This window comes from Aotus nancymaae, unplaced genomic scaffold, assembly GCF_030222135.1.
Source record: "Aotus nancymaae isolate 86718 unplaced genomic scaffold, 86718_ANA_hifiasm-v0.15.2.pri h1tg000019l, whole genome shotgun sequence".
Taxonomy (NCBI): domain Eukaryota; kingdom Metazoa; phylum Chordata; class Mammalia; order Primates; family Aotidae; genus Aotus; species Aotus nancymaae.
Window position 1 is genome coordinate 60,861,635 of NW_026988431.1, and position 138,893 is coordinate 61,000,527.

Here is a 138,893-nt window from a genome sequence, read left to right on the forward strand (position 1 = left end):
AAGGTAAACAACACGCAATATAAAAAGGAATCCCTTATAAGGTAAACAACACCCAATATAAAAAGGACTCCCTTATAAGGGAAACAACACCCAATGTAAAAAGGACTCCCTTATAAGGTAAACAACACGCAATATAAAAAGGACTCCCTTATAAGGGAAACAACACCCAATATAAAAAGGGCTCCCTTATAAGGTAAATAACACGCAATATAAAAAGGACTCCCTTATAAGGTAAACAACACGCAATATAAAAAGGAATCCCTTATAAGGTAAACAACACCCAATATAAAAAGGACTCCCTTATAAGGTAAACAACACCCAATGTAAAAAGGACTCCCTTATAAGGTAAACAACACGCAATATAAAAAGGACTCCCTTATAAGGGAAACCACACCCAATAAAAAAAGGACTCCCTTATAAGGTAAACAACACGCAATATAAAAAGGACTCCCTTATAAGGGAAACAACACCCAATATAAAAAGGACTCCCTTTTAAGGTAAACAACACCAATATGAAAAAGGACTCCCTTATAAGGTAAACAACACACAATATAAAAAAGGACTACCTTATAAGGGAAACAACACACAATATAAAAATGACTCCCTTATAAGGTAAACAACACCAATATAGAAAGGACTACCATATAAGGTAAACAACACCCAATATAAAAATGACTCCCTTATAAGGTAAACAACACGCAATATAAAAAAGGACTCCCTTATAAGGGAAACAACACACAATATAAAAAGGACTCCCTTATAAGGTAAACAACACGCAATATAAAAAAGGACTCCCTTATAAGGTAAACAACACGCAATATAAAAAGGACTCCCTTATAAGGTAACCAATACGCAATATAAAAAAGGACTCCCTTATAAGGGAAACAACACGCAATACAAAAAGGACTCCCTTATAAGGTAAACAACACGCAATACAAAAAGGACTCATTATAAGGTAAACAACACGCAATATAAAAAAGGACTCCTTTATAAGGTAAACAACACGCAATATAAAAAAGGACTCCCTTATAAGGTAAACAACACGAAATATAAAAAAGGACTCCCTTATAAGGTAAACAACACGCAATATAAAAAGGACTCCCTTATAAGGTAAGCAACACGCAATATAAAAAAGGACTCCGTTATAAGGTAAACAACACGCAATATAAAAAGGACTCCCTTATAAGGTAAACAACACCAATATAAAAAGGACTCCCTTATAAGGTAAGCAACACGCAATATAAAAAAGGACTCCCTTATAAGGGAGACAACACACACTATAAAAAAGGACTCCCTTATAAGGTAAACAACACCCAATATAAAAAGGACTCCCTTATAAGGTAAACAACACGCAATATAAAAAGGACTCCCTTATAAGGTAAACAACACGCAATATAAAAAAGGACTCCCTTATAAGGTAAACAACACGCAATATAAAAAGGACTCCCTTATAAGGTAAGCAACACGCAATATAAAAAAGGACTCCCTTATAAGGTAAACAACACGCAATATAAAAAGGATTCCCTTATAAGGTAAACAACACGCAATATAAAAAAGGACTCCTTTATAAGGTAAACAACACGCAATATAAAAAAGGACTCCCTTATAAGGTAAACAACACGCAATATAAAAAAGGACTCCCTTATAAGGTAAAAAACACGCAATATAAAAAGGACTCCCTTATAAGGTAAGCAACACGCAATATAAAAAAGGACTCCGTTATAAGGTAAACAACACGCAATATAAAAAGGACTCCCTTATAAGGTAAACAACACCAATATAAAAAGGACTCCCTTATAAGGTAAGCAACACGCAATATAAAAAAGGACTCCCTTATAAGGGAGACAACACACACTATAAAAAAGGACTCCCTTATAAGGTAAACAACACCCAATATAAAAAGGACTCCCTTATAAGGTAAACAACACGCAATATAAAAAGGACTCCCTTATAAGGTAAACAACACGCAATATAAAAAAGGACTCCCTTATAAGGTAAACAACACGCAATATAAAAAGGACTCCCTTATAAGGTAAGCAACACGCAATATAAAAAAGGACTCCCTTATAAGGTAAACAACACGCAATATAAAAAGGACTCCCTTATAAGGTAAACAACACGCAATATAAAAAAGGACTCCTTTATAAGGTAAACAACACGCAATATAAAAAAGGACTCCCTCATAAGGTAAACAACACGCAATATAAAAAAGGACTCCCTTATAAGGTAAACAACACGCAATATAAAAAGGACTCCCTTATAAGGTAAACAACACGCAATATAAAAAAGGACTCCCTTATAAGGTAAACAACACGCAATATAAAAAGGACTCCCTTATAAGGTAAGCAACACGCAATATAAAAAAGGACTCCCTTATAAGGTAAACAACACGCAATATAAAAAGGACTCCCTTATAAGGTAAACAACACGCAATATAAAAAAGGACTCCTTTATAAGGTAAACAACACGCAATATAAAAAAGGACTCCCTTATAAGGTAAACAACACGCAATATAAAAAAGGACTCCCTTATAAGGTAAACAACACGCAATATAAAAAGGACTCCCTTATAAGGTAAGCAACACGCAATATAAAAAAGGACTCCGTTATAAGGTAAACAACACGCAATATAAAAAGGACTCCCTTATAAGGTAAACAACACCAATATAAAAAGGACTCCCTTATAAGGTAAGCAACACGCAATATAAAAAAGGACTCCCTTATAAGGGAGACAACACACACTATAAAAAAGGACTCCCTTATAAGGTAAACAACACCCAATATAAAAAGGACTCCCTTATAAGGTAAACAACACGCAATATAAAAAGGACTCCCTTATAAGGTAAACAACACGCAATATAAAAAAGGACTCCCTTATAAGGTAAACAACACGCAATATAAAAAGGACTCCCTTATAAGGTAAGCAACACGCAATATAAAAAAGGACTCCCTTATAAGGTAAACAACACGCAATATAAAAAGGACTCCCTTATAAGGTAAACAACACCCAATTTAAAAAGGACTCCCTTATAAGGTAAACAACACGCAATATAAAAAGGACTCCCTTATAAGGTAAACAACACGCAATATAAAAAAGGACTCCCTTATAAGGTAAACAACACGCAATATAAAAAAGGACTCCCTTATAAGGTAAACAATACGCAATATAAAAAGTACTCCCTTATAAGGTAAGAAACACGCAATATAAAAAAGGACTCCCTTATAAGGTAAACAACACGCAATATAAAAAAGGACTCCCTTATAAGGTAAACAATACGCAATGTAAAAAGGACTCCCTTATAAGGTAAGCAACACGCAATATAAAAAGGACTCCCTTATAAGGTAAACAACACGCAATATAAAAAGGACTCTCTTATAAGGTAAACAGCAGCAATATAAAAAGGACTCCCTTATAAGGTAAACAACACCAATATAAAAAGTTCTCCCTTATAAGGTAAACAACACGCAATATAAAAAAGGACTCCCTTATAAGGTAAACAATACGCAATATAAAAAGGACTCCCTTATAAGGTAAGCAACACGCAATATAAAAAAGGACTCCCTTATAAGGTAAACAACACGCAATATAAAAAGTGCTCCCTTATAAGGTAAACAACACGCAATATAAAAAGGACTCCCTTATAAGGTAAACAACACGCAATATAAAAAAGGACTCCTTTATAAGTTAAACAACACGCAATATGAAAAAGGACTCCCTTATAAGGTAAACAACACGCAATATAAAAAAGGACTCCCTTATAAAGTAAACAACACGCAATATAAAAAAGGACTCCCTTATAAGGTAAACAACACCCAATATAAAAAGGACTGCCTTATAAGGTAAACAACAACAATATAAAAAGGACTCACTTATAAGGTAAACAACACCAATATAAAAAGGACTCCCTTATAAGGTAAACAACACGCAATATAAAAAAGGACTCCCTTATAAGGTAAACAACACGCAGTATAAAAAAGGACTCCCTTATAAGGTAAACAACACGCAATATAAAAAAGGACTCCCTTATAAGGGAAACAACACCCAATATAAAAAGGACTCCCTTATAAGGTAAAAAACACCAATATAAAAAGGACTCCCTTATAAGGTAAACAACATGCAATATAAAAAGGACTCCCTTATAAGGTAAACAACACGCAATATAAAAAGGAATCCCTTATAAGGTAAACAACACCCAATATAAAAAGGACTCCCTTATAAGGTAAACAACACCAATATAAAAAGGGCTCCCTTATAAGGTAAATAACACGCAATATAAAAAAGGACTCCCTTATAAGGTAAACAACACGCCATATAAAAAGGAATCCCTTATAAGGTAAACAACACCCAATATAAAAAGTACTCCCTTATAAGGGAAACAACACCCTATGTAAAAAGGACTCCCTTATAAGGTAAATAACACGCAATATAAACAGGACTCCCTTATAAGGTAAACAACACGCAATATAAAAAGGAATCCCTTATAAGGTAAACAACACCCAATATAAAAAGGACTCCCTTATAAGGGAAACAACACCCAATGTAAAAAGGACTCCCTTATAAGGTAAACAACACGCAATATAAAAAGGACTCCCTTATAAGGGAAACAACACCCAATATAAAAAGGGCTCCCTTATAAGGTAAATAACACGCAATATAAAAAGGACTCCCTTATAAGGTAAACAACACGCAATATAAAAAGGAATCCCTTATAAGGTAAACAACACCCAATATAAAAAGGACTCCCTTATAAGGTAAACAACACCCAATGTAAAAAGGACTCCCTTATAAGGTAAACAACACGCAATATAAAAAGGACTCCCTTATAAGGGAAACCACACCCAATATAAAAAGGACTCCCTTATAAGGTAAACAACACGCAATATAAAAAGGACTCCCTTATAAGGGAAACAACACCCAATATAAAAAGGACTCCCTTTTAAGGTAAACAACACCAATATGAAAAAGGACTCCCTTATAAGGTAAACAACACACAATATAAAAAAGGACTACCTTATAAGGGAAACAACACACAATATAAAAATGACTCCCTTATAAGGTAAACAACACCAATATAGAAAGGACTACCATATAAGGTAAACAACACCCAATATAAAAATGACTCCCTTATAAGGTAAACAACACGCAATATAAAAAAGGACTCCCTTATAAGGGAAACAACACACAATATAAAAAGGACTCCCTTATAAGGTAAACAACACGCAATATAAAAAAGGACTACCTTATAAGGTAAACAACACGCAATATAAAAAGGACTCCCTTATAAGGTAACCAATACGCAATATAAAAAAGGACTCCCTTATAAGGGAAACAACACGCAATACAAAAAGGACTCCCTTATAAGGTAAACAACACGCAATACAAAAAGGACTCATTATAAGGTAAACAACACGCAATATAAAAAAGGACTCCTTTATAAGGTAAACAACACGCAATATAAAAAAGGACTCCCTTATAAGGTAAACAACACGCAATATAAAAAAGGACTCCCTTATAAGGTAAACAACACGCAATATAAAAAGGACTCCCTTATAAGGTAAGCAACACGCAATATAAAAAAGGACTCCGTTATAAGGTAAACAACACGCAATATAAAAAGGACTCCCTTATAAGGTAAACAACACCAATATAAAAAGGACTCCCTTATAAGGTAAGCAACACGCAATATAAAAAAGGACTCCCTTATAAGGGAGACAACACACACTATAAAAAAGGACTCCCTTATAAGGTAAACAACACCCAATATAAAAAGGACTCCCTTATAAGGTAAACAACACGCAATATAAAAAGGACTCCCTTATAAGGTAAACAACACGCAATATAAAAAAGGACTCCCTTATAAGGTAAACAACACGCAATATAAAAAGGACTCCCTTATAAGGTAAGCAACACGCAATATAAAAAAGGACTCCCTTATAAGGTAAACAACACGCAATATAAAAAGGACTCCCTTATAAGGTAAACAACACGCAATATAAAAAAGGACTCCTTTATAAGGTAAACAACACGCAATATAAAAAAGGACTCCCTTATAAGGTAAACAACACGCAATATAAAAAAGGACTCCCTTATAAGGTAAACAACACGCAATATAAAAAGGACTCCCTTATAAGGTAAGCAACACGCAATATAAAAAAGGACTCCGTTATAAGGTAAACAACACGCAATATAAAAAGGACTCCCTAATAAGGTAAACAACACCAATATAAAAAGGACTCCCTTATAAGGTAAGCAACACGCAATATAAAAAAGGACTCCCTTATAAGGGAGACAACACACACTATAAAAAAGGACTCCCTTATAAGGTAAACAACACCCAATATAAAAAGGACTCCCTTATAAGGTAAACAACACGCAATATAAAAAGGACTCCCTTATAAGGTAAACAACACGCAATATAAAAAAGGACTCCCTTATAAGGTAAACAACACGCAATATAAAAAGGACTCCCTTATAAGGTAAGCAACACGCAATATAAAAAAGGACTCCCTTATAAGGTAAACAACACGCAATATAAAAAGGACTCCCTTATAAGGTAAACAACACGCAATATAAAAAAGGACTCCTTTATAAGGTAAACAACACGCAATATAAAAAAGGACTCCCTTATAAGGTAAACAACACGCAATACAAAAAAGGACTCCCTTATAAGGTAAACAACACGCAATATAAAAAGGACTCCCTTATAAGGTAAACAACACGCAATATAAAAAAGGACTCCCTTATAAGGTAAACAACACGCAATATAAAAAGGACTCCCTTATAAGGTAAGCAACACGCAATATAAAAAAGGACTCCCTTATAAGGTAAACAACACGCAATATAAAAAGGACTCCCTTATAAGGTAAACAACACGCAATATAAAAAAGGACTCCTTTATAAGGTAAACAACACGCAATATAAAAAAGGACTCCCTTATAAGGTAAACAACACGCAATATAAAAAAGGACTCCCTTATAAGGTAAACAACACGCAATATAAAAAGGACTCCCTTATAAGGTAAGCAACACGCAATATAAAAAAGGACTCCGTTATAAGGTAAACAACACGCAATATAAAAAGGACTCCCTTATAAGGTAAACAACACCAATATAAAAAGGACTCCCTTATAAGGTAAGCAACACGCAATATAAAAAAGGACTCCCTTATAAGGGAGACAACACACACTATAAAAAAGGACTCCCTTATAAGGTAAACAACACCCAATATAAAAAGGACTCCCTTATAAGGTAAACAACACGCAATATAAAAAGGACTCCCTTATAAGGTAAACAACACGCAATATAAAAAAGGACTCCCTTATAAGGTAAACAACACGCAATATAAAAAGGACTCCCTTATAAGGTAAGCAACACGCAATATAAAAAAGGACTCCCTTATAAGGTAAACAACACGCAATATAAAAAGGACTCCCTTATAAGGTAAACAACACGCAATATAAAAAAGGACCCCTTTATAAGGTAAACAACACGCAATATAAAAAAGGACTCCCTTATAAGGTAAACAACACGCAATATAAAAAAGGACTCCCTTATAAGGTAAACAACACGCAATATAAAAAGGACTCCCTTATAAGGTAAGCAACACGCAATATAAAAAAGGACTCCGTTATAAGGTAAACAACACGCAATATAAAAAGCACTCCCTTATAAGGTAAACAACACCAATATAAAAAGGACTCCCTTATAAGGTAAGCAACACGCAATATAAAAAAGGACTCCCTTATAAGGGAGACAACACACACTATAAAAAAGAACTCCCTTATAAGGTAAACAACACCCAATATAAAAAGGACTCCCTTATAAGGTAAACAACACGCAATATAAAAAGGACTCCCTTATAAGGTAAACAACACGCAATATAAAAAAGGACTCCCTTATAAGGTAAACAACACGCAATATAAAAAGGACTCCCTTATAAGGTAAGCAACACGCAATATAAAAAATACTCCCTTATAAGGTAAACAACACGCAATATAAAAAGGACTCCCTTATAAGGTAAACAACACGCAATATAAAAAGGACTCCCTTATAAGGTAAACAACACGCAATATAAAAAAGGACTCCTTTATAAGGCAAACAACACGCAATATAAAAAAGGACTCCCTTATAAGGTAAACAACACGCAATATAAAAAGGACTCCCTTATAAGGTAAACAGCACCAATATAAAAAGGACTCCCTTATAAGGTAAACAACACGCAATATAAAAAGGACTCCCTTATAAGGTAAACAACACGCAATATAAAAAAGGACTCCTTTATAAGGTAAACAACACGCAATATAAAAAAGGACTCCCTTATAAGGTAAACAGCACCAATATAAAAAGGACTCCCTTATAAGGTAAGCAACACGCAATTTAAAAAAGGACTCCCTTATAAGGGAAACAACACCCAATATAAAAAGGACTCCCTTATAAGGTAAACAACACGTAATATAAAAAGTACTCCCTTATAAGGTAAACAACACCAATATAAAAAGGACTCCCTTATAAGGGAAACAACACCCAATATAAAAAGGACTCCCTTATAAGGTAAACAACACCAATATAGAAAGGACTCCCTTATAAGGTAAACAACACCCAATATAAAAAGGACTCCCTTATAAGGTAAACAACACGCAATATAAAAAGGACACCCTTATAAGATAAACAACACCAATATAAAAAGGACTCCCTTTTAAGGTAAACAACACGCAATGTAAAAAGTACTCCCTTATAAGGTAAACAACACCAATATAAAAAGGACTCCCTTATTAGGTAAACAACACGCAATATAAAAAAGGACTCCCTTATAAGGTAAACAACACGCAATATAAAAAAGGACTTCCTTATAAGGTAAACAACACGCAATATAAAAAGGACTCCCTTATAAGGGAAACAACACCCAATATAAAAAGTACTCCCTTATAAGGTAAACAACTCGCAATATAAAAAAGGACTCCCTTATAAGGTAAACAACACGCAATATAAAAAAGGACTTCCTTATAAGGTAAACAACACGCAATATAAAAAGGACTCCCTTGTAAGGGAAACAACACCCAATATAAAAAGTACTCCCTTATAAGGTAAACAACTCGCAATATAAAAAAGGACTCCCTTATAAGGTAAACAACACGCAATATAAAAAGGACTCCCTTATAAGGTAAACAACACGCAATATAAAAAGGACTCCCTTATAAGGTAAACAACACGCAATATAAAAAAGGACTCCCTTATAATTAAACAACACGCAATATAAAAAAGGACTCCCTTTTAAGGTAAACAACACGCCATATAAAAAGGACTCCCTTATAAGGTAAACAGTACCAATATAAAAAGGACTCCCTTATAAGGTAAACAACACCAATATAAAAAGGACTCCCTTATAAGGTAAACAACACGCAATATAAAAAGGACTCCCTTATAAGGTAAACAACACGCAATATAAAAAAGGACTCCCTTATAAGTTAAACAACACGCAATATAAAAAAGGACTCCCTTTTAAGGTAAACAACACGCCATATAAAAAGGACTCCCTTATAAGGTAAACAGCACCAATATAAAAAGGACTCCCTTATAAGGTAAACAACACCAATATAAAAAGGTCTCCCTTATAAGGTAAACAACACGCAATATAAAAAAGGACTCCCTTATAAGGGAGACAACACACACTATAAAAAAGGACTCCCTTATAAGGTAAACAACACCCAATATAAAAAGGACTCCCTTATAAGGTAAACAACACGCAATATAAAAACGACTCCCTTATAAGGTAAACAACACGCAATATAAAAAAGGACTCCCTTATAAGGTAAACAACACGCAATATAAAAAAGGACTCCCTTATAAGGTAAACAACACGCAATATAAAAAGGACACCCTTATAAGGTAAGCAACACGCAATATAAAACAGGACTCCCTTATAAGGTAAACAACACGCAATATAAAAAGGACTCCCTTATAAGGTAAACAACACGCAATATAAAAAGGACTCCCTTATAAGGTAAACAACACGCAATATAAAAAAGGACTCCCTTATAAGGTAAACAACACGCAATATAAAAAAGGACTCCCTTATAAGGTAAACAACACGCAATATAAAAAAGGACTCCCTTATAAGGTAAACAACACGCAATATAAAATGGACTCCCTTATAAGGTAAACAACACGCAATATAAAAAGGACTCCCTTATAAGGTAAACAACACACAATATAAAAAGGACTCCCTTATAAGGTAAACAACACGCAATATTAAAAAGGACTCCTTTATAAGGTAAACAACACGCAATATAAAAAAGGACTCCCTTATAAGGTAAACAGCACCAATATAAAAAGGACTCCCTTATAAGGTAAGCCACACGCAATATAAAAAAGGACTCCCTTATAAGGGAAACAACACCCAATATAAAAAGGACTCCCTTATAAGGTAAACAACACGCAATATAAAAAAGGACTCCCTTATAAGGTAAACAACACGCAATATAAAAAGGACTCCCTTATAAGGTAAACAACATGCAATATAAAAAGGACTCCCTTATATGGTAAACAGCACCAATATAAAAAAGGACTCCTTTATAAGGTAAACAACACGCAATATAAAAAAGGACTCCTTTATAAGGTAAACAACACGCAATGTAAAAAAGGACTCCCTTATAAGGTAAACAGCACCAATATAAAAAGGACTCCCTTATAAGGTAAACAACACGCAATATAAAAAAGGACTCCCTTATAAGGTAAGCAACACGCAATATAAAAAAGGACTCCCTTATAAGGGAAACAACACGCAATATAAAAAAGGACTCCCTTATAAGGTAAGCAACACGCAATATAAAAAAGGACTCCCTTATAAGGGAAACAACACGCAATATAAAAAGGACTCCCTTATAAGGTAAACAACACGCAATATAAAAAAGGACTCCCTTATAAGGTAAACAACACGCAATATAAAAAGGACTCCCTTATAAGGTAAACAACACGCAATATAAAAAGGACTCCCTTATAAGGTAAACAACACGCAATATAAAAAAGGACTCCCTTATAAGGTAAACAACACGCAATATAAAAAAGACTCCCTTATAAGGTAAACAACACGCAATATAAAAAAGGACTCCTTTATAAGGTAAACAACACGCAATATAAAAAAGGACTCCCTTATAAGGTAAACAATACGCAATATAAAATGGACTCCCTTATAAGGTAAACAACACGCAATATAAAAAAGGACTCCCTTATAAGGTAAGCAACACGCAGTATAAAAAGGACTCCCTTATAAGGGAAACAACACCAATATAAAAAGGACTCCCTTATAAGGTAAACAACACGCAATATAAAAAAGGACTCCCTTATAAGGTAAACAACACGCAATATAAAATGGACTCCCTTATAAGGTAAACAACACGCAATATAAAAAAGGACTCCCTTATAAGGTAAGCAACACACAATATAAAAAGGACTCCCTTATAAGGGAAACAACACCAATATAAAAAGGACTCCCTTATAAGATAAACAACACGCAATATAAAAAGGACTCCCTTATAAGGTAAACAACACGCAATATAAAAAAGGACTCCCTTATAATTAAACAACACGCAATATAAAAAAGGACTCCCTTTTAAGGTAAACAACACGCCATATAAAAAGGACTCCCTTATAAGGTAAACAGTACCAATATAAAAAGGACTCCCTTATAAGGTAAACAACACCAATATAAAAAGGACTCCCTTATAAGGTAAACAACACGCAATATAAAAAGGACTCCCTTATAAGGTAAACAACACGCAATATAAAAAAGGACTCCCTTATAAGTTAAACAACACGCAATATAAAAAAGGACTCCCTTTTAAGGTAAACAACACGCCATATAAAAAGGACTCCCTTATAAGGTAAACAGCACCAATATAAAAAGGACTCCCTTATAAGGTAAACAACACCAATATAAAAAGGTCTCCCTTATAAGGTAAACAACACGCAATATAAAAAAGGACTCCCTTATAAGGGAGACAACACACACTATAAAAAAGGACTCCCTTATAAGGTAAACAACACCCAATATAAAAAGGACTCCCTTATAAGGTAAACAACACGCAATATAAAAACGACTCCCTTATAAGGTAAACAACACGCAATATAAAAAAGGACTCCCTTATAAGGTAAACAACACGCAATATAAAAAAGGACTCCCTTATAAGGTAAACAACACGCAATATAAAAAGGACACCCTTATAAGGTAAGCAACACGCAATATAAAACAGGACTCCCTTATAAGGTAAACAACACGCAATATAAAAAGGACTCCCTTATAAGGTAAACAACACGCAATATAAAAAGGACTCCCTTATAAGGTAAACAACACGCAATATAAAAAAGGACTCCCTTATAAGGTAAACAACACGCAATATAAAAAAGGACTCCCTTATAAGGTAAACAACACGCAATATAAAAAAGGACTCCCTTATAAGGTAAACAACACGCAATATAAAATGGACTCCCTTATAAGGTAAACAACACGCAATATAAAAAGGACTCCCTTATAAGGTAAACAACACACAATATAAAAAGGACTCCCTTATAAGGTAAACAACACGCAATATTAAAAAGGACTCCTTTATAAGGTAAACAACACGCAATATAAAAAAGGACTCCCTTATAAGGTAAACAGCACCAATATAAAAAGGACTCCCTTATAAGGTAAGCCACACGCAATATAAAAAAGGACTCCCTTATAAGGGAAACAACACCCAATATAAAAAGGACTCCCTTATAAGGTAAACAACACGCAATATAAAAAAGGACTCCCGTATAAGGTAAACAACACGCAATATAAAAAGGACTCCCTTATAAGGTAAACAACATGCAATATAAAAAGGACTCCCTTATATGGTAAACAGCACCAATATAAAAAAGGACTCCTTTATAAGGTAAACAACACGCAATATAAAAAAGGACTCCTTTATAAGGTAAACAACACGCAATGTAAAAAAGGACTCCCTTATAAGGTAAACAGCACCAATATAAAAAGGACTCCCTTATAAGGTAAACAACACGCAATATAAAAAAGGACTCCCTTATAAGGTAAGCAACACGCAATATAAAAAAGGACTCCCTTATAAGGGAAACAACACGCAATATAAAAAAGGACTCCCTTATAAGGTAAGCAACACGCAATATAAAAAAGGACTCCCTTATAAGGGAAACAACACGCAATATAAAAAGGACTCCCTTATAAGGTAAACAACACGCAATATAAAAAAGGACTCCCTTATAAGGTAAACAACACGCAATATAAAAAGGACTCCCTTATAAGGTAAACAACACGCAATATAAAAAGGACTCCCTTATAAGGTAAACAACACGCAATATAAAAAAGGACTCCCTTATAAGGTAAACAACACGCAATATAAAAAAGACTCCCTTATAAGGTAAACAACACGCAATATAAAAAAGGACTCCTTTATAAGGTAAACAACACGCAATATAAAAAAGGACTCCCTTATAAGGTAAACAATACGCAATATAAAATGGACTCCCTTATAAGGTAAACAACACGCAATATAAAAAAGGACTCCCTTATAAGGTAAGCAACACGCAGTATAAAAAGGACTCCCTTATAAGGGAAACAACACCAATATAAAAAGGACTCCCTTATAAGGTAAACAACACGCAATATAAAAAAGGACTCCCTTATAAGGTAAACAACACGCAATATAAAATGGACTCCCTTATAAGGTAAACAACACGCAATATAAAAAAGGACTCCCTTATAAGGTAAGCAACACACAATATAAAAAGGACTCCCTTATAAGGGAAACAACACCAATATAAAAAGGACTCCCTTATAAGATAAACAACACGCAATATAAAAAGGACTCCCTTATAAGGTAAACAACACGCAATATAAAAAAGGACTCCTTTATAAGGTAAACAACACGCAATATAAAAAAGGACTCCCTTATAAGGTAAACAACACGCACTATAAAATGGACTCCCTTATAAGGTAAACAACACGCAATATAAAAAAGGACTCCCTTATAAGGTAAGCAACACGCAATATAAAAAGGACTCCCTTATAAGGGAAACAACACGCAATATAAAAAAGGACTCCCTTATAAGGTAAACAACACGCAATATAAAATGGACTCCCTTATAAGGTAAACAACACGCAATATAAAAAAGGACTCCCTTATAAGGTAAACAACACGCAATATAAAAAGGACTCCCTTATAAGGGAAACAACACACAATATAAAAAGGACTCCCTTATAAGGTAAACAACACCAATATAAAAAGGACTCCCTTATAAGGTAAACAACACGCAATATAAAAAGGACTCCCTTATAAGGTAAACAACACGCAATATAAAAAGGACTCCCTTATAAGGTAAACAACACCCAATATAAAAAGGACTCCCTTATAAGGGAAACAACACCAATATAAAAAGGACTCCCTTATAAGGTAAACAACACCCAATATAAAAAGGACTCCCTTATAAGGGAAACAACACCCAATATAAAAAGGACTCCCTTATAAGGTAAACAACACCCAATATAAAAAGGACTCCCTTATAAGGTAAACAACACCAATATAAAAAGGACTCCCTTATAAGGTAAACAACATGCAATATAAAAAAGACTCCCTTATAAGGTAAACAACACCAATATAAAAAGGACTCCCTTATAAGGTAAACAACACGCAATATAAAAAGGACTCCCTTATAAGGTAAACAACACCCAATATAAAAAGGACTCCCTTATAAGGTAAACAACACCCAATATAAAAAGGACTCCCTTATAAGGGAAACAACACCAATATAAAAAGGACTCCCTTATAAGGTAAACAACACCCAATATAAAAAGGACTCCCTTATAAGGTAAACAACACCAATATAAAAAGGACTCCCTTATAAGGTAAACAACATGCAATATAAAAAAGACTCCCTTATAAGGTAAACAACACCAATATAAAAAGGACTCCCTTATAAGGTAAACAACACGCAATATAAAAAGGACTCCCTTATAAGGTAAACAACACCCAATATAAAAAGGACTCCCTTATAAGGGAAACAACACCAATATAAAAATGACTCCCTTATAAGGTAAACAACACCCAATATAAAAAGGACTCCCTTATAAGGGAAACAACACCAATATGAAAAAGGACTCCCTTATAAGGTAAACAACACGCAATATAAAAAAGACTCCCTTATAAGGTAAACAACACCAATATACAAAGGACTCCCTTATAAGGTAAACAACACCCAATATAAAAAGGACTCCCTTATAAGGGAAACAACACCCAATATAAAAAGGACTCCCTTATAAGGTAAACAACACGCAATATAAAAAGGACTCCCTTAAAGGGTAAACAACACGCAATATAAAAAAGGACTCCCTTATAAGGTAAACAACACCCAGTATAAAAAGGACTCCCTTATAAGGTAAACAACACGCAATATAAAAAGGACTCCCTTATAAGGGAAACAACACCCAATATAAAAAGGACTCCCTTATAAGGTAAACAACACTCAATATAAAAAGGACTCCCTTATAAGGTAAACAACACACAATATAAAAAAGGACTCCCTTATAAGGTAAGCAACACGCAATATAAAAAGGACTCCCTTATAAGGTAAACAACACCAATATAAAAAGGACTCCCTTATAAGGTAAACAACACGCAATATAAAAAAGGACTCCCTTATAAGGTAAACAACACGCAATATAAAAAGGACTCCCTTATAAGGTAAACAACACCCAATATAAAAAAGACTCCCTTATAAGGTAAACAACACCCAATATAAAAAGGACTCCCTTATAAGGTAAACAACACGCAATATAGAAAGGACTCCCTTATAAGGTAAACAGCACCAATATAAAAAGGACTCCCTTATAAGTTAAACAACACGCAATATAAAAAAGGACTCCCTTATAAGGTAAACAACACGGAATATAAAAAGGACTCCCGAGAGAGATCAAAGATGGCTGATGATTAGCAGCTTGGGCACGTACCTCCCAGTGAAAGCGCAAAGAAGGAGAGGACGCCACACTTTCAGACGAATATTAGTTGCTCACGGACCACGAGATTCCCAGTGGAGGAGCTCCACGGTTCGCCAGGGCGACTCTTGTGGCCGGTGTGGTGGTTTTGCTGGTGCCTTAGCACGCCAGTTCTTGGTGCAGAGTCCGGATATTCCCAGGCAGAAAAGCACCATCAATCTTAACACCGCTCTTTTGGCCGGCTCAGTGGATTGCTCAGATTTCGGCACAGGGAATCAACAAGTTGGACGTCAGAGACCCAGTTAGAAAGTCGGTAATTATAAAGACGACAGACGGACAAATATATAATGAAGGGAAGAAACCAGCGTAAAAAGGTAGAGAATACTCAAAATCAGAATGCCTCTCCCTCTACAGGGGATTGCAATTCCTCATCAGTAACGGAACAAGGCTTAATAGATTACACCGGTATTCCAATAACAGAAGCAGGTTTCCAAACGTGGGTGATAAGAAACTTCTGTGAATTAAAAGAACTTATTCTAACCCAATGCAAAGAAACTAAGAACCTTGAAAAAAGGTTTAATGAAATGTTAATGAGAATGGACAATTTAGAGAAGAATATAAGTGAATTGATGAAGCTGAAAAACACAACAGAAGAACTTCGCGAAGCATGCACAAGTTTAAACAGTCGAATTGATCAAGCGGAAGGAAGGATATCAGAAGTCGAGGACCAGCTCAGTGAAATGAAACGAGAAGACAAAAATGCAGAAAAAAGGATGAAAAGGAATGAGCAAAGTCTCCAGGAAATATGGGACTATGTCAAAAGACCTAATTTACGTTTGATAGGTGTACCTGAATGTGATGAAGAGAATGAATCCAAGTTGGAAAATACTCTTCGGGATATCATTCAGGAAAATTTTCCCAACCTGGCAAGGCAGGGTAATATTCAACTCCAGGTAATACAGAGAACACCACAAAGATATTCTTCAAGAAGACCAACCCCAAGGCACATAATTGCCAGATTTATTAGGGTTGAAATGAAGGAGAAAATACTAAGGGCAGCTAGAGAGAAAGTTCAGGTTACCCATAAAGGGAAACCTATCAGACTTACAGCAGATCTCTCAGCAGAAACCCTACAAGCCAGAAAAGAGTGGGGACCAATATTTAACATCCTTAAAGAAAAGAACTTTCAACCCAGAATTTCCTATCCAGCCAAACTAAGCTTTATGTGCGAAGGAAAAATTAAATCTTTTGCGAACAAACAAGTACTTAGAGAGTTCACCACCACCAGGCCTGCTTTACAAGAGCTTCTGAAAGAAGCACTATACATATAAAGGAACAACCAATATCAGCCTTTCCAAAAATATATCAAAAAGCAAAGAACTTTAACACAATAAAAAATTCACATCAACTAATGGGCAAAACAGCCAGCTAGCATCAAATGCTGGTATTAAACTTACATATATCTTAATTGGATAAAAAGCCAAAACCCATCGGTATGCTGCATCCGGGCCCATCTTACATGAAACAATACACAAAGACTCAGAGAGAAGGAGGAAGATTTACCAATTGAACAGAGAGTAAAAATAAACTAATAAACAAAAAGCAGCAGATGCAATTCTCACCTCTGATAAAGTAGACTTTAAAGCAACAAAGATCAAAAGAGGCGAGGAATGACATTACATAATGGCAAAAGGATCAATGCAACAAGAAGAGCTAACGATTCTATAGATCAACGAGATAGAAAATTAAAGGATATTCAGAACTTGAACTCAGACCCGGAACAAGTAAACTTAATAAATATTTATAGTACTCTCCACTTCAAATACACAAAACATACATTACCACCTCACACCTATTCCAAAGGTGACTGTATAATTGGAAGTAAATCACTCCTCAGTAATCGCATAGCATTTCATAGGTTTAAATTAAATATTGGTTGGCTGTTTGTTTGTTATCTTCTTCCCTTACTCCTTCCTGATTACATCATTAAGTATAATTATCAGTATAAAAGAGGTTTTCAATACCCATTACTAAATTGCATTCTAGCCTGGGCAAGAAAGCAATACTCCCATTCTCTCTCCCTCTTTCTTTTCCTTCTCCCTCCTCCCCATTCTCTCTCTCTCTTTCTCTTCCTTTTTTCTCCTTCCTATTCTCTCTCTCTCTTTCTCTAAAAAAAAAAAAAAAAAAAAAAGAGGCAGAATGGATTTGTCCATGGGATGAGACTCTGGCTACCAGCTTTACATCCCCCCCCAAAAAAAAAAAAAAAAAAAAAAGGACTCCCTTATAAGGTAAACAACACGCAATATAAAAAGGACTCCCTTATAAGGGAAACAACACGCATTATAAAAAAGGACTCTCTTATAAGGTAAACAACACCCAATATAAAAAGGACTCCCTTATAAGGTAAACAACACGCAATATAAAAAGGACTCCCTTATAAGGTAAACAACACGCAATATAAAAAGGACTCCCTTATAAGGGAAACAACACGCAATATAAAAAGGACTCCCTTATAAGGTGCACAACATGCAATATAAAAAAGGACTCCGTATAACGTAAAAAAGGAGTGAAGGGAGTAGTCAGATACGGGTTACAGATAAAGTTGGCAACATCAGTGGACGGGTGAAGGGGATGGGATAAGAAGGGAAAAAAGGAGGCGAGGAAGTCATGGGGACACGGGGGACGTGTGTTCGTATGCTGATTCATTAAGATTAAGTAACGGGGAGGGAGGAGCGGGAAAAAGAAGATTAATTAACAGAAACAAAAACTAAATTCTCTCACGAACCTCAGCTGTCCAAACTTCCAATAAGTTTTGGTCATTTTTGGTCCCAGCTTCTGTGCCGATGGTTAAGTAAAACAATGAATATGATACAGGCATACGCTTTATAATGATGCTTTGGTCAGTGATGGACTGCGTACGGGATAGTGGTCTCATAGCTAAAAGTTCCTATTGCCTAGCGATGCCTTAGACATCCTAACGTTATAGTGCAATGAGTTACCTTTTTAATGTTAGGTGTGTTTAGACGTACAAAAATACTTGCCATCGTGTTACAGTCGCTGACAGTATTTAGTACGGTAGCATCCCGTACGGCATGTAACCTAAAAGCAACAGGCTATGTAGGTGTATAGGAGGCTGTACCATCTAGGTTTCTATAAGTATACTCTGTTATGTTCACACAATGATGAAATCACCTATTGACAAGTTTCTCAGAACATATTGATGACTGCATTAAAAAAAGATCATTGGCCGGGCATGGTGGCTCACACCTGTAATCCGAGAACTTTGGGAGGCTGAGGCGGGTAGATCACCTGAGACTAGCCTGACTAATATGGTGAAACTCTGTCTCTACTAAAAATACAAAAAATTAGCCGCTCATGGTGGCGTGCGCCTGCAGTCCCAGCTACTCGGGAGGCTGAGGTAGGAGAATCGCTTGAACCTGGGAGGCGGAGGTTGCAGTGAGCCGAGATCATGCCACTGCACTCCAGCCTGGGTGACGGAGTGAGACTCTGCATTTAAAATAAATAAATAAATAAATAAGTTTTCCAAACTTAGATAAAAACGAAAAAAAATAAAAAAATAAAATAAATAAAATAAAAAGGATCACACAGGACCCATGTCTATTGCTTGTTCTTTCATTTACCATTCTCCAACTAGGTTATTTCTTTCCTCCACATTAGGACAAGCACTCTGATGATTATAAAATAAGAGACTCTGGGCCAAAATATTTAAAATCTCTTAATTCTATGGGATTAATGAGCATCAGTTAATTAGTTTTCTTCTATTAAAGGTAGCACAGTGAGCAAAGGCAAGTATAATTCAGCCCAGTGCCCAATGTTTATCTTCACAAGATCACACAATCCCTTCAAATGATTAAGACTTGTAGTTAAATACTTTTCTCTCCTTTTTATGACATTATCACATGCTCTGTGTAACCGCTGAAGAATGCTGGGTTAAGGGTGACAGGATTACATGAAGTTGTGGGTTTAAGTAAGCACCATTTTAAGTACAGCAGAAAGAAAACGGGCTGTGAGGCTTGTTCAGCCAGTGGCAAAATTTTAAACATGATATAAAGAACAGAGAAAACACATTTTTATATTTGATCCTGGCTGCATGGCATACTGGTAAAGCTAATTAAGACTGAATATACAGGTCTACCTATTCTGATTAGTTATTTTCTTGGTAAAAGAGCTGAATTTATAGAAAGGAAACCAAATTTCCTGAAGATATGATTAATGTTATGCAAGGTCCCTTTTATACTCTTTTATGAAATCCTGTTTTTTTAAACTAAAGAGATGGCTCAGGAGTTTCCAGTATTTTGTTACCAAAAATGACATAATTTCTGTGCCCTAATCATCCTGTATGCATAACCCTTTGTGCCTTATATCCATTTTAACTATATCATATTGGCTTTAAAAATTAATGTCAGAGCACTTCCAGAATGAAGACATGAGGAACTCAATAGACATTTTACCCAGTAAAATAATCACGACTGGTGAAAATTATAAAGAAAAAATGACCACCGGATCAGACTGTGGAGCAATTTATGCCACAGGACAATGTCAAAAACACTGGGGCAATCAGCTAGGAATTAGTGGAGGCTAACAGCTGGGAGTGAGACTAACAAAGCCCAAGCATCCAAAGACTTGACAGGGAGATGAGGAAAACAGCCAAAGAGAAGCTGGCTGAGACCACTGTCATCCCTGAGGAAGGAGGAGGAGAGAGTCAGGGTGACAGTGTGCATTGCAAAACTGCATTTTTCCTGAGAAGCACCATCAGAGCCTGCACACTGCAGGGAATATAGACTTTGCTGAACTAGTCTAGCTGAGTCACTAAACAAATAAACAAGCAAACAGCAACAATGACAACAAGCCCTGGAGCCAGGGGTCGGTATCCAGAGTTCCTGCAATGGGCACGTACAGTGTACAACAAAAAAATTAGTGGGGGATGGTGGCGAGCCTCTGTAATCTCAGTTACTCAGGAGGCTGAGGCAGGAGAATCGCTTGAACCGGGAGGCAGAGGTTGCAGTGAGCTGAGACTGCACCACTGCACTCCAGCCTGGGCGACAAGAGCAAAACTCCATCTAAAAAAAAAAAGTCACTATAGGGGCTCAACATGAGGTTTGAACTAGCAGAAGACAGAAGAATCAGAGAATATATTCTGAAGAACAGAGAGGGGAAAAGGAGGGAAGAAATGAACATGCAGTAAGGAAATGTGGGACACCTCTATGTGCACCAACATTGAATAAAGGGAATGCCAGAAGGATAGAAGAGAAAACGAACAAAAAATAGCCGAAGAAATAACAGCTGAAAACTTCTCCAAATTTGATGAAAATGTTTAATGTAAACCAACATCTAAGGAACTCAGGAAACACTGAAGTAGGACAAATGCAAAGAGACAGATACCCAGATATGTCAAGGGCAGAATATTGAAAAACAGAATCTTGAAGTCAGCAAGAGAGACTTGGCTTATGTACGAGGGAAGCCTAATACGACTAATAAGTTGGGCAAGGCTACTTATTAATAGTCCCAGCTACTCAGAGGCTGTGGTGGGAGGATTGCTTGAATCAAGAAGTTCAAGACTGTAGTGTTCTATGATTGCATCTGAGAATAGCCACTGCATTCCAGCCTAAGCATCATAGTGAGACCCCATCTTTAAAAATAAAAACAAAAAAGCCAAAAGGTTACTAGAAATAAAGTGAGACATTGTATAATGAAAAAAGTGTTAATTCAAAAGTATTAATATATAACAATTATAAACATATGCACCTAGCAACACAGTTCTAAATTAAATGAAACAAAACTAACAGAACTGAAAGGAGAAACAGAGTCTTCAACAATTATAGTTGGATACTGCAATATCCCACTTTCAGTATTACATAGTACCACCAAGCAGTAGGCAAATTAAGATATAGAAGACTTGACCAACAAGATAAACTACATTTATTAATAACAGATATCTGTAGAAAATTCGACCTAATAACAACTGAATACACATTCTTCTCAATCGCATGTGGAATATTCTCCCAGAAGACCATATGCTAGCCATAAAATAAGGTTCAATAAAGTTAAGAGAATTGAAATTATACAAAGCTTGTCCTCCGAGCATAACAAAATGATATTAGACATTGATAACAGAAGGAAATTTGGGATGTTCAAAAATATGCACATATGAAGCAACACACTTCCAAGAAGACAAAATCACAAGGGAAAATGGGAAATACCATGAAATGGCTGAAAATGCAAACACAGCATACCAAAAGGATGCAATTAAAGAAGTGTTTGGAGTATTTCTCTTGATAGCATAAACACCTATATTAAAAAAGAAGACCTCAAATCAGTAACTTAAACTTCTATCCTAATAAACTGGAAAAAGAAAAAGCAACAAGAAGGAAAGAAATAATAAACATTAGAGCTGGGCGCGGTGGCTCATGCCTGTAATCCCAGCACTTTGGGAGGCCGAGGCGGGTGGATCACGAGGTCAAGAGATCGAGACCATCCCGGTCAACATGGTGAAACCCCGTCTCTACTAAAAAAAATACAAAAAAATTAGCTGGGCACGGTGGCGCGTGCCTGTAATCCCAGCTACTCAGGAGGCTGAGGCAGGAGAATTGCCTGAACCCAGGAGGCGGAGGTTGCGGTGAGCCGAGATCACGCCATTGCACTCCAGCCTGGGTAACAAGAGCGAAACTCCATCTCAAAAAAAAAAAAGAAAAAAAATAATAATAATAAACATTAGAGCAAAAATTAATAAAATGAAGAACAGAAAACAATAGAAAAAATCAACAAAACCAAAAGTTGGTCTTTGAAAGAGCAACAAAGTTCATAAATTTTAACTCACCAGGAAAAAAAGACGGAAGACCAAATTACTAAAATCAGAAAAGAAAGAGGGAACATAACTACCAATTTCACAGAAATTAAAAGAATTTTTAAGAATTATTAAATCCTAATGTTAAAGAATACTGTAAACAACTGTATGTGAAGAAATTACACATGAAATGGACCAATTTCTAGAAAGACACAATCTATCAAAACTGACTCAAGAAAAAATAGAAAATATGAATAAACCTATAACAAGGAAAGCAATTGAATCAGTAACTTATTATTATTATTTTGAGACAGGCTTTTGTTCTGTCTCCGAGGCTGGAGTGCAATGGTGTGATCACAGTTCACTGCACCTTAACCATGTGGGTTCAAGAGATCCTCCAGCCTAAGCCTCCTGAGTAGCTGGGACCACATGCACGTGCCACCACGCCTGGCTAAATTTTTAAATTATTCATAGAGATGAGGTCTCACTATATTATCTAAACTGGTCTTGAACTTCTGGGCTTAAACCATGCTCCCACCTTAGCCTCCCAAAGTGTGATTTTTTTTTTTTTTTTTTGAGACGGAGTCTTGCTCTGTTGCCAGGCTGGAGTGCAGTGACATGATTTCAACTCACTACAATCTCTGCCTCCCAGGTTCAAGCGATTCCCCTGCCTCAGCCTCCCAAGCAGCTGGGACTACAGGAGCATGCCACCATGCATGGCTAATTTTTTGTATTTCAGTGGAGACCGGGTTTCGCCACGTTGGCCAGGATGGTCTTAATCTCCTGACATCATGATCTGCCTGCCTCGGCCTCCCAAAGTGCTAGGATTACAGGAGTGAGCCACTGCGCCCAGCCAAGAAAAGTAATTACTGCATGGCTTTGCTAGTAAATTTTCTCAAAATTTCAAATAAGAATTAATAATAATTCTTCATGCTGGGCGCGGTGGCTCACGCCTGTAATCCCAGCACTTTGGGAGGCTGAGGCGGGTGGATCACGAGGTCAAGAGATCGAGACCATCCTGGTCAACATGGTGAAACCCCGTCTCTACTAAAAATACAAAAAATTAGCTGGGAATGGTGGCGCGTGCCTGTAATCCCAGCTACTCAGGAGGCTGAGGCAGGAGAATTGCCTGAACCCAGGAGGCAGAGGTTGCGGTGAGCCGAGATCGCGCCATTGCACTCCAGCCTGGGTAACAAGAGCGAAACTCCATCTCAAAATAATAATAATAATAATAATAATAATAATAATAATTCTTCACAAACTATTCCAAATAATATAAGAAGAGGGAATACTTTCCAACTAATTCTATATGAATAGTTACCCTGATAACTGAAATCAAAATCATCACAAGAAAAAGCTACAGAACAATCACCAGTATCCGTTATGAGTATAGAGGCAAAATTCCTCAACGGAATATTAGGAAAGTGAATCTAGCAACATATAAAAAAATTATACACCATAACAAAATGGGATTTGTTCCAGGAATGCAAGGTCGGCTTACCTCCAAAAATCAATTAATGTAACATACCATATCAAGAGAATAAGAAGCAAAACAACATGATTATCTCAATGGACATAGGAAAAGTATTTAACAAAACTCAATACCTCAACAGCCTTTCATAATAAAAACAGCAAACTAGGAATAGATGGACACTCAATGTGATAAAGGACAACCACGAAAAACCTAGGGCAATCATCATCACACTTAATAGCAAAAGACCAGAAGCTATCTACCTAAGACTGGGAACAAGATGCAAAGTCCGTATGTCTTCTTCTATTTATCTTTTTTTTTTTTTTTTTTTTTGAGACAAGCAGCTGGTGTGCAGTGGTGCAATCTTACCTCAATGCAACCTCCACCTCCCAGGCTCAAGCAATTCTCCCACCTTCAACCTCCCAAGTTGCTGAGACTACAGGTGGCCACCGCCACACCTGGATAATTTGTTTTTATTTTTAGTAGAGATGGGTGTTCACCATGTTGCCCAGGCTGGTCTCAAACTCTAAGCTCAAGTGATCCACCTGCCTTGGCCTCCCAAAGTGCTGGGATTACAGGCGTGAAGCTACTGCGCCCAGTCTCTTTTTCTATTTATCTTGGTAGTGGAGGTTCTAGCCAATGTGATCAGATAACAAAAAGATATAAAAGGCATCCAGATCGAAAAGGATAATATAAATCTATCTGTGTTTTATTTTATTTTTTTAATCTCTATTTAAAAATGACAGTCTTATATGCAGAAAATCCTAAGGAATTCACCTAATAAGTTCTGCAAGTGTGTAGAATAGAATATCAATATGCAAAAATAAACTGCATTTCTTTTTTTTGAGACAGAGTTTCACTTGTCATCCAGGCTGGAGTGCAGTGGTGCGATCTTGGCTTACTGCAACCTCTGCCTCCTGGGTTCAAGTGATGCTCCTGCCTCAGCCTCCTGAGTAGCTCAGATTACAGGCGCCTGCCATGATGCCCGGCTAATATTTGTATTTTTTTGTAGAGATGGGGTTTCACCATGTTGGCCAGGCTGGTCTCAAACTCCTGACCTCAGGTGATCCGCCAGCCTCGGCCTCCCAAAGTGCTGGGATTACAGGCATGAGCCACCATACCCGGTCTAATAAACTGCATTTCTATACAGTAGTAGTGAATAATCCAAAAAGGTAACTAAGAAAACAATTCATTTACAATCGCATTAAAACGAATAAGATATTTAACAATAAAAGAAATGCAAAATGTATACTCTGAAAATGGGAAAGCAATTAAAGCCACCTAAATAAATGAAAAGTTACCCATGTTCATGGATTGGAAGGTATAATACTGTTAACACGACAAAAATCACACAAACTGATTGACAGATTCAAGGCAATCATTAAAATCTGAGCCAGCTGTCTTAAACTGACAAGTTGATCCTAAAATTCATATGAAAATGTAAGGGATCCAGAATAGCCAAGACAATCTTCAAAAAAAAAAAAAACAGGGCCGGACACAGGGACTCACGCCTGTAATCCCAGCACTTTGGGAGGCTGAGGCAGGCTGATCACGAGGTCCAGAGATCGAGACCATCCTGGCCAACATGGTGAAAGCCCGTCTCTACTAAAAATACAAAAATTAGCTGGGCAGGGCGGCACGCTCTTATAGTCTTAGCTATTCGGGAGGCTGAGTCAGGCGAATCGCTTGAACTTGGGAGGTAGAAGTTGCAGTGAGCCGAGATCATGTCACTGCACTGCAGCCTGGCAACAGAGCAAGACTCCGCCTCAAAAAGAAAAAAAAAGTTGTAAGACTCACACTTCCCTGTTTTAAAAGTTACTAAAAAACCGCAGTAATGAAGACACTGTGATTATTGTTGAAAGATAGACAGATAAATCATTAGAATAGAACTGAGTTCCAGAAATAAACCCTTAAATTTTGGTCATTTCATTTTTGACAAGGGTTCAGACAATTAAATTGGAGAAAAATAGTTTTTTTTTAAACAAATGGTGGTGGGATAACTGAATATCCACATACAAAGAAATCAATTTGGACCACTTACATTACACACAAAAATTGACCCAAAATGGATCATAAGCTAAAAAGTAAGAGTTTAAACTAGAAAATTTCTTTTTTTTTAAACTAGAAAATTTCTAGAAGGAAATATAGGTATAAATCTTCATGACCTTAGACATGACACAAAAACATAAGGGACGTATAGTCTGGCACACAGTAAAACAAACAAAAACCGTAAGTGACAACAAGAAAATGGATAAATTTGACCTCATCAAAACTAAAAATGTTTATGCTGTGAATAATACCATCAAAAATATGAAAAGATTTAAAAAATATGAAAAGATAATGCAGAGAGTGGGAGAAAATATTTGCAAATAATCTAATAAGAGATGTGCTTCCAGAATATATAAAGAACTCTGGCCAGGCGTGGTGGGTCACACCTGTAATCTTAGCACTTTGGGAGGCCAAGGTGGGAAGATCACTTGAGCCCAGGAGTTGAAGACCAGCTTTGACATTATTGGAAGACCTAGTCTCTACAAAATTTTTTTAAACATTAGCTGGGTGTACTAACATATGCCTATGGGCCCAGTTACTCAGGAGGCTGAAGTGGGAGGATCGCTTGAGCCCAGTGGTTGAAGAGCTGTGATCATGCCATGCACTACAATCTGTGCAACAGAGCAAGATCCTGTCTTGGAAAAAAAAAAAGAAAGAAAGAAAGAAAGAAAAGAGAGAAACTCATACAACTCAATGAAAAAAGACAACCCAATTTAAAATGACTAAAGGATCTGAATAAATAGTTCTCCAAGAAGATGTATAACTGGCCAATAGAAACATGAAAAAATACCCAACATCATTAGTCATTAGGGAGACTCACATCAAAACCATAATGAGATACCACTTCATAACCACTAGGATGGTTATGATAAAGAAGGTGGGAAATAAGAAGTACTGGCAAGGACATTAAAAAGACAAAAACTGAAAACCTCACTGGGCGCAGGGGCTCACACTTGTAATCTCAGCACTTGGGGAGGCTGAGGCAGGCAGCCTTCAGTCCAGCAGATCGAGACCAGCCTGGACAACATGGCAAAACCCTGGCACTACAAAAAACACAAAAATTACCCGGGTGTGGTGGTGCACGCCTGTAGTCCCATCTACTAGGGATGTTCAGAATAGAAAAATTCATAACAACAGAAAAGACATTGTTGGTTGCTAGAGGTTGAGGACAGTGGGGAGTAACTGCTAATGGATATGCAGTTTCTTTCGGGGTGCTGAAAATATTCTGGGTTTAGATAGAGGTGATGTTTGCACCACTTTGTGAAGATACTAAAAACTATCCAATTGTACACTTTCAATGAGTAATTGTATGTGAATTATCTTTTTTTAAACAAAATGGGATAGAATCTCATTGTGCATTGTGTTATCCAGGGATGGAGTCTCACTAGAGTGCAGTTGTGTGGTCTCAGCTCACTGCAACCTCCACCTCCCAGGCTCAAGCGATTCTCGTGCCTCAGCCTCCAGAGTAGTTGGGATAACAGGCACCCGCCACTATGCCCAGCTAATTTTTGTATTTTTAGTATAGCCAGGTTTTCATCCTGTTGGCCAGGCTGGTCTAGAACGTCTGATCTCAAGTGATCCACCTGCCTTGGCCTCCCAACGTGCTGGGATTACAGGCATGAGTCACTGTACCCAGCTGGCATGTGAACTCTATCTCAATAAAGCTATTACAAAATTTAATATCATACTTTCACTGATAATCACAAGTAAAGCTCCCATCTTTTAGAGAAAGAAAACTTATAAAGTGGTATTGATGCAAATTATCAATATGTACAGATTCTCATAGCTGACAAAGTAAGCAGTAAGCCTCCTCTGGAAACAATGCTCACTTTCAAAGCATGCCATGAAGTCGACGAAGAAGGATTTCTCAAATGCTAAGGAATCAAGATTAAGAACATTTCCCATGTCTCACCTTTCATTTCTCTATAATTTTTCAGTCCCTATATGACATACATTTCTTTTTTCTGCAGCATTACGAATTTGTCTCAAGCATGCTAAACTTTCCGTTATATATTCCATAGTTAATAGCTCCGCAGTAAACATGCTGATGCAGGTCTCCAATTGCTGAAAACCCTGATACCAAGTTTTTCAATGGGGATTTTTTTTGTTCACTTGTTTAAGAGATGGGGTCTTGCCACGTTGCCCAGACTGGCCTTGAACTCCTGGGCTCAATTGATCCTCCTGCCTCGGTCTCTCCAAGTGCTGGGACTATAGACATGCAGCACTTTGCTTGACTCAAGCGTAATTTTTAGTAAGAGCATATAATCTAAGTTTGTAGCAGTTGGATGATGTCGTACCACGCTAAAGTGTCACATATAACTGATGACTCAGTTCCCCAAGCCTATTTTATCACCGTAAAGAAAGCTATTTCTTTGATCATTCCAACTCTTTCAGCACCAGGACTGCTGCAGGGGCTGGATGCACGCTACCTGCAGTTGCAGTGTAAATTATGTGTCAGAGCCAAGACCCTAGGAAAGTCAGAGACCAGGCTACAAGGACCGTTCTTTCTAATCCCTGGTAAGCCAGTTTTATTTATTTATTTATTTAAGACAGAGTCTCGCTCTATTACCAGGCCGGAGTGTAGTGGCACAATCTGGGTTCGCTGCAACTTCCGTTTTCCGAATTCAATCAATTCTCCTGCCTCAGTGTCCTGAGTAGCTGGGACTACAGGCACGCACCACCATGCCTGGCTAATTTTTTGTATTTTTAGTAGAGGCGGGGTTTCATCATGTTGGCCAGGATGGTCTGGATCTCTTGACCTCGTGATCTGCCCGCTTCGGCCTCCCAAACTGTGTTTTTAAAAAATTATTTAGTTAGTTAGTTAGTTAGTTAGAGACGGGGTTTCTCCGTGTTGGTCAGGCTGGTCTCGAACTCCCGACCTCAGATGATCCGCCTGCCTCGACCTCCTAAAGTGCTGGGATTACAGGCGTGAGCCACCGCGCCCGGCCTGGTAAGTCAATTTTTAACAGAATGAAATGCCCTTGGATTGACCGAATTGACTGGGTAAGTATTCCTTATGCTCTTGTCCCATGCAAAGGCAGTCTACAAGTGCCTAGGCATGGGGGCCGCCAAAGAATAAAAATCGGTTTTTCATATCTTCTGGTTGAGTTTCTTCCTTTAATATATTTGTTACATATGTTATTAAACTATTTCCATAAAAAAGGTTACGCTGAGTGAGGAGGTAACCAAATTCTTGTTCCCCAAAAAGGCATGTATAATTTAGACGATTTATGCAAATAAAAGGGAGACTTCATCAGATAATAAAGTCTAGAACGTGAGGAAGCCCAGTCATTCCCAGTATTTTCAGATGCCCAAGCCGAGAGCTCCAGGGAGCACGCTGGGGAGACAGACTCCAGCAGCGGGACGGCGCGGCACCCCAGGCGCAGGGAACCTCAAGTCCCAGAATCCCATGAGGACTCCAAGTCCCAGAAACCTGCACGCAAATCTATCCCGGGTGCCAAGTCGGCCGACCGCAGACGTGACCAAGTTACGAGGCGAGGGTGAGGTGTCGCAGAATTTGTCCCCATCGTTGTCCCCGCAGGGAAGGGACTTTCTAGTGAACTAGAGCTGTTCACGTCTGTATCCCAGCTCGTGTGAACGCACCCCTCCGGGGCGTGGCTGAGGCCATGATCAGGGTCTCCCATTTCCGCCGTCCCCTTTCTCCGCCCCCGTAAGGATGGTTCAGTCCGGCATCGAGGCTCCTTGAGTCGGCTCGATGGTTGCGCCCGCCCTACCCCGGAATGTGGGCCTTTGGAGCGAGCGAAGTGGGAGGGACCGAGGCGGGAGCTGTCCTGGGCCCGTGCGGCGGCGGAGGCGGCGGCGCCTACGGGCAGTGGGAGGAGCCACGCGGTTCCGGCTCCTCGGGCGAGGCGACCCTTGGGTCGGCGCTGCGGCGAGGTGGGCAGGTGGGTGGGCGGACGGCAGCAGCTCTCGGACAGGCGCGGGCGGCGGAGTCCCCCACGGCGTCCGGAGCGCCCCCCCGCCCCCCGGCCGCCGGCGTTGAGGCGGGGGAGCGAGGAGATGCCGACCCAGAGGGACAGCAGCACCATGTCCCACACGGTGGCAGGCGGCGGCGGCGGGGACCATTCCCACCAGGTCCGGGTGAAGGCGTACTACCGCGGGTGAGTCTCCGGGGGCAGGGCGGTGGGCGGGAGGGGCCGGGCCGGCTCCGCTCGGTGTGGCGGAGGGGGGGGTGAGGGGCTGCGGGCGGGCGGCCCCGGTGACTCAGGGTGAGTGACGGCGTGATGGGGGTGGGAGCGAAGCGAGGGGACGCGGGAGTGGGGGCGCCCCAGGTGTGGTGGTGCGCGGGCCAGAGTAGGGTCCGTGGAGGAACCTAGGGGTAGAGTGGGTGCACCTGGCGTGACGAGCGACTCGCCTGCTGAGAGCTCCCTAGGGGCCTGACATCCGACAGTCTGGGTGTATTTGAGGTTGCGAGTTGAGGATTCCAAGTTACGATGGCTTAGTTAACTCAGATTGCTGTGGGCAGGGAAAACGGGACTGCTTCAGTTAGCTGGCCCTTTTGGTTACCAGCAGGCCTAACGCCTCTGGTTCTCTTAGATTTACCTTCATCGCTGTTGTGTTCACGAAGTGTATCTGTGCTGCCAGTATATTAGACATAGGGCTGTATTTAAGAGTCAAGTCGATGCGTTTTCAGGGACGTGCACTGGGTACTTAGGTCTCAGTAAATTTTTGAGCCTTTCTTTCTCAGTGTTGCTTCAAGAACTACCCGATAGGGTGAGATACTGCAAAGTGAGGAGACTAGCTTAGGCACACTTCTCAATTCTCTGATCTTCACTCCCTTACTGTGGTTACAAGAAATAACCCAGTTTTAAGTTCATTGTGTGAAATCATTTTCTATCAGTGACGCAGAGTGCCCCCCTGCCTTTGAATTCAGTTGCGTTTTGAAATTTTTTTGAGATAATTATGTTTAGGAGCATTAGAAACGTGAGCTGTGTGACCGTGAAGGTTGGAGAGTGAGAAGTAACAAAACCCAGCTGCTTTGGCCCACCTCACTGCTTGTCCAGGTACAAGTAAATTGCTTAAAAAACAAGCAGTGCAGGTTGAAATTGCAGTGCATACTTCTACATTCCTGAGAGGATCAGCGAAGACAGCAAACTCTAACTGCCTCTCTTGTTTTGATTTCAAAGAAAATCGAAGCCCCTAAATGTTATATTGATTTGAGGTAAGGACTTACCAGTTTGCTGCCATGAAGTCTCTGGCCTGTTTATTATTAGCGTGACAGTGTGCAGGGGTAGTGTATGGGAGTTATATTGGACAGTGTGATACCTTCATATTTAAACACAGTTAAAATTGATTAAGAAGATTTTGATTTTAAATCAGTACCAAGGAATATGTGGATAGTTTTTAAAAGTTTGTAGTTGTCACAAGAGCTATTTTGCCTTGAGGATGTTCAGCCATGAACTTTGCAAGGTGAGAAAAAAGCTTCCTTTGCTTTTTTTTTTTAAACCCTTACCTGTAATGTGATGAGTGAGATGTTTCACTTTATCATTTTATTTTATTTTTGTTTGTTTTTGAGACAGGGTCTTACTCTGTTATCCAGGCTGGAGTGCAGTGGCACGATCTTGGCTCACTGCAACCTCCGCCTCCCAGGTTTAAGCGATTCGCCTGCCTCAGACTCCCTAGTAGCTGGGATTATAGGCACGTGCCACCACGCCCAGCTAATTTTTGTATTTTTAGTAGAGACATGGTTTCACCATGTTGTTCAGGCTGGTCTCAAACTCCTGGCCTCAAATGATTTGCTCGAGTCGGCCTCCCAAAGTGCTGGGATTACAGGCATGAGCCACTATGCCTGGCCCTAAGGCTTTCAGTAACATAAATTCTTGACTTATTAAATTGAGATAATCTTCTCCAATGAGTCTATGAACGGTAAGAAATTAGTGCTTATTTCTATTTTCTCATTTTTATTAGTTTGACACACGTAAATGGACCTAGTTGGTAAATGAAAATTATCGTAAGCTTCTCCTTTGAGAAGAAATCCAAGTCTTGCTGTACTTCATGAATTTAGATAGCAAATTTTCTTGGCTTATTGCTCCAGTTATTAAAAAGAAGAGAATAAGGACATACAGCTTTGTTAGTGTTTTACTAAAATTTTTTCAAGACATTCAAGGTAACATTATTATTATTATATATTTTTTAAGACGGAGTTTCACCATGTTGGTCAGGCTGGTCTTGAACTCCCGACCTCAGGTGATCTGCCCGCCTTGGCCTCCAAAGTGCTTGGATTACAGGCGTGAGCCACCGCGCCCGGCCGCGGTAACATTATTTTTTAAAACCTGTGAAATGTTGCTGAGGCACAAATAACCTCTTGCCTATTGTATACTGGTATTTGCTCAATGAAACTTTCTAATGGTACCTTCATTTCAAGCCTCATTTAAAGACAACATCAGCACTCTAAACTGTACCAACTTTCTGTCCTCTGAAATGAGATCTGTTAAGATTATGTGTTTATATAGCCTTAACTGATGGTTGTGGTATTACATAGTCAGCTGCTCATTAATATAGATGAAGCTAAAATGAGTCATGGACAAGCATAGTTAATAAACAGGTTGGCTAACTAGAACACCTACCTGATTTTAAAATAGAAAATCCTTCCTGTATACCAAGAAATATAAGAACATTCTGCATTTGAAAAAGTTTTCTTTCTCTCCGATCTTCTGAAGGGCCATTATTACATAGCTTTCCCTCTATCCCGCCACCCTTTTCTTTTTTTTTTTTAAAGACAGGGTTTCACCATGTTGGTCAGGCTGGTCTTGAACTCCCGACCTCAGGTGATCTGCCCGCCTTGGCCTCCAAAGTGCTTGGATTACAGGCGTGAGCCACTGCGCCTGGCCGTTTTTTTTTTTTTTTTTTTTTTTAATAGAGACAGAGTCTCTCTGTGTTGCCCAGGCTGATCTCAAACTCTTGGGCTCAAGTGATCCTCCCACCTCAGCCTCTCAAAGTGCTGGGATTACAGGTGTGAGCCACTGTACCTCGGCCCCCTACCCTTTTCTAATACTATTTCTTTCCAGTGAATGTTGACTCATTTAATAGTCAGCATTTTTAAGTGAATAAATAGCCCTCTCCTTTCAAAGATGTGTATAGTGTTGTTATTCTGTTAAACTTGATCTTAGTGAAAACATGGTATCTCTCTAATAAATATTTAATTATTTTCTAGTTTTTTTTTAATTTAATTAATTTATTTATTTGGAGTTAAGTCTCGCTCTGTAGCTCAGGCTGGAGTGCAGTGGCATGATCTTAGCTCACTGCAACCTCCACCCCCCAGGTTCAAGTGATTCTCCTGACTCTGCCTCCCGAGTAGTTGGGATTACAGGCATCTGTCACCATGCCTGGCTAACTTTTTTTTAATTTGTATTTTTAGTAAAGACGAATTTTTACTATGTTGGCCAGGTTGGTCTTGAACTCCTAACCTCAAGTGATCCACCTGCCTTGGCCTTCCAAAGTGCTGGGATTACAGGCATGAGCCACTGCGCCCAGCCAATTAATTTCTAGTTTTTAAGCAGGAGATTAATAGCACTGAAAATTTAATTTTATTGAACACCAAGTCTTACTTAGATGCCCTTCTTATGGTCTGCACCCATCTTTCCTTAGTATGGAAGGTTTTCAGTGAGTGGCCTTCAATCATTACCTAGTGGTATTAGTTTGGAGGAAGAGAAACAGGTTTTGTTAGTTAGTGATGAACTGTCAATATATGTGCTTATTCGTGTATAAAATTACTTGATATTATGGGATAGACTTGGGCAACGTCTGGACTGCTCATTTCTTTACATTATATATGTACAGAAATTTTTGCAGAAAGCTTGTAAACATTATTTTCAATCCACTGCTGTCCAGCAGGAATAACAATAAAGGATTCCTTCTGTGCACATCCAGAAATAAAAGATTAGCTCTTTGCATATTTGAAATAGCTGGTTCAGTGAAGACGTGTGTAGGATTTTTCTCACTGTGAACAAGTCTTGGCAAGACTTGTTTTTGAAAGAAATGCAAGATTATTTTAGCAATCTACTTTAGTAATGGTTCTGAGGAAATCCAAAAGGAATCTTGAATTGAGAGTTAGGGGGATGTTAGCTGATTGGTCCTGGAGCTTCAGCCACGGCACCTAACCCTAGGGCAGCTGATCCATAGCTTGGCCAGAGAGAGAAAAAAAAATAGAGCATGCTAGCCTGGTGCCAAAAAACCAAAACCAAATACAAAAAATCCTTAGAAGTTTGAATGAGATAATGTGGAGATGAAATTGGTCAGCACTGGGGACTGAAGCTGAAGAGTTGCAGGGAGAGTCTGGTGAGGCCAGAGCCGACTATGTGCAAATGAAAGACGTGGAGAGGCAGAAACTGAGAAAGCAAAGTGGAAAGAAGCAACTCTGTACAGAAAAATCCTCCCCAGAGGTCCTTTGTTCATGGTGGCTTTCTGACAAGGGCAACTCCCACGTCCCTTTTATAACTTGAGTGTCTGTTTTTTAGTGATTGAAATAAGCCCAATTTAGACATAAATTTTTAAAATTCTGGTCTTGCTTAAGGTTTCAAATATTACAGAGATTATTCAAACTGAGTTTAGTAAATACTGTTGAACATCTACTGTAATCCAGGCACGTGATGTTGTCGCAGGCACAGGGAGTGTAGAGGTAGGTAAGTCTCTGCCTTTAAGGAACTGAGAGACTTGCTGAGGGAAAGACATATTAGAGTTACAATATAAACAGTTACATTTGAAGTCTGCGTGTAAGGCATTTGCAGGAATGGATATTGGGGAGGAGTTTAGGGTGATGGAAGTCTTCCTAGAAGAAATGTCTGAGGCTTTTAAAGGATAAATAGGAGTTTGCCTGGTGAATAATGATGTTTGGTGGGTGTTATAGGCATTAAACAACCACATGGTAAGTTTGGAGAATTAAGATCAGTTTGGTTGTTAGTCTTACATTCATTCCTTAGTAGGATATAAAGTGTGAAGTGGGCACTGATGAGAAATGAGGCTAGGAAAGTTCACAGGGGCTAGATTGTGGAGACCCTTGAATGTCATACTGCAGAGTTCAGACTTTTTCTCATTGATTACATTTTTTTTTTTTGAAACGGTGTTTTGCTCTTGTTGCCCAGGCTGGAGTGCAATGGCACGATCTTGGCTCACTGCAACCTCCGCCTCCCAGGTTCAATCAATTCTCCTGCCTCAGCCTCCCAAGTAGCTGGGATTACAAGTGTGCATCATCATGCCCGGCTAATTTTGTATTTTTAGTAGAGACATGGTTTCTCCGTGTTGGTCAGGCTGGTCTCGAACTCCTGACCTCAGGTGACCTGCCTGCCTCAGCCTCCCAAAGTGCTGGGATTATAGGCATGAGCCACCGTACCTGGCTGAAGAAAATTTTAAGTAAGAGAAATATGTGATCAGATTTGCATTTTAGAAAGATAACACTTGAAATTAGTATGGGGGATAGATTGGTGATGGGTTAAACTAATTTGGAGGCTTTTGAAGCAGCCCAGGTGAGAGATTTTAAGGAGATAGAAAAGAGTATATGGATTCACTGGAAATTTTAAGCGGTAATATCAGTAGAATTAAAGATTGCCTGTTGGAGTGATGAGAGTTGGACAACTCACAGGTTTCTTTAACTCATATGTTTAAGAGAGACTGGGGAATGTCGGAGAGATTTGTGGGGGAAGTTAATTCATCGCATGAAACACTTCACTGAGTTTTGAGTTCTAGGTGCTTGTGAGGTATTCAGGTGGGAATGTCCAGAAAGACCTGAACAAGTTGCAGGCATTGTGCGTGACACCTAACCTGTATAGGAATGTGGCTGAGAATGATAATAGAAACAAAAATGCCACCAGTGGCCAAATGCAGAGCCCAAAGGCAAGACACTAAAACTACATTTTAAATACAGAAAGAGGTTGGGTGTGGTGGTTCATGCCTGTAATTCCAACACTGTGGGAGGCCAGGGCAGGTGAATCGCTTGAGCCCAGGAATTGGAGAACAGCCTGGGCTGAACAGGGTGAAACCCTATCTCTACAAAAAAATTAGCTTGCAGTCCTAGCTACTCAGGAGGGTGAGGGAGGATCACCTGAGACCAGGAAGTCCAGGCTGCAGTGAGCTGTGATTGAACCACTGCGCTCCAGCCTGGGCAACAAAATGAGACCCTGTCTCTAAAAAATAAAAATAAAGTAGAAAGTTCCCCTGTAGTCTCTCACTCCCACTTTGTTAGTTCATTTTTATTTTTATATATTTAAAGGGTACAAGTGCAGACTTCTTTCTTTCTTAGGTGCTGATATCATGTAGTGGTGAGGTCTGGGTGTTCACTATACCCATCTCCTGAACAGTGAACGGTAACACCTAGAAAATTACCTCACCCTGTACCCTATAGGTATATTTTAACCCTCACCCTGCCCCCACCTTTGTAATCTGCAGCGCCTGTTACTTCCCTCTTTATGTCCATGTGTACCCGTTGTTTAGCTCTCACTTATAAGTGAGAATATGTGGTGTCTGGCTTTGTGTTTCTGATTTCTTTCGCTAGGGATAATGGCCTTCAGTTCCATCCGTGCTGCTGTAGAAGATGTCTTTTCATTCTTTTTTTATGGCTGTTTCGCTCCTACTTTCTAGGGTTAGCCATCATTAATGGTTTGGGATATTCTATATCATATCGGTATATTTATAAGTATAGGTATGTATGTGCGTACACATATAGACATACCCTTTTGTAGTTTTCTAATTGATGAGTTCATATTTCTATACATGCATCTGCAACTTGATTTTAAAAATTGTGGTCATCTTTCCGTGCCATGGTAGACAGAGAGACCTCTTTATATTTGGTATATAGTGTTCTAAAGTTGTTTTTTTTAAGAGACAGTCTCATTCTGTTGCCTAGGCTGGAGTGTAGTTGCATGATCTAGGCTGTCTGCATCCTCAGCCACCCCGGGTTCAAGCAGTCCTTTCACGTCAGCCTCCTGAGCAGAACAGTTACAGGGACACGCCACCAGGCTGAGCTAATTTTTAAAAATATTTTGTAGAAACAGGGCTAGTCTCAAGCTTCTGTGCTCAAGAGATCCTCCTGCCTCGGCCTCCCAAAGTGTAGGAATTACAGGCATGAGCCATTGCACCCAGCCACCATAATATGTTTAATCTTCTTTTGGATTGAGGAACATTTAAAGTTGTCTTCATCATCTCACTATTTAAAATAATGTTGAAGGAGCATCCTTATATTTAATATATGTTCTTGCAAATATGGTCAAAGATATGCCTATCTTGAAACTCGATACTGTTTCCCAGAAGAGCTTAATTTATATTCTTTTGTTGTTGTTGTTAAGATGGGGTTTCACCATGTTGGTCAGGCTGGTCTTGAACTCCTGACCTCAGGTGATCCGCCCACCTTGGCCTCCAAAGTGCTTGGATTGCAGGCGTGAGCCACCGCGCCCGGCCTTATTTATATTCTTAACAACAGGACTAGTGAAGCCTCTTCCTCGTCTTCCCATTGCATGTTATCTGTCTTTAAAATTTTTGACAATTGGATTGGCAAAAAATGGAAACTTTTTACAAGTATCTTTTTATATATTAATGATAATTTGTATTTTTCTCAATTGTTTTTTCATATTTTACCCATTTTCTATTGTATTATTTTTCTTATTAATTTGTTGACAGAACATTGACATTTTGTTAAAGTCGCCAGCTTTTCTCCAACCTGTTGCTAGGCTGGAGTTTTTCATTTTTATGTAATTAAATCTGTCCTTTTTAAAAATTTCCTTAATGGCTTCTGGACATGCTGTCTTAGGTGGATGTGTTTTTCATCTAAAAATACTCTTATTTTTCTTCTATTATGCAACTTATTATTTTTGAGACGAAGTCTTGCTTTGTTGCCCAGGCTGGAGTGCAGTGGCATGAAGAAGGCTCACCGCAACCTCCGCCTCTTGGGTTGAAACAGTTCTCCTGCCTCAGCCTCCTAAGTAGCTGGGATTATAGGCGCATGCCACAACACCTGGCTAATTTTTGTTTGTTTGTTTTTTGAGACAGAGTCTTGCTGTGTGGTCCAGGCTGGAGTGCAGTGGCACAGTCTTGGCTCACTGCAGTCTCTTCCTCCGGGTTCAAGTGACTCTCCCAAGTAGCTGGGATTACAGGCATGTGCTACCATACCCAGCTAATTTTTTGTATTTTTAGTAGAGACTGGGTTTCACCATGTTGGCCAGGCTGGTCTCAAACTCCTGACCTCAAGTGATTAATCCACCTCAGCCTCTCAAAGTGCTGGGATTATAGGTGTGAGCCACTGCGCCTGGCCTATTATGAAACTTTTAAAGTGATTATCTTTTCAGTGAATTTATTCATTTATAATTTACTGACACAACCTTTTTTTTTTTCCAAAATTTATTCTAATACCATTATTGGGCAGATTGTCTTTTCACCACTGATTTGAAATGGTAACTGTTATATACTAAATATAAAAAATCTTGACTAAAAACAATGGAACAAAAGAAAAAGAACTGTGATAAGTATTTTGCAATTTTTTTTTTTTTTTTTGGAGAAACCGTCCTACTCTGTCACCCAGGCTGAGTACAGTGGTGTAATCACGGCTCACTGCAGCCTCAACTGCCCAGGCTCAAGCAATCCTCCTGCTGCAACCTCCCAGGTAGCTGGGACTATAGGTATGTACCACCATGTCTGGCTAATTTTTTATTTTTTTTATAGAGACGAGGTCTCTCTATGTTGCCCAGATGGGTCTTGAACTCCTGTGCCCAAGCTATCCTCCCACATTGGCCTTTCAAAGTGCTGGGATTATGGCATGAGCCACTTCGCCTGGCTGGACTCATTTATTTTTTATTTTTTGAGTCAGTGTCTTCCTTCGTCACCCAGGCTCTAGAGTGCAGTGACGTAGTCACAGCTCGCTCACTGCAGCCTCAACCTCTCAGGCTCAAGCTGCATTTATTTTTATTTAGTCTTACTGCTAATACTCAGAGGCAGATATCGTTATCTCCATTTTACAGATGATAACATTGAGACTTAGTAATCCACAATACAAAGCTAGGTGTGTTTTCTTTTAGAGACACTCTTGCTCTGTCGCTCAAGCTGAAGTCCAGTGGCTTGATTATGGCTCACTGCAGCCTTGAACTCCTGGTCTCAAATGATCCCCCTGAGTAGCTGGGGTTACACCATGCCCATCTAATTAGAAAAATTTTTTTAGAGACAGGATCTTGCTCTGCCACTCAGGCTTGTCTTAAACTCCTGAAGCGATCCTCCTACCTCAGCATTGTGAGTAGGTGGGATTACAGGTGCAAGCTACCTTGCCCAGCCGAAACTGGACCTTAACCTTCAAAGAGATTTCTCTTTTCCCCTTACTCCGTTGACAGGGCTTTATAACATTGCTTTTTTGCTTTATCGTCAAATTCTTATTTCACAATTGTTATTTTTGAATTCACTATCTTCTTGATTATTAAAACATGAAAATTGCTTTATGCCTTCTGTTATAATTAATAATCGGGGCGGGGGGGTGATACTTTGAGGTTATATGAGTACTCAGTCCTCCAAAAACATTTTGCCCAATGGTCTTACCATTCATAGATAATCCTACCTAAACCAATTATTATAATGGTTATTGCAAATGAATTTTTTTTTTGAACAGACTGTATTTAATTTAGGAGAAAAGCTTACATTGAGGTAACAGAAGGACTGAATGTGATTCTTTTGGGGATTTATTTTTAAAAGCAATTATTAGTCCTAAGGAAAAACTTTATAATAGATTCTATATTTTAGAATATAGGCACATTGAAAGCAGTTTGTCTTCTGAAGCCCAATAGCAAAATTAAAAATGCTTCACAAAAAATTCAGCGAAAACCATATCTAAATTTGCCACTTTGGGATTCTGTGAGAAAGCAGACTGTATTTTGTTGAAGATCAGTGGTAAAATCATTTATGCTATTGCTGGCGCTAAACCAGAAAAAACATCATTCGTGCATAATTTGCTTGATACCTTTAGAATGTAATGTATCTTTATTTTGCAGTTTAGTTTTAGCTTTGGCACCGTGACAAGGATCTGGTGATTGTGGAGTGTGATGAAGATAGTGCTTTCGAAATTCCTGAGAGAAGTGTTTATGTAAAACTCCCTTGAATGTTTCAGTGCCTGGAACTTAAGGAGTGGTAGTTGATAAGGCATAACTCCTTCATTGTGTCTCTTATGGGTGTCTGTACTTACACTTTTTTTTTTTGGAACGGACTCTCACTTTATCGCCCAGGCTGGAGTGCGGTGACTTGATCTCAGCTCACTGCGAAACTCCGCCTCCCAGGTTCAAGCAATTATCCTGCCTCAGCCTCCCAGGTAGCTGGGATTACAGGCGCCCACCATCATGCTAATTTTTGTATCTTTAGTAGAGTCGGGGTTTCACCATGTTGGCCAGGCTGGTCTTGAACTCCTGACCTCAAGTGATCTGCCCTCCTTGGCCTGCCAAAGTGCTGGGATTACAGGTATGAGCCACTGTGTCCGCCTTATACTTACACTTTTTAAGGATTACACAGATGTTTTAAAAGTGTTTGTATGGGCCGAGCATGGTGATTCATGCTTGTAATCCCAGCACTTTGGGAGGCCAACCCGGGCAGATCACCTAGGTTGGGAGTTCAAGACCAGCCTGACCAACATGAAGAAACCCCATCGCTACTAAAAATACAAAAAATTAGCTGGGCGTGGTGGCGCATGCCTGTAATTCCAGCTACTCGGAAGGCTGAAGCAGGAGAATCGCTTGAACCCAGAAGGCAGAGATTGTAGTGAGCTGAGATAGTGCCATTGCACTCCAGCCTGGGCAAGAAGAGTGAAACTCTAAAATAAAAAAGTATTTGTATGTTCTGAGAAATATTTTTTAGCTTTTGAAAAGTGAAATTTATGAAAAAGCCCTGTTGTTTACAAATATGTTTACATATATGTTCATTTTAAATGTGGACTTCGATAAGGAAGTTACATTTTGGTGATATCCAGTGATACTAATTTTTCCCTTTAAGAGATATAATTTTACACTTATTTTTTTTCCATGTACAAACACATTTTATATGAAATTATATAAATACAGAAAGAGGCACAGTGAATGTTGTGGCTGGTGGTTACTCTTAGAGCGTAAGGGGGTGATCAGAAAGCGGCATGAAGCGTCGCAGGTGCTTTTTTTCCCCTGAATTTGAATCCTGGCTCTACTACTTACTAGCTAGTGACTCGGTGAGCTGTGTGAAAACCTCTCTCTCCATCAGTTTCCTCATGTGCAAAATAGGAATAAAAATAGTACCGACCCCATCAAGTTGTCAGAAAATTGCCTGGCATACAGTGAGTTCTAGGTAATATACAATGGGCTCTATTAGTTATTTTCTCTAGACGGTTATATTCTTAAAACCAGGGGTGATTATCAAAAAGAACATCAGATTAATCCATCACATTCTCTATTTTTTAAAAAGAACATGTTCATATATTATAAATAAACATTAATTTTGTAATACAAATATTAAGTTGTATGTGCATCTGAGCCTAAAATTAGGTTTTATTGTAAAAATGTAAGTATAATTTTTTTAATAGTAAGCAGCTCAAGCCTAGCAAAAATATTGCTTCTGTTGCTACTTAGTGAGAAAACATAGTTGTATATTTAAAAAGCTAAGTGATTTGTACAAGTACACCGAGACAGAAAAGTAAACTTAGAATGAGGTTTCCGATAATGAAGGTTATTGTTTTTCTCCTCTATAGAGAGACAGAATATTCAAGCAGACAGTGAACAGAGCACAGATGGTAACAGAACCCTGACCCCCAGCTAGGCGGCGCTCAGCGCAGAGATCAGGACGTGGTCAAAAATGGCAGGCTTCCTTGTGTTGTTGTTCCTACTTTCAACTTGGAACCAGACAGAGAAAACCAAACATATTGCTCTAACGAATCACTTAGGATATCCAGCTTCTAGTTGGAAAAAGAAAACCACGTTTTTCCTTTATCTCCTAAGTTCATAGCGGAGCAGAGTCTGTTGTGGAGGCTGTAAGTCCAAGATCAGGGCTGAGCAGGTATGTTGTCTGGAGAGCGCTTGGTCTCTGCCCTGAAGATGGCACTGTTACGGCTCCGATGAGTGGAGGAGCACCAGGGCTCCTGTCTCCTGCGAATTGGATAAAACGGCAAGGACACACTTGGAGTGGTTTTAAGGAGCAGAGAGTTTAATAAGCAAGAAAGAAGAGAGAAGAAAGAAGAAGCTCCCCTGTACAGAGACAGAGGGAGGGGGGCTCCAAAGCCAAGAGAGGAGACTCCTACACTTACTTATTCTTTGACAGAGAAATTCTATGGAATTTTCTTCTAATAATAATAATTTAATTCCAGAATACATTCTCTCAACCCTATGTCCTCATACTAATAAACTTGAGGGTTCTTTGAAAGAAAGGTTGCTTTAAAGCAAGAGGTTCTCTTTTGTCTTTAAGATAAGCTATTTTCTTTCTTTCTTTTTTTTTTTTTTTTTTTTTTTTTGGAGATGGAGTATCACTCTGTCACCCAGGCAGTGGCATGATCTCTGCTTACCACAACCTCTGCCTCCCAGGTTCAAGCACTTCTCGTGTCTCAGCTTCCCAAGTGGGTGGGAATACAGGCATGTGCCATCATGCCTGGATAATTCTTGCACTTTTAGTAGATACGAGATTTCACCATGTTGGTCGGGCTTGTCTCAAACTCCCGACCTCAGGTAATCCACCCACCTTGGCCTCCCGAAGTGCTGGGATTACAGGTGTGAGCCACTGTGCTGGCCCTATTTTTATTTTTTAAAACTATTTAAAACAGTATAATTATGTATGTGTTTGTATATGTATTTTTGTTTGTTTGTTTTATTTTTATTTATTTATTTTTTGAGACACAGTTACCTCTGTTTCCCAGGCTGGAGTGCAGTGGTGTGATCTCAGCTCACTGTAACCTCTGCCCACCTCAGCCTCCAGCTAATTTTTTTAGTAGAGACGGGGTTTTACCATGTTGCCCAGGCTAGTCTCGAGCTCCTGGGCTAAAGTGATCCGCCCAGCTCAGCCTCCCAAAGTGCATGAGCCACTGTGCCCAGGTTGATATTTTAACTTTTACTTTACTGAAATCGTTTACTGGAAGCAATGCATGTTGATGCACACACAAAATTGTCTAAGTTCATCAGATTGTCAAGCATTCAGTAATATATACAGCATTATTATTTTTAATCATTTTCAAACTTAGAACTCCTTTTCTTTTTCAGGGATATCATGATAACACATTTTGAACCTTCCATCTCCTTTGAGGGCCTTTGCAGTGAGGTTCGAGACATGTGTTCTTTTGACAATGAACAGCTCTTCACCATGAAATGGATAGATGAGGAAGGTGAGTGGTAAAGAGAGAGCTGCCTGTGTAAGCATTTGATTTAAGATCTTATTCTATCATTTGTTCTAAAAAATAAGAGTCCTAATAAATTTAAGGGGAAAGAATATTAGAAATTTGATGCTGTCCTTTTTCTTTAAGTACTTAAAAGAATACTGAAGAGTACAGTATTTGTTTTGCCTCTTTTATGCCAAAATGATGTGAAATTAACTTGACTTTTTTTAAGCATAAGGTAAGCATCTCATCAAATAGTGTGACATTTTAATTTTGTTTTTTCTTTGAATTAATTTTTTTTTTTTTAATTTTTAGAGCCAGGGTCTTGCTAAGTCCAGGCTGGTCTCCAACTCCTGGCCTCAAGTGATCTTCCCACTTTGATCTCCCAAAGTACTGGGATTACAAACATGAGCCATTGCATTTAGCTTCACTTTATTTTTTAATTTTTTTTGAGACAGACTCTTGCTCTGTCACCCAGGCTGGAGTGTAGTGACATGATATCTGCTTACTGCAACCTCTGCCTCCCAGGTTCAAGCAATTCTTGTGCCTCAGCCTCCCAAGTAGCTGGGTGGGATTCCAGGAGTGCACCACCACACCCAGATAATTTTTGTATTTTTAGTAGAGGCAGGGTTTTGCCATGTTGCCCAGACTGGTCTTGAACTCCTGGTCTCAAGTGATCTACCCACCTAGGCCTCCCAAAGTGGGCCACTACACCCGCCCCCCACTTCACTTTAATTTTGAATATGTGTTGTCTTCTATTTTAATTTAAGAGATTACCTGTTTTTAATCTAAATATTACCTTAAAGAAAATATGGAATGAAAGTGATTTTGACAGTCATTATTTCAAAGTGGTGGCAGAAACCTGATACCTCAGTGACTTGTACTCAGAAGACATTTATCAAATATGTAGGCTTAGACCTGTAATCCTAGCACTTTAGAGGCCTGAGGTGGAAAGATCGCTTGAGGTCAGGAGTTTGAAACCAGCCTGGGCAACATTGTGAGACCGTGTCTCTACAAAAAGTTTTTCAAATTTAGCTGGGTATGGTAGCGTGCACCTGTTGTCCCAGCTACTTGGGAGGCTGAGGTGGGAGGATTGCTTCAGCCTGGAAGATGGGCCCTGATTGCGCCACTGCACTCCGGCAACAAAGCAAGCAAAACAAGACTCTGTCTCAAAAAAAAAAAAAAAAAAGAAGCAAATATCTTTGTGCTGAGGACAGACATTTTCTATCCTCAAACCCAGAGTCTGATAGGGAGATGGACACATGTGTAACAAATGTGATAAATTCTGGAACATAAATGCATAGAGACCTTGAGGAATGCAAAAGAAGACGCATCTGTAATACATGTGCGATGTTTGACTACACCTGTGCTGAGTAAGAGCTTTTGGGGTAGAGGAGGTGAGGAGAAAACCGTATAGGCTAAAGAAGAATATATAGAAAGGCACAGAAAGGTGAAAAACATGGTGAGTGAGAAGCAGTAATTCACTCTATCTGAAGAGTGGGGAGTAGTAAGGCATGAACTTGGGCTAGATCCTTGCAACTCAAAGTATGATCTGCTGAACTTACTAGAAATGAGGACTCTTAGGTCCCATTGCACATGACTGAATTGGTCTACAGTTTAACAGGATCCACAGGTGAGCTGTATGAATACAGAAATGTGTTTGAGAAGCATGAGACTAGGTCCCCAAGAGCTTTGCAAATCACGTTAGATTTTATTTTACATGACGGACTGTTGCTGATGTCTAGTTAAAAGGTACCTTACAGAAAGAGTGGGTTGGGAGTGAGGGGTAAAGGCCTACATATTGGGTACAACATACGCTGCTCAGGTGATAGGTGCACCAAAATCTCAGAAGTCACCACTAAAGAATTTACTCATAGGCTGGGCATGGTGGCTCACGCCTATAATCCCAGCACTTTAGGAGGCTGAGGTGGGTGGATCACGAGGTTAAGAGATCGAGACCATCCTGGTCAGCAAGGTGAAACCCCGTCTCTACTAAAAATACAAAAATTAGCTGGGCATGGTGGCGCACGCCTGTAGTCCCAGCTACTCGGGAAGCTGAGGCAGGAGAATTGCTTGAACCCAGGAGGCAGAGGTTGCGGTGAGCCGAGATCGCGTCATTGCACTCCAGCCTGGGTAACAAGAGCGAAACTCTGTCTCAAAAAAAAAAAAAAAAAAAAAAACTTACTCATATAACCAAACATCACTTGCTCTCTAAAAACCTATGGAAATAAAGAAATTTCAAAAAAGAAGCTACCCTAGTTATATTACTTTTATACAGTTGTTTTCTGTCAATTGTTATACAAATAGAATATTTATTTATTTGATGGAGTCTCGCTCTGTCACCCAGGCTGAATGGCACAATCTCAGCTCACTGCAACCTCCGCTTCTCGGGTTCAAGTGATTCTCCTGCCTCAGCCTCCCGAGTAGCTGGGATTACAGGCACCTGCCCCCATGCCTGGCTAATTTTTGTATTTTTAGTAGAGATGGGGTTTCACCATGTTGGCCAGGCTGGTCTTGAACTCCTGACCTTGTTATCCACCTACCTGGCCTTCTAAGTGCTGGGATTATAATTGTGAGCCACCGCACCTGGCCTACAAATAGAATTTCATTTTAAGGAATGTCATTATAATATTCAGCTCAATATTTGGGGCCATTTCTATCTTCCCTGATCTAAAGAGCGCTGGAAAGTCATTATTGAGGCTCCAAGCTGTAGGTAAACGCAAACACATTCTCATTTTTTAAAACAGTCTTTCTGAAGTAATTCATGTCCACTGTTCAGGAAAAAAGTAGTACAGAAATTTATGAAATGTAAAAAGAAGCCTCTTATGTTTCCTTTTTTCTCTCTCCTCCCTCACCAATCCCAGGTGTAAGAGAATAACTTAGTATATAGCCTTCTATAAGTTATTTATTAACGTGACAAATGACATACAGCTGATATTTTGCAGTCCTGGTGGGCATGGGGAGCTTGGCGCCCAGTGCCACCCATTTTGACCCTCCATGGCCTTCAAAAAAAAATTACATGGGGCTGGGTGTGGTGGCTCACGCCTGTAATCCCAGCACTTTGGAGGCCGAGGTGGTGGATCACGAGGTCAGGAATTTAAGACCAGCCTGGCCAACATGGTGAAACCCCGTCTCTACTAAAAATACAAAAATTAGCTGGGCATGGTCGTGCGCGCCTGTGATTCCAGCCGCTCAGGAGGCTGAGGCAGGAGATTGCTTGGACCAGGACCCGGGAAGTGGAGGTTACAGTGAGCTGAGATTGTGCCATTGCACTCCAGCCTGGGCTACAGAGCGAGACTCCGTCTCAAAAAACAAGACAAAACAAAAATCACGTTATATATCATAAATATAATTTTTGTCAGTTAAACAAATTAAATTAGTTTTTCACACAACTACATTGAATGAGGGGATTTCTTTATTCTTGCCCTTACCAACGTCAGATATTATGAATCGTTAACGTTTTTAAAGATCGATAAGCTAAATGCTAGCTTGGTATTTTAAATTTTGCATTAAAAGGAAGGTTATCTTCATCTGTTTAACTACTTTTTGACCTACTCCATCACAAGGATGGTTTAAATATGGTTACTTGTAAATGTCATGAATATCTCACAGTATGTCTTCAGCCAGAAAATGAGACTGTAATTTAGCATTGTGTGCAACTTACGCTTAGCATTCAGTAAAATGCTTCTTATAAATGAATATTATTCTCATTTTGATAATGTCCTGATCATTTCATACCATTTATTTGCTGATTAGTTTTTTTCAGTCAATGATTTTCAGACTGCAGCACACGTGGGAATCACTGGATAATGTGTTTTATTAGAAGTACTTAGTTTAGCAATAGTCCATTAAACATTTTTATAATACCTTTGTATTACCCTTGCCTGGAGAGTGCTGTTCCCGGATTGTCACCTGGCTGTCTCTCGTCATTTGGGTTTTAACTCAAATGTCGTGTCCTCCGAGAAGCCTTGTCTTCATTCACTTTGTATCTTCTTCTCCTGTTTTTTCTCGTGTGTGTGTGTTTTCTTTTTTGTGTTTTTTTTTTTTTTTTTGGTATGGTAGAATGTAAGCTCCATGAGAGCAGAGATCTTGTCTGTTTCATTCACATTGGAGCTCCAGTGGCTAGAGCGGTATGAAATAAAAAATATTTGTGTCTGGGTGCAGTGGCTTATGCTTGTAATCTTAGCATTTTGGGAGGCCAAGGCAGGAGAATCCTGTGAGCCCAGAAGTTTGAGACCAGTCTGGGCAACATAGTGAGATAGTGAGGCCCTATCCCTACAAAAAAAGTTTTTAAAAATTAGCTGGGCATGATGGCACGCACCTATAGTCTCAGCTACTCGAAAAGTAGGTGGGAGGATTGCTTGAGCATGGGAGATCGAGGCTGCAGTGAGCCCTGATTGTGCCACTGCACTCCAACCTAGGTAACAAAGCAAGACCCTATCTCCAAAAAAAAGGTACATGTGTATAAATATGTTTCTGAGTTATACAGAAGGCTAGCATCAAGCCTTTCCCTGTTTTAATTTTATTTCAGTTATTGAAGACAAGCATTGGCAGTTACTGTTTATTCTTTTTTTTTCTTAAAGTAGCATATTTTAATTAACAGACGCACATAGTAAATTAACTTTCTGATCAAACAGTCTAATGATAATGCATTTCATAATGCTTTCTCCCTAAGTAGCTATTAAGTTTCCTGATTTTCTGCGGAAAGCTATGAAGCTGTAGGCTTTGTCTTGTTCAAGTAAAAGGTTAAATTTTTCATTAAGGTCTGTTGATTCCCATGTGATCCTTCTTACCTTGCTTAATTCTGATACCAAGCTTTTCTTAATTGTAGACATACAGAGCCAACAGTAATTATTTTTAAGTTACTTTCAATTATTTTTCAGTTGTAATTTTGTCACCTTTGTCTCTAATCATGTAGGCATTGGGACTTGTCGGTCTGAGCTGGAGAAAAAAAAATTGTCTAGGATCAAAGACAGGACAGTCATTTGATTTCTCTGGCATAGGAGAAGTACTGTTCCTCAAGCCAAACATTTAATTGTTGGAATTTTGTGTTGGAGCAAGTCAAGATCGTAAGCTTACTTCATCCGTGTAAAGAGATTTAAGACAACGGCGCTTTTTCCTTGTACTCAAAACCAGTCTTAGTGATTTGTTTTACCGTGGAAAAACTGGTTTGGTGAATCTAACTGAACATGTTAGAAGGACTAGTAATTTTGTGACCATAATGCCACACTCTTCTTTCTCATAAATTCTTGTGTAACAAAAGAGTGTGGGACAGGGAATGACAACTGTGTCTTTTTTCTTTGTTTTTTTAAACAAATGTGAGTTTTCAGTTCATACTTTTTATTTTTAATTGAGAGATACTAACTATATGTTTATGGGATACAGTGTGACATTTCGATACACGTATATGTTCTGGAATGAAAAAATCAGGCTAATTAATACATCTATTACCTCAAATACTTATTTCTTTGTGGTGAGAACATTTAAAATCCACTCTTTTTGTTACTTTGAAATGCATAATACATTATCATGAATTGTAGTCACCACGTTGTGCAATAGATCACCAGAACTTACTACTCCTGTCTGACCACAACCTTGTTTCCTTTAACTGGCACCTCTCCTTCCTCTGTCTAACCCACTGCCTCCAGCCTCTGGTACTCTCTGCTTGTGTGAGTTCAGCCTTTTTAGGTTCCACGTATCATGTGGCATTTGCCTTTGTATGCCTGGCTTATGCTTATTTCATTTAACATAATGTCCTCTAGGCTTATCCATGTTGTTGAATATGACAGAATTTTCTGCTTTTTTGAGGCTGAGTAGTATTCCATTGTGTCTATATGCCATATTTATTGTATCTGTTTATCCATTGATGGGCATTTCAGTTGTTTCTGTATCTTAGCTATTGTGAGTAATGCAGAATAATGCTACAGTGTAGTTCACCTTTGTTTTTAGAGAAAGAGAGAGAGGCCTTCGCCAGGAGTTGAATTCAGCCAACTCTTTGGCTGAATGTGTAGTCAGTGGTATTTCTCCTATTTAGATAGCAGTATTATGGCTTTAAGCCTGAAAGAAATGAAAAATTAATATTAGCAGCCAGGCATAGTGGCTCTTGCCTGTAATCCCAGCACTTTGGGAGGCTGAGGCTGGAGGATTACCTGAAGCCAGGAGTTCAGACCAGCCTCTGCACCAGCAAGGCCTATCTCTACAAAAAATAATTAAAAAAAAGATGATTAGCCAAGTGTGGTGGCTTGAGCTACTTTGGGAGGCTGAGGCAGGAGGATTGCTTAGCCTAGGAGGTTGAGGCTGCAGTGAGCCAAGATCACACCACTGCACTCTAGCCTGGGCCACAGAAAAGACAAGAAAAGAAAAAATTAACAGTAATTAGAAAAGAAAAGCAAGGGACCTCAAAGAATATCTAGTTTTGTAATTGACATAGTTTTCCTTCTGTTTGAAGAACTTCCTTTAACATTTCTTCTTTTGTTTTGTTTTGAGATGGAGTCTTGCTCTGTCACCCAAGCTGGAGTGCTGTGGTGTGATCTCAGCTCACTGCAACCTCCACCTCCTGGGTTCACGGGATCCTCCTGTCTCAGTCTCCCAAGTAGCTGGGATTACAGGCACCTGCCAATGCCTGGCTAATTTTTGTATTTTTGGTGGAGATGGGGTTTCACCATGTTGACCAGGCTGGTCTCGATCTTCTGACCTCAGGTGATCCATCTGCCTCGGCCTCCCAAAGTGCTGGGATTATAGGCGTGAGCCACTGTGCCCAGCTTCTTTAACATTTCTTATAGAAAAGTTTTGCTGGTGACAAATTATTCATGTTTTTAACTTCACTTAAAAATAGATTTATTGAGGTATAATTGACATATAATAAGTTATACATATTAAAACTTTACAGTTTGATGAGTTTTAATACCTAGGAATGCATCAGCACAAGCAAGATAGAGAACGTATCCGTTATCCCCAAATGTTTTCTTGTGCTTGGCAGCTCCTCACTTCTGCTCTTTCATCCTCAGGCTACTACTGATCCTGCTTTCTGTTACTACGGATTAGTTTGCATTTTTTAGAGTTTTACACGGATAGTTACACAGCGTGTATGTTTTGGTGGGTTGTGTGGCTTCTTTCACTCAGCACGATTGTTGATACATGTATTAGATGTGTATCAGTTTCATTCCTTCTTGTTGCTGAGTAGTATTCTATCCTGTGGATGTTCTGCAATCCATTAATCTGTTGGAGATCACTAGAATTGTTTCCGATTTGGGCTATTTTAAATAAAGGTGCTCTGAACAGTCATGTACAAGTCCTTGTATTGAAATACATTTCCATTTTTCTTGAGTAAATACCTAGAAGTAGAATAGCTGGGTCATGTGGTAGGTATATATACTGCCTTCATAAAATGGTAAAAGAAAATTTTGAAAAGGAGATGACATGGGGCACTTCATCCCAGGCATATCCTTGAGCAGATGGTTTTTAGTAAGGAATTCACATGGAAGTTGAGGATCAGGAAATTGATTCCTTTTAAATAAACTCTATGCCTGTTAGTCCCTGAAGTTTTCCTGCGCTCCAGTGGTACAGTATCCCAATTAGAAGATCGCTGACTTAGAGATGTCTCCAACTAGTTTTCTTAGTTCTGGCCTCTCCCACCTCTGTTCCTCAGACAGACCTTAAGCCCAGTAAATTCTGGCTGCTATCTTTTACACACCAAGCCATCTGGAGGCCTGGAAGGAAAAGGAATTAGACTGGGGTTCACCTAGGAGAAACCCCTTGGAGTGGTAGAGTGGGGGTGGATTCAGGGGTGAGGTGTGATACTGTAACATAATGAAAAATATGTATCCGCTATTCCTCCCTGGTTCCTGACGGTGCCTAAAACCCTTGGAATGTCCTGAGTGATAGAAGTGAGAAGAGCATCTTTTGTTATGTATGATAAGCCCCTGTCAACCCAACCTGATTTATGCTAATGAGATGGCTCTTGGAGGATGGCTTCTGGTTGTCAGAGGAATCGACCATGTGGTTAGAGAGTTGGGGCTTTCAGCCTACCTCCCCTTATTTCTGGGGAGGTCAGAGGGCCTAGAGATAGAGTCAATCACCAGTGGCCAATGATTTAATCAATCTTGCCTAGGTAATGGGACACCCCCCGACCCCCTCCCCGCTTAAGAACCCAGAATGTAGGGCTTCAAAGCGCTTCCTGCTCAGTGAACAAATTAAGATCTTGGGAGGGTGGTTCACCTGGACCTGGCTTGGAAACTCTGCGTCCCCCCGTACCTTGCCCCATGTACCTCTTCATCTGGCTCTTCATTTGTATTCTTTACAATATGTGTTGGGAGCAAATTATTTAAGATGAGGAGGGGGTTGTGGGTGTAGGGGCCAGGAGAAAGCTTCCCCCTTGCTCTCCAAAGGTTTGCTGCTGAAAAGTCAGCTCACAAGAGGCAGATTAATTGGAGAAAGGGCATACAGATTTTATTATGTGTACACAGGAGAACCACAGAGATGACTCACTACCTAGTGGAGTTCAGAAGCTTATATGCTATCCTGGTAAAACAGGTTGTGTGGCTGGCCCAGGTGCCCTGGTGTTTACAACTGATTGATCACAGCCAGTTACAGATTTCTTTGTTCCTTTTCCACTCCCACTGCTTCACTTGACTAGCCTAAAAAAAAAAAATTAATTAAATAAAACAGGTTATAGGAGAAAGGAGAAGAGAAATTCTCTTGTAGGGATTACTAGGAAGAATGAGCAGATCAGGGACAAGAGATTAACTTGCACATTATCTTGTAGAAGGATCTGTTCAAGTGTGATTACATTCTTGGTCCTACTGGGAGGGGAAGACAAAACAATTGTTCTCCTTGCTGGGTCTGGATTTTAGGAACTTCAGAGAATGTCATTCTGGCTTTGGGAGAGTCAGTTGTAGGGGTGGGTCACTGGGGGAGAAAGTCAGAGAGACCTTTAAGTACTGGTTACTGAGTCCCAACATGAGAACGCCCAGTTTGTAGCCAAGTCAGACACAAGTGTGGCTAATTTGAGGATCTACTACTTGCAGTTAGCATCTGAAGTGGGGGACAGTCTGTGGGACTGAGCCCTAAACCTGTGGGGTCTGTGTTAACTCCAGGTAGTGTCAGAATTTAATTAAATTGTAGGACACTTGGTTGGACTCCACAGAGAATTGAAGATTTGCCTGTGGAAAACTCACACATTTGGTGTCAAGAGCGTTGTGAGTGGAGAAATAGTTATTTATAAGGCAAGAGAGGCTGTGGGAGTCTTGAGATAGTATTGGGGCTCTTAGGTGCATCTGCTCTGATATCTGGGAAGGTATGTTCTTCTTCTTGGCATCCCATCTCCATTTGCCCTGTCCTCTTCCTCTCTCTCATAGTCAACTGCTGCTGTGGGGTACGCTTATGATCCCCACACTGTTTCCTCCTCACTCTCACTTCTCCATCCCTAGGCAGTCACCGATCTGCTTTCTGTCACTATTCCGTACATAAAAATAACAAAATATAGTGGGTTTTCTTGTTTCTGTTTTTGAGAGACAGGACCTCGCTGTGTTGCTCAGATTGGCCTCCTAATTCCTGTGCTCAGGCACTCCTCCTAGCTGGCTCAAGCATAGTATTTTTATGTGCTTTTTAATAAATGGCACTGGCTGGGTGCAGTGGCTAGCGCCTGTAATCCCAGCACTTTGGGAGGCCAAGGTGGGCGGATCATGGAGTCAGGAGTTTGAGACCAGCCTGGCCAATATGGTGAAACCCTGTCTCTAGTAAAAATACAAAAATTAGCTGGATGTGGTGGTGCGCACCAGTAGTCCTAGCTGCTTGGGAGGCTGAAGCAGGAGAATCCCTTGAACCTGGAAGGCGGAGGTTTCAGTGAGCCAAGATCGCGCCACTGCACTCCAGCCTGGGCAACAGAGCGAGACTCCGCCTCCAAAATAAATAAATAAATAAAATAAATGGCATTGTGTATCCCATATTCTGAAATGTCTTTTTTTCCCCCTTGGATGTTATGTCTTTGTTTTTGTTTTTCTTTCTGACACAGATTCTTTCTCTGTCACCCAGGGTGGAATGCAGTGATATGATCATGGCTCACCACAGCCTACCACCCAGGCTTACACAGTCCTCCTGCCTCAGCCTCCTGAGTACCTAGGACTACAGGAGTTCCCCTCCATGCCCAGCTAATTTTTTTTTTTTGAGATGGAGTCTCACTCTTGTCACTCAGGCTGGAGTGCAGTGGTGTGATCTCAGCTCACTGCAACCTCCACCTCCTGGGTTCAAGCAATTCTCCTGCCTAAGCCTCCTGAGTGGCTGGGATTACAGGCCCCCACCACTATACCTGGCTGATTTTTGTACTTTTAGTAGAGATGGGATTTGGCCATGTTGGCCAGGTTGGTCTCGAACTCCTGACCTCAGTTGATTCACCTGCCTTGGCCTCCCAAAGTGCTGGGATTACAGGCATGAGCCACCATGCCTGGCCTAATTTTTATGTTATTTTTTGTGGAGACAGAGTCTTGCTATGTTGTCCAGGCTGGTCTCAGAATTTCTAAGCTCAAGTGATCCTCCTGCCTTGCTCTCCCAAAGTGTTAGGATTACAGGCGTGCCTAGCAGAGCATTATGTCTTGAGATCTGTTAATGTAGTTTGAGAATTAGTGTACCCTTTTAAAACAATTTTAATTGTAATTAAATGTAAATAAGAAAATTTACCAGTTCAGCGCCTCTTAAGTGTACAGTTCGTGGCATAAGTACTTTCACAGCGTTGTACAACCATTACCACTGTCAGTCCGTTTCCAGAACTTTTCATTGTCCCAATCAGAAACTGTACCCATTAAACAATAACTCCCTATCCCTTCTTTTGCAGTCCCTGGTAACCTGTGTTAAACTTTCTGTCTGTCAGTTTGCCTATGCTAGGTCACCTTTGTTTTTGAAAGATGATTGTGATTGGTAAATAACTCCAGATTGGAGGTGTTTTTTTAATTTTCAGTACCCTGTCTCATAGTTTGCATTGTTTCTGGTGCAAAATCTGCTGTTAACTTCCTTTCTGTATGTAAAGTATCTCTTCTCTGGCTACTTTTAAGACCTTTTTTTTTTTTTTTTTGAGATTGTCTCACTCTGCCACCCAGCCTGGAGTGCAGCAATGCAGTCACGGCTCACTACAGCCTTGACCTCTCAGCCTCAAGCAGTCCTCCCACCTCAGCCTCCTAAGTAGGTGTGTGCCACCATGCCCGGCTAACTTTTTCTTTTCTTTTTTTTTTTTTTGTAGAGATGGGATCTCACTATGTTGCCAAGGCTGGTCCTGAACTCTTGGACTCAAGCAATCTTCTCACCTCGGCCTCCCAAAGTGCTGGGATTACAGGTGTGAGCCACTGCACCCAGCCTTAAACCACTGTTTAATCCAGTGTTTTAAAATTGTTTTAGATGGAGGCTATATCTGTTCCTATTACTTCATCTCTTCAGATGTGAAAGTTGAGGCTGGGCGCAGTGGCTCACGGCTGTAATCCCAGCACTTTGGGAGCCCTAGGTGGGTGGATCACCTGAGGTTGGGAGATTGAGACCAGCACGACCAACATGGAGAAACCCTGTCTCTGCTAAAAATACAAAATTAGCCTGGCGTGGTAGCGCATGCCTGTAATCCCAGATACTTGGGAGGTTGAGGCAGGAGAATTGCTTGAACCCGGGAGGTGGAGGTTGCTGTGAGCCGAGATTGCGCCATTGCACTCCAGCCTGAGCAAGAAGAGCGAAACTCTGCCTCAAAAAAAAAAAAAAAAGAAAGCTGAGCAACTTCATGGATGGCATGTATTTCTGTAACCACTGACTTTCACCTGCCAGAAAAAGGAAGCAACAAGCCAAAAATTCACTGCTGCTGTGATTGGGCCTAATAGTGAAAGGATGACCACCTAAACATTATGGCACTCTTGGAAAATTGTTGCGAATCTATATTTTATTTATTTTATTTTTATTTATTTCTTTTTTCTTTTTTTGTTTTTTTTTTGTTTTTTTTTGTGCGAATCTATATTTTAAGCAGTGTAACACTTTTCAGTAGGGAGTACCGTGACTTTTGCAAATGGTTTAGTGTTCTGACCGTGTATTCAGAGGCAGGGTGGCAGTGTGAAGGTCCTGATGGGAACAGAGTGAGAGTCTTGGGAGTCTGTGGTCAACTTGGACATCAGGGAGAAGAATGTGTGACACTGTCTCAGAGGTTGCCAACTTTGGTATTAGGCTGTATTCTTTCATACGTGGGGCACTGAATTTAGGCATATACTGAAATAACTAAATAAAACAAGGGTTACATACATGTTTCACGTTCTTCATTCTGTCAGGTTATCTCATATAAATAATTGGAACGTGAATATTTATCTGACTTTTTGAGGTCTAATGCCCTAATTTGCTTCTATCTTTTTATAGGTAAAACAAGAACAACAAAAACAAAACAGTAAATGTGTTGGAAAAAAAAACCTGCTGGTTAATATGCAGATTCCATTCCCTTGAAATTCACTGCACTGAGCAATTGTCACACGGGGTGGATTCCTGCACTAGGATGTGAATTTGGACTTTTGTAATAGAGTGGGCTTTGAGAAATAGCTTTTCTGCTCATTTTGTTTCCTAATGACTGCATGGAATGTTTTGCTTCACGCTTATGCATTCAGTTTTATCAAGCATTAAGCAGTTGGCCAAAACAGGTTATACTTGAACTAAAGATATTCAGTCCAAGAAAAACAAAATGGGTTTGAACATACGTAGAGTCAGTAACTAACTCTTATTTTCATGCTTCCTATGGTTATTCAAAAGTGTTGGTCTCTAGGTACATTTTAAAAGCAAGTACTTGATCTGGCTTAGGTTTCAACTAATAGCAAGCAGATACTAGGCTGCTTAAAAGATGATGTCCGGTAAAAGTGAGATGGTTAGAATTGGCTTTTTTCATTCATAGACTACCACAGTAAAATCGTCCTAACTACAGAATTCACTTGAAATGTAGAATCACAGTTTGCTATGTATTCGTCTTTTTTTGGTTCAATCTATTTTGGCTTTCTGGGACATCAAAATTAGCCAGTGAGTCTGGGGAAATTTGGACTTAATGTTTTAATGTTTAGATTTTTGAAAAGCCAAGATGCGCTTGTAAAACAAATACTCATCGTATCATTTGTGACAGAGAGAGAGAGAGAGAGAGAGAGAGAGAGAGAGAGAGAGAGAATGAATGAGAGAATGAATCTTGTTTAAAAAACAGTCTGAACTGAAAAAAAAAAAAAACAGTCTGTACTTAGTTTTCTCACCTGGAATATTAGAAATGAAGTGTTGGCTGGGCGTGATGGCTCATGCCTGTAATCCCAGCACCTTTGGAGGCCAAGGTGAGAGGATTGCTTGAGCCTGGGAGTTTAAAACCAGCCTGGACGACATGGGGAAACAAAAAAAATGTTCCTACAAAAAAATGAAAGGGAAAAAAAATCAGCCAGGCATGATAGCATGAGCCTGTGGGGCTCGGCTTTACCTTGAAAAGCTGAAGTGGGAGGATTGCTTGAGCCTGGGAGGTCAAGGCTGCAGTGAACTGAGATCATGCCGCTGCATTCCAGCTTAGGCAACAGAGTGAGACTCTGTCTCAGAAAAAAACAAAAAGAAATATATAATGATACTGACTTTCATATTTGTGGCAAAATGAGAGAAATTTACATAACTGAAAAAGGGAGCATTTTTTAATGAATTACTTTATTTCTTTGATGAAAAATAAAGCAGACTTGTAAACTCTGTTCCTGGACTAGAATGCTACTTTGCGGGCAAACTTACTTTTACAAAAATGCTAGACTCTGGCTGCACATGGTGGCTCATGCCTGTGATCCCAGCACTTTGGGAGGCTGAGGCAGGTAGATCACCTGAGGTCATAGTTTGAGACCAGCCTGGTCTCTGTCTCTACTAAAAAAATACAAAAAAAAAAAAAATTAGCTGGGCGTGGTGGCGCACACTTGTAATCCCAGCTATTAGGGAGGCTGAGGCAGGAGAATCTCTTGAACCTGAGTGCTGGAGGTGGTAGTGAGCCTAGGTGGCACCACCACACTCCAGCCTGGGTGACAGAGTGAGATTCTGTCTCAAAAAAACAAACCAACAAAAAAACACTTTATTTAAAAAGACAACTTTATTAAGATATAATTCACCAGTTTAAAGTGTACAATTCAGTGGTTTTTAGTATAATCACCGAGTTGTGCAACTGTTATCACCGTCAATTATAGGACGTTTTCATTACCCCTCAAAAAAGTTCCGTATCTGTTAGCAGTCAGTACTTGTTTCTCTCCTGCCCCTTTCTCTGCAGGCCCTAGACCTGGGTAACCACTAATCCACAATCTGTTTCTACAGATAGACTGATTCTAGACATTTCCTATACGGTGTCATTACTAATTCCTTTTATGGGTGGATAATATTCCACTGTATGGATATACACATTTTATTTATCCATTCATCAATTGATGGGCAATTGGCTATTGTTGAATAATGTTGAATAATGTTGCTATGACATTTGGTTACAACTTTTTGTGTGAATATGTTTTTATTTCATACGGTAACAATGTTTAACCGTGTGAGGAACTACTAGCAGTTTTCCAGAGTGGCTGCACCATTTCCTTTCCTGCCGGCAGCATGTGAGGATTCCAGTTTCTCTACATACAGTTAGACTCATTTTTTATAGCGTACTGAGTTTTGATCCAGAAATAGTGTAACTGTGTGATGTGGTTAAATCGTGTTGACCTCACTCTTTTTCATCTAGCCTCTTAAAATATCAACACAAGACATTTATAAAATGAACATATGAAAACCAGTAACTTTTCTTCCTACAGATTGAAAATAGAAAGTATATTCAAAGAAAATATTTAATCTACAGTAACAACATAAAAATTGTTTTTTTAAAAAAATCTAGTAATAAACCTTAGAGAAATGTGAAGAAAATGTATGAAGAAACAACAAAAACTAAATTGTGTCGTAAAACAAAACTTGAATGAATGATTTGGGAGTCAGCAACATATACAAAGTGGATTCCCTACGTTCCAATCTGTAAAGAAAACATTTCTCCCAAATTTTCAACAGTATTTTAAACCTGACAAAAATTTCATGAGGAAAAATAAATCCTCAAAAATAAACAGGAAAATTTTGAAAAAAAAAGCTGGGAAAGAGACTTTTTCTTAATTTTGTATACCAGAATAGTAACAACTGAGAGAAAATACTTGCCACATTTACAACAAAGGATTGCTATAGCTAATGTACAATACATGTCAAGAAGTAGGTGAAAAATCTACATAATGAGGTAAAAATAGCCAATTCATAAATAACAGGCTCAAAGGTCACTAATAATTTAAGAAATTTAAAAATATTAAAGTGAGACATAACTTTTCACCTATTGGATTGGAAAATACAGAATTTAGTAATTAAGAAATTAGTGCCAGGTGTGGTTGCTCATACCTGTAATCCCAGCACTTTGGGGGTCCAAGACAGGTGGATCACTTGAGGTCAGGAGTTCGAGACCAGCCTGGCCAAGATGACGAAACCCTGTCTCTACTAAAAATCCAAAAATTAGCAGGGCATGCTGGTAGGCGCCTGTAGTCCCAGCTACTCAGGAGACTAAGGCAGGAAAATTGCTTGAACCCAGGAGGTGGAGGTTGCAGTGAGCCAAGATTGTGCCACTGCATTCCAGCCTGGGCAACAGAGCGAGACTCCGTCTCAAAAAAAAAAAAAAGGAAAGAAATTAGGAAAGATATACTGTTGGTTAAATGAATGTATGTGTTATAACTCTTTTGGAGGACAATTGGAAACGCTTGGCCAAATTTTAAATGGGCAGACCTTTTTCGCTGTTAATTTTTTACTTTGATTTTAATGGATACCTAGTAGGTGTACATGTTTATGGTGTATGTGAGCTATTTCCATGCAGGCATACAGAGCATAATCACGTTGGGTAAATGGGGCACCTCAGGCATTTATCATTTCTTTATGTTACAAACATTTCAATTCTATTCTTTTAATTATTTTTAAATATACAATAAATTTTGTTAACTGTAATTACCTGGTTGTGCTATCAAGTACTAGATCTTTTTTTCTTTTTCTAACCTTTTTTTTTTTTCTGAGACGGTGTCTCTGTTGCTCAGGCTGGAGTGTAGTAACATGATCACAGCTCACTGCAGCCTTGACTTCCCGTGCTCAAGCAGTCCTCCCACCTCAGCCTACTGGGACTACAGACGTGAGCCACCATTCCTGGCTATTTAAAAAATTTTTTTATAGAGAAGAAGTCTCCCTATGTTACCCAGGCTAGTCTTGAACGAAATACTAGATCTTACTCATTCTACATGACTATATTTTTGTACCCACCCACCATCACTATCGTTCTCAGCCTCAGGTAACTATCATTCTGCTCTGTCTCCATGAGTTCAATTGTTTTAATTTTTAGCTTCCACAAATGGAACATGAGAGGTTTGTCTTTCCATATCTGGCTTATTTCACTTAACACAGTGTCCTCCGTTTTCATCTATGTTGTTGCAAATGACAGGATCTCATTCTTTTTTCTGACTGAATGGTACTTCCATCACGTTGATAGACACTTAGGTTTCTTCCAAATGGCTATTGTGAATAGTGCTGCAGTAAACATGGGAGTGCACATATCTCTGCAATATACTGATTTCCTTTCTTTTGGGTGTATATCTAGCAGTGGGATTTCTGGATCATATGGTAGTTGTACTTTTAGTTTTCTGAGAAATCTCCATACTGTTCTTCATAGTGACTGTACTAATGTACATTCCCAGCAATAGCATATGAAGATTTCCTTTTCTGTACATCCTTTCCAGCATTTCTTTTTGCCTCTCTTTTGGATAAAAGCCATTTTAACTGGAATGAGATGATATCTTGATGTAGTTTGGATTTGCAGTTCCCTGATGATCAGTGATGTTGAACACCCTTTCATATATCTGTTTGCCATTTGTATGTCTCCTTTTAAAAAAAATGCCTATTCAGGGCTCACACCTGTAATGCCAGCACTTTGGGAAGCCAAAATGAGCAGATCACTTGACGTCAGGAGTTTGAGACCAGCCTGGCCAACATGGTGAAACACCTTCTCTACTAAAAATACAAAAATTAGCTGGGCATGGTGACACATGCCTGCAATTCCAGCTACTTAGGAGGCCGAGGCAGAAGAATCACTTGAACCCGGGAGGTAGAGGTTGCAGTGAGCGGAGATTGCACCACTGCACCTGGGTGACAGAGTGAGATCCGTTTCAAAAAAAAAAAAAATGCTATTCAGATCTTTTGCCCATTATTTAATCAGATTATTAGATTTTTTTCCTATTTCTTCCATTTTATGGGTTGTCTCTTTACTTTTTTGATGGCAGCGTTTTATAGAAACCTAACTTGATGTGATCCCACTTACCTATTTTTGCTTTGGTTACCTGTGATTATAGGATATTACTCAAGAATTACTTGCCTGGACCAATGTTGTGGAGAGTTTCCACAATTTTTTCTTTTGGTAGTTACATAGTTTGAGGTTTTAGATTTAAGTCTTTAATTCATTTTGATTTGATTTATGCATATGGTGAGAGATGGGGTCTAGTTTCATTCTTCTGCATGTGGAATATCCAGTTTTCCCAGCACTACTTATTGACAGTCTTATTTATTGAAGACTGAAGACTGAAGTCTTTTCTCAATGTATGTTCTTGGCATTTTTGTACAAATGAGTTCACTCTAGATGTACGGATTTATTTCCGGGTTCTCTCTTCTGTTCCATCAGTTTATGTGTCTGTTTTTATGCCAGCTCCATCCTGCTTTGGTTGCTGTAGCTCCATAATATAATTTGAAGCCACAGAATGTGATTCTTCCAGTTTTGTTCTTTTCGTTCAGGCTATCTTTGGCTATTCTGGGTCTTTTGTGGTTCCATATAAATTTTACAATGATTTTTTTTCTATTTCTGTGAAGAATGTTATTGGTATTTATTGTAATTTCAGGGATTACACTGAATCTATAGATTGCTTTGGATAGTATGGACATTTTAACAGTATTGATTCTTCCAGTCCATGAACATGGAATATCTTTCTGTGTGTGTGTGTGTGTGTGTGTGTGTGTGTGTGTGTGTGTGTGTATGTGTGTCTTCTTCAATTTCTTGCATCAATGTTTTATGATTTTCATTCTAAAGAAACAGATCTTTCACTACTTCTTCTTTTTTTTTTTTGAGATGGAATTTCACTCTTGTTGCCCAGGCGGGAATGCAATGGCACCATCTCGGCTCACCACAACTTCCGCCTCCCAGGTTCAAGCGATTCTCCTCCCTCAACCTCCTGAGTAGCTGGGATTTCAGGCATGTGCCACCACGCCCAGCTAATTTTGTATTTTTGGTAGAAATGGGGTTTTTCCATATTGGTCAAGCTGGTCTCGAACTCCCGACCTCAGGTGAACTGCCCACCTCAGCCTCCCAAAGTGCTGGGATTAAAGGTGTGAGCCACTGCGCCTAGCCAAGGTCTTTCACTTCTTTTGTGATATTTATTCGTAGATATTTTATTTTATTTGCAGTTACTGTAAATGGAATTACTTTCTTGATTACTTTTTCAGATTGTTTGCCGTAGCTACTGATTTTTGTATGTTGATTTCATATCCTTTCAACTTTACTAAATTAGTTTACCTGTTCTAATCTTTTTTTTGTGTGTGGAGTCTGTAGGTTTTTCCAAATATAAGATTATATCGTCTGCAAACAAGGATAATTTGATATCTTCTTTTCTAATTTGGATACCCTTTATTTTCCTTGTCTCATTGCACTAGCTTCAACTTCCATTACTGCGTTGAATAATAGCAGTGAAAGTGGGCATCCTTGTCTTGTTCCAGATCCTAGAGAAAGGCTTTCCGTTTTCTCCCATTCAGTATGATACTAGGTGTGGGTCTGTCTTATATGTCTTTTATTGTGTTGAGGTATGTTTCTTCTATCCCCAGTTGTTTTAGGGTTTTTGTCGTGAAGGGATGTTAAATTTTACCAAATGCTTTTTTAAGCATCAATTGAAATGATCATGTGATTTTTGTCCTTTATTCTGTTGTACCAGTGTGATGTATCACGCTGATTGATTTGCATGTGTTGAACCATCCTTGCATTCCTGGAACAAATCCCAGTTGGTGATGATGAATGATCTTTTTAATGTATTGTTGAATTCAGTTTGCTAGTGTTTTGTTGAGGATTTTGCATCAGTGTTCATCAGGAATATTGACCTGTAGTTTTCTTTTTTTGACTTACCTGTCTCGTTTTAGTATTAGGGTAATACTGATGTCTTAGAATGAGTTTGGAAGTATTCCCTCCTCCGTCTCCGTATTTTGGAATAGTTTGAGTAGGATTGGTATTAGTTTTTCTTTAAATGGTACTGAAGCCATCGGGTCCCAGGCTTTTCTTTGCTGAGAGATTTTTTATTATGGCTTTGATCTCATTACTTGTTAGTCTAGTCAGGCTTTGGATTTCTTCATGGTTCAGTCTTGGTAGGTTGTATATGTCTAGGAGTTTATACGTTTTTTCTAGGCTTTCCAATTTGTTGGCATTTAGTTGCTCACAGTAGCCTCTAATGATCCTTTGAATTTCTGCAGTATGCTCCAACCTCTGCCTCCTGGGTTCAAGTGATTCTCCTGCCTCAACCTCCCGAGTTGCTGGGACTAAGGCACACACCACTGCGCCTAGCTAAATTTTGTATTTTTAGTAGAGATGGGGCTTTACTATGTGGGCTAGGCTTGTCTTAAACTCCTGACCTCAAGTGATCTGCCTACCTTGGCCTCCCAAAGTGTTGAGATTACAGGCATGTTGGGATTACAGGCATGTGCCACCAGACCTGGCTTGAATGACTTATTCATGGAGGAATGCCATTGTCCAGCCAGATGTGCCACCTCATTGATTGCCAGGGATGACTCAGTTGTCTGGCTAGTTGGGTAAGGGAGGTGTTTCTTCCTTCCCTTCTCTGTGTGTATGTTACTAAAACTGTTCATTTACATTTCATAGCAGCTCAAGTGGGACTGTTCTTCAGTACTTTTGTAGCTTTTCCTTTCTGTGACTCCTTTGAGGAGGCTTTGTCGTGTGAAGGGAAAAATTTGATGAAATGATTACATGGAGACTTCTGACTAATCATATTGTGGCGATGGAACCACTTTTACTTCCTCTTTTAAAGAAACAGGTAACAGAAAGCCTGCTCTTGGCCATATCCATTAGTCACATAGCAGTGACAATTTAAAATTTGGTCAGTAGCCAGGTGTGGTGGTGCATGGCTGTAGTCCAGGCTACTCGGGAGGCTGAGGCAGGAGAATCACTTGAACCCAGGAGGCGGAGCCTGGGCAACAAGAGCAAAACTCCTTCTAAAAAAAAATTATAGTTAAAAAAAAATGTGGTCTATTCTGTGTGCTATATTTTGGATATATACAATGTTAAGAACAAAATGACCAGATGTGGTGGCTCATGCCTGTAATTCCAGCACTTTGGGAGGCCCAGACGGGAGGATTGCTTGAGCCCAGGAAGTTGAGGCTTTAGTGAGCATCTATATAATTTGGTGTCTGTGAACCTCATGTAGTATTTTTGTACAAATATAAATGAAAGTTATATGTTACCCAAAAAAAAAAGAAAGAAATATGTTACCTACTTCAGAAAATTGAATTGTCTAAATAAGTATCTAAATATCCCAGCACTTTGGGAGGCTGAGGCAGGTGGATCACCCGAGGTCAGGAATTTGAGACCAGTCTGGACAACATGGTGAAACCTTGTCTCTACTAATAATTCAAAAATTAGCCGGGTGTGGTGACGCACACCTGTCATTACAGCTACTTGGGAAGCTAAGGCAGGAGAATTGCTTGAACCCGGGAGGTGGAGGTTGCGGTGAGCCAAAATTGCATCAGCGCACTCTAGCCTAGACGACAAGAGCAAAACTCCGTTCTCAAAAATAATAATAATAATAATAATAAATAAATATTTGTCCTTGTCACATATTTCTGTTTATAAATATGAGATTATTTTTTCACAGAATTTGCATTATGAAATTTGTTTAGTGATCATCACGTTTGGGGTTTTAAAGTGAGCTTTACTTAACTTCCGTATTTTTTAGGAGACCCGTGTACAGTGTCATCTCAGTTGGAGTTAGAAGAAGCCTTTAGACTTTATGAGCTAAACAAGGATTCTGAACTCTTGATTCATGGTAAGAGAGTAGTCATTTCATACTTGTCCAGAGTGATAATTTATTTGAAATCACTTTATTTTAAAACATAATCCCAATGTCATTTTCTTAATCTCTGACTCATGCCTAAGTAATTGTCCTTATTCAGTAGTTTGTCACATGCTACAGAAGGTAAAATTAATCTGCTTCTTATAGTCTGGGGAATTTTGTGATCTCTGTCAGTCTTGTTGGATATTAAAATGTGATTTCTCAGTGTATCACAGCAAGTTTATGATAGAACTTAGAAGTTGAGAGCCTGGGGAATCTAAGTCATCTCCTTGCAGTTTTGTAATGTATGGAAATAATGACCTCCAAAGGTAAGGTATCTTTAATATCTTTGCTTTTGCTTAAAGGTTAATAGTGAAACGATTTACATGATTCCTTTATTTATTTTTGAGACAGAGTCTCACTCTGTCACTCAGGCTGGAGTGCAGTGGTGTGATCTCAGCCCACTATAACCTCTGCCTCCCAGGTTCAAGTGCCTCAACCTCCCAAGTAGCTGAGATTACAGGCAAGTTCCACCATGGCTGGCTAATTTTTGTATTTGTAGGAGAGACAGGGTTTCACCTTGTTGGCCAGGGTGGTCTCGAACTCCTGGTCTCAAGAGATCTGCCTGCCTTGGCCTCCCAAAATGCTGGGATTACAGACATGAGTCACCACACCCGGCCCATTTACGTGATGCTTTACAGACCCTAATATGTTTAAACCTCAGCCACTTTGAGATGTAGGCAGTGGCATAGAAGAAGAAACCTAAACTCAGTTATCGTGTAACTGCCACATTATAGACCTGGATTGTGAATCTATGAATTCTGATGCCAAATTTTTGTTTCTTTCATTCCACTATCCTCAAATTTTTTTTTACCTTCAAATTTTTTTTATGTCATGTAAAACTTTTTTTTTTTTGAGGCAGTTTCTCTTGCTGTGTTTCCCAGGCTGGAGTGCAATGGTGCAGTCAAAGCTCACTTCAGCCTTGACTTCCCGGGTTCAAGTGATCCTCCTACCTCAGCCTCCTGAGTAACTGGGACCACAGGCACTGCCGCACCACTATGACTGGCTAATCTTTTTTGTTTCTGTAGACATCGGATATCACTATGATGCCCAGGCTGGTTTCAAACTCCTGAGGTCAAGGAGTCTCCTACCACCTGGGCCTCCGAAAGTGCTGGAATTAGAGGTGTGAACCACCATACCCAGCCAAGAGCCTCTTAATATACTGCATTTAATCACAATATATTGGCAGTATTTCATCTAGTATTTTTGAGAGTTGTGAGACCAGACTTGGGAAACTTAAAAAAGTGAAACAAATGTAAATCTTTCCTCAAGTGTAATGAATCATTTTAGTACCTTATTATTATTCCTTTGTATTTTCCTTTACGATGTATTTGTTATAAAAAACAACAACAACAGTAGTTTGATTTTATCTTTCTTTTTTGAGGCACAGTTTCACTCAGTTTCTCTCGCTCTGTTTCCCAGGCTGGAAGGCAGTGGCACGATCGGCTCGTTGCAGTCTCCACCTCCTGGGCTCAAGCGATCCTCATGCCTCAGTCTCCTGAGTACCTGGGATTACAGGCACCGCCACCATGCCCAGCTAATTTATTGTTATTATTATTTGTAGAGACAAGGTCTCACTATGTTGCCCAGGCTGGTCTCGAACTCCTGACCTCAAGTGATCCACCCGCCTTGGCCTCCTAAAGTGCTGGGATTACAGACATGAGCCACCACGCCTGGCCTGATTTTTTCTCTGTCTAGAATTTGACATAGTGACTCACAAGGGATCCATAATCTACTTTGTTGAGATTCTAATAGAGCTTTAAGAGTCTATTTTTTTGTCATCTCTTTCCAGAATAAAATTACAATGAATGCATAAAGAGGTGATTGATGAATGGTATTAAACAGTCAGTTTTAAGTCTTACTGCCTTTTAATACTACATCACAGATGTTTTCAGACATTTGCTTATGTTTCAGCTCTTAGAAATATGCATTAGGAGCTGTTCTTCCTATGTGCTGTGCTCTTTGTTTATCTGTGTCCTTTAGTGCACCACAGACTATGAATAGCTGACTAGGTTTTCATAAATACATTGCTGCTTTATATTCTACCTTGTTATAAAAATGGTTTGAATTAGTATATAAATTTGTAGTTTCTAATGTAAATCTACATTTTGGATTTTGGTACTGTTTCTGGTGTTAATTTAGTCCTAAGTTTAGTATACATCTTTTAAAAACTAATATTTTATGTACCATATTTGTACACATTTTTGTAATTTAATTTGCATTCTTCATTGTGACAAACTTGTCCCACTATACTGAGGATTTAAGGAAATACTAGTTAATAATTTCTTTAAGGATAAGAAAATAATTAATGATATAACAGGGACTGGAATGTCATTTGAGCTTCTAATGCATTGGTTTGGTTTGGTTTTGTTTTTGTTTTGAGATGGTGTCTCACTCTGTCACTGGGCCTGGAGTGCAGTGGCATGATCTTGGCTCACTGCAACCTTCGCCTCATGGGTTCAAGCGATTCTCGGGCCTCAGCCTCCCAAGTAGCAGGGATTATAGGCACGCCACCATACCTGGCTAATTTTTTTTTGTTCTTTTTAGTAGAGACAGAGTTTTGCCATGTTGGCCAGACTGGGATCTCCTGACCTCAAATGATCTACCCACCTGGGCCTCCCAGAGTGCTAGGATTAGAGGCGTGAGCCACTGTGCCTGGCCTGATGCATCGTTTATAGACGTGGTTATTTTCTTAAGACCTTTTCTTCTTCTTCTTCTTTTTTTTTTTTAACACCAACAAAGCAAAGGCAAAAAAAGCGTTCTTTTATATGGCCTTGGTAAAATTAATTCCTTTGGCAAAAAGTACTGACCACATGCTGTGTACTTGTCTCATGCGAAGAGAGGGTCAAGTTGAAATCTGGGCAGTTTCTTTTACATTTGAATTTTATTTATTTATTTATTTTTTAATTATTTCCTTGGGATACCAGAACAGTCTCAGTCACTCTGCCTGGACTTCTGGCCTACAGAGCCAAGCTGGAGTGTTTTATACATTTGAATTTTAAATGATATGTAATGTGTATGTTTTAAATATGCTGTTAACTCATGCTAATTTATTTTCTTTCAGTGTTCCCTTGTGTACCAGAACGTCCTGGGATGCCCTGTCCAGGAGAAGACAGTGAGTGTTTACATACTTCATACCATTTACAAGAGTTACTATGCTGTTGTTCAAGTGAAAAGAAATCGGAAATAGAATTTTTAGCCAGGTGCAGTGGACCGTGGCTAATGCCTATAATCTCAGCACTGTGGGAGGCTGAGGTGGGAGGATCACTTAAGCCCAGGAGTTCAAGACCAGCCTGGGCCACAAAGTGAGACCTTGTCTGTACATAAAAGACAAAAAATAATTAGCATGGTGTGTGCCTATAATCGCAGCTGCCTGGGAGGCTGAGGTGGGAGGATCCCTTGAGCCTAGGAGTTTGAGACTGCAGTGAGCCAGGGTCGCACTACTGCACTCTAGTGTGGGTGACAGAGACAGGCACTTTCTTCTCAAGTGAAGGAAAAAAAAAAAGGAAATAGAACTTCTAATTCATTTGATTTCTTTTCCATTTTTTAGTCTAATTTAGAATATATTAGTTACTGCCCAAATGCTACTTTTGCCAGATCAAATTCAGATAGTTCTTAGTTACAACTTACATGGTTGTCTGTTGCACATATGAAAGGAAAATTAAGTCAAATTTCAGTTTTAAAATTTAATTTTGGAAATGTTCAAACCTATGCAGAAGTTGAAACAACATTGAAAACAAGGATACCTGCCTGGAAACTGAAGTGTTCTATTAATTGAAAAAAAAAAAAAAGTTAAAAAGAGAAAAGTAAAAAAGAAAATAAAAATAAAAAAAAACAAGGATACCTGTATATCCTTTGCCCAGATTTACCAATTTTTAACATTTTTCCTCTTTGCTTTATCTCTTTCTCTGTGTCTCGTATATGCATGCACAGTTACACATAACAAACGTATTGGTTTTTTTTTTGTTATACCACTTGAGAGTGACGTGACACTCAGCACATGTCATTAGGAATTGACTTTTTTTTCTGCAGTGTTTTTTTTTAAACAATTATTAAGTCACCTTTTCTTTTTTTTTTTTTTTTTTTGAGACAGAGTCTCGCTCTCTCACCCAGGCTGGAGTGCAGTGCGGTGCAGTGGCACAGTATCTCTGCTCATTGCAGCCTCCGCCTCTGGGGTTCAAGTGATTGTCCTGACTCACCCTCCTGAGTGCCTGGGATTACAGGTGCCTGCCACCATGCCCAGCTTATTTGTGTATTTTTAGTAGAGATGGTGTTTCACTATGTTGGCCAGGCTGGTCTTGAATTGCTGACCTCAGGTGATCACCCGCCTCTGCCTCCCAGAGTGCCGGGATTACAGGTGTGAACCACAGTGCCTGGCCCCAAGTCATTTATTAAATGTCTTTAAATATTGCAGAATTCCTACAATTGACCCAGAGAAATGTGTATATTTATTAGATCTCAAACTCTTAGTAACTTTGGGTAACCAACCATAGTCCACAGTGGAATGGTGGTTCTCACCATTGGACACGTTAAAATTTTGGGATAGAGGAAATGATCAATGCCAGATTTCCATTCCCAAGCCTAATGAATCAGTCTGGGGGTGGGATCTGGATGTCTTTAGTATTTTAAAACTCACTTTCAAAATGTAGCCATTGGGGCCCACAGCATCAGCATCACCTGAGAACTTGATAGAAACTGCACTGGAGGTTGGGCGTGGTGGCTCATGCCTGTAATCCTAGAACTTTGGGAGGCCGGGGCTGGTGGATCACCTGAGGTTAGGAGTTGAAGACCAGCCTGGCCAACATGGTGAAACCCTGTCTCTACTAAAAATATAAAAAAAGTTACCCGGGCATGGTGGTGCATACCTGTAATCCCAGCTACCTAGGAGGCGGAGGCAGGAGAATTGCTTGAACCCAGGAGGCAGAGGTTGCAGGGAGCCGAGATCGTGCCACTACACTCCATTCTGGAAAATAGAGTGAGACTCCATCTCAAAAAAAAAACCTGATTCATAAACTCTTGAACTGGGGCTAAGCTACCAGATTTAACAAGCTCTTCAGGTGATTCTGATGCACACTAAAGTTTGAGAACTACCATTTAAAAGTTTCTCCAGGTCAGGAATCGTTAAGGGAATTTCCTTGGAATATTTAAGCCAATGCTTATTATTTTGTTTTGTTTTGTTTTGTTTTGAGACAGAGTCTTGCTCTGTCACCCAGGCTGTAATGCAGTAGCGCAGTCTCGGCTCACTGCAACTTCTGCCTCCCAGCTTCAAGGGATTCTCCTGCCTCAGCCTCTCAAGTAGCAGGGACTACAGGCGTGTGCCACCATGCCTGGCTAATTTTTTGTATTTTGTATTTTTAGTAGAGACGGAGTTTCACCATGTTAGACAGGATGGTCTCAATCTCCTGAACTCATGATCTGCCCGCCTTGGCCTCCCAAAGTGCTGGGATTACAGGCGTGAGCCACCGTACCTGGCCAATGGTTATTATTAATGAGATGAACTAAAAGAGTTAAACTCCTCTTTGTTCTGATGTAATTTAAGTATGCAAACTTGTGTTTGAGTACGTTACTGCTTTTGATGTTTGGCGTGGATATTAGGCAACTCATTTTCATTTGTGGTTTTTGCACATGCCCCTGTTTTGCTTTGAATTAATTGAAATAGCTCTAAACTTTCAATTCTGTGTTAAGCTATCCTAAGATTCCTAATTGAGAGCATTGCAACTGCTCTTTAGTACCTTAATTTTAAATAGTAAACCCAGTGCTACATTTGCATTAAAATATGACTTTGGGAACCTAATGTAATCTTTCCATGGTGTTAACTATTACTGTTATTACCATTACTGTGGGATGTTATTATTAATGACTAATAGACAATGTATATAATAATGATGGACTTAAAAATAGGAAGGTGGACTAGATTTGATCTTTTGGAACCTCTTTCTCAAAGTATACTTAAGAAACATTAATATAAAGACCACTGGAGAAAAGTTGTTGGGGGAAAAAGGTATGCTTGTGGTACAAAATACCACTTTACTTATTAGTTACAAAAAGTGAAATGTACCTTTACGATGAAGAGATCTAGCAGTCACTACCTTTAATAGTGAATGAATATCAGTAGTGAGAGTTGATATTCTGACATTTGTGTACCCCATGATGTAATGAGATAAGAAATACACAACACTACCTGTGTATTGTTTTTGCCAAAAGTATTTAATACTGCCTCGAATCATAAGTAAACAGATAATCCAGAATGTGGGATATAATATGAAACAACCAGACTCTTAAAAAAAAAAAAAGTCAACATCATGAAAAAGAAATAACAACAAAAAGAGCTAAAAGAAAAAGAAAAAAAAAAGAAATAACAAATAAAGCAGAGTGAATGTTTTAGAGTACAATAAGGAGACCAAAACCGCATGATCAAATGCAATCCCTGAGTCTCGATTGCATCCTGGATAGAAAAAGTGAGCTTTGAAAGTCACTATAATCCCAGCACTTCGGGAGGCTGAGGCAGACAGATCACTTGAGGACAGTAGTTTGAGACCAGCCTGGCCAATATGATGAAATCCCTTCTTTACTAAAAATATAAAAATTAGCTGGGTGTGGTAGCATGTGCCTGTAATCCCAGCTACTTGGGTGGCTGAGACAGAAGAATCACTTAAACCCAGGAGGTGGAGGTTGCAATGGGCTGAGATTGCACCACTGCATTCCAGTCTGGATGATAGAGTAATACTCTGTCTCAAAAAAAAAAAAAGGAAGAAAGAAAGTCACTTTGAGAGCAGTTAGGTAAATTTGTATATGAATTGTGTATTGGTTGATATTGAATAAATACTAGTTTTCTAAGACATGGCAATGGTATTGTGGTTATGTAGAATAGTGGGGGAATGTCCTTAATTTCAGGCAATGGATACTTAGGCATTTAAGGGTATTTAAGTGTCATGATATCTGCATTTTACTTCCAAGTAATTCAGAAAAAAAATGTATGTTTTTATAGCGCAGAAAGTAAATATGACAAAACATGAATAATTGGTAAATCTCAGTACAAGATACATGTGTCTCTTATTTTACCTTTTCTATGGTATTAAAAATGTTCAAAATACAAAGTTGGAGGAGAATTTTTAAAAAGAAAAGCAGTAGTAGGCTGGGCGCATTGGCTCACGCCTGTAATCCCAGCACTTTGGGAGGCCAAGGCGGACAGATCACCTGAAATCAGGAGTTCAAGACCAGCCTGGCCAGCATGGCAAAACCCTGTTTTTACTAAAAATACAAAAATTAGCCAGGCGTGATGGCTGACCGCCGTAATCCCAGCTACTCAGGAGACTGAGGCAGGAGAATCACTGGAACCCGGCAGGCAGAGGTTGCAATGAGCTGAGACTGAGCCACTGCTCTCCAGCCTGGGTGACAGAGCAAGACTCCGTCTCAAAAAAAAAAAAAGCCAACCAGTAGTAGTAGTCAAATATTTTAATACTCTGTGGTCTTTATTTTCATCTGGTCCCTTGATGGATCTATTTTAATTTTTGACGTTCGGGTTTTTATCAGTATTTTTTTCTTGCAATGAGTATCATGAAAAAAATTACAGACTTAATTATAAAATGACTTTTACTCACACTTGCTCTTTTTTCTTTTTTTTAACTGCTAATCTCTCTTCAGAATCCATCTACCGTAGAGGTGCACGCCGCTGGAGAAAGCTTTATTGTGCCAATGGCCACACTTTCCAAGCCAAGCGTTTCAACAGGGTAAACATAGTTTGTTGAATGTTGATAATGTGAGACGGCTATTTTTTCCCTTTCTACTGTGAAAGAAAGGTAGTTCGTTACTAAGTCTTGTTATACAGTTTTAAATAAATAAGTCGCATAACCTTATATTTCCAGTTTGCCTGAGGCAGTATGCTTATATTTTTTAATAGCATCTCCTTTCACTCTTAAAAATGCTCCAGGCCAGGTGTGGTGGCTCAGGCCTATAATCCCAGCATTTTGGGAGGCCAAGGTGACCGGATTACTTGAGGCCAAAGTTTGAGACCAGCCGGGCCAACATGGCAAAACTCCATCTTTATTAAAAATACAAAAATTAGCCAGGCGTGGTGGCGTGCACCTACTTGAATCCAAGAGGGAGATTGCAGTGGGCTGAGATTGTGCCGCTGCACTCCAGCCGGCGATGGAGCAAGACCCGGTCTCAAAAAGCTCCAGATTGACTGATGAATTCTTCCACATAATATACTCTAGCTGTAAGAAAATTGGATTTTAAAATGCAATATAAAGTAGCCAGAAAACAAGCAAGGCTTATTTTCCTTATTTAATATCTGTTTTGCCAATTAATGTTGTAATTTGATTTTCACTGTTTAGGAAATAATAATAGCAAACACTTATCTGGGTTGTACTACGTACCGGGCACTTTTTCAGATGCCTCATATACCTTGATTCATTATATCCTTACAACAACCTTGTAAGATAGGTACTGTGTATCTTCATTTTATAGATGGCAAAACTCAAGAACAGGGTAGTTACGTAACTTGCACAAGATGATACAACTAGTCAGTGATAGAACCAAAGTTTGAAAGCAGCAGACTGTCTTCAGAAGTCAGTTAATTTATTATGTATTTGTTTGTTTATTTTTTAAGATGGAGTCCCGCTCTTGCCCAGGCTGGAGTGCAGTGGCACAATCTCAGCCCACTGCAACCTGCACCTCCTGGGTTCAAGCGATTCTTGTGCCTCAGCCTCCTGATTAGCTGGGACTACTGGCATCAGCCACTAGCCCTGACCTGTTTGCATTTTTAGTAGAGACAGGGTTTTATCATGTTGGCCAGGCTGGTCTCAAACTCCTGACCTCAGGTGATCTGTCCGCCTCAGCCTCCCAGAATGCTGGGATTACATGCATGAACCACCATGCTTGGCCAGAAGCCAATTTTTTAAATAGTCTTGATAACTGCAAATTTTTGGGTGCCATTGCCATTCTAAAACTAATGCCATGTACTAAATTAATTAAATAGAAACCACCACCCGAAATTCCTCCCCAAGCTATTGTACTTGCAGTAGCACTGACATTTAAGAAGACTTTGAGGCTGGGTGCAATGTCACATGCCTGTAATCCCAGCAGTTTGGGAGACTGAGCAGAGGGATCACTTAAGCCCAGGAGTTTGAGACCAGCCAGGGCAAAATAGTGAGATTCCATCTCTACAAAAAATACAAGCATTAGTGGGGTATGGTGGTGCATGCCTGTAGTCCCAGCTACTCAGGAAGCTTGAGCCCAGGAGGCTGAGGCTGCAATGAGTAAAAGTGACTCCACTGCACTGCAACCTGAACAGAGCAAGACCCTGTCTCTTAAAAAAAGTGAGGGAGGAGATGGGTGTGGGGGGGTGAACACGGTGGATCACGAATGAGGTCAGGAGTTCAAGACTAGCTTGGCCAAGATGGTGAAACCTCGTGTCTACTAAAGATACAAAAAAAAAATTAGCCGGGCGTGGTGGCACATGCCTGTGATCTCAGCTACTCGGGAGGCTGAGGCTGGAGAATCGCTTGAACTTGGGAGGTGGAGGTTGCAGTGAGCCGAGATTGCACCATTGCACTCCAGTCTTGGCAACAAGAGCGAAATTCTGTCTCAAAAAAAAAAGAAAGAAAAAGGTGGCTTTCAAATGAAAAGCCACTTTAGGTATTGCTCTTTAAGAATACAGAGCTTTGGTTTGACCTCTGAACAGCCTGGAAGGTTTATGTTTGCTTAGGAGTCCTTCAATGGCCTTTTCTGCCATATGTATTTCTAGTTTAATTCACTTTTTCTGTTTTCATTATTCTGAACTCAATTATGTAAAGACTGAAAATTCTTAGACTTACTACAGAAAGAAATGTGGTTGCAAATTTCAGTGTCTCTTAAAAACAAGCTCTGCTTTTTCACTGGCCTTCATCACTTTTGAAAATTCTGTATGAGGAAGCTTTGTTTTGCTTTTGTTGGTTTTTGTCGTGGGCTGACAGTTGACACCGTGATGAAGGGGATTGAGTCAGCAAATTGTTTGGGAAATGATCATGACCTTCTTTTTGGTTAATAAAATGTTGTTGAATTACTCTTTTCAGCGCGCTCACTGTGCCATCTGCACAGACCGAATATGGGGACTTGGACGCCAAGGATACAAGTGCATCAACTGCAAACTCCTGGTTCATAAGAAGTGCCATAAACTCGTCACAGTCGAATGTGGGCGGCATTCTTTGCCACCGGTAAGATACAGCTGTCGGTCCTTTTTTAAGAGCATGCTTGATAACACTGCTGAAACCGTGCTAAAGTCGGGAGGTGTTCAGGAATTACAGCACAAGAGAGCAGCCACAGAGCGCGGGCAGGAGTACCTTACGTTCCTCTTAACATACCGTGAGCTTCAGAACTTGGAAATATCTGTGGTGGTGTCTGTTTGTGGGATATAGGTAGCTTCTCTGACCTGCTATAAAATCCTCTGGTCTAAATTAGGAAGGCATACGGAGAACATTTAAGAGGTTTTCCCCTCTCCCTTAATCTGAACATGTTAGTTTATAGCTCACATTATTCTAGCAGCCATCTTAAGCAGATAAGAAGAGTCCGAGGTATCATGTTTGCTATTTAAAGTGTAAGATTACTGGGGAGAAAAGCGTTTAACTTTTATTTATCACTTTCTATTTAAGTATGTAAGTAAAACGTGTTTGTTATAGAAAAAAATACAGAATATGGATGAATAAAGAAAAAGTTAAGTAAAGTCCACATATATTCTACCATCTAAAGGTAATTGTCATTTGGTGGATATCCTTCCAGAACTTTTCCTGTGCAAATTGATATGCATAAACATTTTTAATTTTCCATATGGAAAAAATGTAAACATATTTAAGAGTAGATGGAACACTGTAATGAACTCCCTTGTGCTAGACACCCAGCTCCAACAGTTACCCACTCATGACTAATCTTGGTTTCATCTATACGCCCATTCACTTAACTTACCCTTACCCTGTGTTGTTTTCAAACAAATCTCAGACATATTTCAGCATGTACCTCTGAAAGATAAGGACTTTTTTAAAAAACCTAACTAAAAACCAAATTCCTTATATCAAATATCCAGTCATTGTTCTCATAAATATTCTTATTTAGTTTTTATAGTTTTCATTATGAATCAGGATCCAAATGAAGTCCACGTGTACAATTGATTGATCTCTTAGATATTTTTAAATTTATTGGTTCTTTCTTAATTTCTCTCTTTCTCTCTCCTTTTTTTCCTTAGAATTTTATTGTAAAAGTAATGGTCATTTGTTTGTCAGTTACACTGTTGCAGAATTTTGCTCAGGACTTCTCCATGGTTATGTTCAGCATGTTATTCTGTCTTCTTTATTCTTTTATCTTGGATAAAAGAATAGTTGGATGTCGAGGTTTAATTAGATTCTGGCTTTTGTTTTGGTGCGTTGTTTCTGAGTCGACTTTACAAAAGATTGTTTATCCACCAGAAGATACATGTGCTTGTGTGTGCCTTCTTTTGTTGTTATTTTAAGACAGAGTCTCGCTCTGTCTCCCAGGCTGGAGTGTAGTGGCACGATCTCAGCTCGCTGCAACCTCCGTCTCCTGGGTTCAGGTGATTCTCCCACCTCAGCCTCCCAACTAGCTGGGACTGTAGGTGTGCGCCACCATGCCCAGCTAATTTTTGTATTTTAAGTAGAGACAGGGTTTTGCCATGTTGGCCAGGCTGGTCTTGAACTCCTGGCCTTGTGATCCCCCTGCCTCGGCCTCCCAAAGTGCTGGGAGACGTGAGCCACTGTGCCTGGCCAACCTTAGTGAACTTTCTTGCAAATCATGCTTCCTTAAGGATCCAGAACTAGAATTACTGGGTTAAAAGATATGCATTTTAAAAAGTACCTGGATGCAGCTGTCTAAGCGCACTGCCTACCAATTAGCCCTGCTCCACAAAAAAAGGAAGAAAAATACTTGGATGCATCTTTCTAAATTGTCCTTTAGAATTGTTATACCGTATTTATTCATGGGATTTTCTTTGGATGTTGTGAAAGCAGGTTCTTACTGGTAGCTCTTTGGTATTAGAATTATTTAATGAGTTCATATAAGCTTAGGAATGGGTTTGTAGTTAAGGGGAAAATCTAATCTTAAGGAAAAACAGAAGGCTATTTCCAACATAATTTATATAGGTTACTCTTAATATGTTTGAGTGTTCTTTGGTGACATATGGAAGGAAAGGGGGCAGGGTTATTGATTATATTGAAATTTTAGGATGGAGGTTAAATGCATTTAAAAATCCTTAAGCTTACTTATGAGTCTGTCTTTAAGGCAGCCTTGAAATTATAACTGTATCATTAATGTTCTTTCTCAAGTTTACTTTTTCCTGCTGGTATTCATTAAACATGAATCTAAATTAGTAATAACTTGAGTTTGAATCTACATTTTTCCTGAGATTATTGGCCATTATTTGGATAAGTTAGTTTCTAGGAGGTATTTCTTTTCTCTTTTTGAGGGCCACTGACACCTTTGAAAATCTTCAGGAAAATAGGAAATCCACAAAAATTCACATATAATTTTAAGGGATTATAGATGTCCTGAAGTCTACCCCTGGACCCCAACTAAAGAATGCATATTCCAGAGACTTCTTTTTGCCAAAGATTGGAAGTGGAGCTTGAAGGAAGAATAGGTAGTATCGAAGAGAAACAAATCAGAACATATAGCAGTTTAATTTGATTTCTAATTGGTGGTCTTAGATTAGTTTTGTATTATCTTTTCTGTGAAATATGACTAACATTACCTCATTCACAGGAAATACTATATAGTTTCATAAAACAAAATTAAAAGTAAATGTAATTCTCACTTGTTATATTCTTTCAAAATTAAATTTTAATATGCTGTGTGTTGTTGAAATAGTGTTATTTCTGGGTGTATTAGAGGTATTGGGATTTAAAAAGAATTCGTTGAGTTACTGTGTCTTTGGAAATGTTTGTAGGAACCAATGATGCCCATGGATCAGTCATCCATGCATTCTGACCATGCACAAACAGGTAAGAGTGGGGCTGGCACATCCCATTGTTCATTCACAGAGTAGCATGTAAAGACTTACTTAGGTGACTCTTTTACCCAAGTTTAAAAACATTTATGTTCTTCCTAAGTAAAAGTGAATAGATGTTCTGTAGTAGTAAAATGAGTCACACTATTTAACATACACGTTTGGCTTTTTTTTTTTTAATATTTAAATGCAGCTGTGCTTAGAACATGTGGATTTTTTAAAGATAACTATGGGCTGGGCACAGTGGCTCACACCTGTAATCCCAGCAATTTGGGAGGCTGAGATGGATGGATCACCTGAGGTCAGGAGTTTGAGACCAGACTGGACAACAGGGTGAACCCTGTCTCTACTAAAAATACAAAAATCAGCAGGGCATGGTGGCACATGTCTGTAATCCCAGCCACTTGAGAGGCTGAGGTAGGAGAATCGATTGAACCCAGGAGTCGGAGGTTGCAGTGAGCCGAGATCACGCCACTGCACTCCAGCCTGGGTGACAAAGCAAGACTCCATCTCAGAAAAGAGAAAAAAACGAAAAACAAAAAGACAACTATGGGCCGGGAGTGATGGCTCATGCCTATAATCCCAGCACTTTGGGAGGTCGAGGCAGGAGGATCCCTTGAGCCCAGGAGTTCAAGACTAGACTGGCCAACGTAGGGAGACCCTGTCTGTTTTTTCTATTTTTTCAAAAAAAGCTTTGTTAACTATAACTAATGACTGTTTTTTCTAGTTCGCATAAATTTCTTTTGAGACTCCTTTAAATTCAGCAAACTCAGTTTTTTTCCATGATGAAAAAACATGAAGCCGACTTTGTGGCCCATGTTGAGTGTGTTCAAGGGACTTGGTTTTTTGGTTTTTTTTCTAAGACAGTCTTGCTCTGTTGCCTGAGGTGTCACCTCAGGTGATCTGCCTGCCTCCGCCTCCCAGAGTGCTGGTATTACAGGCATGAGCCACCATGCCCGGCCGAAGCGACTTGTTTTTATTAAAAGCTTTATAATCAGAAGTAGGAATTAGGTGAAAGGTAAAGAGATGCAATATGGGAAATTCCAGGAAGATGGTGGAAATTAAGATGTGAGATAGATACCTTAAAAGAATGTTGAGTAGATAAAACCTTAAACACGCATCTGGGAAATTTGGAGAGCAGTGAAAGGAGGGAGAACAGCATGCTCTTCTCTGGACTAAATCAGGAAAGGGAAAACAAGGGAGTTGTTCTGAAAAGACAAAATGCAATCTCTTAGTCATGGAAGGATCAGCCCTACGAAATGTAGGCTTTTTTTTGGCCCTAGGTAGCTTTAGGAAGTAGAACTTCCATCCTGGTCTGTTTTGTTTTTGTTTTTGTTTTGAGGCGGAGTCTCGCTCTGTTGCCCAGGCTGGAGTGCAGTGGCATGATCTCAGCTCACTGCAGCCTCTGCCTCCATGGTTCAAGCGATTCTCCTGTCCAAGCCTCCCCAGTAGCTGGGACTACAGGTTTGTACCACCACACCTAGCTAATTTTTTGTATTTTTAGTAGAGATGGGGTTTCACTGTGTTAGCCAGGATGGTCTCTATCTTCTGACTTCGTGATCCGCCATCTCGGCTTCCCAAAGTGCTGGGATTACACGTGTGAGCCACGGCACCCAGCCTGTTTTTTACTTGACCATTGTGGTAGTAAGGAAAATTTTGAGTATGATGGAGTGAGAAGTGAAAACCAGAGGTCCTGTATCTCTGTGTCTTAGTCACACTAAAAAATTTAAACAAATCTTATAGAGTCATTCATTTAGAAAGAGTGTTTGATTAATTTGTAAAGAAGAGAAATGTTTTAAAAATAACAAAAGTACTTGTTGAAAGCAGTACTTGGCTACCAGGTTGTGATGCATGCTTTCTTTACCCTCCCTAAAGATTAGGATTTAACTATTGTATGTACATACAACTTGTTATTAGTAGGACAAGTATTTAGTTTTAAATAATGAAAATTTATTCAGAAGTAAAAATTAGAAAATTTTATTTCAAACTTGTTAATGGTTGCTGTGGTTTTTCCCCCACACCTTTTTTTTTTTAATGTTTGGTATTGGATTTTTAGTAATTCCATATAATCCTTCAAGTCATGAGAGTTTGGATCAAGTTGGTGAAGAAAAAGAGGTAAGATAATTTGTCTTATTGTACGTTATGTCATTAGCTTTTTAGTAAGACTCAGGAGTTTAAAAGTACGACATACTGACCTGCTTAGACTTTAGATCATAATGATAAAATACAAAAAATGATTTGTAACGATTCCAGAGTTTTATTCTGACTTAATTTAGTAATTAAATTACTGATTTAAGTTAGGAAGTAATTTAGTGGGATAACTTATTTTTATTTTAAAATAGCTTAATCTGAAAATTACAATGTATTTAAGGATATTGCTTAAAATACTTGGTAGTAGTGTTTAAAATATATAGTAGACCTTTCCATTTTGTGTGTGAATTGCTTATTTAGACAATAAATTATTAAACATGTTAACTGTCACTATTTTTTTCTGACTGTTAAGCATTTTATCTGTTTGTTTATTTATTTATTTTTTTTTTGAGACGGAGTTTCACTCTTGTTGCCCAAGCTGGAGAGCAATGGCGTGATCTTGGTTCACCACAACATCTGCCTCCCAGGTTCAAGCGATTCTCCTGCCTCAGCCTCCCAAGTAGCTGGGATTACAGGCATGCACCACCACGCCTGGCAAATTTTGTATTTTTAATAGAGACAGGGTTTCTCCATGTTGGTCAGGCTGGTATCAAACTCCCAACCTCAGGTATTCTGCCCGCCTCAGCCTCCCAAAGTGTTGGGATTATAGGTAGGCTTGAGCCACCGCACCCAGCCTACATTTTATCAGTTTTTTTTTTTTTAAGACAGAGTCTTGCTCCGTTGCCAGGCTGGAGTGCAGTGTTGCGATCTTGGCTCACTGCAACCTCTGCCTCCTGAGTACAAGCAATTCCCCTGCCTCAGCCTCCCCAGTAGCTGGGACTATAGGCGTGAGCCACCACGCCCAGCTAATTTTTTGTATTTTTAGTAGAGATGGGATTTCGCCATGCTGGCCAAGCTGGTCTTGAACTCCTGACCTCGTGATTCACTGCCTCGGCCTCCCAAAGTGCTGGTATTACAGGCGTGAGCCACAGCCGGCTCTTATCAGTTTTTAAAACAAAACAAATGGGGCTAGGCGTGGTGGCTCATGCCGGTAATCCCAGCACTTTGGGAGGCTGAGGTGGGTGAATCACAAGGTCAGGAGTTCAAGACCAGCCTGGCCAGCATGGCAAAACCCCGTCTCTACTAAAAATACAAAAAATTAGCTGGGTGTAGTGGTGGGCACCTGTAATCCTAGCTACTCAAAAGACTGAGGCAGGAGAATCGCTTGAACCTGGGAGACGGAGGTTGCAGTGAGCCAAGATCGCACGGCTGCACTCCAGCCTGGGCAATAGAGTGAGACTCCATCAGATAAATAAATAAATAGAACAAAGTCTTAATTAAAATTATTTGATTAAAATAATAATCAGTTTTTGGGGGCCAGGCACAGTGGCTTGCGCCTGTAATCCCAGCACTTTGGGAGTCTGAGGCGGGCGGATCACCTGAGGTTGGGAGTTCGAAACCAGCCTGACCAACATGGAGAAACCCCATCTCTACTTAAAAAAAATACAAAATTAGCCAGGTGTGGTGGCACATGCCTGTAATCCCAGCTATTCAGGAGGCTGAGGCAGGAGAATCGCTTGAACCTGAAGGTAGAGGTTGCAGTGAGCTGAGATCTCGCCATTGCACTCCAGCCTGGGCAACAAAAGCAAAACTCCATCTCAAAATCATCATCAGCCGGGCGCGGTGGCTCACGCCTGTAATCCCAGCACTTTGGGAGGCTGAGGTGGGCGGATCACCTGAGGTCAGGAATTCGAGACCAGCCTGACCACTATGGTGAAACCCCATCTTTAAAAAAAAAAAAATAAAATAAAAATAAAATAAAAAATAAAAAATCAAAATCATCATCATCAGTTTTTTGAAAAAAGCTTATAGTGAAAAAGATGATCATGTCTCACACCACCCACTCCCAGTTGGACTTTTTAGCAACTTTTTTAACCTTTCCTAGTTATGTCCATAATGTTTATGTCTCTCTTTTTCAATTTTTCATTTTTGTGTATTTCTGGACGTGAAAGGTTTAGTTCACACTGCCTCCTCCTTTTCCCGTATCTTTCTTCTTTTTTGAGTTGGGGTCTTGCTTTATTGCCCAGGCTGGAGTGCAGTGGTGTGATCATGGCTCACTGCAACCCTGGACTCCTGGGCTCAAGTTATCTTCCCGCCTCAGCCTCCTGAGCAGCTAGGACTGTAGGCACACCCCACCACACCCAGCTAATTTTTTCATTACTGTTGTGTAGAGACAGAGTCTCACTGTGTTGCCCAAGCTAGTCCTGAACTCCTGGTCTTAAGTGGTTCTCCCAACTCAGTCTCTCAAAGTGTTAGGATTATAGGCATGAGCCACCATGCCCGACAAAAAATTTCAAACATAAATAAAAGTAAACAGAATAATATAATAAAGCCCTTGTGTCTATTATGAGTGAAAACAATTATCAATTCCTGGCCAGTCTTATTTTGTCTACTCACTTCCCTCCCTCCTGTATTATTTTGAAGAAACCTGTTAGTCACCTATTTAATGTTATGTTTTAGTTTCTTGCTCTGTTTGTTTGTCTGAAAAAGCCTTTTTATTTCACATTTTTCCCTTTATTTTTATTATTATTATTTTTCTGAGATGGAGTCTTACTCTGTCACCCAGCCTGGAGTTCAGTGGCTCACTGCAACCTCTGCCTCCCGGGTTCAAGCGATTCTCCTGCCTCAGCCTCCTGAGTAGCTGGGATTACAGGTGCTCGCCACCATGCGCGGCTACTTTTTTTTTTCTTTTTTTTTTTCACCGTGCTTAACACAGAAATTTTTATATTTTTAGTAGAGACAGAGTTTCACCATATTGGCCAGGCTGGTCTCATACTCCTGACCTCGTGATCCGCCCACCTCGGCCTCCCAAAGTCCTGAGATTACAGGCATGAGTCACCACACCCAGCCTTTCCTTTTATTTTTTTGTGAGACAGGGTTATTGCACAGGCAGCTGTGCAGTGGTGCAGTCATAGCTCACTACAGCCTCAACTTCTTGAGTTCAACCAATCCTCCCACCTCGGCCTCTCATGTAGCTGGGACTACAGGCATGTATCACCACTGGACCCTTACTGATCACCATATACAAAAATGTACTCTAGATGGCATAAAGATTTAAATGTAAGACCTCAAACTATAAAAATCCTAGAAGAAAACCTAGGAAATACTCTCTTAACATTGGCTTTGGCAAAGAATTTTTGGCTAGGTCTCCAAAAGCAATTGCAACAAAGCCAAAAATTGACAAGTGGGACCTAATTAAACTACAGAGCTTCTGTGCAGCAAAAGAATCCACCAGTGGACTAAGCAGACAACCTATAAAATGGGAGAAAATATTCACAAACTATACGTCCAACGAAGGTCTCATATCCAGAATCTGTAAGGAACTTAACAACAAAAAACAACCCTATTAAAAAATGGGCAAAGGGCTGGGCATGGTGGCTTATGCCAGTAATCCCAGCACTTTGGGAGGCAGAGGCAGGCAGATCATTTGAGTCCAGGAGTTTGAGACCAGCCTAGCCAACGTAGTGAAACTCTATTGCTACTAAAAATACACACACACACACACACACACACACACACACAATTACCAGGGCATGGTGGCACACACCTGTAATCCCAGCTACTCAGGAAGGTGAGGCATGAGAGTCATTGGAACCGGTGAGGCAGAGGTTGCAATGAGCCGATACTGTGCCACTGCACTCCAGCCTAGGTGACAGAGCAAGACTCTGTTTCAAAAAAACAAACCAACCAAAGGACATGAACAGACACATCTCAAAAGAAGACGTATAAGCAGCCAACGAACCTGAAAAACCGCTCATCGTCACCAATTATCAGAGAAACAGAAATCAAAACCTCAGTGAGATACCATCTCATATCAGCCAAAATAGCTTTTATTAAAGTCAGCCTGGGTGTGATGGCTTGCACCTGTAATCCCAGCACTTTGAGAGAATGAGGCAGAAGCAGTGTTTGAGCTTAGGAGTTCGAGACCAGCCTAGGCAACAGTCTCTGCAAAAAATAAAACATTAGCCAGGTTTGGTGCTGCGCCCCTGTAGTACCAGCTCTTCAGGAGATCGAGGTGGGAGGATTGCTTGAATCCCGAAGGTCAAGGCTCCAGTGAGCTGTTACTGTACCACTACAGCGTCGGTAACAGAGTGAGACAGTGTCTCAAAAAAAATGAAAAAACATAGATGCTGGTGAGGCTGCAGAAAAAAGGGAATGCTTATGTACAGTTGGTGAGAATGTAAACTAGCTCAGCCACTGTGGAAAGCAATTTGGAGATTTCTTTAAAAACTTTAAACAGAGCTACCATTTGACCCAGCGATCTCCCATTACTGGGTATGTACCCAAAGAAAAATAGATCATTCTCCCAAAAAGACACATGCATTCATATGTTCATCACTGCACTGTTCAATAGCAGAGACATGGAATCAACCTAGGTGTCCATCAATAGTGAATTGGGTAAAGAAAACATGAAACCATGTACCTTCTGGCAATATAGCTAGAGCTAGAGGTTATAATCCTAAACGAATTAATGCAGGAACAGAAAACTAAATACTACATGTTCTCACAAGTGGGAGCTAAGCCTTGAGCGCACATAGACATAATCATAGGAACAGCAGACACTGTTGACTGCTTGAGGCAGGGGCAGCATGGGTTGGAAAATTACGTCTTGAGTACGACGTTCACTACCTGGCCGGTATACGCGTGTAACAAACACACACTCTTGAGTACTGCGTTCACTACCTGGCTGCAGTATACGCGTGTAACAAACACACACTCTTGAGTACTGCGTTCACTACCTGGCTGCAGTATACGCGTGTAACAAACACACACTCTTGAGTACTGCGTTCACTACCTGGCTGCAGTATACGCGTGTAACAAACACACACTCTTGAGTACTGCGTTCACTACCTGGCTGCAGTATACGCGTGTAACAAACACACACACATACCCCCTCTATGTAAGATAAAATTTGCATTTAACAAGTATTACAAATAACACTTTTACTGTTTCTCTAGAAAGTGCAGTGACCTGGGCACACTTTAATATTCAGATTTACCCACATTTCACCCTTTCCGTTTTTCGTTTCTTCCTGCATCTTTGTTCCTCCCTCTGAGATCACGCTTTTTCTCCTTCAGGGACTAAATTTAGTCTTTCCTTTAGTGAGCACCTACTAGTGATGGATTCACTCAGTTTTTGTCTGAAAATGTTTTCCTTTCACTTTCACTTTATGAGCTACTTTTTCAGGATAAAGAATTCTAGGTCAGCTGTTTTCTTTTTTAGACCCTGGAAGGTGGCATTTCACTGTTAGCCGGCTTCTGTCCTTTCATTCAGCCTTATTACTTTGCTCTTTTTGGCTCCACTTGATTCTCTCTTATAGTTTCCAGTTAGTCATATTTCAAGTCTATGTGTTGACTATTTTCTTACAATTATCTTCTTTCATTCATTCATTCATTCATTTTTTTTTTTTAAGAGATGGGGTTTCACCATTTTGGCCAGGCTTGTCTCGAAATCCTGACCTTGTGATCCACCCACCTTGGCCTCCCAAAGTGCTGGGATTACAGGCATGAGCCACTGCGCCCGGCCAATTCTCTTCTTTCCTAACCTGTCCGAACCTGGTTTATTTTCACTCTGCTTTATTTATCCTTGTGTGTTAGTCCGTTTTTTGTTGTTATAAAGGAATACCCAAAGGTTGGGTGTGGCGGCTGATACCTGTAATCACAGCATTTTGTGGAGCTGGAGAATCATTTGAGGCCAGTAGTTTGGGATCAGCCTTGGTAACATAGCAAGGTCCCCCATCTCTACAAAAAATAAATAAAAAGTAGCTGGGTGTGGAGGCACATGCCCATAGACCCAGCGACTTGGGAGACTGAGGCAGGAGGATCACTTGAGCCCAGGAGTTCATGGCTGCAGTGAGCTATGTTTGTGCCACTGCACTGCAACCTGGGTGACAGAGCAAGACCTTTTCTTAAAGAAATGAATAGGGCCGGGCACGGTGGTTTGCGCCTGTAGTTCTTTGGGAGGCCAAGGTGGGCGGATCACAAGGTTAGGAGATGGAGACCATCCTGGCTAACATGGCGAAACCCTGTCTCTATTGAAAATACAAAAAAATTAGCTGGGTGTGGTGGCATGCACCTGTAGTCCCTGCTACTTGGGAGGTTGAGGCAGGAGAATCGCTTGAACCCAGGAGATGGAGGTTGCAGTAACCCAAGATTGCCTGGGTGACAGAGCGAGACCGCATCTCAAAAAAAGAAAGAAATGAATGAAGGAATAAAGGAATACCTGACGAGGGGTATTTATTCGGCACGTGGTTCTGCAGGCTGAACAAGAAGCATGGCACTAGCATCTGCTTCTGGTGAGGGCCTCAGGAAGCTTTCAGTCTTGGCAGAAGGGAAAGCGGAAGCAAGTGTGCCACATAGCAAGAGAGGAAGCAAGAGAGTCAGGGGAGATGCCACACTCTGAACTCACTCATTCACACAGGAATGCACCAAGCCATCCTTGAGGAATCTGTCCCTATGACCCAAACACCTCCCATTAGGGATCACATTTGAGCATGAGATTTGAGATTCGGAAGAGTCAAATATCCAAACTGTATCACCTTGTTACCAAATCAAATTATTATTATTGTTGTTATTATTACATATATATATTTTTTATTTTAGATGGAGTCTCGCTCTGTCGCCCAGGCTGGAGTGCAGTGGCATGATCTCGGCTCACTGCAACCTCCACCTCCCGGGTTCAAGTGATTCTTCTGCCTCAGCCTCTCGAGTAACTGGGACTACTGGTGCATGCCACCACATCCGGCTAATTTTTGTATTTTTAGTAGGGATGTGGTGTCACCATATTGGCCAGGCTAGTCTCAAACTCCTGACCTCGTGATCTGCCCGCCTCTGTCTTCCAAAGTGCTGGGATTACAGGCATGAGCCACCTGCCTGGCCTATTATTATTACTATCGACAGGGTCTCACTTTGTCACCAGGCTGGAGTACACCAGCACAATCACAGCTTATTGCAACCTCGACCTCTCAGGCTCAGGTGATCCTCCCACCTCAACCTCCCAGGTAGCTGGGACTACAGTGCGTACCACCAACACTCAGCTAATTTTTGTATTTTTTGGTAGAAATGAGGTTTCTCACCACATTGCCCAGGATGGTCTTGAACTCCCGGGCTCAGTCAGTACACCTGTTTCAGCCTCCTGACGTGCTGGAAATACAGGCATGAGCCACTGTGTGCAGCCCAAATTATTATTTCTAAATTTTCGTGTATGACCATTTTTTTTAAGTTGTCACTCTCACTCAGTTTTTCTAATAACCTTCTTTCGGTTTTGTGCTTGCTGGTTTCTTTATCTTTCTCAAAATTTACTCCGCTTTTCTTCGTATTCTTCGGAGAATTCATATTTTATGGGTCCATTGTGTGCTAATGATTTTGCAGGCATCTAATAAAAGACTGTCTTCAGGCTTCTCTGTAAATTGCCAGCAGCTTACATTTGTAGTTGTGAATGAATTTTAAGGCTCTTTGTCGTCCCAAAGGGGCCTTAGTATTCTGTGGAAAGGAATGTCTTCCATTCGCTGCACGACTTCATGCTTGTTTTCTGTCTATAGCATCCACAAAACCGTCTCTGAATGTTCCTCTCACTAGCTTACATTCTATGCATCAAGCTTCCAGCAGACTCTCATCTTGATGTCTCCTTATAACTTCTGAATTTGTGTCCCTGACCTGGGTAGAGTGGCATCTGGTTGGTGGTGCCCATCTCATATCAGCCAGGGACAAAGCAACCCCTTGTTCATCCCAGCTTGGCTTTTGATCTGTGCCTATGCCTGGTTCATACCTTGGACACGTAGGTTTAAAAAAAAAAGAAAAAAAAATAACTTCCGAATTTGTTATGAAAAACCCAATTGTTATCTCCAGGAACTTTGTCAGTCTTACCCTAGCCACACACCCGATGTTCTCTGTCAGCGGGACCCTAATCTCTTAGTCACCAAAGTTAATGTGTTTTTTTAATTCCAGCATCTCTATTGCCTCTATACCCAAAAGTTACATCCTTTTTAAGACATCCTTCGATGGTTCTCTGATTTCAACTCCCTTACCATTCTTATTACCATCCATCTTACAGGTACAATGAGGTCTTAGAAATATAATGTACTGTGCAAAGCATTTCCCATTGTAACTCTGATAACAATGTTCTCACCAGGCAATGAACACCAGGGAAAGTGGCAAAGCTTCATCCAGTCTAGGTCTTCAGGATTTTGATTTGCTCCGGGTAATAGGAAGAGGAAGTTATGCCAAAGTACTGTTGGTTCGATTAAAAAAAACAGATCGTATTTATGCAATGAAAGTTGTGAAAAAAGAACTTGTTAATGATGATGAGGTGAGCACCACATGTTTTATTGCTTCTAAACTGTAAACTGCTTAAGAACAAGAACACAGTTTTAAATAAAACCTCAACCTGTGTGCTTGATTATTTGATTCTACTTTTCTAAATATGTGCTAAGTAAATGAAATATATTATTTCAGTTTACTTTTCTTATAGATTGTATAAGATATTTAAAGTAATTTGATTATTATTAGATTAAAAAAAACAAATCAAACCACATTATTATCAGAGGAAATACTTGAGCTTGCAAAAATTTTCTAGATGGTTTTATGATATTGAAAGATTTACTAGTGTTATTTTTCTCTTTGTAAATTTTTGTTTCATGATTATCAATGGTTTTGATATTTAGCCTAGTTAACAGTTGCATTCGTGACAATTGAATTGCTCAGAGCAAATTTGTCATTAATTGTGATGATTTCAGTTTGACATAGATTCCTTTCATGTTTCAAAATAGGATATTGATTGGGTACAGACAGAAAAGCATGTGTTTGAGCAGGCATCCAACCATCCTTTTCTTGTTGGACTCCATTCGTGCTTTCAGACAGAAAGCAGGTAAGATTGAAAGATAATACAATGATTACTGGGCTTCATATTTTGGGCATATTACACAGAACCTTTCTGCTATAATTCATGAAGTAGACATCATGGAGGATGCAACAGTGTTAGGCTTATAACTTCCTGCTGCTATGACTCCAATCACTGATAGCAGTTTGATATTAGATCAGCATTAGAAAATGACCTGCTTTAGGCAGAACAAGAAATAGCCATGTCATAATTATGGCAGTGGAAATCCAACCTTTTAAATATCCCCAGTATTCTAGTTTTATGACTTAAAATTTTCTAGAGTTTAACAAAAAGGAAAAATGCTAACTTCTTAACCTTGACAGTCAAAAACAACTTATTTAGCAAAGGCTAAAATTAGGATGATAATGAGTGGCTCTGGGTTGCAAGTGGTATTACTTTAGAATAGAAGTAGTAGGTTACAAAATTATGATCATGCTGGTTTCCTTTCTCATATCTTCTGTACCCTAGGTACTCTTTGTTGCCACCAAAATCTTGGCATCTTTTTAAAGGCTAAATAGTAGAGAATGCTCTCTGTTGTGACTGGTTTGTGAAAATGCAAAGCTACACTACCTTTTTTTGGATCTTGATTTCCTGGGTTCTCTCCTGTGTTTTAGATTGTTCTTCGTGATAGAGTATGTAAACGGAGGAGACCTAATGTTTCATATGCAGCGACAAAGAAAACTTCCTGAAGAACACGCCAGGTAAATTTTTGTTTACTGTGTGTGTGTGTGTGTGTGTGTGTGTGTGTGTGTGTGTTTCAGGGCCATGTGGCTTCTTATATGCAGTGGTTGGAAACAGTAGTTAAATAATTTATTTCGGGCTGGGCGCAGTGGCTCACGCCTGTAACCCCAGCACTTTGGGAGGCCGAGGCGGGTGGATCACGAGGTCAAGAGATCGAGACCATCCTGGTCAACATGGTGAAACCCCGTCTCTACTAAAAATACAAAAAATTAGCTGGGCATGGTGGCACGTGCCTGTAGTCCCAGCTACTCAGGAGGCTGAGGCAGGAGAATTGCCTGAACCCAGGAGGCGGAGGTTGCAGTGAGCCGAGATTGCACCATTGCACTCCAGTCTGGGTAACAAGAGCGAAACTCCGTCTCAAAATAAATAAATAAATACATAAATAATAATTTATTTCAATGCTGGTTAAGTCTTTGTAAGTCATGCATAGGCTGACCTAAAAGTTAATTTACATTATAATATAGATGTCAAACAATTTTAGCATATATTCTTTTACATTTATACACACACATGTACACGTGCATGCACACAGTGCTTCCTAAGCCATTGAAAAATATAAACAATATTAAAAGGGAAACCTTTACTAAAACCAATCCTTTTCAAATATTTTGTCTGTTTAGCATCAGCCATTTAAATAATTGAGACTAATAAACACGTATTAGTCTTTTCAGGTTTGTAGTGGTCTCTGAGAGAGTTTTTCACTATGAGAGTGCTATTCATACATACTTGAGAGTAATAAAACCATCTGTCTGACTGGGCATAGTGGCTCATGCCTATAATCCCGGCACTTTGGGAGGCTGAGGTGGGCGGATCACCTGAGGTCAGGAGTTTGAGACCAGCCTGACCAACATGGTGAAATCCCGTCTCTACTAAAAATACAAAAATTAGCTGGGCTAATTAATCCCAGCTATTCAGGAGGCTGAGGCAAGAGAATTGCTTAAACCCGGAAGGCAGAGGTTGCAGTGAGCCGAGATCGTGCCACTGCACTCCAGCCTGGGCAACAGAGTAAGACTCTGTCTCAAAAAAAAAAGAAAAAAGATCCCTTTTAAACTAGTATATACTTCTGAGTGTTCTTCCTGTGATTTCTTATTCTTTGGCTTTTTTTTCCCCTCTAATTCCATAATTATTGATAAATAAGAGAAAAGAGTATTGAATATTAATTTTGTGCTCTTAATTTGATATTAGTATATAAGACTGTAAATTATGTGTTGGAGGAGATTGATGGGAAGGGATCAGGGTCTTGAATAAACAGTTTAATCCATCAGTACCAGGTTTTGTTTTTTTATTCATAATTAGCAGTAATTCTCACCCTTTCCTGCTTCACAAGAGTAATACCAAAATGAAGCATATGAGTTTGTATATGTTTGTAATTATCAAACAGGGAACAAATATTAGAAATTTCATTTAAATAAAAAACTTGTGGAAATTTTGCTACTTGATTATTGCTTGTGAAACAGTGATAATATTCTTTAATTTCATAAGAAGATATAAATTGTACTTACCTTGAGGCCAGGCTGGGTTTTTTTTGTTTATTTGGGTTTTGGTGTTGTTTTGGTGTTCTTTTATGTTCATTGTGTATTTAGGCTTTGTCAAATGATCCACCCTTCATAGCAGAGCCACAGATGATATTTTGAATTGTGAACATAGCCAGTATTTGTTCCTTGTCTGTTCAGTTGAATGTGGGGAAGCTAGTCTGGTTTTCACTGTGTTAATGTGCCGATTCTGGCTTTATACCACCATCTTTGCTTTTGTAAGAACTAAAGTCCAGAATTAGGGCGTTCCATTTTCATTATTCAGGCCAAAAGTTCTGGGCTGTCACCAGTGAGTTGGTAGCAGTTTTTAAAAGTTCTTTGTATGATATTAAATTTTATAGTTGTAGAATAGTTCCATTTAATTCCTTTTCTAAAAGGTTTATGAGGATTTTATGGTGTTGAGTAGTTACCTTGTAGTAGTCTTTCTACTCTTGACCCTGTCAGTGGTTCTTAGCCTTCTGGGGGGTCCTGGGTCCCTTAGAGGAGTGGTGAAGGCTGTGAGGACTCTGTAGACACTGTGCACGTGCGTATGTGCACACACCTTTGCCCCCAGTAGTAGAAGTATGAACTGCCTGAAGTTTACCCAAGGACCCAGATTAAGAACCCCTGTTTGATACTTTCAAATTAATAGCCTTATGAAAAATGTGAGTTTAAGTCAGACAGGAACTTTTATAATTGTGTCATGGGCTCAGATGTTTTAAAGTGGTACTTCAGTTCGTTTTTTAAATTTGTTTCTAAAATCACTGGGAGGAAAAAATATGTTTTGATATGAATTTTTATGTTTCCAATTGCAAGTTTAGAACTTAAATATGATTGAATCAAATGACTTGTCTTTTATTTTATTTTAGATTTTACTCTGCAGAAATCAGTCTAGCATTAAATTATCTTCATGAGCGAGGGATAATTTATAGAGATTTGAAATTGGACAATGTATTACTGGACTCTGAAGGACACATTAAACTCACTGACTACGGCATGTGTAAGGTGAGGAAAACTTTCTAGTTATTTAAAAAGGTCTTCAGCAGCTAGTAAGTAGTCTTTGTAAAACAACTTCATGTTTAAAGATGGGAAAATGATTACTAATTTTGCTAACTTATTTATGAAGCTTTGTGGAATTCTAGCACAAAGACAAATGTACTATTTTTCTAACCATTTGCAAAATTTATATCTTCTGTGTTATGTGTACTATAATAAGAGTTAATTTCTTTTTATTATATATAACTTATTATCTTGAAAGTTGTAATACAATTGAAGAAAATTTGGAAATAAAAACTGTCTGCAGTTCCACCACTTAGCACAACCATTTGCATATGACCTGCCAATTTTTGCCATTCAGTAGTGAATCTTACATAATGCATTCAGGACTTTCCTCAGAAGTCATTTTTTATATTTAAATTTTAAACACCTGACATAAAGTATAATATGTAAAAAATTTTATATATAAATAAAAATATAAAGAATTCTAGTTACTCTCAGAATACGTCTTCTTTTTTTTCTTGATGTTTTATTCTTTTTATAACAGTGTTCCATTTTAAAGGTCTGGTATTTTCCCACAAAATGCGTAAGAAACTACTCCTTTTTAAGGTAACTGGTACAAAATTTCCTCACATAGTAATACAACAACCAGTATGTAGATGTGTGAATTGCATTCCCTGCTCACCTGTGGAAGTGCCTCCAGAGCCTGGAGGTCATCTAAATGCTAACATGGCATATGACAGCCTAATTGTATTTAAGATTTAACTTCTAACTTTATTATCTGTTCAGCATGCATTAAAGAATAACATCTTCACATAAACTATGCTTGCTTTTATATACTGAATTCAACCATATTTTTCACAGGATACTTATTAATTAAATAATTAATTAAAATTTTTTTGAGACAGTCTTGCTCTGTCACCCAGGTTGGAGTGCAGTGGCATGATCTTGGCTCACTGCGACTTCTGCCTCCTGGGTTCAAGCTATTCTGTTGCCTCAGCCTTCCAAGTAGCTGGGATTAAGGTGTGTCCCACCATGCTCGGCTACTTCTAATTTTTTTTTTTTTTTTTGAGACATAGAGTTTTGCTCTTGTTGCCCATGCTGGAGTGCAGTGGCATAATCTTGGCTCACTGCCACCTTTGCCTCCCAGGTTCAAGGATTCTCCTGCCTCAGCCTCCCAAGTAGCTGGGATTATAGGTGCCCACCACCACTCCCAGCTAATTTTTTTGTATTTTTAGTAGAGATGGGGTTTTATCATGTTGTCCAGGCTAGTCTTGAACTCCTGACCTCAGGTGATCCACCCACCTCAGCCTCCCAAAGTGTTGGGATTACAGGTGTGAGGCACCGTGCCTGGCCCTTACATATTTTTGTTATACAAGTTTTCAATCATAAACAATTAGAACGCTTATTGAGTGGAACCCCTGTGTACCTGTCACTTATATTTGTGGTTCCTTTTTGATATCTCTGTCATTTTTTTTTTCTAAGGGATTTTTTTCTCATTTCGAAAAAAAGTAACAGTGATAAAGGAGTCTTGTCCCCAAGAATAATGAAATTGAACAAGAATGTGGAGAAGATTAACCTTAAAACAAAGTGCACAAAGTAAAACAAGGAGACCTTTTTTTTTTTGCCTGTGAGATACTGGTTTTAAAATCAGAATAATCTGTATGTTTAAAGAAATGAGCATATGTCACTGGTGTGTATATAAATTGTTACAATGTTTTGAAAGCAGTTTAATGAGGAATTATCAAGAATCCTAGAGATGGCCATGTTCTTTGGTCCAGTAATTCTGTCTCTTGGATATTCTGAGTAAATATTTTGGTTTATGAAGAGAGATTTCTGTCCAAAACTTTTATTGTGGTTTATGATAAATATTATAAAGCCATTTAAGAATATCTTTATTTTTATTTTATTTTTACTTCTTTTTTTAATAGAGACGAGGTCTCACTGTGTTGTCCAGGCTGGTCTCAAAACCAAGAGTTCATGTTAGCATTTAGATAATCTCCAGGCTCTGGAGGCACTTTCCTCAGGCGAATGAGGCATGCGATCACACGTTTACCTATTTGTCATCGTGTTACTATGTGAGGATAATTTTGTACCAATTACCTTAACAAGTAAAGCAAGCCACCACGCCCGGCTGAAGATACTTATAAAAAATGTGTGACACATGATAGCTCACACCTGTAATCCCAGCACTTTGAGAGGCCAAGGCAGGCAGATCGCTGGAGCTCAGGAATTTGAGACCAGCCTGGGCAACATGGCCAAACTCCATCTCTACAAAAAATAGAAAAATTAGACTGGCTTGGTTGTGCTTGTAGTCCCAGCTACTTGGGAGGCTGAGATGGAGGGATCGCTTAAGCCCGGGAGGTTGGGAGATTGAGGCTATAGTGAGCTGTGATCATGCCACTGCACTCCAGCCTGGGTGATAGAGTGAGACCCTGTCTAAAAGGTGAAAAAAAAAAAAAAAAAAAAAAAGACTGGGTTCAATGGCTCACGCCTGTAATTCCCCAGCACTTTCGGAGGCCGTGGCGGGCGGATCATGAGGTCAGGAGTTCGAGAACAGCCTGACCAACATGGTGAAACCCGGTCTCTACCAAAAATACAAAATTTAGCTGGGTGTGGTGGCACACTCCTTTAATCCCAGCTACTAGGGAGGCTGAGGCAGGAGAATCGTTTGAACCTGGGAAGCAGAGGTTGCAGTGAACCAAGAACAACCCACTGCACTCCAGGCTGGCAACAGTTTGAGACTCCATCCCCGCCAAAAAAAGAGATTTGAACAAAACGTAGAGCTAAAATATATATATTATATACATATATATTGTATTATGTGGCATCACATATTGATTTTGTTTACTTTTCCATATTTTTCAAGTTGTTATTTTAAAATGTTATGTTAAATGTGGTTGCCAGTTGCATTATAGTACACAAATGCGTTTTGATAAACACCGAAAAATTAGCTGGGTGTGGTGGCACACCTGTGATCTCAGCTACTCGGGAGACTAAGGCAGGAGAATGGCTTGAACCCCGGAGGTGGAGGTTTCAGTGAGCGGAGATTGTGCCACTGCACTCCAGCCTGGGCAGCAAAGTGAGTGAGACTCTGTCTCAAAACAAACAAACAAAAAAAAACAATGAAAATATAATCACAAAAATGAATTAAGACTTTCTTCTCTTTTTGTCTTTCTTAGTCTTTTGTTACTCTTACTGAAAAATAATATTGGCTTGTTAAACATTTTCATTTCTTACAGGGATCTTCAATCAAGTTAGTTATATGTAACTATAATATATAGCTATTATATATAATACATATTTATATATATATATGTATATATATTAGCTATAGCTTTTGTCCAAATCTTTCTCTGCCTACTGGTTTTTAATATGTGTGGTCTGTCATTTTCTAATACAGATTATCCTCATATTAACTTCTCCTATCATGATTGGAGATTGTGAAATTCTAATAATTTTGTCCTTTTTTACTCTTTGTATTTTGAGACCATGTTGTTAAGCGTATGCAAATTTGTATTTGTTACAACTTGTTGGTGATTGCCCCATTAATTATTGGGTAGTTCCTTTACTATACCTGTTAGTGTGTTTTGGCTTAATTTTTTCCATCCTGTAGCTATTAAAATGCGGGCTGGGCTTGGTGGCTCATGCCTGTAATCCCAGCACTTTGGGAGGCCAAGGTGGGTGGATCACTTGAGGCCAGGAATTCGAGACCAGCCTGGCCAAAATGGAGAAACCCCATCTCTACAAAAAATACAAAATTAGCCAGGAGTAGTAGTGCATGCCTGTAATCCCAGCTACTTGGGAGGCTGAGGCAGGAGAATTGCTTGAACCCTGAAGGCAGAGGTTGCAGTGAGCTGAGATCATGCCATTGCTCTCCAGCCTGGGCAACAAGAGTGAGCTCCGTCTCAAAAAAACAAAAACAAAAACAAAAAAAAACCTTAGGAAAATAAATAGAAGGAAAATATTGTAGTCTTAACAGTGGTTGTATTAGGAGATGAGATTTAAAGTGCTTCTTTTTGTCAAGAAATATGCCTTATTCTACTAATATCATTAAATTTTTTGTATTAAATTTTAACTTGTATGTAAGTTATTTTAAATGCAAGTCTTACCTTAATTGAATCAATGCTATCAATATCTAATGGGGACAGGTCTTTAAGCTATTTAGTGGTGATCTGTGATTTTAATAAGAAAGGCAATTGCCAGGCATGATGGCTCACGCCTGTAATCCCAGCACTTTGGGAGGCTGAGGTGGGTGGATCACTTGAGGCCAGGAGTTTGAGACCAGCCTGGCCAACATGGTGAAATCCTGTCTCTACTGAAAATTCAAAAATTAGCTGGGCATGTTGGTGCATGCCTATAATTCCAACTACTCCGGAGGCTGAGGCACAAGAATTGCTTGAACCTGGGAGGTGGAGGTGGCAGTGAGCTGAGATCATGTCACTGCATGCCAGCCTGGGCAACAGAGCAAGACCCTGTCCAAAAAAAAACGCAATTGTTTCAGTGATGTTAAGTAAATTTAATGTATCACTATAGACGCTGAACTTACAGGTGAAATAGAAAGGGTAAATTTAAAACAGAATTTTTAATCTTATTCTTTCCTTTTTTTTCTTTTTAATAAAAGGAAGGATTACGGCCAGGAGATACAACCAGCACTTTCTGTGGTACTCCTAATTACATTGCTCCTGAAATTTTAAGAGGAGAAGATTATGGTAATAAATAAATTGGTGGTATTATTTTAGCTGTTGCTAGATGGGTGGTTAAATGTGTTACCAATTGCATTATAGTACACTAATGCATTTTGATATGATCTTATTAATATAAGCATTGTTGATCCTGTTCTGAAGAGCTCCAGACTTTAAAATCAGAGACAGTGGGACCTTGGCAGTATTTAGGGATACCAAGCTGAATAATAGTTTATTAGTGACAAACACTGAACAGTAGCAGGCACTATTCTAAGCAGTTTACATATATTAACTAAATGAATCCTCTTAACCCTATGAGGTAAATACTGTTAATTCTCCTTTTACAGATGAGGAAACTGACATACAGAAAGTTTAAATAACTCCCCTAAAGTCAAGGATTCAGAACAGCACCCATGTGACTCCGGAGTCATGAACCCCTGGAAGATTGTTCAGATTTCCTGGGATATTTCCCCCTTGGGATCTGAAAGTTTGTGGGAAGATTAACTGTGTCTCAGGCACCCGAATATACACTTATCTTGAGAAAGCATTTGACTTTTCGGGTTCTGGCCCTCTGTCTTGAGCAGATGTAAAGGAGAATGTGGTACTTGTGAAAGCTGCTCACTGAGTCCACTGTCCTTCACAGGTCTTTATCAGCTAGCGAAAGATCAAGTTTAAGACCAAGGAGATTACTCTCAAATACAATCTAATTATGTCCTCAACACACAGTATTCAATATTGGGCGTGAGTCTGAAAGCAGACATACATGGAAAAACAAAGTTTTTCTTTCCTCTCATAATTTTATTTTTAAAATTATCTCTCAGGTACCTACCCTTGTTAATAAATGAAGCATTGCTATAATCTTCAGTGCCTACCATGATAGTTGTAATGCATTTAGAGTTTACTTTTTCATTGTTTCTTTTTCCTTTATGTGATAAAGTCTCCAGTTACTAACTTTCAAGAATGCAAAGTGTATCATTTATTGCTTTAAAATTTCTTCCTGAAGGTTTCAGTGTTGACTGGTGGGCTCTTGGAGTGCTAATGTTTGAGATGATGGCAGGAAGGTCTCCATTTGATATTGTTGGGAGCTCTGATAACCCTGACCAGAACACAGAGGATTATCTCTTCCAAGGTAATTGGGAGTATTTTACAGAGATTCTCTTGAGAAAAACCTATTTTAGAATACACATGAGAGTGATTCAGATTACTTCTTTGAGTAAGAAAAATGAGCATAATCTGGAAAGTATACTCCTGACCGAATTTATTAAGTTTTGTTGTTGTTTATTTTGTTTGTTTTTGTGACAGGGTCTCACTCTTTAGCCCAGGCTGGAGTGCAGTGGCACAATCTTGGTTCACTGCAACCTCCGCCTCCCGGGTTCAAGCGATTCTTCTGTCTGAGCCTCCTGAGTAGCTGGGATTACAGGCATGCACCACTACACCCAGCCTATTTTTGTATTTTTAGTAGAGACGGGGTCTCACCATGTTGGCCAGGCTGGTCTTGAATGCCTGACTTCAAGCGATCCACCTACCTCAGCCTCCCCAAAGTGCTGGGATTACAGGCATGAGCCACCACACCTGGCCTCCATGTATTAGGTTTTGATGTTTTTTAACACAGTCTTTCTTCTCTGTAGTCTTCATTCCTGTTCACAGTTACCTTTTCATATTCAAAATCATAATAGGCGTTATTTAGAATTATCCATCACAAACAGATGAGAGAAAGGAATCCTGTGGCTAGAGAGGATAATCTTTACACAGGGACCCTGAGGCTGAATGCATAAGTTCAAGACAGTGTGAGGGGAAAATAGAGTACCAAGATGATGAGTGATCAGAAGATGGGGGGAAAAGGCCCCACATCAGGGAATATGAAGAATTGACAGGCTGGGTGCGGTGGCTCACGCTTTGTAATCCCAGCACTTCGGGAGGCCGAGGGATCACCTGAGATTGGGAGCTCGAGACCAGCTTGACCAACATGGAGAAACCCCGTCTTTACTAAAAATATAAAATTAGCTGGTGGTGCATGCCTGTAATTCCAGCTACTCAGGAGGCTGTGGCAGGGGAATCCTTGAACCTGGGAGGTAGAGGTTGTGGTGAGCTGAGATTGTGCCACTGCACTCCAGCCTGGGGAGCAAGAGGAAAAAAAACAGAAGTGACAGAAACAAGCAGACAAGTATAGGGACCTCTAGCACAGAGTCCAAAAAGTATGGAAACTGCTATAAAATTCTACATTTAATTAAAGCCGTAACAGGATATAAATAGGCATTTCATATAATAGAAAACCCAAATGGCCATGGAATATGTGAAAAGACATTCAGTCTCTCTAGCCATTAAGGGAATGTACATTAAAATGTTAATGACTTACCATTTCATACAGTGTATTTGATTAAACTGTTCAAACCTGATAATCCCAGTGCTGGTGAGGATGTGAAGCACCTGGAACTCTTCTAGGCTGCTGGTAGGAATGAAAACGGACACAGCAGCTTTAAAGAAGAATTTGGCAGTGTCCAGTAAAATTGCATATTATATATGCTAAGCATTTTACAAATGTTATTTAAATCTCATAACAATCCTGTGAAGTATTTTTTTAATTTCTGTTTTACAAATGAGGAAACTGAGGTACAATCAGGTAGTCAAAGAATAGGATTCATGTAAATGATAAATAGTATTCAGATTAGAGGCTACCTCTGAGAAGACAGAAGAAGAAGGGGATTAGGAAAGTGCAGGAGGCACTTCAGTTATATATATAATATCTTATTTTTTCTACTGGAATGTCTTAAATATCTTTATAATAAAAATTTAGGCCGGGCACGGTGGCTCACGTGGCCTATAGTCCCAGCACTTTGGGAGGCCGAAGCAGGCAGATCACCTGAGGTTGGGAGTTCAAGACCAGCCTGACCAACATAGTGAAACCCCATCTCTACTAAAAATATAAAATTACGGCTGGGTGTAGTGGCTCACACCTGTAATCCAAGCACTTTTGAGGCCAAGGTGGGCAGATCACCTGAGGTCGGGAGTTCAAGACCAGCCTGACCAACATGGTGAAACCCCATCTTTAATAGGAAAAAAAAAAAAAGTTAGAAAAAGAAAAAAAAATACAAAATTAGGCAGCTGTGGTGGCACATGCCTGTAATAACAGCTACTTGGGAGGCTGAGACAAGAGAATCACTTGACCCCAGGAGGCAGAGGTTGCAGTGAGCTGAAATCACGCCATTGCACTCCAGCCTGGACAACAAGAGCAAAACTCTGTCTCAAAAAAAAAAAAAAAAAATGTAAAGATTACAGCCAGGCTTAGTAGCTCACGCCTGTAATTCCAAAGCTTTGGGAGGCCAAGGTGGGCGGATCACTTGAGGTCAGGAGTTTGAGACCAGCCTGACCAACATGGCAAAACTCCGTCTTTACTAGAAATACAAAAAAATTAGCTGGGTGTCATGGCGAGTGCCTACAATCCCAGCTACTCAGGAGGCTGAGGCAGGAGAATAACTTGAGCCTGGGAGATGGAGATTGCAGTGAGCTGAGATCGCTCCACTGCCTACCAGCCTGGGTGAGACAGCGAGACTCCATCTCCAAAACAAAAAAAGAAAAGAAGTGTAAAGATTGCTAGGTACAGTGGTTCACACCTGTAATCTCAGCACTTTGTGGGGGCCAAGGCAGGAGGATTACTTGAGCCCAGGGGTTCAAGACCAGCCTGAGCAACATTGTGAGACCCTTGTCTCTACAAAAAAAATTTTTTTAATTAGCCAGGCATTGCTGGATGCAGTGGCTCACACCTATAATTCCAGCATTTTGGGAGGCTGAGATGGGTGGATCACTGACCTCTATGAGATCTGGAGTTTGAGACCAGCCAGCATGGTGAAACCCCATCTCTACCAAAAACACTAAATTCACTGGTCATGGTGGCACACGCTTGTAATCTCAGCTACTCAGGAGGCTGAAGTAGTGGAATTGCTTGAACCTGGGAGGCAGAGGTTGCAGTGAGCTGAGATCTTGCCACTGTACTCCAGCCTGGGTGACAGAACAAGACTCTGTCTCAAAAAAAAATTAGCCGAACATGATGGTGGCATGGCGCCTGTGGACCCAGCTACTTGGGAGGCTGAAGGGGAAAGATTGCTTAAGCCCAGGAGGTCAAGGCTGCAGTGAGCTGTGATCACACCACTGCACTCCAGCCTGAGCAACAGAGCGAGACCCAAAGATTAAAGCCATGCAAAAATTTAATATAATACTATAATTTTTATCTTTCTAGTTATTTTGGAAAAACAAATTCGCATACCACGTTCTCTGTCTGTAAAAGCTGCAAGTGTTCTGAAGAGTTTTCTTAACAAGGTATAAATTGTGTATAAGAATATTTTGTGATTTGTCTCTATCTATATATATCAAACTGGTCAGGAGCTGTTTGGGAAATGTAATAATTCCAAAGCAGTAGAGAATGTAACTTGTTCTGTTTGATCCAGAATTTGTCTCTTACCCAGAGAGTAATTGACAGCATTAGATCCTGAGATAAGTTAGTTGTCCTTTCCATTTTGGCAATAAAATTTACTCCCCAGCTATATATTACATACGATTTTTTTGTGTGTAAATAATATATACCATATTCTTACATAAGGGAAGATTTAATCTTTGAGTTTAGCCGTAATTGTACTTTCAGCTCTGTTTCCACTTTCTGTGTGTCATCCATAGAATCTATTTATTACCATGTGCTTTTTGAGCACTTCGGCCATAGTGCTCCCTACAAATTCTCGTGTCAAAAATGCTATAATTAGGTAAAATTCAGAAGAAATGAAATTCTATCTTCGGCCCTTAAAAATGTGAACATCTTCCATTGCGTGTTGGTTTGTTGCTATTGGTAGGCTAGAAGAGTTTTAGGATTTAAGAGTCTTGGCAATCATAAACTCCGCTTTAAATAAATGATGTGATAGGTTGATGTAGGCCGGGCACAGTGGCTCACGCCTGTAATCCCAGCACTTTGGGAGGCCGAGGTGGGCGGATTGCCTGAGGTCAGGAGTTCTAGACCAGTCTGGCCAACATGGTGAAACCCTGCCTCTACTAAAAATGCAAAAGAATTAGCTGGGTGTGGTGGCGTGCGCCTGTATTCCCAGCTGCTTGGGAGGCTGAGGCAGGGGAATTGCTTGAACCAGGGAGATGGAGGTTGCAGTGAGCCGAGATCTCCCCACTGCACTCCAGCCTGGGTGACAGAGCAAGACTCCATCTCAAAAAAAAAAAAAGAAGAAGGTTGATACACATTTACCTTCCAAGGTAAATAGATAAGGTAATGATGAATTTTAATAAAATAAGAAATTTAACCCCCTTTTTTTTTGTCTTTTTTTTCCCTCTGAATGCTTTTAAAAAATCAACAATTTGTGAGGAAAGATTTAAACTTGAAACCTAATTTTTCACATAGTGAAAAATGAAGGCAAGAGGTGTTGATATACAAAATAAAATGCCGTTTATCAGAAAGAAAAATGGGAACATATTCTCATTCATAGTAATGAATAAGCCAAGACTTTTTGTAAGTTGCAGGCTCCTTCTCAGTCCAGTGATCCAGATAATGGTTGTGTCATTGTCTTACACAGATTATGGTTTGTTGCTGTAACAGGGCAGGGGCCTTTTAAATTGAGCTGTAAGCAAACTCTGATGAAGCTTGGAGGTTTACATGTTTTCACTGTCACTCCAGGTCATGCCAAAGAAACGGCTGGGTGCTGCTCAAATGATTCTGCTGTTCTCTTTTTCCTCCTGTTTTTCTTTAGCAAGGAAATGGTGATGATTCTCTGTTTTAATTTCATGATAGGTGGAGAAAGTGCCATGAGGAAATCTTACGTATCACAGGCTTCAAATAACTCAATTTGTTCTAGAGTTGTACTTTCTATAAATAAAAGGTAGACCATTCCAACTTCAGAAATAAGAGTATCATGTAATAGGCACAAAACACAGATCACAAACATGATTTATTTTAAACTATGACATTCACCCAATTCTTGAAACATTTCTTTCACCATAGGACCCAAAAGAACGATTGGGTTGTCATCCTCAAACAGGATTTGCTGATATTCAGGGACACCCATTCTTCCGAAATGTTGATTGGGATATGGTATGTAAATTTTAATTACTTTCTCTATTAGATTAGGTTTCATTATTATCTTGGGCCAATTTTTTTTTTTTTTCTTTTTTGGAGACAGAGTCTCGCTCTGTCACCCAGGCTGGAGTGCAGTGGCATGATCTTAGCTCACTGCAACCTCCACCTCCCGGGTTCAGGTGATTTTCCTGTCTCAGCCTCCTGAGTAGCTGGAACTACAGGTGTGTACCACCATGCCCAGCTCATTTTTGTATTTTTAGTAGAGACAGGGTTTCGCCATTTTGGCCGGGGTGCTCTCTTGAATTCCTGACCTCAGGTGATCCGCCCTCTTCGGCCTTCCAAAGTACTGTGCCTGGCCTATCTTGGGCCAAACTTTATTTTCTTAGCTAACATATTACAGCTTTAAAAACTTAAAGCCACTCTCTAGCTGGGCGCGGTGGCTCACGCCTGTAATCCCAGCACTTTGGGAGGCCGAGGTGGGTGGATCACGAGGTCAAGAGATCGAGACCATCCTGGTCAACATGGTGAAACCCCGTCTCTACTAAAAATGCAAAAAATTAGTTGGGCATGGTGGCACGTGCCTGTAATCCCGGCTACTCAGGAGGCTGAGGCAGGAGAATTGCCTGAACCCAGGAGGCAGAGGTTGCGGTGAGCCGAGATCGTGCCATTGCACTCCAGCCTGGGTAACAAGAGCGAAACTCTGTCTCAAAAAAAAAAAAAAAAAAAAAAAAAAAAAAAAAAAAGCCGGGCGCGGTGGCTCAAGCCTGTAATCCCAGCACTTTGGGAGGCCGAGGCGGGTGGATCACGAGGTCAAGAGATCGAGACCATCCTGGTCACCATGGTGAAACCCCGTCTCTACTAATACAAAAAATTAGCTGGGCACGGTGGCGCGTGTCTGTAATCCCAGCTACTCAGGAGGCTGAGGCAGGAGAATTGCCTGAACCCAGGAGGCGGAGATTGCGGTGAGCCGAGATCGCGCCATTGCACTCCAGCCTGGGTATCAAGAGCGAAACTCCGTCTCAAAAAAAAAAAAAAAAAAAAAAAAAAGCCACTCTCTAAACTGCTTTTTAGAAAACTTTTAAAACAAAAAAAACTGAATTTTTTTTTTCCCAAGACGGAGTCTCATTCTGTTGCCAAGGCTGGAGTGCAGTGGTGAGATCTCGGCTCACTGCAACCTCCGCCTCCTGGGTTCAAGCAATTCTATTGCCTCAGCCTCCTGAGTAGCTGGGATTACAGGTGTGTGCTACTATGCCCAGCTAATTTTTGTATTTTTAGTAGAGACAGGGTTTCACCATGTTGGCCAGGCTGTTCTTGAACTCCTGACCTCAAGTGATCCGTGCACCCCAGTCTCCCAAGGTTTCCAGGGGTGAGCCACTGTGCCTGGCCAAAAAATTGAACATTAACATAATAAAGCAGGTTATAATGTTACTGAGGCCCATATCAATGTTTATGTTTGTTTTTATTTTTATTTTTGTTAAGAGACAGTCTCACTCTGTCACCCAGGCTATAGTGTAGCTCACTACAGCCTTGATTGAACTCCTGGGCTCAAGCAATCCTTCTGCCTCAGCCTCCCAAGTAGCTGGGACTACAGACATAAGCCATGGTGCCTGCTAATTTTTATTTATTTATTTTTTTTGAGATGGAGTTTTGCTCTGTTGTCCAGGCTGGAGTATAGTGGCATGATCTTGGCTCACTGCAACCTCCACCTCCTGGGTTCATGCTATTCTCCTGTCTCAGCCTCCTGAGTAGCTGGGATTACAGGCAGGCACCACCACGCCTGGCAGATTTTTGTATTTTTAGTAGAGACAGGGTTTTGCTGTGTTGGCCAAGCTGGTCTTGAACTCCTGACCTCAGGTGATCTGCCCACCTTGGCTTCCCAAAGTAGTGGGATTACAGGCATGAGCCAGTGTGCCCAGCCAATTTTTAATTTTTTCTAGAGATGGGGTCTTGCTATGTTGCCTGGCTGATCTTGAACTCCTGGCCTCAATCGATCCTCCCATCTCAGCCTACCAAGTGCTTGGGATTACAGGCATGAGCTGCCCAGCCTGGCTCATATTTGTAAATTATCTTCATCATTGCTAATATCATTGAACCATGCTTCAGGGCTCACTTTAATAAAGGAAACAAACAGGGCAGAGGAGAACTGTAGAGGTGAAATTTTTCTAAGAATACAGACTTGAGCTGTCATCCAATATGTCTTTTCAGATGGAGCAAAAACAGGTGGTACCTCCCTTTAAACCAAATATTTCTGGGGAATTTGGTTTGGACAACTTTGATTCTCAGTTTACTAATGAACCTGTCCAGCTCACTCCAGATGATGAGTAAGTAATTCTGTACACTGAAAAATTTTTTTAAGTTCTTTGGAAACCCTGTTTTTAGTGACTATGCAATGTTTCATCAGATTATACTATAATTAATTTAATTTAATTTATTTTATTTTCGAGATGGAGTCTCGCTCTATTGCCCAGGCTGAAGTGCAGTGGCACAGTCTCGGCTCACTGCAACCTCCACTTCCCAGGTTCAGTAGTGGCAGTTTTGTCATGTTGGCCAGACTGGTCTCAAACTCCTGACCTCAGGTGATCTGCCTGCCTTGGCTTCCCAGAGTGCTGGGATTACCAGCATGAGCCACTGCGCCTGCCCTATACTATAATTTTCTTTTCTTTTTTTTTTTTTTTTGTTTGTTTATACTATAATTTATATAACCAGTTATTCGAATCCATTATACCATTATAATTTATATAACCATTCAGGTATTTGAATCCATTATACCGTTATAAGTTTTAACAGTAGCGGTCATTTTCTCCTTTGCTTTACCATGCATTATCTCTCATTTTTGCAACAACTTTGTAAACGAGTTATTGTCATCTTCATTTTACAGATGAGGAAACCGAGGCTCAGAGAGGTTAAGCAAAGTTACACAGCTATCGGGTGGCAGAGTCAGGATTCAAACCCAAATCTGACTGACTAAGGGCTGTGCTCTTTCTACTGTGCTGCACTGTTTCCCGTTTGACAAGAACTGTCTTTGTCTGAGTTCCCGAGTGTTGCCTTAAGATAGATTCCTAGAAAGGGAATTAGGTTAGAGGGTGTGAACATTTTAAGGCTCTTGATATGTATTGACAAATTGCTTTTTTTTTTTTTAAGAAATTACGATGGCTGGGCGTGGTGGCTCACGCCTATAATCCCAGCACTTTGGGAGGCCGAGACGGGTGGATCACGAGGTCAAGAGATCGAGACCATCCTGGTCAACATGGTGAAACCCCGTCTCTACTAAAAATACAAAAAAAAAAATTAGCTGGGCATGGTGGCGCGTGCCTGTAGTCCCAGCTACTCGGGAGGCTGAGGCAGGAGAACTGCTCGAACCCAGGAGGCAGAGGTTGCGGTGAGCCGAGATCGCGCCATTGCACTCCAGCCTGGGTAACAAGAGTGAAACTCCGTCTCAAAAAAAAAAAAAAAAAAAAAATTACGTTGAGTTACTAAATCCAACCAGCAGTGATCTGAACTATTTTTTGTGCTAACGCTGCATCTTTTAAAACTATAGTTTAGAATAATTGGGGGATATTTTGATTATTTACCTGTTGTTACAGATTTGTTCTCTCTAATCCCAAGAAGGCCTTTATTGTTTGGCAGTCATTTTACTTTATTTCTTATCACATTCCTCCCAGCGCCTGCTCCAAACGGCCTCTGCATTTCAGAAGCCTTCAGTTCTGCTTTCTCCATCACTGCTAATGGATTAACCTTGCCTTAATTTGATGCAAGGACTGAGAAGCTCTCTGGGGTGACCTTGCATCCTTTCCAGCTGTCCCCAGACCACCTTGCATCTCAGAATTGCTTTCTAACTCTTCTCAACATTGTCTCATTCCCTACTCATGGAAGGCTCTCCTTTACAAGGGGTGTTCCTTCTGTTTTCCTAGACCTGTTTCCTTAGTTTTCTCCAAGGTTTCATTTCGTCAGTTATCTTGTTATTGGAACTTCTTTGATTTAATTTTTTCTAGTTTGCTTCCCTCTGTGTAACCATGCTCAGATACTCTGATTTTCCCCCCTAACTCATAGCCCCTCTTTGCACAACCACATTTTTCATTTTCATTTCATCTTTAAGCCTCAAAAAAAAAAAAAAAAGTTAACGGTTGCTCGTGGTAAAAGAAAAACAAATACAAAGCACTTCTAATCAAACGTCTTCACACCAGTCAACGCTGATTGTCTCAAATTTTTTTTTTTGCTGCCAACACTTCAACCCCTTACAACTGAACCTGTCCTCCAGGTTTTGAAGGTTGAATCAATTTCTTAGTTTCTAAATTGTAAAGCATTTTGGGGTCAGTGCTCATCTCCCTTGTGTCTGTAGAGCATGTGGCACGCACGGCTTTGCCTTACTTAGGTGGCCCTGCCTATCCTGGCTCTGTTTCGTCTCTGTGACTACTTTTCCCTCATGTTTTCCCTGCCCCTTGAGACCAGGATGCTCCATGATTCTGTTCATGACAACCTTCTCTGTGCTGTATGCAGTTTGTACCTCGGAGGTTTCAGCCAGCCCAATAGCATAGACACCAGCTAATTGAATGACTCTCTGTTAAATGCAAATGGTTGTTGAGCAAAAGGCATCATGCTAAATACTAGACAGTCAAAGGCAATCAAGACAGTCTAATCTCCCCAAAAGCATACTGTCTACTAGAGGAGAAAGATGCATACCAAATCATTGTTTCTAACGCATCACGTATTAGAAGGAACACTGGATTTAATCAAAAGATAGGAGTTTGAATCCCGATGCCACCTCTTACCAACTGGGTAACCTTGGATGGGACTTGCATGACTTCTCTGAGCCTGTTCTTGAATTGCCTACCTCATACGGTTGCTGTGAAGAATAAATGCATGATGGTTTCTGAAGCACTCGGCCCCGCCCCGGCAGATCTCCTGAGCTGCGTTTCTTTTTGTTAACACGCCCCCCAGTTTGTCAGCCCCTCAAATACATGAAGTCTAAAATCCAAGTAATGACCCTTTATGGTCTCTTTCTGTTGTTCTCAGTCAGTTCCTTCTTTTTAGTTGCTACTTCTGCTTACTGTGCCACGATGTGTTCCTGTCGTTCAGATTCCAAATGTCAGTGAGCGTGGACGACTCCTTTTTCTTAACAGATTACATAAGAGCTGCGGTTGCCAAGTCTTTGTTTGTGTTTTCATTATATCATCATCTACATCAGCTCCTTCCTTTCTTTTCCCATTGACACACCCTAGTTCAGGCCTCATTCAAGTCATACTTGGAGTATTGTATCAGCCTCCTTCAGTGTGCAACCTCTTCTGTATGCCTTGTGAAGTATCCTTCAATTCTTGAACCCCTTTAATCAGAAACCTTCAATAACTCCTTCATTGACTATCAGGTAACATCTGTCCTCTTGGCTAGCATTGAAGGCCTCCCTACATCTGCTCCAGCCTGACTTTGTAGCGATAGCTCTCACCATAATACAAATGCTGTTCTGATCGGTCTTAGCTGCTCACCATTCCCTAATAGTATTATTATCTCTGCCTCTGCCTGCTCATTCCTCTGTATCCCTCCTTCATTTTTACCTATTGAAGTCTTCCCGTCTTTCAGAGACCCCTCTGAAGGATGGGAGCCGCTCTTTGATGGATCAAGGTGAAACTCAGTGTAAACATCACTGGCTTCTTTGATTCAGCCATTGTTTTTCTTCCAGCATCATCTGCCATCCAACACACTTCTATTCCTGTGCTCCACCCAAATAAATTACTTGCATTTCCCCCGACCTCCCACAGTGTTCCGTCATCCCGTTCATTAGTGTTTGCAGAATGAATACGCCTTCCTTGATTTCTCCAGCTAGAAGCCCCTTTCTTTAGAACCGTGGTTAGAACGGGACTTAGCGTATTGTGAATGAAATCTAACAAGTACTGCTGTCTCTTCTCGTATGAGTTACTCCCCTCGTGTGTCCTCTGTAACTTTGTGCTTCTTAGTATGGTGTATACATTTATGTATTAACTATTTGATAGTACTACTCACTCTTACTGTGTGTTGAACTAGAAGCCCAGTGTAACGAAATGCCAACCTCTCCACTCTCTGTGACCCATGACCTCCCTGCGGCGCTCTCTCCTTACTCCGGGTCTGTCTCTCAGTGACCTCCCTGCGGCGCGCTCTCCTTACTCCAGGTCTCTCAGTGTACTGGTTCCTATTGCCTTTTCCTTTTGGCTAACTTCTGGGCTTCACCATCTAACACCTGGCTGTTGAGGTGACTACTAAATTGAATGCTAATTCAAACTTGGATGTTCACCTATAACTAAGAATGTTGTTCTGGTCAAAAGTTAAGATTAACTGGAATTGTGACAACTTGTGCCTTTTTTTTTTTTTTTTGTAATAATGCTTCACGAATTTGCGTGTCATCCTTTCGCCGGGGCCATGCTAATCTTCTCTGTATTGTTCCAATTTTAGTATATGTGCTGCCGAAGTGAGCACAACTTGTGCCTTTTTTATTCACAGTCCTCAGTTTTGAACTCCTTTCTGTCTCTAAACATGCTTGTGGGATTATCGGTTTGTTTTTTTTTTAATTTTCAGTACTCCATTCTTGATTCATCTAGAAAACTTGGGGGATTAATCTAAGAATTTACAGTTTTTTTTTCAGTACAGTTAGCCTAATTATTTGTTTTTTAATCTTATTTTACCATTTAAAGGTTGAAGAAATATTGATTATGATGAAAATAAATTTATTTTTCTTTCAACAGTGACATTGTGAGGAAGATTGATCAGTCTGAATTTGAAGGTTTTGAGTATATCAATCCTCTTTTGATGTCTGCAGAAGAATGTGTCTGATCCTCATTTTTCAACCACATATTCTACTCATGTTGCCATTTAATGCATGGATAAACTTGCTACCAGCCTGGATACAATTAACCATTTTACATTTGCCACCTAAAAAATAAACACTCAGTATCTTCTCTCATAGAGTATATGAATCAATTACATCTGTTTTACCTTGAAGAAAATTAGCTTTCAGACAATCATGTCAAAATTTAGTTGAACTGGTTCTTCAGTTTTTAAAAGGCCTACAGATGAGTAATGAAATCCTTTTTTAAAAAAAAAAGAAAAAGAAAAAACCACTGCATTTAAAAATAAAGTATCTGTTGCATTAAGGCACATAGTGGGATTACATCATAAACCTCCATGATTGTTGTCATTCTGTGTTAAGTCATTTCAGGGTTTAATTTTGAAATAAACTACTAATATAAAATGCAACAACTTTTTATATTACCTATTACTTTTGGAGTTCTTTATGTTTAAAAATTCAGGTGTAAACTTTTAACAAGTATTGCTTTGCCTTGGATAAATAAATTATCGATCTTTTAAGGCAGCAGTTATTAAATTGGTAATAGAATATGCTGCTTGCTTAGAATTGGGAAATTCAGCTGGGTGCCGTGGCTCATGCCTGTAATCTCAGCACTTTGAGAGGCTGAGACAGGCGGATCACTTGAGGTCAGGAGCTCAAGACCGGCCTGGCCAACATGGTGAAATCCTGTCTTTACTAAAAATACAAAAATTAGCTGGGTATGGTGGCACATGCCTGTAATCCCAGCTACTCGGGAGGCTGAAGCAGGAAAATCGCTTGAACCTAGGAGATGGAATTTGCAGTGAGCCAAGATTACTCCAGCCTGGGCGACAGAGTGAGTGAAGCTTGGTCTCAAAAAAAAAAAAGAAAAAGAAAAAGAATTGGGAAATTCTTGAATTAAAAAACAGACACTTTTTATTAGGAATCAGATTCCAAATCATTAACTGTTTTTGCAAAACTGGCACTAGTAATTTTTTTTTTTTTTTTAATATATTAATGGGATAGCTCCTGAACCTGTCCCTTTATTGAAAACATTAACTGGAATGTTAATATATATACTGCAAAAGACCAAGGATGCAGTTGAATGGAAAATTACTCCGTGTATAGAAAGGAAAAAACCAGAAGTTTAAAATAGATACAGAAAAGTACAGTGGTAATATTTTTATTTCCTATTGGAGAGCAAATCCCCACAGTTGATTTTTGTGACTTGATTTAAATGAGGTACTCGTTATTGTTACTGAACTTGTAAAAGCATTCCATGTATTCAATGGAGGCAGAATGTATAATATTTTTTCCTTATAATTTAGTTTACAGGAAAATTATTTATTTTTTAAGTAGGGTATCTTAATTATGCTCATTTCTTCCCCTAAACCACATTGTCTTTATGATTGGACCCTGTTTTATAGAGTATTTGTGAAATCAGAAAAATAAAGTTGGCATGAATAAATGTTCAGGACACACATATACACTCACACACATCACAGTTTCAGCTCTTAAGTGAGTTTGTATTAACTGGGTAGCACATGTAACACATAGTAGAATACATTTCAGAGGCCGAGTTCTTCGGATTATTTTTTATTAATATTAGTGTTTAGCAGTTTATTATTTAAAGGGGTGCCAAATATTGCATCCTTGTGTTGTTTATTTTAAATATTTTTTTAATGAAAAGGGACTTAACCATGATCATCTAAATTACTTAAAATTTTTTAATCTTAGTAAAGCTTAATTTTAGAAAAGCTATCTAGTTTAAATTTCAAATGTTTAAAAATTTGTAGGCATTTAATAAATTATCTTTTTTTGGGGGGGGATGCTACATTTCATTGGAAATGTCATTTTTCCAAAGTTTCTAGCTGTGTACTCTCTTTCCTTCAAATAACTTAAGTCTGAAAGCAATGACAACCTCAAAGGAAAATGTTCATATACATCCACATTTACTTAATATGTTAAGTTTCTCTTAACACCTGAAACTTGTTTTAAAACAAAAAGCGGGCTTCACTTCAAATCATAAACTTAGAATTCTGTATCTCATGTCAGAAATGTGTTTATGACCTGGCTTTTAAGTGGTGCTGTTTCCCATAGGGCATTGCTGCTCACATTTGGAATGTGAAATAATCACCTAGGGAGTGTGTTTAAAATGCACACTAGGGGCTCAGCTTAGGCTTCTCTGGGGCTTTTGATCTCACTTTGAGAAGCACCTCCTTAAATATTAGAGTATTCATGATAAAACATGTTGAGAAGGGGTACGCAGTGAGTTACACCCAAAAGTTAAAGCAAATTTTGAATGAATAACTTTAGGTATCTACCTGCCTCCCAGCCCCCCAAAATTCCTCTCAGTAGTTTCTATTAATAATGTACAAAATGATGAGCATTTTTCTATCATGAGGTTCTAACCATTATTCAGGGTGGTCTTTTGTGTTTAAATCTTTTTTTAACTAATAAGATTGTTGGTGTATATTTTATACAAAAATGCATTATAAATGTTTTGAATTGTGTTCTGTCTTTTGCAGTCTTTAAGTGCCACGCCAGTTGTTTTTGTATTCTATAGAAGTTCACTCAGAGTACTCAACAGGGGAATAGGCAGTGGACAGTCAGAATGGTTGGAATTTTGGTGTTCTAAGAAAAACTGTTTTGCATAAGCATGTGGTCAGATCATTTTGTGCTCATGCAGCCTGGATTGGACGTTGAATAAATGCTTGTTCTGTGCCGGTACATTTACTTTATAAACCTGTTTTTATTTTTGTCATGTAGAATACTACTGTGGTCATCACAATGTAATCTGTATTTCTGTACCTTTTTTTTTTTTACTTTGAAGTCTTTAAATAAAATGTATAATGCCCATCAAGAGTGGACCACTTTTAATATGTAGTGTGTCAGAAATGGGTATAAGAACAAGATGCATCAAAATTTGTTCAAGAAAAAATTTTAGAGTTTGGAATTTTGCTGTACTTAAAGCAGCATTCTGGTAGAACTGATGCTGTAGTATTTACATTTAATAATGTTACATTTAGCTGGAGGATCACTTGACCCTAGGAGTTTGAGATCAGCCTGGGCAATATAGTGAGACCCCATCTCAAAAAACAGAAAAATAAGAAATTAGCCAGGCATGCTGGCAAAGTGCCTATAGTCCCAGCTACTTGAGAGGCTGAGATGAGAGGATTGCTTGAGCCCAGGAGGTTGTGGTTGCAGTGAGCTGTGATCATGCCACTGCACTCCAGCCTGGCAAAAAGCGAGACCCTATCTCTAAAAAAAAATTGTTTAATGTTATGTTTATCAATGTAGACATTATTAAAAATTAGGAATTAAAATATGGTCCACTGTTTTATTTATTTTAGCAACAGGGTCTCTGTCACCCAGGATAGAGTGCAGCGGCATGGTCATAGCTCATTATAACCATGAATTTATAGGCTCATGGGATCTTCAGCTTGGAGTAGCTGGGACTACAGGCATATGCCACCACACGTGGCTAATTTTTTATTTTTTTTGTTTTGGTAGAGACGAGGTCTCACTATGTTGCCGAGGCTGGTCTCAAATTCCTGAGCTCAAGCAGTCCACCCACCTTGGTCTCCCAAAGCGCTTAGATTGTAGATATGACCATCACACCGACCCCTCTCCACTATATTTTTAACTCCTCTTTCCATTCATCTTTTCTTTTTTTTTTTTTTACTGTCTCCAGTAATGGATATAAGCAACATTCATCTCTTCTAATTGGAAAAAAAATTAGTAAAACATCAGCTGAGCATAGAACATTTTAACTGGTTTTAAAACTGAAGCAAGGCCAGGTGCAGTGGCTCACTCCTGTAATCCCTGCACTTTGAGAGGCCGAGGCAGGTGGATCACCTGAGGTCAGGAGTTCAAGACTAGCCTGGCCAACATGATGAAACTCCATCTCTACTGAAAATACAAAAAATTTGCCAGGTGTGGTGGTAGGCACCTGTAATCCCAGCTACTTGGGAGGCTGAGCCAGGAGAATCACTTGAACCTGGGAGGCAGAGGTTGCATTGAGCAGAGATCAGGCCATTGCACTCCAGCCTGGGCAACAAGAGTGAAAGTCCATCTCAAAAAATAAAACTGAAGCAAATGTAGACATTCAGAACAGATGATTCTTGTTATGCTTTACAGTGATCTGAAATCTAATATTCTTTTTCAATTGTAACTAGTGTCCATATTGTGGCTAGTGTCTGTATAAACAAGTGTGAGCCTGGTGTGCTGTACAATCCTCACTGTAACTTAGTTTTTCTTCCCCTCACAAGAGAATGAAATCTTAAGTGCCTTTACCGTTTTTTTTTTAAGAGGCAGGGTCTCACTGTGTTGTCCAAGCTGGTCTTGAACTCGTCTATCCATCCTTCTGCCTCAGCCTCTCAAAGCACTGGGATTACAGGCGTGAGTCGCCACGCCCAGCCTTTCCAGATAGGATAATTATTTCATCCTAGTTTCAACTCTTGCTTAAAACGGGGTTCTAGGCAGTATTAGGAAAGTGCTTTCCAGGCTACTCCCTGTATCACATCATAAATGTGGTTGTTTTCTGTGAGTTAGTAAAATCCTAAAACAGACTCCAAAAGAGGAACTTGAAGCTTTAGGGAAATTTTGCATGATGGCATTCCATCACTGGGATAACCAGTTTCTCCCCAAAAGGTACAACCAGTCTCCAGTCCTTGAAATTCAACAGCTTGCTTTCTGGACAACAGCCAACAGTGAGTCATTTGGTCTGTCTGAAGGTCCCCTTTCCTGTCTGAAGGTCCCCTTTCCTGGATTTGCTCTTCTTTTTTTTTTGAGACGGAGTTTCACTCTTGTTGCCCAGGCTGAAGTGCAGTGGCACAATCTCAGCTCACTGCAAACTCTGCCTCCTGGGTTCAAGTGATTCTCCTGCCTCAATCTCCTGAGTAGCTGGGATTACAGGCACACACCACCACGCCCAGCTAATTCTGCATCTTTAGTAGAATGGGGTTTCTTCACGTTGGTCAGTCTGGTCTCGAACTCCTGACTTCAGGTGATCCGCCTGCCTCAGCCTCCCGAAGTGTTGGGATTGCAGGCGTGAGCCACCGCACCTGGCCAGATTTGCTCTTCTTTGCTCTAGGATTTAAGGACTGACGTCTGTAATCCCAGCACTTTATTGCTTGAGACCAGGAGTTTGAGACCAACCTGGGCAACATAGTGAAACCCCATCTCTACAGTTTGCTGGGCATGGTGGCTGACGTCTGTAATCCCAGCACTTTGGGAGGCCAAAGCATGTGGATTGCTTGAGACCAGGAGTTTGAGACCAACCTGGGCAACATAGTGAGACCCCATCTCTACAGTTTGCTGGGCATGGTGTCATATATCTGTTGTCCCAGCTACTTAGGAGGCTGAGGTGGGAGGATTACGTCAGCCCTGGAGGATGAGGCTGCAATAAGCACTTCAGTCTGGGTGACAGAGCAGGGCACTTGTCTCAAATAAAAAGTAAAGATAATCTGAATAGTTTATATCCAAAGCCTATTCCAGAATATACTGGAATTTACTGTGCAAGATGCTAAATACAGTTAATAAAGAGCCTCTGCCCTTGATGTTAAACGTAGAAAACAGACATACCGAAATGTTCATCTCCACAATAAATAGTCCAGTAACAAAAGCCAAATAAATGCATCAAAATACACATTATGTAGTCATGATGGTTCACTAATGAAACTTAGAGGAATTTTAACATTCTTTTGTAATAAATGTTGTATATTTTTCAGATTTATGGTAGATTCCACAGCTTTCCAAGTTTATATATATACAAGATAAGCATAGAATCTTTAGATCAATCTCTTCATATACACACTATGAGATTGTTTTTGGCTTTTGTGCTGAGAAATATGAATTGGATTTTGCCTGGGAATGGGAAAGTAGATTGTCAGATGCTTCTGCTTAGATTAGATTTTTTTTTTCCTTGAGATGGAGTCTCACTCTGTCGCCCAGGCTGCAGTGCAGTGGCATGATCTCGGTTCACTGCACCCTCTGCCTCTGGGTTCAAGTGATTCTGCTGCCTCAGCCTCCCAAGTAGCTGGGACTACAGGTGTGCGCCACCACGCCTGGCTAATATTTGTATTTTTTAGTAGAAATGAGGTTTCACCGTATTGGACAGGCTGGTCTCGAACTCCTGACCTCGTGATCTGCCCTCCTCAGCCTCCCAAAGTGCTGGGATTTCAAGTGTGAGCCACCGCGCCTGGCCTTAGATTAGATCTTTTTACAATTCATCTCTGAAAGTTAAAATGAATTCAGCTCAGAATTTAAGAGTGATTTCTGTGGCAGTTCAATTCACTTTCATGTAGTAACTTGTGCCTTACTGGTATTGACGTTTTATTTTTACTCCATTAGTATTTTTAGTATTTTTATGGATAAACAAATCATAAGAATTAAGTGGCTGTTTAGTGTGATCTTTTGCAAGATGTCTGAAAATGAAAACCCATGCCAGATGGATTCACTAGACTTGAAAGTGTTAAGTTTTCATCAACAATTTAGCTGGTCAGAAGCAAATTCTAATTGTTTAAGAAAGAGCCTGTTGAAAGGCTCTAGCAAAATTTTTGAAAATTTAGATTAGATGCTTTGTTGTTTTGCAGAAAAAGGAAGTGCTGGGTGGTTTCTAGAGGCAGTGTCATGCAACCAGATTTAAAACTTGGATGAGACAAATTATCTGCAATATGGGTGGCTACCCTTGATGAGTTTTTACGTTAGTCATAATATATTTAGGAATAAAATCATATAAAAGAACTTTACAGAAAATACAGAAATTTAGCTCACATTTTATGGCCTTTTACAGAAAACTTTTTAAGAAAAAAAATGTTTGACCCAGTAGATTTTTATTTAAATAGCCAGATTTTTATTTCTTTTATTTTCCTTTTATTTATTTATTTTTTAAACGGGCTTGCTCTGTCGTCCAGACTAGAGCGCAGTCTCTTGGCTTGCTGCAACCTCCCTCTCCCAGGTTCAAGCGGTTCTCATCCTTCAACCTCCTGAGTAGCTGGGACTACAGACACGTGCCACCACATCAGGCTAGTTTTGTATTTTTAATAGAGACGGGGTTTCACCATGTTGGCCAGGCTGGTCTCAAATATCTGAACTCAAGTGATCCACTGCCTCAGCCTCCCAAAGTGTTGGGATTACAGGCATGAGCTCCCACACCCAGCTCAGATTTTTTAATTTAAAGATCATGGGCATGGTGGCTCATGCCTGTAATCCCAGCACTTTGGGAGGCTGAGGCAGAAGGATGACAAGGTCAGGAGTTCAAGACCAGCCTGGCGAGCATAGTGAAACCCTGTCTCTACTAAAAATATAAAAAGTTAGGCCGGGCGCGGTGGCTCACACCTGTAATCCCAACACTTTGGGAGGCCCAGGCGGGTGGATCACGAGGTCAAGAGATCGAGACCATCCTGGTCAACATGGTGAAACCCCGTCTCTACTAAAAATACAAAAAATTAGCTGGGCATGGTGGCGCGTGCCTGTAATCCCAGCTACTCAGGAGGCTGAGGCAGGAGAACTGCCTGAACCCAGGAGGCGGAGGTTGCGGTGAGCCGAGATCGCGCCATTGCACTCCAGCCTGGGTAACAAGAGCGAAACTCCGTCTCAAAATAAATAAATAAAAATAAAAAGCCAGGCATGGTGGTGGGCGCCTGTAGTCCTAGTACTCAGGAGGCTGAGGCAGGAGAATTGCTTGAACCCGGCAAGCGGAGGTTGCGGTGAGCCGAGATCGCACCACTACACTCCAGCCTGGGTGACAGAGCAAGACTCCGTCTCAAAAAAAAAAAAAGATCATGAAAGAATATACATTCATGTACAGTTTGACTCAAGTTTATCCAGTTAGAGAGTATTCATTTTCTTTTTTTTTTTTTTTTTTTTTTTTTTAATACAGAGTCTCTCTGTCGCCCAAGCTGGTGTGCTCTCGGCTCACAGCAACCTCCGCCTCCTGGATTCAAGCAACTCTCCTGCCTCAGCCTCCCAAGTAGCTGAGATTACAGGTGCGCCCCACCATGCCCGGCTAATTTTTTTTTTTTGTATTTTTAAGTAGAGACAGGGTTTCACCATGTTGGTCAGGCTGGTCTCGAATCCCTGACCTCGTGATCCGCCCGCCTCAGCCTCCCAAAGTGCTGCGATTACAGGCGTGAGCCACCGAGCCCGGCTGAAAGTATTCATTTTCTAACAAGGAAATTTGAATCAGTGTGCTAAAGACTTGGTATCTTCCTAGATTATTTTGTTTTAAATTTTAATTTATGTATTTATTGAGGGCCTTACAAAGCATCTAGCACTATGCTAAATCTGTAGGATTTGGGAATGTGTTATGTTAAAGAATCTTTTGTGACATCAGGAATAAATACATTTCAGAAAAGTTGGCTTAAAGTTTTTTTTTTTTTAAAGGCCTGTGTGTATGTTATTCCTTTACTTAGAAGGTATTTCCCACTGGGCGCGGTGGCTCACGCCTGTAATCCCAGCACTTTGGGAGGCCAAGGCGGGTGGATCACGAGGACAAGAGATCGAGACCATCCTGGTCAACATGGTGAAACCCCGTCTCTACTAAAAACACAAAAATTAGCTGGGCACGGTGGCGCGCGCCTGTAGTCCCAGCTACTCGGGAGGCTGAGGCAGGAGAATTGCTTGAACCTAGGAGATGGAGGTTGCGGTGAGCCGAGATCGCGCCATTGCACTCCAGCCTGGGTAACAAGAGCGAAACTCCGTCTCCAAAAAAAAAAAAAAAAAAAAAAAAAATTAAAAAAAATTAAAAAAAAAAGAAGATATTTCCCATGATTAAAATAAAAATGAATGTTCTCCCCAATAGTGAGGTCTGGGGGAGTGAGTGGTAAAGGGGCGGGATAGGCCTGGTAGACTGCAATTTGCCTGGTTCACAGAATGCTGATCCTATCTGCTTCACCACCACCAGGGGCCAGTCTCTTACTATAATGAAGGTCAGAGTTCCCAGCAGTGTAGCCCCCTGGAGGAGCCAGGGTATCCACGACAGGCCAGTTACCTAGAGGTTCCAGGATGTATCAGTGCTGATCACGTGTATTTTGATTTTATAGAACTATTAAACGTCAATATACCAACCGAGCAGGGTGGCTCACGCCTGTAATCCTAGAACTTCGGGAAGCTAAGGTGGTGGATTACTTGAGGTCAGGAGTTTGAGACCAGCCTGGGTAACATGGTGAAACCCTGTTTCTACAGAAATACAAAAATTAGCCTGGCGTGGTGCCGCATGCCTGTCATCACAGCTGCTCGGGAGGCTGAGGCAGGAGAATCGCTTGAACTGGGGAGATGGAGGTTGCAGCGAGGCGAGATTGCGCCACTGCACTCCAGCCTGGGAGCAGGAGCAAGGAAAAAAGTCAATATACGCTTTGAATTGTTCTTCAGAGGGAACTCTCTAGAATGTTATCGGGGAAGCTGAAGATTTTGTAATAGAATTGCTCTGCCTACTTTAACCATTCTGGATGTTAGAACTTCCACGTAAATTAAACACGGATGGGGCCTGTTACGTGCCAGGCACTGGAGATACATCTAGCGAGAGTCTAATTGTGTCATGTTTCTTCTGTGAAGAATACTTTCCGTCAAAAATAAAACCAGGGCTGATTTTGGCTATTAAAATACGAAGGAGGGGCTGGGCACGGTAGCTCATGCCTGTAATCCCAGCACTTTGGGAGGCTGAGGTGGGAAGATCACCTGAGGTTGGGAGTTCAAGACCAGACTGACCGACATGAAGAAACCTCGTCTCTACAAAAAATAGAAAATTAGCCAGGCATGGTGGTGCGTGCCGGTAGTCCCAGCTACTCGGAAGGCTGAGGCGGAAGAATGGCTTGAACCCAGGAGGCGGAAGTTGCTGGTGAGTCAAGATCGCACCATTGCACTCCAGTCTGGAAAACGAGCAAAACTCCGTCTAAAAAAAAAAAAAATCCACAAAGGAATTCCACTAAAACAAAATCCAGAAAATTATCCACATTCTTTAGTTGTTGTGAACTTTCTTTTCTTTTCTTTTCTTTTTGAAATGGGGTCTCTCTCTGTCACCAGAATGCAGTGGCTCGATCTCAGCTCACTGCATCCTCCGCCTCCCGGGTTCAAGCGATTCTCCTGCCTCAGCCTCCCGAGTAGCTGGGATTACAGGCGCACACCACCACACCCAGCTAATTTTTGTATTTTTAGTAGAGACGGGGTTTCACCACGTTGACCAGGATGGTCTCAATCTCTTGACCTCGTGATCCACCCACCTCGGCCTCCCAAAGTGCTGGGATTACAGGTGTGAGCCACCGGGCAGGGCCAGTTGTGAACTTTCTATATCAAATATTGCTTGCGTGCTTTGAAAGGAGAGAACTCCCACTGGCTCATGGTTCTACTGTGAGTAGAGGTTGGCAAGGAAACTCACTGCTCCTGCTGGGTTAAGGCTAAGGAACCAGTAATGTTTTCTTTTGTTTGTTTTTGTTTTTATTTTGAGACAGAGTTTTGCTCTTGTTGCCCAGGCTGGAGTACAATGGCACGATCTTGACTCACTGCAACCTTGGCCTCCTGGGTTCAAGCAATTCTCCTGCCTCAGCCTCCAGAGTAGCTGGACAGGTGCGCACCACCATGCCCAGCTAATTTTTGTATTTTTTTTTTTTTTTTTTTTTTGTTTTTTGAGATGGAGTTTCACTCTTGTTACCCAAGCTGGAGTGCAATGGCGCGATCTCGGCTCACCGCAACCTCCGCCTCCTGGGTTCGGGCAATTCTCCTGCCTCAGCCTCCTGAGTAGCTGGGATTACAGGCATGTGCCACCATGCCCAGCTAATTTTTTGTGTTTTTAGTAGAGACGGGGTTTCACCATGTTGACCAGGATGGTCTCGATCTCTTGACCTCGTGATCCACCTGCCTCGGCCTCCCAAAGTGCTGGGATTACAGGCGTGAGCCACCGCACCCGGCTAATTTTTGTATTTTTAGTAGAGACGGGGTTTCACCATGTTGACCAGGATGGTCTCGATCTCTTCACCTCGTGACCCACCTGCCTCGGACTCCCAAAGTGCTGGGATTGCAGGCGTGAGCCACCGCGCCCAGCAGAACCAGTAATGTTTTAAGGCAGAAGCGCAGGAAGCAACGAAATATTTTTGGCTTTAGTTTTTAAAGTATTATGCTTTTTTTTTTTTTTGAGACAGAGTCTTGCTCTGTCTCCCAGGCTGGAGTGCAGTGGTGCGATCTTGGCTCACTGCAACCTCTATTTCCCAGGTTCAAGCGATTTTCCTACCTCAGCCTCCTGAGTAGCTGAGATTACAGGTGTGCACCACCGTGCCTGGTTAATTTTTGTATTTTTTTTTAGTAGAGAAGGGGTTTTGCTATGTTGGCCAAGCTGGTCTCGAATTTTTGACCTCAAGCGATCTGCTTGCCTCAGCCTCCCAAAGTGCAGGGATTACAGACATGAGCCACCACGCCCAGCTGGAGCCAGTATTTTTAATAGGTCACTCGGATGATTTTTATGCTTTGATAACATTTGGAAAGCTGCGCTAGGGAGAGGGCTTCACCCACACAGTAAATGCTGACCTAGGCTAGAGGAACTGCTGCAGGCGGGAAGGTGAATTATTCTGGAGTGTGGGATTCCCCAGTCCTGACGGAAATGAAAGCTTTGGAAAAGGCCCCAGTTACTAAACAGAAATCAAGGGAAAGCGGACTTCTCAAACACTGTAGAGACTGGAAAGCATAGACTCATTTTAGTTGATAATCACTTTTCTGTTTTGTTCTGCAGCAAGAATTTAGGAGAGGAGGCCAGGTGCAGCGTCTCATGCCTGCAATCCTAGCACTTTGGGAAGCCACGGCAGGAGGCTCACTTGGTGCCAGGAGTTCAAAGTGAGCCATGATCGTGCCACTGGACTCCAGCCTGGGCAACAGAAGGAGACCCAGTCAAAAAAAAAAAAAAAAATTAGCAGAGGAGAATTTCAGTGTACAGATTGCCTCTGCTACATTAACCAGGCAAATACTATTAAAAATCTTCAATGGGAGCACATTTCATACTTCAAGGATGGACTCAGTCCGCAGAAACAATCAAAAGCCCCTTGGAATCAAGTTTAATGTGGGTGGCAAATCTCGGAAATAATTTTATGAGCATTTGAATTTGAATCCTCCTCCCTCTACCCCCGGCTGGAGGAGCCCCTGATGGGATGACTCCTCAAAATGACTTCTAGAGGTAAACAGGACATTCTGCTCCTTCTCTTTGGCCCACAGACAAAGGCTTCAGTTCTTCTTAGGGGAGAAGAAATGGTGCCCCAGAAAATGTACTTTTTCTCCTGCACAGCGGTTCCCAAAAGCTGCGCCCTTTGTCTCTGCATTGAGCCCGTCATAGGTATCTGTCTCAGGTGCTTACTGGGCTCGGGGTGAGCAGGGGTCTCGTTCTGAAGCCTTTCCAAGCCAATATTCATGGAAGCCAGAAAAATGTTCAATTAGTTCAGTACTTCAGGCTTCTTATGATAGAATTTCATTGGATGGGCCAGGCACGGTGGCTCACACCTGTAATCCCAGCACTTTGGGAGGCTGAAGTAGGCGGATCACCTGAGGTCAGAAGTTTGAGACCAGCCTGGCCAACATGGTGAAACCCCATCTCTATTAAAAATGAAAAAATTAGCTAGGTGTGGTGGTAGGCACCTGTAATTCCAGCTACTCAGGAGGCTGAGGCAGGAGAATCCTTGAACCTGGGAGGTGGAGGTTGCAGTGAGCCGAGATTGTGCCACTGCACTCCAGCATGGGTGACAGAGTGAGACTGCATCTCAAATAATAATAATAATAATAATAATAATAGTAATTCCATAGGATGAGGGTGGGGGGAATGAAAAGGGAAGCCCTGCACCCTAGTTTAGAATCCTTGTCCCTAGGAGCTTACCCAACTGCAGAGTCCCATGTGTAGGCCTTTGGGTGTTCTCACGTGGGAGCTCGCTAAGATAGCAGAGAATGTCCCATCCGGAATCCCCCTCCCTCTCTTTGCACCCACCCTGTTTGCCAGCCTCCAGTATTCTTACCTAAACCCCGTCTCTTTGCTGCTCTAGGATGGGGAAAGGAACAGAAGCGTTCTGGGGTTGGAGAGGGGAAGAAAGTAATAGAATTGCCTTCTGTTTTCTGGGATTTTGTTGTTAATTTTGTCACTCCTAAGTTTATTTATTTTTTTATTTATTTAAATCAGACATCTTACATCGTAAAGATAAATATCCCATGCTAGCCATCTCCAGGTCCTTATTTCATTTTTATTTTATTTTGTTTATTTATTTTTATTTTTCTTGAGACGGAGTTTTGCTCTTGTTGCCCAGGCTGGAGTACAATGGTGCGATCTTAGCTCACTGCAACCTCGGCCTCCTGGTTTCAAGCGATTCTCCTGCCTTGGCCTCCTGAGTAACTGGGAATTACAGGCATGTGCCACCATGCCGGGCTAATTTGGTATTTTTAGTAGAGATGGAGTTTCTCCATGTTGGTCAGGCTGGTCTTGAACTCCTGACCTCAGGTGATACGCCTGCCTAGACCTCCCAAAGTGCTGGGATTGCAGGCATGAGCCGCTGAGCTTGGCCTATTTATGTATTTTAGAGACAGGGTTTCCTCTGTCACCCAGGCTGGAGTAGAGTGGCGCAATCATGGCTCACTGCAATCTCTAACTCCCAGGCCCCAGCCATCCTTCCACCTCAGCCTCTTGAATAGCTAGGATTAGAGGCGCCATCACACTTGGCTAATATATATATATGTACACACACATACACTTATATGTACACACGTATACACTTATATATACACACATACACATATATATACACACATATACACTTATATATATACACACATACACATATATATACACACATACACTTATATATACACACACTTATATATACACACATACACATATATACACACATATACACTTATATATATACACACGTACACTTATATATACATACATACACTTATATATATACACACATATACACATATATATACACACATATACACTTATATATACATACACTTATATATACACACGTATACTTATATATATACACACATACACATATATACACACACATACACATATATACACACAGATGCACATATATACACACACTTATATATACACACAGATACACATATATACACACACATACACTTATATACATACACACACATACACTTATATATATACACACATATACACTTATATATACACACACTTTTTTTTTTGTAGAGATGGGGGTCTTGCTGTATAGTCTCCAACTTTTGGCCTCAAGTAATCCTCCCGCCTTGGCCTCCCAAAGTGCCGAGATTAGATTTGTGAACCACTGTGCTCAACCACCAGGTCCACATTTAAGAGTCTTACTCTCAGCCAGGCGCAGTGTCTCGTGCCTATAATCCCAGCACTTTGGGAGGTGGAGGCAGGCGGATCACCTGAGGTCAGGAGTTCCAGACCAGCCTGGCCAACATGGTGAAACCCTGTCTCTACTGAAAATACAAAAATTAGCCAGGCGTGGTGGCGCACGCCTGTGGTCCCAGCTACTCGGGAGGCTGAGGCGGAAGAATCGCTTGAACCCAGGAGGTGGAGGTTTTAAAAAAAAAAGAAAGAAAGAAAGAAAAAGATTTATGTTCTTCCTGCTAGCATGATTCTTGGGCCTTTGGGACTTAGAAGAGCATCTGTCTGCCTCCTTTGAAACCTGGGGTACCACTACAAAGTCCCAATCTATTAGTTTTTTTTTTTTTTTTTAAGACAGAGTCTCTCTCTGTTGCCCAGGCTGGAGTGCAGTGGCATGATCTCGGTCAGCTCACTGCAACCCCTACCTCCTGAGTTCAAGCGATTCTCCTGCCTCAGCCTCCCAAGTAGCTGGGATTACAGGTACTTGTCACCACACCTGGCAAATTTTTTGTATTTTTAGTAGAGATGGGGTTTCTCCATTTTGGCCAGGCTGGTCTCCCTGACCTCAGGTGATTCACCCGCCTCAGCCTCCCAAAGTGCTGGGATTACAGGTGTGAGAGCCACTGCACCCGGCTAAGGCTCGCATTACTTTGTCTAGAACTCAGTCCTATGGCGTTTCCTGAAACAAGAGAGGCTGAGGAGTGTCAGTTAGTCGTGTGCCCAGGAAGAAGAGGCAAGTTGATTTGGGCGGCCTGCCAGCTGCCGCATGCTGTGGTAGACTCAGTGGTATCAGATAAGAAGCACTGACTGGCCCTTGGAGGGGTGTGAGCAGGTCAGACTGAGAACGACCAGGGAGGAGCCTTGAATCCAAGCTCAGCACCGCCCTCTCTGGCTTCTTGATCCCTGAGGTTGCTGACGTCCCACCTTGACTTCCCTCTTGAGGCTCTGGCTCGGCTGGACCTCCAGCCACCGCTGTGCTCTGCTCTTGTGCCCTGCGCCCGTTCAGCGTGGCCCTGCCTCCTTGCCACCCAGCATCCTCCAGCCAAGTTTCCCGGCCCCTTACTCAGCTGCCTGCTGAACTTCTTGACTTCGGGCTCACGTGTCTGAGTCAGCCTCTTCTGTGGCTCCTAAGAGACAACAGCACCGAGACTCCCAGCCCTGACCGCTGCCCCGGGCCCTCCCCGGGTTTGGCATTTGGGTTTTATCTTTTGTTTCTCTCACCTCCCTCTCACCTCTCTCTTTGCTGATGGTTAGTATTGACTTTTTCTTCTTTTTCTTTAGAGACAGTCTTGCTCTGTCGCCCAGGCTGGAGTGCAGTGGTGCCATCTAGACTCACTGCAACCTCTGCCTCCCAGGTTCAAGGGATTCTCCTGCCTCAGCTCTGGAGTAGCTGGGACTACAGGTATACTCCTCCACTCCCAGCTAATTTTTGTATTTTTAGTAGAGAGAGTTTCACCATGTTGGCCAAGCTGGTCTCCAACTCCTGACCTCAATTGCTCCACCCACCTCCGCCTCCCAAAGTGCTGGGATTACAGGCGTGAGCCCCTACACCCGGCCTCGGTATGGACTTCTTTTTCTTCTTCTTTTTTTTTTGAGATGGAGTCTCACTCTAGCCCAGGCTGGAGTGCAGTGGCGTGATCTCGGCTCACTGCAACCTCCGCCTCCCTGGTCCCAATTCAAGCAATTCTTCTACCTCAGCCTCACAAGTAGCTGGGATTACAGGCACGAGCCACCATGCCCAGCTAATTTTTGTATTTTTTAGTAGAGATAGGTTTCACCAAGTTGGCCAGTCTGGTTTTGAACTCCTGACCTCGTGATCCACCCGCCTCGGCCTCCCAAAGTGCTGGGATTACAGGCTTGAGCCACTGAGCCTGGCCGTTTTTTTTTTTTTTTTTTTTGAGATGGAGTCTTGCTCTGTCACCCAGGCTGGAGTGCACTGGCACAATCTTGGCTCACTGCAACCTCTACCTCCCAGGTTCAAGTGATTCTCCTGCCTCATCCTCCTGAGTAGCTGGGATTACAGGCATGTGCCACCACGCCTAACTGATTTTTGTATTTTTAGTAGAGATGGGGATTCACCATTTTGGCCATGCTGGTTTTGAACTCCTGACCTCAAATGATCCACCTGCCTCAGCCTCCCAAAGTGCTGGGATTACAGGTGTGAGCCACCGCACCCAGCTGTAATATCCTTTGTACAAATGGGTAGATGTAAGTATTTCCAGGAATTCCGTGGGTTGTCCTGGAAATTAACTGAAAACGGAGTAGGGTAGCCCTGATTTATAGCCAGTTGGTCAGACGCACAGGTCACAACCTGAGGGTTAAGATTGGCTTCTGATGTGGAGGGCAGTCTCGTGGGACTAAACCCTGACCCTATGACGGGGTTTTTGGATTTTGTGTAAGATAGAATTTAGGGCGAGTCCAGAGTGGAAAGCGAAAGCAAGTTTATTAAGAAAGTAAAGGAATAAGGCCGGGCGCGGCGGCTCACGCCTGTAATCCCAGCACTTGGGGAGGCTGAGGCGGGCGGATCATCTGAGGTCGGGAGTTTGAGACCAGCCTGACTAACATGGAGGAACCCATCTGTACCAAAAATGCAAAATTAGCCGGGTGTGGTGGCGCATCCCTGTAATCTCAGCTACTCGGGAGGCTGAGGCAGGAGAATTGCTTGAACGTGGGAGGCAGAGGTTGTGGTGAGCTGAGATTGCGCCATTGCACTCCAGCCTGGGCAAGAAGAACAAAACTCTGTTTCAAAAAAAAAAAAAAAAAAAGTGAAGTAATAAGGCCAGGCGAGTTGGCTCACACCTATAATCCCAGCACCCCAGCACTTCAGGAGGCTGAGGCTGGCGGATCACCTGAGGTTGGGAGTTTGAGACCAGCCTGACCAACATGGAGAAACCTCATCTCTACTAAAAATACAAAATTAGCTGGGTGTGGTGGTGCATGCCTGTAATCCCAGCCACTCGGGAGGCTGAGAGAAGAGAATCACTTGAATCCAGGAGGCGGAGGTTGAGGTTAGTCAAGATCTCGCCATTGCACTCCAGCCTGGGCAACAAGAGTAAAACTCCATCTCAAACAAACAGTAAAGGAATAAAAGAATGGCTACTCTATAGACAGAGGTGCTTATTTTTATGATTTCTTATGATATGCTAAACGAGTGGATTATTCATGCCTCCCTGTTTAGACCATATAGTGTAACTTCCCGACGTTGCCATGGCATTTGTAAACTGTCATGTCGCTGGTGAGAGTGTAGCAGTGAGGATGTCACCATCTTGGTTCTGGTGGGTAATGGCCGGCTCCTTTACTGCAACCTGTTTTATCACAAGGTCTTTCTGACCTGTATTTTGTGCTGACCTCCTGTCTCATCCTGTGACTTAGAACGCCTTAACCGTCTGGGAATGCAGCCCAGTAGGTTTCAGCCTCATTTTACCCACCCCCTATTCAAGACAGAGATGCTCTGGTTCACATGCCTCTGACATTTCACCTCTCTTTTAAAAGAGAACCCTTAATCCTAAGGGTGGCAGAGGGATGAAGATTTATTTTCTGTAACTTCTTGGGTTGACTAGGGGTGATAATATTCCTGCCTAACTATAAGGGTCTTTTGCATTCAGGGTAGAGAGGATCTTAGTTAGAAAGCATTAGCATGGCCGGGTGCGGTCGTTCACACCTGTAATCCCAACACTTTGGGAGGCTGAGGCAGGTGTATCACCTGTCAGGAGTTCAAGACCAGCCTAATATGGTTAAACCTCATCTCTACTAAATACAAACAATTAGCCGGGCATGGCAGCGGATGCCGGTAATCCCATCTACTTGGGAGGCTGAGGCAGGAAAATCACTTGAACCCGGGAGATGGAGGTTCCAGTGAGCTGAGATTGAGCCATTGCACTCCAGCCTGAGTAACAAGAACGAAACTCCTTCTCAAAAAACAAAACAAACAAAAACCAGAAAGCATTGGTATAGTAAGCTCTATTTATAACTTTTGATTTTTGACACTAGGTGATATTTGGAAGATAATTGTTGAAGAAAATATTTAGTAAGCTTTTCTGTATTCCTAGACAAAGAGTATAACAGCAATATATTCCACGAGGGTAAAGTGAAATAAGGAAAATTATTCCAAGTCAACTAAATTAGAAGGCTTTTTGTGAACTGGGCAGCTGTTGGAACTAAGCTGGTATAGGGTTGTTAACTGATTGTAATGTGCCCAGAATTAGAATATTAGAATATTGATCCAGATTTTTACATTACCTATCTCATTCTTTTTTTTTTTTTTTTGAGATGGAGTTTTGCTCTCATTGCCCAGGCTGGAGTGCAATGGCGCGATCTCAGCTCACCGCAAGATTCACCTCCCAGGTTAAAGGGATTCTTCTGCCTCAGCCTCCTGAAGAGCTGGGATTACAGGCATGCGCCACCACACCCGGCTAATTTTGTATTTTTAGTAGAGACAGGGTTTTTCCACTTGGTCAGGCTGGTCTTGAACTCCCGACCTCAGGTGATCTGCCTGCCTCAGCCTCCCAAAGTGCTGGGATTACAAGCATGAGCCACCGTGCCCGGCCCACAGTGCTCTTTAAAAAAAATTTTTTTGCTGGGCGAGGTGGCTCACACCTGTAATCCTAGCCCTGTGGGAGGCCGAGGTGGGTGGATCACCTGAGGTCAGGAGTTCGAGACCAGCCTGACCAATATGGTGAAACCCCATCTCTAAATAAATAAATTGATTTAAAAAAAATTTTTTTTTCAGATCTCTTATTATTTGATTTTAGCCATGCCAAATGGCCAATACTTCCAGCTTTTGAACTTTACCAAAGGTAACCTTCTAGGTGCTTAGAGAAAGGAAAATTTAGGGTACTCCACGGGGAAGGAAATAGACAAGGTCACTCAGATATTAAACCAGAAATACCTTACCTTCTAGGTGGAGACTCGAACCTGGACCACCACTGTGAAAGTGCAAAATCCTTGTTACTGAACTATAGCCGGAAGCATTCTGCATGTCTCTTCCCAGAAGGAGACTAGAGTAGTTAATTTTTTCTTTTCTTTTTTTGGGGGAATGGAGTTTCAATGTTGTTGCCCAGGCTGGAGTGCAATGGCGCCATCTCGGCTCACCGCAATGTCTGCCTCCTGGGTTCAAGCGATTCTCCTGCATCAGCCTCCCGAGCAGCTGGGATTACAGACATGTGCCACCACACCTAGCTAATTTTGCGTTTTTAGTAGAGACGGGGTTTCACCATGTTGACCGGGATGGTCTCGATCTCTTGACCTCGTGATCCACCCGCCTCGGCCTCCCAAAGTGCTGGGATTACAGGCGTGAGCCACCGCTCCCGACCGATTTACAGGTGTTCTAAGCCCATGTTTTATTCTAAAGCACCCCTGACAGAGAAAAACAAATTTATAGCACAAAATACACCAGTGTCAGATTAGCCTTAGAATGTTTTTCTCATTAATGAAGACAGAGGAGATAAACACTGCTTCTGTTTTGCTTTTCCCCATTTATTCAACCATTTACACAGAGAGAGAAGCCAGAAATCTGACTGTAAGAAATTCTTACCCTTTTGCCGGCATGTCAGGCTTCTGGGTTCCGTTTCCCTGAGCAGCCCTAGCGATCAGGCTTGTGGCATCATTACCCTGGGGGCCAAGCCACATCTTAAAGGGAAATTATTTGTTTTTGTTCTGGCCAGAGCAAAATACATGCAATACGACATAGACACGGCCGGGAGCGGTGGCTCACGCTTGTAATCCCAGCACTTTGGGAGGCTGAGGCAGGCAGATCATGAGGTCAGCAGTTTGAGACCATACTGACCAAAGTGGTGAAACCCCAACTCTACTAAAAATATAAAAATTAGCTGGGAGTGGTGGCATGTACCTGTAATCGCAGCTACTCAGGAGGCTGAGGCAGGAGAATTGCTTTAACCCAGGAGGCTGAGGTTGCAGTGAGCCAAAATTGCACCACTGCCCTCCAGCCTGGGCAACAGAGCAAGACTCCGTGTCAAAACAAAACAAAACAAAACAAAATAAAACAAAAAACATAGACATTAGCCACTCTGCTTTGCACCCAATATAAAACTGGCAAAGCTTAGGGCCGGGCGTGGTGGCTCACACCTGTAATCCAAGCACTCTGGAGGCCAAGGCAGGCGGATCACCTGAGGTCGGGAGTTCAAGACCAGCCTGATCAACATGGTGAAACAACCCTGTCTTAAAAAAAAAAAAACTGGCAATCCTTAATTTTGCCCCCAGATGGGCCCTGTCATCTTTGATCCAACTTCCAACTTGGGGTTTCACCCTGAGTAATAGAAAAGATAAGAAAGGGAAAGGAACAGTCATGAAGGAAAGTCTTGCCTGCAGCAGGGTGGGGAAGGCAGCGATCAAGAAGGCCAGAGAAAGACCCCTCATTGCAGCAGCACTGAAAAGTTCAGGCGACTGTGGTTGCTGTAGTGGAGGGATCTTTTCCAGCAGTCCCATTAGCTCCCAAGTTTCCCCTTTTGGGGAGGGAAAAACTCCCCACGTCCCACGATCCTGCACATGCCTAACCCGCTCACCCACAGCCATCGGCAAAGAGTGCAAGTCAGATTAATCCAAAGAGAACAGCATCCCATAATGCCAAACCCGTTCTTAGCAAGGGGGACTTTACCAAGAGGGGCCTCGACCCCCTAAACCTTAGCTGGGCCTCTAACCCAATCCCATTCTTTACCTGGGCATATGCACCCCACTTACCCAAAGGCAGCCAATTGGTGAGCACAGATGATTTTCCTTTGGGTAGAGGGTCTCTTCAGTATCGTTCCTTCTGTAGTTCGAGAGAAAGATGTTATCGGATCCCAGCTCATACCTAAAGGTAGCCGTCGGGTCAGTGTTCCTGCACTACAGTCCTTTCTGTAGCTGCCAGAAACATGTTACAGGAAAGGGGTCCCGATCCCGACCCCAAAGGAGGGCTCTTGGATTTCGGCAAGAAAGGATTGAGGGCAAGTCCCCAGTGTCAAGTGAAAGAAAGTTTATTAAGAAAGTAAAGGAATAAAAGAATGGCTACTCTATAGACAGAGCAGCCCCGAGGGCTCTGGGTTGCTTATTTTTACTATTATCTTTCGATGATAAGCTAAACAAGGGTAGATTATCCATGCCTCCCCTTTTTAGATCATATAGGGTAACTTCCTGACGTTGCCATGGCATTTGTAAACTGTCATGTTGCTGGTGGGAGTGTGGCAGTGAGGATGACCAGAGGTCACTCTGGTCACCATGTTGGTTTTGGCCGTTTTTTTTTTTGTTTTTTTTTTTTTAATACGGAGTCTTGCTCTGTCACCCAGAAGGGAGTGTAGTGGCGAAATCTTGACTGACTGCAACCTCCACCTCCTGGGTTCAAGCAATTCTCATGCCTCAGCCTCCCGAGTAGCTGGGACTACAGGCGCATGCCACCACGCCAGGCTAATTTTTTTGATGTTTTTAGTAGAGATGGGGTTTCACCGTGTTAGCCAGGATGGTCTCCATAATCTGACCTCAAGTGATCTGCCCACATCAGCTCCCAAAGTGCTGGGAGTACAGGTGTGAGCCACCACACCCCGCCTTTGGCCGCCTCCTTTACTGCAACCTGTTTTATCACAAGGTCTTTATGACCTGTATTTTATGCTGACCTCTTATCTCGTCCTGTGACTTAGAACGCCTTAACCGTCTGGGAATGCAGCCCAGTAGGTTTCAGCCTCATTTTACCCAGCTCCTATTTAAGACGGAGTTGCTCTGGTTTACCCGCCTCTGACTCTATCACCAGGTAGACAGTGTTTGTTAGAACTGTTGAATGATAGACCGCTCTGTAGTTATCCACTGGAGAACTGCTTGGTTGTTGACAGGGAGAAATCCGCACACATTTTGGTGACCAGAGGTGAGGTATTCTGTGTTGAGTATTTTAGCTGTGTGAGAGTAGGAAAAACACTTTTTTTCCATCCTTTTTCTTTTTCTTTATTTTACAACTTGGGAAATAAAACAACAATTTTTTTTCCCATGCTTTTCAAAGACTATATTAAATACCAAGGAGAAAGGCAGTTCAAAGACTCCATATAAAAGATAAAGCTGCGGCCGGGCGCGGTGGCTCACGCCTGTAATCCCAGCACTTTGGGAGGCCGAGGCGGGTGGATCACGAGGACAAGAGATCGAGACCATCCTGGTCAACATGGTGAAACCCCGTCTCTACTAAAAATACAAAAAATTAGCTGGGCATGGTGGCGCGTGCCTGTAATCCCAGATACTCAGGAGGCTGAGGCAGGAGAATTGCCTGAACCCGGGAGGCGGAGGTTGCGGTGAGCCGAGATCGTGCCATTGCACTCCAGCCTGGGTAACAAGAGCGAAACTGCGTCTCAAAAAAAAAAAAAAGATAAAGCTAGATATTTCCCATGCCATTCCGAAGCTCGCTTTGTCACTGCGCTTATCGTATGGCCTTGCCATGTTTTTTACAGCATAATAACTACATTTTAAATGAGGATCTGTTTTGATAGAAATACGTATGCAGCCTAAAAGTTGGACTGACCACAAGATTCTTCAGAGACTTACGTGTTGTCGGGCCAGGTGGCTCACGCCTTATAATCCCAGCACTTTGGGAGGCCGAGGCGGGTGGGTCGCCTGAGCTCAGGTGTTCAAGACCAGCCTGGGCAACATGGCGAAACGCTGTCTCTACTAAAAAGAAAAAAATAAAAAAATTAGCCAAATTGTGGTGGTGCGTGCCTGTAATCCCAGCTACTCAGGAGGCTGAGGTAGAAGAATCGCTTGAACCCAGGAGGCGGAGGTTGCAGCGAGCAGAGATCATGCCACAGTACTCCAGCCTGGGTGACAGAGCCAGACTCTGTCTCAAAAAAAAAAAAAAAAAAAAGACATGTCTTTTGGATAAGTGGACCTGGAGAAGGAATTGTACGTTATGGAATGATAGAAATTAAAAAGGGTATGCCAGGTAGGAAACGCATTCTCTGTTACAGAACTCGACTTATTTGATATAAGAAGAGAAAAAAACAAATGGATGGTTTAAAAGGAAATGTTTGACTGAAGCCTGCCTTCTGTACCCATAGCTACCTGCCCACAAGAATGTGGCTCCCTAGTGACAGCTGCACTAATTATAGAAAAACAAGTTGAGTGCAAGAAGATGAATTATGTAAATTTACATTGACTGAGGATCCTGCTGGAGCACTTAGGAATTTCGATTATTAAGAATAAAGTGAGCGTTTTCTTACATTGAAAAGCAATGAAAACATGAAGGGTAATTTGCTGTAGTCTTAGAATAAACTTCGGGTCGGCCGAAATAACGTTGATAATGTTTCTGTAAATTATTTGCAGGTAACAGCCATTTTGTGGATTTGAGAGGAACCGTCAAGTGGGTTTTAAGCTGCAAATTTACCTTGTTTTTTGTTTAACTACAAAATGAAAGGTACCAAAAAATTCACCTTTTTTCGTAAACCCTTGCTGTTATGTAAAATAGAAGTCTCCAACTATCTCTGGGTTGTTTCATGCTGCTTTCTTATTTTTAAATATCAACCTCGCTGAAAAGCCGATGGTTAGAAAATATGAAAGAATGGAAAATCAATCTTCCACAAGAAAACATTTTTTGTGTGTTTCCAAAGATGGTACATATGAAATCAAATACCTGAATAAGCATGCTTGACATGATCTTTACACCCATAGAAATGTGGCAAACTCAGGTTTAGTGAACATGTTAGCAAAAGCAGATGAGACTGGTGTTTACCATTTTTCTTAGTAAATATTACTGAACACTGAAAGTGCTGTAATTTTGAATGAATCCATTTTCCTACTCAGACACACTGGAAATGCAGCTAAATTGTTTTAGTCGCCCACTCACCGAACAAACAAAACGAAACAAAAACCCAAGCCTGTATTATTTGTTACATATCAGGAAGGTTAAGGGTCTGCCACAGAGACAGCGCAATTCGCAGGGAATGTTCTTTTCTCACTCCCAATCAGATCATCACACTTCGAATAAGTGGAGAAAACGCTGGCACATCAGGGTCAGAAAACCGTGCTAATGCAAAATGCCCTATGTTTACTGCCATTTTTGATTCCCAAGTATGTATATTTTAGTAACCTACAGTTTAAAAACAGAATAGGGAAGCCTTTTTCCAAATGCAAATCTCTCTCCCAATCTGCGTTCCACTGAAAACCCCTGTGCAGACAAAGGAGAGCTTGAGGATACCCGAATGTTCACATTTAGCACTGACACAGCACTTTCATCTGTAACGTGCATTACAAACCTTAGCTAATTAAGAGGAACAACACCCCTGCAAGGTATTTAACAGGAAGTAAAAATGAAAATCCACAAGCAAGACAGCCAGAATGCATAAATCATGAAGTGTTAATTCAACATGACCTGAAAACCAGCAGGGCTCCCTCCCTCTTTTCTTGCCATGACTGTCTTTTGGGAAAGGCAAGAAGTTAGATTTTATTCCAAGTGAAGAGGGGGAGGGGATGATGTCTGAGTGGAGGTGGGTGGGGGGACCGTAATAAAGTTCTAAGTATTACATTTGCAAAGGGGAAATGTTCTAGTAACGCAGAGAAGGGGCTTCAAGAATATAACCCTTTTAGAAGTGCCCCCGAGAATACAAAATCAATACAGTGTTTAATTAATCTACTACTACAGATTAACTTCACATAAAGAAGCCCCAACCGGGAGAGTTCCATGCTGAGAAATCAGACAGAGCGCAGTCGGAGGGTATGAGTGGCCCATATAATATGCATCTTTTGTCCTTTTGAGGGGTGGAGGAGGGCATTGTGACTGCCCTGTGGTCCGACTGCATAGACTTTGCTCGCTTGCTCTATGAAAGCGTCCTCAATAGGTAACAGCATTACACAACAGTGAGTGAAATGAGCTCAGTAGCTTTTAGAAGAGGTAATGAGTGTTGTTCAGAAGAATTTGCGGTTCAGGGCTCTGGATGAAGACTGGAATTCTTTGGCCTGATGGAAAGATGGCCAAAAAAAAAGAGGGGGGAAAAAGACTGGGATTCTAACTAGTTCTATGACCGAAGCCTCCATTTCTTCATCTTTGACAAACCTCAACGTAGGTGCTAGAAAATTAAATGAAATGGACATAAAAGAGCTTAACTGAAAAGTAGATGTTTAATAAGTTGTAATTCACTTCTTACTCCTTGGGTGTACTGCAGAGATGAGGCAGGTACAGTTATGTCTCAACCCCAAGAGGCCTGTCATCAGAAGCAGTTATAGAGGCAGGACTTGTCTCAAATGTCCGCTAACATCCAGGACCTAATACCTGGGAGCTGTGCTGTCCAGCCTGGTGACCAAGAGCCACATGTACTACTATTGATCACTTGCGACGTAGCAGGTCCAAACTGAGACGTGGTGCCACTGTAAACTACACGCTGTATTTTAAAGATTTAGTTAAAAAAAAAAAAGAAAATTTTTTTTTTATAATCTGGGTGTTGCTTACAAGTTGAAATAATAATATTTTGGACATATTGAGTTAAATATAATATTAAAATTAATTTCAACTTTTTTTTTTTTTGAGACAGAGTCTCGCTCTGTCGCCCAGTCTGTAGTGCAGTGGTGTGATCTCGGCTCACTGCAACCTCCACCTACCGAGTTCAAACGATTCTCCTGCCTCAGCCTCCTGAGTAGCTGGGACTACAGGCGGGCACTGCCAGGCCCGGCTAATTTTTTGTATTTTTAGTAGAGACGGGGTTTCACTGTGTTAGCCAGGATGATCTCGATCTCCTGACCTCGTGATCTGCCCCCCTTGGCCTCCGAAAGTGCTGGGATTACAGGCATGAACCACCGGGGCGCCCGGCCGTTTTTTTTTTTTTTTTTTTTTTTCTTTTAATTGTGGCTATGGAAGACTTAAAAGTTGCAGATGAAGCTCACATTTGTAGCTCACACACGTTTCTATTGGACAGCATCTCAAATATATTAGATCACATCAGTTAAAAAAAAGTTGTAGAGGCCGGGCGCGGTGGCTCACGCCTGTAATCCCAGCGCTTTGGGAAGCCGAGGCGGGTGGATCACGAGGTCAGGAGATCGAGACCATCCCAGTCAACATGGTGAAACCCCGTCTCTACTAAAAATACAAAAAATTAGCTGGGCATGGTGGCGCGTGCCTGTAATCCCAGCTACTCAGGAGGCTGAGGCAGGAGAATTGCCTGACCCCAGGAGGCGGAGGTTGCGGTGAGCCGAGATCGCGCCATTGCACTCCAGCCTGGGTAACAAGAGCGAAACTCCGTCTCAAAAAAAAAAAAAAAAAAAATACTTTTAGTAGAGACGGGGTTTCACCATGTTGACCAGGATGGTCTCGATCTCTTGACCTCGTGATCCACCCGCCTCGGCCTCCCAAAGTGCTGGGATTACAGGCGTGAGCCACCGCGCCCGGCCCCAAAGGTTCTTTAAGTGAAGATATTTTCCTGATTTTCTCAGATGTGGAGGAGAGGAATGGGGGTGGAAAGAAGAGCGTGCTGGGAAAGCAGTAACTGCAGCCTGGGAAGGCAGGTGAGTCTGTTTTCAGGTTCTGTGAGCAGAGAAATCCAAGTCCCACTCCATGCAGGGCCCAAAGAGGCAACAGGAACCTTCCGATGAGAGGTAATAGGGGATGCTAAGATCTGAGGGCAGCAGTGAAAGGCTCCTCCCTGCAAGTTTGGCCCAAAAACTCAAGAAATTATGGGTTTGGGCAATGTGTGGGAACCTATGTGAACTGTAGACCAGACAGTCTGCCCTGTCTATTCAAGAATACATGAGAACATCTGGGACTCTTACATGGCCTTAGGGAAAGAGAGAGCCCCCAAATCATGACCAATTAATTTCCTAGCAGCAGAACTATTTTGAATTTTTTTTGGGGACGGAGTCTCGCTCTTGTTGCCCAGGCTGGAGTGCAGTGGCACACTCTCGGCTCACTGCAACCTCCACCTCCCCGGTTCAAGCAATTCTCCTGCTGAATAGCTGTGATTACAGGCACCTGCCACCATTCCCGCCAGGCTAATTTTTGTATTTTTAGTAGAGATGGGGTTTCTCCATGTTGGCCAGGCTGGGCTCGAACTCCTGACCTCAGGTAATCAACCTGCCTTGGCCTCTGAAAGTGCTGGGATTACAGGCATGAGCCACTGCGCCCAGCCCTGCTATTTCTGAAGTTTCTGTGTTTTGCAGTTTAAGGACACTTACAGTAGATGAAAAGTAACACTTTTTACATGCACACGCACGTACACCCACACGTTTGCCCCTTCTCTCCACTCAGCATAGTTACACACAATTTTTGGTTAATAATAAGGTATTTACATTGCTATGATTGTGTCAACGCTTTCCACAGCAGAGCTAGGTAATGTATCATGATTTTTCCTTCTTGAGTAACTTTTTGCTTTTGTTTGTTTGTTTTGTTTGTTTTTGAGACGAAGTCTCGCTCTGTAGTCCAGGCTGGAGTGCGGTGGCAGGATCTTGGCTCATTGCAACCTCCACCTCCAGGGTTCAAGCAATTCTCCTGCCTCAGCCTCAAAAGTAGCTGGGATTACAGGCACACACCACTGTACCCAGCTAATTTTTTGTATTTTTAGTAGAGATAGGGTTTCACCATGTTGGCCAGACTGGTCTTGAACTCCCGACCTCAGGTAATCTGCCCTCTTCAGCCTCCCAAAATGCTAGGATTACAGGTGTGAGCCGCAGCGCCTGGCCAACTTTTTGGTTTTTCTTACAGTTTAGGAAGTACCTTACAACAAAAAGTTTGCTTAGTTTTCTATTTATCTATTTACCACTATTCACCTTCAAAACTTCTCACTAAATAGTAAATCTCTCTCATGTTCAAACATTAGGACATGTGTCATTTTTCTGTCACTTCTCATCCCCCCGCACTACTCTGGATGGGTACGTGGCTGTGACTCTATGGCTTCCATTCACCATCAGACTCTCATTTCCCTTTGTCCTCTTTTGCATTTTTCGTCCTTGTGGGTTTATGTTTATTTTAGTCATTTACTTCCCTTTTTATGAGGGTTCAGGAATGTACAGATTTTTTTGGGTATGGCTTATCAGGTACTGGAAACATGGCATATCCTAGCCTGAGATGATTGCAACTCTCTGCATGACAGTCAGACTTCAGAGTGGAAATAAATATCCTTGTAAACTCTAGTAATGCCCATTCTAGTCTACAGACACTAGATTTAAGAAACTCATGGGCCGGGCAAGGTGGCCCATGCCTGTAATCCCAGCCCTTTGGGAGGCCAAGGTGGGCAGATCATAAGGTCAGGAGTTTGAGACCAGCCTGGCCAACATGGTGAAACCCGTCTCTACTAAAAATACAAAAATTAGCTCGGCATGGTGGTGGATGCCTGTAGTCCCAGCTACTCAGGAGGCTGATGCAGGCTGATGCAGGAGAATCACTTGAACCCAGAGGCGGAGGTTGCAGTGAGCTGAGATGGAGCCACTGCACTCCAGCCTAGGCAACAGAGTTAGACCATCTCAAAAAAAAAAATTTATTGTTAATTGTTTAAGGTTTGATACTGGTATTGTGATTGTGATTTTTTTAAATTTTTTATTGTGTCTTAAAAGGACTTCTTGTTGTTTGGGGACACATACCAAAGAGAAGCTTATGTGACCTGCCTTCCTTGTCCCACAAACTGTTATCCCACAGGGTCGGGTCTTTTTCCATAGATGCCCAGGAGCCCAGGCCCCCTCTGACTCCTCACAGAGAGATCCAGGGCAGCTGGCCACTGGGAAGAGAAGTAATTGCTGAGTGTGAAAATGTTTTCCTGGGCCAGTGATACAGAGTGGTGGGGCCATGGTAAATTGAAGAGTATGCTCTAGCTGAAGGCCTTCAAATTCAATGAAAGAAGAAGGTGGGGCCGGGCACGGTGGCTCAGGCCTGTAATCCCAGCACTTTGGGAGGCCGAGGCGGGCGGATCACGAGGTCAAGAGATCGAGACCATCTTGGTCAACATGGTGAAATCCCGTC

At 40.7% G+C, this 138,893-nt stretch overlaps 1 protein-coding gene, 1 non-coding gene and 1 pseudogene across 2 annotated transcripts; 2 read left to right on the top strand and 1 right to left on the bottom strand.

Annotated features, from left to right (window-relative positions):
- Window positions 1-30,329: 30,329 nt before the first annotated feature.
- On the top strand, window positions 30,330-112,497 carry PRKCI (protein kinase C iota). Its single transcript, XM_021669515.2, has 18 exons — window positions 30,330-30,430; window positions 43,493-43,614; window positions 64,641-64,730; window positions 67,861-67,911; window positions 72,441-72,526; window positions 74,852-74,992; window positions 77,728-77,782; window positions 79,844-79,902; window positions 88,108-88,284; window positions 88,745-88,842; window positions 89,469-89,555; window positions 91,976-92,111; window positions 96,727-96,814; window positions 97,791-97,916; window positions 101,022-101,101; window positions 102,774-102,863; window positions 105,054-105,169; window positions 109,559-112,497. The coding sequence occupies exons 1-18, from the start codon at window positions 30,330-30,332 to the stop codon at window positions 109,644-109,646; spliced, it is 1,791 nt and encodes a 596-aa protein (XP_021525190.1). The 3' UTR covers window positions 109,647-112,497.
- Window positions 87,623-87,757, top strand: LOC135275967 (small nucleolar RNA SNORA48). The gene has a single exon (XR_010343548.1). It is a non-coding gene; the product is annotated as a small nucleolar RNA SNORA48 (small nucleolar RNA).
- LOC135275921 (U6 spliceosomal RNA) lies at window positions 109,193-109,292 on the bottom strand (annotated as a pseudogene).
- Window positions 112,498-138,893: the final 26,396 nt, after the last annotated feature.

Coding starts and splice junctions, on each gene's coding strand:
- PRKCI (XM_021669515.2), top strand. CDS start 30,330: ATGCCGACCCAGAGGGACAGCAGCACCATGTCCCACACGGTGGCAGGC. Junction 77,783..79,843: donor TTCTGACCATGCACAAACAG/GTAAGAGTGGGG, acceptor TTGGATTTTTAG/TAATTCCATATAATCCTTCA. Junction 101,102..102,773: donor TGAAGAGTTTTCTTAACAAG/GTATAAATTGTG, acceptor CTTTCACCATAG/GACCCAAAAGAACGATTGGG.